The sequence below is a fragment of the Pristiophorus japonicus genome, chromosome 19, assembly GCF_044704955.1.
Source record: "Pristiophorus japonicus isolate sPriJap1 chromosome 19, sPriJap1.hap1, whole genome shotgun sequence".
Classification (NCBI taxonomy): Eukaryota; Metazoa; Chordata; class Chondrichthyes; family Pristiophoridae; genus Pristiophorus; species Pristiophorus japonicus.
In genome coordinates this window covers 9,500,034-9,637,277 of record NC_091995.1, presented here as the reverse complement: position 1 = coordinate 9,637,277, position 137,244 = coordinate 9,500,034, and the positions used below count along the sequence as shown (strand labels likewise).

Genomic DNA, 137,244 nt, shown 5'->3' with positions numbered 1-137,244 from the left:
TTGAAAGAAACATAAACATTGCATAAACATACACTATGCATGAACATAAACTTTGCATAAACATAAACATTGTATAAACATAAATATTGCATAAACTTAAACATTGCATCACCATAAACTTTGTATAAACATAAACATTGCATAAACATAAACGTTGCATAAACATAAATATTGTATCAATTTAAATTTGTATAAACATAAACATCGCATAAACATAAATATTGCATGAACATAAATATTGTATAAATATATACCTTGTATAAACATAAACATTGCATTTACATAAACTTTGCATAAACATAAATATTGTATAAACATAAACATTGCATAAACATAAACTTTGTATAAACATAAACATTGCATAAACATAAATATTTTATAAACATAAATATTGCATAAAAATAAACTTTATATAAACATAAACATTGCATAAACATAAATATTTTATAAACATAAACATTGCATAAACATAAACATTGCATAAACATAAATATTATATAAACATAAATATTGCATAAAAATAAACTTTATATAAACATAAACATTGCATAAACATTGTATAAGCATTAACATTGCATAAACATAAACTTTATACAAACATAAACATTGCATAAACATAAATATTGTATATACCTAAACATTGCATAAACATACACTTTGTATAAACATAAACATTGCATAAACATACACTTTGCATAAACATAAACTTTGCATGAACATAAACATTGTATAAACATAAATATTGCATAAACATAAACATTGCATCAACATAAACTTGAAAGAAACATAAACATTGCATTAACATAAATATTGCATAAACATAAACTTTGTATAAACATAAATATTGCATAAACATAAACATTGCATCAACATAAACTTGAAAGAAACATAAACATTGAATTAACATAAATATTGCATAAACATAAACTTTGTATAAACATAAACATTGCATAAACTTAAACTTTGTATTAACATAAACATTGCATAAACATAAATATTGTATAAACATAAACATTGCATAAAAATAAACTTTATATAAACATAAACATTGCATAAACATTCTATAAGCATAAACATTGCATAAACATAAACGTTATACAAACATAAACATTGCATTAACATAAATATTGCATAAACATAAACATTGCATCAACATAAACTTGAAAGAAACATAAACATTGCATTAACATAAATATTGCATAAACATAAACTTTTATAAACATAAACATTGCATAAACATAAACGTTGCATAAACATAAATATTGTATCAATATAAATTTGTATAAACATAAACATCGCATAAACATAAACATTGCATAAACATAAACATTGTATAAACATAAACATTGCATAAACATAAACATCGCATTACCATAAATATTGCATAAACATAAACTTTGTATAAACATAAATATTGCATAAACATAAACTTTGTGTAAACATAAACAGTGCATGAACATAAATATTGCATAAACATAAACTTTGTATGAACATAAACAGTGCATGAACACAAACATTGTATAAACATAAACATTGCATAAACATAAATATTGCATAAAAATAAACTTTATAAAAAAATAAACATTGCATAAACATTGTATAAACATAAACATTGCATAAACATAAACATTGTATAAACATAAACATCGCATAAACATAAATATTGCATGAACATAAATATTGTTTAAATATATACCTTGTATAAACATAAACATTGCATTTACATAAACTTTGCATAAACATAAATATTGTATAAACATAAACATTGCATAAACATAAACTTTGAATAAACATAAACATTGCATAAACATAAATATTTTATAAACATAAATATTGCATAAAAATAAACTTTATATAAACATAAACATTGCATAAACATAAATATTTTATAAACATAAACATTGCATAAACATAAACATTGCATAAACATAAATATTATATAAACATAAATATTGCATAAAAATAAACTTTATATAAACATAAACATTGCATAAACATTGTATAAGCATTAACATTGCATAAACATAAACTTTATACAAACATAAACATTGCATAAACATAAATATTGTATATACCTAAACATTGCATAAACATACACTTTGTATAAACATAAACATTGCATAAACATACACTTTGCATAAACATAAACTTTGCATGAACATAAACATTGTATAAACATAAATATTGCATAAACATAAACATTGCATCAACATAAACTTGAAAGAAACATAAACATTGCATAAACATAAACGTTATACAAACATAAACTTTGTATAAACATAAATATTGCATAAACATAAACATTGCATCAACATAAACTTGAAAGAAACATAAACATTGAATTAACATAAATATTGCATAAACATAAACTTTGTATAAACATAAACATTGCATAAACTTAAACTTTGTATTAACATAAACATTGCATAAACATAAATATTGTATAAACATAAACATTGCATAAAAATAAACTTTATATAAACATAAACATTGCATAAACATTCTATAAGCATAAACATTGCATAAACATAAACGTTATACAAACATAAACATTGCATTAACATAAATATTGCATAAACATAAACATTGCATCAACATAAACTTGAAAGAAACATAAACATTGCATTAACATAAATATTGCATAAACATAAACTTTTATAAACATAAACATTGCATAAACATAAACGTTGCATAAACATAAATATTGTATCAATATAAATTTGTATAAACATAAACATCGCATAAACATAAACATTGCATAAACATAAACATTGTATAAACATAAATATTGCATAAACATAAACTTTGTGTAAACATAAACAGTGCATGAACATAAATATTGCATAAACATAAACTTTGTATAAACATAAACAGTGCATGAACACAAACATTGTATAAACATAAACATTGCATAAACATAAATATTGCATAAAAATAAACTTTATAAAAAAATAAACATTGCATAAACATTGTATAAGCATTAACATTGCATAAACATAAACTTTATACAAACATAAACATTGCATAAACATAAATATTGTATAAACCTAAACATTGCATAAACATACACTTTGTATAAACATAAACATTGCATAAACATACACTTTGCATAAACATAAATATTGTATAAACATAAATATTGCATAACCATAAACATTGCATCAACATAAACTTGAAAGAAACATAAACATTGCATTAACATAAATATTGCATAAACATAAACTTTGTATAAACATAAACATTGCATAAACTTAAACTTTGTATTAACATAAACATTGCATAAACATAAATATTGTATAAACATAAACATTGCATAAAAATAAACTTTATATAAACATAAACATTGCATAAACATTCTATAAGCATAAACATTGCATAAACATAAACTTTATACAAACATAAACATTGCATTAACATAAATATTGCATAAACTAAAAGTTATACAAACATAAACATTGCATTAACATAAATATTGCATAAACATAAACATTGCATCAACATAAACTTGAAAGAAACATAAACATTGCATTAACATAAATATTGCATAAACATAAACTTTGTATAAACATAAACATTGCATAAACATAAACGTTGCATAAACATAAATATTGTATCAATATAAATTTGTATAAACATAAACATCGCATAAACATAAACATTGCATAAACATAAACTTTGTATAAACATAAATATTGCATAAACATAAACTTTGTGTAAACATAAACAGTGCATGAACATAAATATTGCATAAACATAAACTTTGTATAAACATAAACAGTGCATGAACACAAACATTGTATAAACATAAACATTGCATAAACATAAATATTGCATAAAAATAAACTTTATAAAAAAATAAACATTGCATAAACATTGTATAAGCATTAACATTGCATAAACATAAACTTTATACAAACATAAACATTGCATAAACATAAATATTGTATAAACCTAAACATTGAATCAACATACACTTTGTATAAACATAAACATTGCATAAACATACACTTTGCATAAACATAAATATTGTATAAACATAAATATTGCATAACCATAAACATTGCATCAACATAAACTTGAAAGAAATATAAACATTGCATTAACATAAATATTGCATAAACATAAACTTTGTATAAACATAAACATTGCATAAACTTAAACTTTGTATTAACATAAACATTGCATAAACATAAATATTGTATAAACATAAACATTGCATAAACATAAACTTTATACAAACATAAACATTGCATTAAAATAAATATTGCATAAACATAAACTTTGTATAAACATAAACAGTGCATGAACATAAACATTGTATAAACATAAACATTGCATAAACATAAATATTGCATAAACATAAACTTTGTATAAATATAAACATTGCATAAACATAAACTTTGTATAAACATAAACATTGCATAAACATAAATATTGTATAAACATAAATATTGCATAAAAATAAACTTTATATAAATATAAACATTGCATAAACATTGTATAAGCATTAGCATTGCATAAACATAAACTTTATACAAACATAAACATTGCATAAACATAAATATTGTATAAACCTAAACATTGCATAAACATACACTTTGTATAAACATAAACATTGCATAAACATACACTTTGCATAAACATACACTTTGCATAAACATAAACTTTGCATAAACATAAACATTGTATAAACATAAATATTGCATAAACATAAACATTGCATCAACATAAACTTGAAAGAAACATAAACATTGCATTAACATAAATATTGCATAAACATAAACTTCGTATACACATAAACATTGCATAAACTTAAACTTTGTATTAACATAAACATTGCATAAACATAAATATTGTATAAACATAAACATTGCATAAACTTAAACTTTGTATAAACATAAACATTGCATAAACATAAATATTGCATAAACATACACTTTGTATAAACATACACTTTGCATAAAAATAAATATTGCATAAACATAAAGATTGTATAAACATAAACATTGCATAAACATAAACATTGCATAAACATAAATATTGTATAAACATAAACATTGCATAAACATAAACATTGCATTAACATAAACATTGCATAAACATAAACTTTATATAAACATAAACTTTGCATAAACATAAACATTGCATTAACATAAATATTGTATTAACATAAACATTGCATAAACATAAATTCAGATAGTAGTCAGATGCTCTTTTACATACACAACATGCGTTGGCTACAGCTTAGAAATGGATCAAAGATAAAAGTTGAAAATATGGTGGTATCTTCTGGTCTCTGTAACTCCCTGGGAGGACAGACACACCAACGTTAGTGTTCTCGCTCAGGCCATCATCCCCAGCATCGAAGCACTGACCACAATTGACCAACTCCATTGGGCGGGCCACATCGTTCACATGCCCAGCACGAGACTCCCAAAGCAAGCGCTCTACTCAGAACTCCTTCATGGCAAGCGAGCCCCAGGTGGGCAGCGGAAACGTTTCAAGGACACCCTCAGAGCCTCCTTGATAAAAATACAACATTCCCACCGGCGCCTGGGAGTCCCTTGCCAAAGACCACCCTAAGTGGAGGAAGAGCATCTGGGAGGGCGCTGAGCACCTTGAGTCTCATCGCCGAGAGCATGCAGAAACCAAGTGCAGGCAGTGGAAGTAGCGTGCGGCAAACCAGTCCCACCCTCCCTTTCCTTCAACGAATGTCTGTCCCACCTGTGACAGAGACTTTAATTCCCATATTGGACTGTTCAGTCACCCAAGAACTCACTTTTAGAGTGGAATCAAGTCTTCCTCAATTTGGAGGGACTGCCTCTGGTGATGATATTGTGAAATAGAACTGTTCCCTCTTTAGAGCCTGTGTCAGCATCAATTTCCCACCTCAGCCATCCTTATGTCCCTCTGCCAAGATTACTCATGCTTTCCCAATTGGTAGCAGATGAGGACTCCCCTGCCGTCGTACTCTGGATAGGACTACACCGGGAGAGGAAAGATGCAGCTGGCCACTTTCTTCGGTAAAAGATTTGTGGAGATGAGCAGCCATGACTCCATTCTAAACTGTGTAGGGCATGTTTGCGTACGCAGTGCATTCTGGGTGTGGACAGCGGCCATTGAGGCCCAGAGTTTCCGAAGGGATCCTTTTAAGATCGGGCCAGGGAGGTCTTGTCTTTTCCCTATACAGATGCTGACATTACCGGCATTTTCTGTGTTTATACCTGGGAGGAACAATTTGCCATTGAGCCCCATCAGCAGGGAACTGATTTGTGGCACTGGCGAGCGGTTGAAATGGGCAATTAAATTTTGCACATTACGGGGACAGCTTCCTCATGAAAAAAATATGTTGGACACTACAATATTTCTCAATGCATTGAAGACTGTGAGGGAGATTTCACTCCGGCTTGTAGGGCAGCACAGCTCAGACTGGGAGATCCCCATGTGTGGAGTGCAGCATGCATCGTGGCACAGTAAGCAGAGCACCAGCACAGCCTGTACAAAGCCTGTTTATAATGTGGCTTTCTTTGTAGAAGTCCCTCACCCTCACTTTATTCGCCTCTACTCCTGAAGGCACTAACTGGAGGCTCGGGAACAGCAGAGCTGGGCTCAGTTGTGTCCTCACCTGATGGCCACGTCCTGCAGGAGGAGTCACTGGATAGTCCCCGGGCTGGGGCTCTCTTCTCTAGAAAGGAGAAGGCTGAGGGGTGACCTGATCGAGGTCTTTAAAATGAGGAAAGGTAAGGGTGGCTGTAGAGGAGATATTTCCTCTTATGTGGGAGACCAGAATTAGGGGTCATAAATATAAGATAGTCACCAATAAATCCAATAGGGAAATCAGGAGAAACATCTTTACCCAGAGAGTGCTGAAAATGTGGAACTCGCTCCTCTCTGACAACCGTAGTATCCACACCACTGTTCTGTGTGAGACCAGTTAACTCAGTACAGGCTGGGGCCCTCCCAGCTCTGCACGGCTCAGTACCACACCGGGCTGTGCATTTACCCACTGAGCCATCAGGGCCACACACAGGGAATTCTAAACCCTAAACTGTAATCACATAGTAGAGACTGATCCAATCAGCTCAGAGAGACGCCATAATCATCTCCTTCTATCTCTTGAAATAAACTCTGATGGAAACTGGATCATATGCTATGATAGAGGGGACCCCCAATAGATAGTGGAAATGGGTGGATAATCCAGACCCCCATACATAATCTGACACTGAGTTTTTTACCCTTTCATTTATTTTGATTCCATAATCAAGTCTAAGCGAATGCACACAAGATGTTTCAATTTTAAATACAAAATGCATTTTCTTGAAATAGTGTGTCAGTCTCTTGGTCTGTGGGTGTCATCAAGACCCACGGCGCGGCCCTGGACAACGTGGACCACTTCCCATTCCTCGGGAGCCTCCTATCAACCTATTTCTTAGGTGTCCTGAATTTACCTCGATACAGGAACAGTAAACTCCATCATGTACTGGCCATTCAGATAACAACTACTTATCCTATTTATTCATTTTATGCAACCGCAGACTGACTAGCCCAAGTGCATCTCAGAGATGCAGTGATCGTGACCATCTTTTAAAAAAGGGGACAAGTCCATCTGCAGCAACAACAGAGGAATCTCCCTGCTATCAGCCGCTGGGAAAGTTGTTGCTAGAGTCCTCCTCAACCGTCTTCTCCCTGTGGCCGAGGAGCTCCTCCCGGAATCACAGTGCGGATTTCGTCCCCTACGGGTCACAATGGACATGATTTTTGCAGCACGACAACTGCAGGATAAATGCAGGGAACAGCAGCAGCCCTTATACATGGCCTTCTTCGATCTTACAAAGACCGTTAACACTGTCAACCGCGAGGGTCTATGGAGCGTTCTCCTCCATTTTGGATGCCCACAAAAGTACGTCACCATCCTCCACCTGCTCCACGATGACATGCAGGCCGTGATCCTTACCAACGGATCCATCACAGACCCAATCCACGACCGGACCGGGGTGAAGCAGGGCTGCGTCATCGCCCCAACCCTCTTCTCAATCTTCCTCGCTGCCATGCTCCACCTCACAGTCAACAAACTCCCCGCTGGAATGGAACTAAACGACAGAACCAGTGGGAACCTGTTCAACCTTTGCCGCCTCCAGGCCAGGTCCAAGACCACCCCAACCTCTGTCGCCGAGCTACAGTATGCGGCAATGCCTGCGTCTGTGCAAATACAGAGGCTGAACTCCAGGACATAGGCGACGTATTTACTGAGGCGTACGAAAGCATTGGCCTTATGCTAAACATCTGTAAGACAAAGGTCCTCCACCAGCCTGTTTTTGCCACACAGCACTGTCCCAATCATCAAGACCCACAGCGCGGTCCTGGACAACGTGGACCACTTCCCATTTCTTCGGGAGCCTCCTATCAACAGGAGCAGGCATTGACAACGAGATCCAACACCGCCTCCAGTGCGCCAGTGCAGCCTTCGGCCGCCTAAGGAAAAGAGTGTTTGAAGACCAGGCCCTCAAAACTGTCACCAAGCTCATGGTCTACAGGGCTGTAGTAATACCTGCCCTCCTGTATGGCTCAGAGACATGGACCATGAACAGTAGACACCTCAAGTCGCTGGAGAAATACCACCAGCAATGTCTCCGCAAGATCCTACAAATCCCCTGGAAGGACAGATGCACCAACATTAGCATCCGCGACCAGGCCAACATCCCCAGCATTGAAGCACTGACCACACTTGATCAGCTCCGCTGGGCAGGCAACATTGTTTGCATTCCAGACACGAGACTCCCAAAGCAAGCGCTCTACTCGGAACTCCTTCACGGCAAACGAGCCAAAGGTGGGCAGAGGAAACGTTACAAGGACACCCTCAAAGCCTCCCTGATAAAGTGCAACATCCCCACTGACCCCTGGGAGTCCCTGGCCAAAGACCGCCCTAAGTGGAGGAAGTGCATCCAGGAGGGCGCTGAGCGCCTCGAGTCTCATCACCGAGAGCATGCAGAAATCAAGCACAGAGAGCGGAAAGAGCGTGCGGCAAACCAGTCCCACCCACCCCTTCCCTCAACGACTATCTATCCCACCTGTGACAGAGACTGTAGTTCTCCTTTTGGACTGTTCAGCCACCAAAGAACTCATGTTAAGAGTGCAAGCAAGTCTTCCTCGATTCCGAGGGATTGCCCATGATGATGATGATGATGACCATTAATTTTCTTGTAGATTACCAAGATCCCACTGTAATTTTAAGACAATTCACAATAACTCACCAACGTAGCATATCAGCCTTGTAAATAATTCCATGTTCCATTGCCCAACTGTCAGTTCTGAAGAAAGTTCTTGTCTGAATTGTCAGATCAGCTGAGCATTTTGTTCGTATTCCCGCAGCACCGGATTCCACCAGCAGGTGGTGATATTGCACTGTAAAACTTTGCAGCTCTTTGTCCAGCTCGCCATCACAATCTTCTGGCTGAAAGCGGCATTACAGCGACCTGCAAGGGAATGTAAAACACTGGGGTGAATTTTGACGTGTACCACCAGGAACAACTCAGGTGTCATCGGATCGGTCGCCAGTTTTACACCCTGCACGGCACTGTAGATTTCCAAACTCCCCGTCTTCTTGAGGAGAGATAGTTTGTCTCATCACCAATGGTGCGCTGTGCTGCATACCTGAGGAATGTGCTCATTGTCAGAGCACAACTTAAACTTGTTTTTTAATACAAAGGAGCGGGGCAGTGATGAGAAAGGGCTGGGATGGAGTTGCTGTCGGCGTTGACTTTTTATTTAAGTCTCCTCACATTTCTATTTGTATCGGTTGCATTTACAGTCTCATTGGGATTTTACAAAGCAGCATTTGGGTTTTCTAACACCTGACCCCTGTAGGTAGGTCCCCTGCAGTCAGAATCAGGGGAAGTCATAACGGGGAACAAAGAAATGGCAGACCAATTGAACAAGTACTTTGGTTCAGTATTCACTAAGGAGGACACAAACAACCTTCCTGATATAAAAGGGGTCAGAGGGTCTAGTAAGGAGGAGGAACTGAGGGAAATCTTTATTAGTCGGGAAATTGTGTTGGGGAAATTGATGGGACTGAAGGCCGATAAATCCCCAGGGCCTGATGGACTGCATCCCAGAGTACTTAAGGAGGTGGCCTTGGAAATAGCGGATGCATTGACAGTCATTTTCCAACATTCCATTGACTCTGGATCAGTTCCTATCGAGTGGAGGGTAGCCAATGTAACCCCACTTTTTAAAAAAGGAGGGAGAGAGAAAGCAGGGAATTATAGACCGGTCAGCCTGACCTCAGTAGTGGGTAAAATGATGGAATCAATTATTAAGGATGTCATAGCAGCGCATTTGGAAAATGGTGACATGACAGGTCCAAGTCAGCATGGATTTGTGAAAGGGAGATCATGCTTGACAAATCTTCTGGAATTTTTTGAGGATGTTTCCAGTAAAGTGGACAAAGGAGAACCAGTTGATGTGGTATATTTGGACTTTCAGAAGGCTTTCGACAAGGTCCCACACAGGAGATTAATGTGTAAAATTAAAGCACATGGGATTGGGGGTAGTGTGCTGACGTGGATTGAGAACTGGTTGTCAGACAGGAAGCAAAGAGTAGGAGTAAATGGGTACTTTTCAGAATGGCAGGCAGTGACTAGTTCTGTGTACCGCAAGGTTCTGTGCTGGGGCCCCAGCTGTTTACATTGTACATTAATGATTTAGACGAGGGGATTAAATGTAGTATCTCCAAATTTGCGGCTGACACTAAGTTGGGTGGCAATGTGAGCTGCGAGGAGGATGCTATGAGGCTGCAGAGTGACTTGGATAGGTTAGGTGAGTGGGCAAATGCATGGCAGATGAAGTATAATGTGGATAAATGTGAGGTTATCCACTTTGGTGGTAAAAACAGAGAGACAGACTATTATCTGAATGGTGACAGATTAGGAAGGGGGAAGGTGCAGCGAGACCTGGGTGTCATGGTACATCAGTCATTGAAGGTTGGCATGCGCGGTTAAGAAAGCAAATGGCATGTTGGCCTTCATAGCGAGGGGATTTGAGTACAGGGGCAGGGAGGTGTTACTACAGTTGTATAGGGCCTTGGTGAGGCCACACCTGGAGTATTGTGTACAGTTTTGGTCTCCTAACTTGAGGAAGGACGTTCTTGCTATTGAGGGAGTGCAGCGAAGATTCACCAGACTGATTCCCGGGATGGTGGGACTGACCTATCAAGAAAGACTGGATCAACTGGGTTTGTATTCACTGGAGTTCAGAAGAGTGAGAGGGGACCTCATAGAAACGTTTAAAATTCTGACGGGTTTGGACAGGTTGGATGCAGGAAGAATGTTCCCAATGTTGGGGAAGTCCAGAACCAGGGGTCACAGTCTAAGGATAAGGGGTAAGCCATTTAGGACCGAGATGAGGAGAAACTTCTTCACCCAGAGAGTGGTGAACCTGTGGAATTCTCTACCACAGGAAGTAGTTGAGGCCAATTCACTAAATATATTCAAAAAGGAGTTAGATGAAGTCCTTACTACTCGGGGGATCAAGGGGTATGGCGAGAAAGCAGGAAGGGGGTACTGAAGTTTCATGTTCAGCCATGAACTCATTGAATGGCAGTGCAGGCTAGAAGGGCCGAATGGCCTACTCCTGCACCTATTTTCTATGTTTCTATGTTTCTATGATCCCTAAGCTCCACTCCTCACCCTATCCATGAGGGGTCAAGTCATTGTGACGTCATGAATGACATGGACCAACCCGAGGCCCCGCTCCTTGACCCTTGTTCACATCCCAAGGCCAGAAGAAAGGATCAAGTTTCTCCGTGAATTTATTCCCAGTGAAGGTGTGGAGATGGGACTTGGTGTCCGCGCTGTAAAATGTAACTGTCCCGGACTCGTAAATGAGACAAACTCCCACCTTCCCGGGGATCTGACCAGCAGGGAGAGAGGATGGAGGGGAGGAGTTTACCTTAACCTGATCATTGTACCGCCCGATGGTCCACAATCTATTCTCCGGGCTCAGTCTGACCCAATCCTTCCTCCCCACAGACTCTGCGGCTACTCCCAGTCTCCAGTACCGATTCCCCGCCACCTCCACCTCCCAATAATGTCTCCCCGATGTGAATCCCTCCGATCCCAGTAAGTTGGCCCAGACTGTAAACCTCTCCACGGTGTCAGGGAGATTCCTCTGGGTCCAGGTCTGTCTCACACTCTTCAGTTCCTCAGACACCTCGAGCGATGGATTCGCTGTTTCCACATCCAGGGTCACAGAGACTGGGAGAAAAAGCAGAGAATTAGAGACATTCACCCGGGATTGGAGAGATTCACCTGGGATTGGAGAGATTCACCCGGAATTAGAGAGATTCACCAGGGATTGGAGAGATTCACCCGGGATTGGGGAGATTCACCCGGGATTGGAGAGATTCACCCGGGATTTGAGAGATTCGCCCGGGATTGGAGAGATTCACCTGGGATTAGAGAGATTCACCCGGGATTGGAGAGATTCACCTGGGATTAGAGAGATTCACCCGGGATTGGAGAGTTTCACCCGGGATTGGGGAGATTCACCCGGGATTGGAGACATTCACCCGGGATTGGAGAGTTTCACCCGGGATTGGGGAGATTCACCCGGGATTGGAGACATTCACCCAGGATTGGAGAGATTCACCCAGGATTGGAGAGATTCACCCGGGATTAGGGAGATTCACCCGGGATTGGAGCGATTCACCCGGGATTGGAGAGATGATTGGAGAGATTCACCCGGGATTGGAAAGATTCACCTGGGATTAGAGAGATGATTGGAGAGATTCACCCGGGATTGGAAAGATTCACCTGGGATTGGAGAGATTCACCCGGGATTGGAGAGATTCACCTGGGATTAGAGAGATTCACCCGGGATTGGAGAGATTCACCCGGGATTGGGGAGATTCACCCGGGATTGGAGAGATTCACCCGGGATTTGAGAGATTCGCCCGGGATTGGAGAGATTCACCTGGGATTAGAGAGATTCACCCGGGATTGGAGAGATTCACCTGGGATTAGAGAGATTCACCCGGGATTGGAGAGTTTCACCCGGGATTGGGGAGATTCACCCGGGATTGGAGACATTCACCCGGGATTGGAGAGTTTCACCCGGGATTGGGGAGATTCACCCGGGATTGGAGACATTCACCCAGGATTGGAGAGATTCACCCAGGATTGGAGAGATTCACCCGGGATTAGGGAGATTCACCCGGGATTGGAGCGATTCACCCGGGATTGGAGAGATGATTGGAGAGATTCACCCGGGATTGGAAAGATTCACCTGGGATTAGAGAGATTCACCCGGGATTGGAGAGATTCACCTGGGATTGGAGAGGTTCATCCGGGATTTGAGAGGTTCGCCCGGGATTGGAGAGATTCGCCCGGGATTGGAGAGATTCACCCGGGATCGGAGAGATTCGCCCGGGATTGGAGAGATTCACCCGGGATTGGAGAGATTCACCTGGGATCAGAGAGATTCACCCAGGATTAGGGAGATTCACCCAGGATTAGGGAGATTCACCCGGGATTTAGGGAGAGACTCGCCGGGGATCGGGGGAGAGACTCACCGAGGATCGGGGAGAGATGCTCTCACCAAGATCCCCCTTCCTGACTGATTTCCTGTTTCTCAACTCAAGAAATGAACCCCCCCATCCCCGCCCACATCCCACCGCTCTGCCCCCAGGGGAGGAAACGAGGATCTGACAACAGAAAACATCGGGACTTCCAGGGAGGGAGTTCACAGCTTCTGAAAATATTAAACCTTACCCCCACCCGCCTCATTATGAAAAAAGCTGGAACTGAGGCCTCAGTGTACAATGAAATATTGTTACCAATTTAACGCACCATAATTGCGATTCAAATATCTGGGGGTTGAACACCTTTGTACTCCTTACCACATTACTAATGGAGGGAATTCACTCTGTAGGCCTGGGTGTATAAGGATGAGTATGTGAATATCTGTGTGTGTGAGTGAGTGTATATGGTTACCTCAAGTCACCAAGGATGCATCTTCGGTTACTGGAGGAAGTAAGGATGGAAATTGCAGTGGCTCTGGGCATAAACTTAGATTTTTGGGTGGTGCTAGAGTGGGGTGGGCAGTTATTTGAGTCGGAGTGGCACTGAACCAGTTGAGGGCCACCCACCAATGTTCCACCAATCGCGCGGTCCCGCACAGGCCAATCACCAGCTCCTGCCGTGGAATAGTTTCTGGCTGCGCAGCAAAGGGATTGCATGCAAGAAAAACTTAGAGGGAACATTACATAAACATTGCGTAAACATAAATTCAGACCGTAGTCAGGTACTATTTTAAATACAGTACATTTTTGGATACTGCTTAGAAATGGATCAAAGATAAAAGTTGAAAATGTGGTGGTATCTTCTGGTCTCTGTAGCTCAGTATTGTGAAATAGAACTGCACCTCTTTAGAGCCTGTGTCAGCATCAATTTCCCACCTCAGGCATCCTCATGTCCCGCTGCAAAGATGACTAATGCCGTTCCATTGGTGCCAGATGAAAACTCCCCTGCCGTCGTACTCTGGAGACAGGGAGAGGGAAGATGCAGCGCGGTGAAAGAGTTGTGGAGATTAGGCGGGAAATTGTGTTAGGGAAATTGATGGAATTGAAGGCCGATAAATCCCCGGGGCCTGATAGTCTGCATCCCAGAGTACTTAAGGAAGTGGCCCTAGAAATAGTGGATGCATTGGTGATCATTTTCCAACCGTCTATCGACTCTGGGTCAATTCCTATGGACTGGAGGGTAGCTAATGTAACACCACTTTTTTAAAAAGGAGGAAGAGAGAAAACGGTTATAGACCGGTTAGCCTGACATCGGTCGTGGGGAAAATGTTGGAATCAATCATTAAGGATGAAATAGCAGCGCATTTGGAAAGCAGTGACAGAATCGGCCCAAGTCAGCATGGATTTATGAAAGGGAAATCATGCTTGATGAATCTTCTGGAATTTTTTGAGGCTGTAACTAGCAGAGTGGACAAGGGAGAACCAGTGGATGTGGTGTATTTGGACTTTCAAAAGGCTTTTGACAAGGTCCCGCACAAAAGATTGGTGTGCAAAATCAAAGCACATGGTATTGGGGGTAATGTACTGACGTGGATAGAGAACTGGTTGGCAGACAGGAAGCAGAGAGTCGGGATAAACGGGTCCTTTTCAGAATGGCAGGCAGTGACTAGTGGAGTGCCGCAGGGCTCAGTGCTGGGACCTCAGTTCTTTACAATATACATTAACGATTTAGATGAAGGAATTGAGTGTAATATTTCCAAGTTTGCAGATGACACTAAAGTGTGAGCTGTGAGGAGGACACTAAAAGGCTGCAGGGTGACTTGGACAGGTTAGGTGAGTGGTCAAATGAATAGCAGATGCAGTATAATGTGGATAAATGTGAGGTTCTCCATTTTGGGACAAAAACACGAAGGCAGAATATTATCTGAATGGTGGCAGATTAGGAAAAGGGGAGGTGCAATGAGACCTGGGTGTCATGGTTCATCAGTCATTGAAAGTTGGCATGCAGGTACAGCAGGCGGTGAAGAAGGCAAATGGTATGTTGGCTTCATAGCTAGGGGATTTGAGTATAGGAGCAGGGAGGTCTTACTGCAGTTGTACAGGGCCTTGGTGAGGCCTCACCTGGAATATTGTGTTCAGTTTTGGTCTCCCAATCTGAGGAAGGACATTCTTGCTATTGAGGGAGTGCAGCGAAGGTTCACCAGACTGATTCCATGGAGGGCTGGACTGACATATGAGGAGAGATTGGATGAACTGGGCCTTTATACACTGGAGTTTAGAAGGATGAGAGGGGATCTCATAGAAATATATAAAATTCTGACGGGACTGGACAGGTTAGATGCAGGAAGAATGTTCCCGACGTTGGGAAAGTCCAGAACCAGGGGACACAGTCTTAGGATAATGGGTAGACCATTTAAGACTGAGATAAGGAGAAACTTCTTCACTCAGAGAGTCGTTAACCTGTGGAATTCCCTGCCGCAGAGAGTTGTTGATGCCAGCTCATTGGATATATTCAAGAGGGAGTTAGATATGGCCCTTACGGCTAAAGAGATCAAGGGGTATGCAGAGAAAGCAGGAAAGGGGTACGGAGGGAATGATCAGCCATGATCTTATTGAATGGTGTTTCTGGCTCAAGGGGCCGAATGGCCCACTCCTGCACCTATTTTCTATGTTTCTGTTTATATGAGCAACCATGACTCCGCTCTAAAATAGATAGGTCATATTCCAGTGCGCAGTGCTTTCTGGAAACGGATGACCGCCATTGGGGCCCAGACTCACGGAACGGATCCTTTTAAGATCGGCTCAGGGAGAGTCGCCTTTGCGATTTATTAATCTGAATTAAGTATGACTATGGTTTTTCCTTGGCTGCAGTTCGGGTCTGTCTCTGACTGATCAGAAGTGAAAGTGGATAGATGAATGTACAGCTCGAACTCCGGCTCGCGTTCTACTCCCACCCAGCGGGCCGGATAGAATGACTTCACGGGCCGGATATGGGCCGCGGGCCGTATTTTGCCCAACACTGCTCCAGACCCAACTCGTTCCAACCCGTCTGGTGAAACATGGTGTGAGATAGAGATCCATAAACGGAATCGTGTTAATGATTGCAGCCGCTCACCCTAAAACACAAAGTGCCTAAAATGTCAAGCAGCTGGAAGCCAGGACCAGTGTCAGTACTTCCTGATTGAAACTGCTGGAGTCATGTTTCTGTGGGTGGATCCAGACCCAGTTCCCAGTCACAGATCACTCTTTGAGTCCCTGGAAGTGCTGCTCACATCTGGATAAAATACTGTTAAATTCACAATCTATGACATAAGAACAGAATATAAGAAATAGGAACAGGAGTAGGCCATACGGCCCTTCGAGCCTGCTCCGACGTGCAATAAGATCATGGCTGATCCGATCATGGACTCAGGTCCACTTCCCTGCCCGCTTCCCATAACCGCTTATCCCCTTATTGTTTAAGAAACCGTCTATTTCTGTCTTAAATTTATTCAATGTCCCAGCTTCCAGAGCTCTCTGAGGCAGCGAATTCCACAGATTTACAACCCTCAGAGAGAAGAAATTTCTCATCTCTGTTTTAAATGGGCGGCCCCTTATTCTAAGATCATGCCCTCTAGTTGAAGTCTCCCCCATCAGTGGAAACATCCTCTCTGCATCCACCTTGTCAAACCCCTTCATAATCTTATATGTTTCATTCTTCTGAATTCCAATGGGTAGAGGCCCAACCTACTCAACCTTTCCTTAAAAATCAACCCCCTCATCCCCGGAATCAAACTAGTGAACTTTCTCTGAATTGCCTTCAAAGCAAGTATATCCTTTCGTAAATATGGAAACCAAAACTGCACGCAGTATTCCAGGTGTGGCCTCACCTAATACCTTATAGAATTGTAGCAAGACTTCCCTACTTTTATACTCCATTCCCTTTGCAATAAAGGCCAAGATACCATTAGCCTTCCTGATCACTTGATGTACCTGCATACTATATTTTTGTGTTTTATGCACAAGTACCCCCAGGTCCCGCTGTACTGCAGCACTTTGCAATCTTTCTCCATTTAAATAATAACTTGCCCTTTGATTTTTTTCTGCCAAAGTGCATGACCTCACACTTTCCAACATTGTACTCCATCTGCCAAATGTTTCCCCACTCATTTATCCTGTCTATGTCCTTTTGCAGATTTTTTGTGTCCTCCTCACACATTGCTTTTCCTCACATCTTTGTATCGTCAGCAAACTTGGCTACATTACACTCAGTTCCTCTTCCAAGTCATTAATATAGATTGTAAATAGTTGGGGTTCCAGCACTGATCCCTGTGGCACCCCACTAGTTACTGGTTGCCAGCCAGAGAATGAACAATTTATCCTGACTCTCTGTTCTTTGCTAGTTAGCCAATCCTGTATTCATGCTAACCCTGTGAACTTTTATCTTATGCTGTAACCTTTTATATGGCACCTTGTCAAATGCCTTCTGGAAGTCCAAATACACCACATCCACTGGTTCCCCTTTATCCACTCTGTTCATTACATCCTCAAAGAACTCCAGCAAATTTGTCAAACATGAGTTCCCCTTCATAAATCCATGCTGACTCTTCCTGACCGAATTTAGATTTTCCAAATGTCCTACTACGTTGCACTTTGCACCTTGGATCAGACTGAGAGACAAATGGGCATTGTGCTGAGCGTGGGGGGAGGGCGGGGCGAAAGGAGGGGATCAGACAGGAGACCAATGCTGATTTGAAATAAATCGATTTTTTGCATTGATTTTTTATGCAATGCCATCATGCAAAATGGTCCATTTGGGTCTTCATATCCAACATTGGAATGGTTGTCGTCTTTACCATCCGATATTCCGGGTCACCTGAGCGGAGAGCATAAAGGAAAAGTTGCTCAGCGGATCACACCCCGGTAACTGAACACAAATTAATTTCAACTGAAATGAATGGGATGAAATCAGGTGGTTTCTGTTATCAGCGTACGATCGATCCTCTGTGCCACAGTTTTCATTGTGTGCTTTGACAAGTAACACATAACACCCAGGCGAGAAAGACTAAAATCTACTTCATTGTATGCTGGAACATATTTTCACCAATTATATATAATTGTGGCAAATGTTGAGGTAAATCTGGGAAACATTTAGTTCTTGAAATTCAAAGGCATCTTCGATAGAATCTTTGCATGTTGTCACACACAATCTGACCATTCAGCGAATGGAAACCCTTTCTGTTGAGGGGTAAAATGTAGGGGTTTACCCAGCAATGTGGGCACCATCTGTGTACCTGGGAAAGCCAGTAACCTCATAAAACAGGGTGGCTATCTAGCTTTCGCCTTGCTGTGAAGTTAACATGAATTCATCTGTCTTTTAAAATGTGTGTGATACTGATCTAATGGCTTCCTCGTTCCTTTTAAAATTCTTGTTGCCACAACCAACCTTCAGACAACGCCAGAGGGAGATTACCACAGGCGCTTTATTGATGTACAGGGTGATTACAATTATCGAAGTCAGTTAATAGATTTCGAGTTTACGTTAGTTGAGAAAATCGTTTTACAATATTTACATCAATTAAGATTAAAGTAATTGACATGCAAAAAGGAGACACAATGAACCGCGACATTCAGTAAATGGGTGAAAACAAAGTGTGATCCGATAGTGGCAGCTGGGTTTAAAATGCATTTACCTGTCTAAAGAGAGCAAAGCAAATAAAAAATACCAGAGAGCTGGCCTGTATAATCACACAGTTTCCTGATAATATTTTCATTACTGACTCCTAGGTGAATCAGGAAATGTAGTTTCTAAAACTGCCAGAGAACACTTTGTAAAAATGGATAGTGACCCAGCAGAAATATTGCATGCACGGTGAGATCATTGCAGACACTTGCCCACAGGAGGTGGATGGGAGAAGCATCATGTGCATTTGGGCTGCTCGACTGTATTTAGTAACAGCCCGAGGCTGAGGACTGGAGCATGTCTCCCATCCACCATCTCAATCAGCTGATGATGCAAGAGAAGATACAAGATGCTCAACTTTCACAATCTAAATTCAAGGTGCAGGTGGTGCAACATCAGGACAAACCAGCAAGATAGCTGTGGGCGTGGTGGGAGAAAGTTCACGGGCGCTGTTGTTGGCCACACATTGAGATCCAGATCTTACTCAGGCCAACAGGGGCAGGTAAAGGAGAGGGGAAAGGAGCATCACTCACACAGAGGCGTGGAGTTTCCCAGCAGAACAAGGGTGTATTCCAGCAGATGCAGAAAGCATACAGCTGAGGCAATGAGCATCCCAGCAAAAGCAGAGCGCTCACATCAAGACGCATCCCAGCACAGGCAGGGAGGTAAAGAAATAAAACAAAGATGCTCTCATCTCCTGTATCTGCTCACGGCAGGTTACATTTCTGTATTAGCACAGACCTGGTGTGAACGATAATATAAAAACAAAATCTACTGATGCAGTAAATCTGAAATAGAAAAGATTATTGGTGTTTCAGGTGTATAACGCCTCATGAGTTCTGATGAAAAGATACACATTGAAACCATCAGTAGCCTGATTTTTCCCTTTACAAACACGACTGGCCTGCTTTGCATTGCTAACACTTTGGTTTTATACCTGGGCGGATCAATTTGCCAGTGAGTCCCATCAGCTGGGAACTGATGTGTGGCACTGGAGGGGAGGCAGAAAGGGGACAACTATGTTTTCCGCTCTATGGTGACAGAATTTCCTCATGGAAAAAATGCGTTGGACACTACAACATTTCTCAATGCATTGAGGACTGTAAGGGAGATTTCACTCCAGCTTGTAGGGCAGCACAGCTCAGACTGGGAGATCCCCATGTGTGGAGTGCAGCGTGCATTGTGGCACAGTAAGCAGAGCACCAGCACAGCCAGTACAAAGCCTGTTTATAATGTGGCTTTCTTTGTAGCAGTTCCTGAACCTCACTTTGCTCACCTCGCCTCCTGAAGGCACTAACTGGAGGCTCGGGAATAGCAGAGCTGGGCTCAGTTGTGTCCTCACCTGATGGCCACGTCCTGCAGGAGGAGTCACTGGATAGTCCCCGGGCTGGGGCTCTCTTCTCTAGAAAGGAGAAGGCTGAGGAGTGACCTGATAGAGGTCTTTAAAATGAGGAAAGGTAAGGGTAGATGTATACAAGATAGTTCCACTTGCGGGGAGACCAGAATTAGGGGCCATAAATATAAGATAGTTACCAACTAATCCAATAGGGAAATCAGGAGGAACTTCTTTATCCAGTGAGTGGTGAGAATGTGGAACTCGCTCCCCTCTGACAACCGTAATATCCCCACCTGTTCTGTGTGAGACCAGTTAACTCAGTACAGACTGGGGCCCTCCCACCTCTGCACGGCTCAGTACCACACCAGCCTGTGCATTTACCCACTGAGCCATCAGGGACATACATGAGGAATTCTAAACCATAAACTGTAATCAAATAGTAGGAACTGATCCAATCAGCACAGAGAGACGCGATAATCATCTCCTCTCTATCACTCGAGAAATAAACTATAAGGGAACCTCGGCCATATACTATGATGGAGGGGACCTCCAATAGATAGTGGAAATGGGTGGATAATCCAGGCCCACATACTTACTGTGACACTGAGCTTTTTACCCTTTGGTTTATTTTGATTCCATAATCAAGTCTCTGTATATGTACATAAGATGTTTCCATTTTAAATGCAAAATACATTTTCATGAAATAAAGACATGAAACTCGTATTCCCCTGGTGTCCTGAATTCATTTCAACACAGGAATGGTAAATTCCACCAGGGACTGGCCATCCAGATAACAACTACTGATCCTGCTGGGCCAGTAACCCGGAGTCTGTGGGTAATCAGTTACAAACACCCAGTTGTATTTACTCACTTGCTGCAAACCCAGCCTGACTCCCACTCACTTTCTTGTAGATTACCGAGATCCCACAATAAATTTTAAGACCATAAACCAAAAAAACCACCAACGTACCATGCCAGCTTTGTAAATAATCGCATGTTCCATTATCGAACTCCTCTAGATCCATCAACTGATTGCAGAAGGAATGTTGGCCGGGACATGGTAAACTGCCTGTCCTTATTTGAATAGTGTCTCCTGATCCGGAATTCCCTCCCTAAACCTCTCACTCCTCCTTTAAGACGCTCCTTTAAACCTACCTCTTTGACCAAGCTCCTTATAAAGCTCAGTGTCAAATTTGGATTGATAACGTTCACCTGAAGTGCCTTGTGTCATTTTACTAAAGGTGCTATAGAAATGCATGTTGTTATTGTTTGAGTCAAATGCAGGACCAAGGTGGTGAAGTAATGGTCTGACACATATCCAGGGCACTGCCTGCGATAATCCAGTAACTAGTTTCCTCTCACTTAATGAATGTATCTCCCAGACACTCCCTGGAAATAAATTTAATGTCTTCAGGTGATTTTTAAACACCTTTAACGAATTAAACTCCTCTCTGTACTCAGAATACAAGCCCATATTTTTGAATCCAGTTCTCCTCTCACACACCAAGAGCCCATATTGGGAAATTCCACACTCCCAACCTGTGATGTTTTGAACATTGGACAGACCGGGAGTGCGGAATTCCCCGACCGGGACTCGGTGTGTGCCAGGAGCACGGAAGTGGGAAGTCCAGACCGTGTTTTTCCCCTCATTTTGTTCAGATCCAATTATCTTTCAGTTCTGAAGGAAGTTCCTGCCTGAATTGTTTGATCAGCCGAGGGTTTCAACATTTTCCGTTTTTGATATTCCCGCAGTACCGGTTTCCGCCAGCAGGCGGTGATATTGCACTGTAAAACTTTACAGAACTTTGTACAGCTCGCCATCACCATCTCCTGGCTGAATGTGGCACTACAGTGACTGCAAGGGAACGTGAAACACTCTGGGGTGAATTTTCACTTTTACCACCCGGAACAAAGCAGGCCTTAGCGGTTCGGACGCCCGTTTTACACGCCGCACGGCAGTAAAAGTGAACATTCCAAACTTTAAACGGATGATTTCCAAACCCTCCATGTTCTTGAGGAGAGACAGTTTGTGTATTTCCCATCACCAATGGTGCGCGGTGCTGAATACCTGAGGAATGTGCTCATTGTCAGAGCACAACTTATACCTGCTTTTTAATACAAAGGAGCGGGGCAGTGATGAGAAAGGGCTGGGATGGACTTGCTGTCGGCTTTTACTTTTTATTTAAGCCTTCTGACATTTTATATTTGTATCGGTTGCATTTACAGTCTCATTGGGATCTTACAATGCATCAATTGGAAATTACATTTTCTAACTCCCGACCCCTGACCTCTGCTCCTGATCCTATCTGCATGAGGTCGTCATTGTGACATCACGGATGACGCGGTCCGCCCTGAGGCCACTCCCCTTTTACAGACCCGGATCGGAACCGGAGCAGATTCTCAGCCACTTGTTCTCATCCCCAGTCCAGAAGAAAGGATAAAGTTTCTCCGTGAATTTATTCCCAGTGAAGGTGTGGAGATGGGACTTGGTGTCCGCGCTGTAAAATGAAACTGTCCCGGACTCGTAACTGAGATAAACTCCCACCTTCCCGGGGATCTGACCGGCAGGGAGAGGGGATGGAGGGGAGGAGTTTACAATAAACTGATCATTGTACCGCCTGATGGTCCACAATCCATTCTCCGGGATCAGTCTGATCCCTCCCTTCCTCCCCACAGACTCTGCGGCTACTCCCAGACTCCACTGCTCATTCCCCTCCACCTCCACCTCCCAGTAATGTCTCCCCGATGTGAATCCCTCCGATCCCAGCACACAGAGCCGGGCTATAAACCTCTTCTCGGTGTCAGGGAGATCCCTCCAGGTCCCGTACAGTCTCACACTCTTCAGATCCTCAGACACCTCGAGCTCTGGATTCGCTGTTTCCACATCCAGGGTCACAGAGACTGGGAGAAAAAACAGAGAGTTAGAGAGATTCCCCCGGGACTAGAGTGAGATTCGCAGGGGGTCGGGGATCGGGGAGGGAGACTCGCCGGGGATCGGGGGGAAGAGACTCGCCGGGGATCGGGGGGGAGAGACTCGCCGGGGATCGGGGGGGAGAGACTCGCCGGGGATCGGGGGGAGAGACTCGCCGGGGATCGGGGGAGAGATGCTTTCACCGAGATCCCACTTTCTGACTGATTTCCTGTTTCTCAACACAAAAAACGAGCCGCACCGAGAGGAGGAAACGAGGATCTGACAACAGCAGAAAACACCGGGACTTCCAGGGAGGGAGGTCACAGCTTCTGAAACTATCAAACATTACCCCCACCTGCCTCAACACTGTGCGATATAAATAATAAAATGGACAAAAGCTGGAACTGCAGCCTCAGTGTACAACTAAATACTGTTCCCAGTTTAATGCACCACAATTGGGGTTAAAACACCAGGGGGTTAAACACCTTCTATACTCCTTAACAGAATACTAACTGAGGAGATTCACTCTATCGGCCTGAGTGTCGATGGGTACATGTGTGTATGAGTGTGTATGTACATGGAGATAGATTCCTCAAAGTAGAAAGGTCACTTGGTCTGGATGGGATGCATCCTCGGTTACTGGGGGAAGGGTGGACATTGCGACGATTCCGTCCACAATCTTCCAACGCTCCTTCGATCCGGGTTTGGTGCCAGAGGAGTGGAGGATTGCAAATGTTCCAGCGCTGTTTTAAAAGGGGGAGAGGGATAAATACAGAACTGTCAGCCTGATGACGCTGCTGGGGAAACATTTAGAGACAACGATTTGGGACAAAATGAAGCGGACCTTGGAAAATATGGGCTGAAAAATGAAAGTCAGCACGGATGTGTTAAAGGCAATTCGAGTCTAACTTGATGGAGTTTTTTGATGAAGTAACGGAGAGAGATGATGAAGTGTGGTCGATGTGTATATAGATTTTTCAAACAAGGCACCACATAAGAGACTTGTCGGCAAAATTAAACCCCATGGGATTAAAGGGACAGTGGCAGCAAAATTGACGAATGGACAGAAAGCAGAGTCATGGTGAACAGTTGGTTTTCAGACTGGAGGGAAGTATACAGTGGTGTTTTCCAGGAGTCCCTATTAGGGCAACTGCTCTTTTTGATATATATTAATGACCTGGGCAAATTTGCAAAGTTTGTCGATGATACAAAACTCAGAAATGTAGTAAACAATGAGAAGGATAGTAGCAGACTTCAGGGGGACATAGACTGGCGAAATGGACAGATGCATGGCAGATGCAATTTAATGCAGAGAAGTCTGAAGTGATACATTTCAGTAGAAAGAATAAGAGGAGGAAACATGAATTAATGGTACAAAGAACAAGGAACAAAGAGACCTGGGGGTATCTACACAAACCTTTGAAGTGGCAGGATAAGTTGAGAAGGCTGTTAAAGGAAGCATATGGGATCCTGGGCATTATTAATAGAGGAATAGAGTATAAGAGCAAGGGGGTTATGTTAAACCTTTATAAAACACTGGTTAGGCCTCAGCTGGATTATTGTGTTCAATTCTGGGCACCGCACTTTAGGAAGGGTGTCAAGGCCTTGAAGAAGGTGCAGAAGAAATTTACTGGAATGGTACCAGGGATAGAAACATAGAAACATGGAAAATAAGTGCAGGAGTAGGCCATTCGGCTCTCCCAGCCTGCACCGCCATTCAATGAGTTCATGGCTGAACATGCAACTTCAGTACCCCATTCTTGCTTTCTCGCCATACCCCTTGATCCCCCTAGTAGTAAGGACTACATCTAACTCCTTTTTGAATATATTTAGTGAATTGGCCTCAACAACTTTCTGTGGTAGAGAATTCCACAGGTTCACCACTCTCTGGGTGAAGAAGTTTCTCCTCATCTCGGTCCTAAATGGCTTACCCCTTATCCTTTGACTGTGACCCCTGGTTGTGGACTTCCCCAACATTGGGAACATTCTTCCTGCATCTAACCTGTCTAAACCCGTCAGAATTTTAAACGTTTCTATGAGATCCCCTCTCAATCTTCCGAACTCCAGTGAATACAAGCCCAGTTGATCCAATCTTTCTTGACATGTCAGTCCCGCCATCCCGGGAATCAGTCTGGTGAACCTTCGCTGCACTCCCTCAATAGCAAGAATGTCCTTCCTCAAGTTAGGAGACCAAAACTGTACACAATACTCCAGGTGTGGCCTCACCTAGACCCTGTACAACTGCAGTAATACCTCCCCGCCCCTGTACTCAAATCCCCTCAATGAAGGCCAACATGCCATTTGCTTTCTTAACCGCCTGCTATACCTGCATGCCAACCTTCAATGACTGATGTACCATGACACCCAGGTCTCGTTGCATCTCCCCTTTTCCTAATCTGTCACCATTCAGATAATAGTCTGTCTCTCTGTTTTTACCATCAAAGTGGATAACCTCACATTTATCCACATTATACTTCATCTGCCATGCATTTTCCCACTCACCTAACCTATCCAAGTCACTCTGCAGCCTCATAGCATCCTCCTCACAGCTCACACTGCCACCCAACTTAGTCTCATCTGCAAATTTGGAGATACTGCATTTAATCCCCTCATCTAAATCATTAATATACAGTGTAAACAGCTGGGGCCCCAGCACAGAATCTTGCGGTACCCCACTAGTCACCACCTGCCAATCTGAAAAGTAACCATTTACTCCAACTCTTTGCTTCCTGTCTGACAACCAGTTCTCAATCCACGTCAGCATACTACCCCCAATCCCATGTGCTTTAACTTTGCACATTAATCTCTTGTGTGGGACCTTGTCAAAACCTTCTGAAAGTCCAAATACACCACATCAACTGGTTCTCCCTTGTCCGCTCTACTGGAAACATCCTCAAAAAATTTCAGAAGATTTGTCAAGCATGATTTCCCTTTCACAAATCCATGCTGACTTGGACCTATCATGTCACCTCTTTCCAAATGCCCTGCTATGACATCCTTAATAATTGATTCCATCATTTTACCCACTACCGATGTCAGGCTGACCGGTCTATGGGGCCAAGTTTCGGCTTGAGTTGCTCCTGTTTTTTTGGAGCAACTGGTTTAGAATGGAGTATCTTAGAAATTGCAATTCTCGGCATTTAGTTTGCTCCAGTTCTTGTCAGTTAGAACAGTTTCAGTTTAGAATAGATTTTTTTTCCAAAAGTGGGCGTGTCCAGCCACTTACGCCCGTTTTGAAAGTTCAGGCAGTGAAAACTTACTCCAAACTAACTTAGAATGGAGTAAGTGTAGATTTTTGTACGCTCAGAAAAACCTTGTCTACACTTAGAAAATCAGGCGTAGGTTACAAATCAGGCGTAGGGAATGGGGGGCGGAGGGTTAAAGGGAAGTTTACAAACATTAAACACTTCAGTTTTACAAATAAAGAGCCATCATCAATAATAAATGATAAATACATCAATAAATCAACCAATAAATCAATCAAAAAAAATGAATAAAAAATAAAAATGTTTAAAAAAATCAATAAATAAAAAAATTTCTACTTACCGACTGCAGCACCAGGAGCCCTCCAACAGCATGCTGGAACAGCCCCCCCCCCCCCTGCTCCAGTGTGTCTCTATCTCTCTATCTGTCAGTGTCTGTGTTTCTGACAGCGAGGGGAGGAGGAGAGGGGGATGGGAGAGGGAGGGGAGTGGAGGGGGGGTGGGAGAGGAGGGAGGGGGAGAAGGGAGGGAGGGGGAGAATGGATGGAGGGGGAGAAGGGAGGGAGGGGGAGATGGGGGGGAGGGGGAGATGGGGGGGAGGGGGAGATGGGGGGGAGGGGGAGATGGGGGGGAGAGGGAGAGAGGGAGGGGGAGAATGGAGGGAGAGGGAGAAGAGAGGGAGGGGGAGAAGGGAAGGAGAGGGAGGGGGATAAGGGAGGGAGATGGAGGGGGAGAAGAGAGGGAGGGGGAGAAGGGAGGAAGGGGGAGAAGGGAGGGAGGGGGAGAAGGGAGGGAGGGGGAGAAGGGAGGGAGGGGGAGAAGGGAGGGAGGGGGAGAAGGGAGGGAGGGGGAGAAGGGAGGGAGGGGGAGAAGGGAGGGAGGGGGAGAAGGGAGGGAGGGGGAGAAGGGAGGGAGGGGGAGGGAGGGGGAGAAGGGGGAGGGAGGGGGAGAAGAGATGGAGGAGGGGGATGGAGGAGGGAGAGGGAGGGAGGGAAGGGAGGGAGGGGGAGAAGGGAGAGAGGGGAGGAAGGGGGAAGGGAGAAGGGATGGGGGAAGGGAGAAGGGAGGGGAGGGGAGGGAGAAGGGAAGGAGGGGAGGGAGAAGGGAAGGAGGGGAGGGAGAAGGGAAGGAGGGGAGGGAGAAGGAAAGGAGGGGAGGGAGAAGGGAAGGAAGGGAGGGAGAAGGGAAGGAGGGGAGGGAGAAGGGAAGGAGGGGAGGGAGAAGGGAAGGAGGGGAGGGAGAAGGGAAGGAGGGGAGGGAGAAGGGAAGGAGGGGAGGGAGAAGGGAAGGAGGGGAGGGAGAAGGGAAGGAGGGGAGGGAGAAGGGAAGGAGGGGAGGGGAGGGGAGGGGAGGAAGGAGGGGAGGGGAGGGGAGGGGAGGGGAGAGGGAGGGGAGGGGAGGGGAGGGGAGGGGAGGAAGGAGGGGAGGGGAGGAAGGAGGGAGGGGAGGGGAGGGGAGGGGAGGAAGGAGGGGAGGGGAGGGGAGGGGAGGGGAGGGGAGAGGAGGGGAGGGGAGGGGAGGGGAGGGGAGGGGAGGGGAGGGGAGAAAGGAGAGGGAGGCTGAACGGGCCGGGCCCAAGACTAGGAGCTGCGTGCTTCGGCCCCTCCCACACAGTTTTGGGCGCCTGGAGCTACTGCACATGCGCGCCCACTGTAGCGCGCATGTGCAGAGGTCCCGGCACTGTTTTCAGCACAGGGACCTGGCTCCGCCCCCCACAGCTCGTGCTGCCCCACGCCCAGCTCCAGAGGACCTGCAGGGAGCCGGAGAATCAATAAGTTTTTTTAGGCGCACTTTGCGCCGTGAAAAACGGGCGTCGAGGTCGGGGCTGTGCCGTTCTAGGCGCAGCCTGAAACTTGGGCCCTATAATTCCCTGTTTTCTCTTTCCCTCCTTTTTTAAAATGTGGGGTTACATTGGCTACCCTCCACTCCATCGGAATTGATCCAGAGTCTATGGAATGTTGGAAAATGACTGTCAATGCATCCGCTATTTCCAAGGCCACCTCCTTAAGTACTCTGGGATGCAGACCATCAGGCCCTGGGGATTTATCGGCCTTCAATCCCAACAATTTCCCCAACACAATTTCCCGACTAATAAGGATTTCCCTCAGTTTCTCCTTCTTACTAGACCCTCTGACCCCTTTTATATCCGGAAGGTTGTTTGTGTCCTCCTTAGTGAATACCGAACCAAAATACTTGTTCAATTGGTCTGCCATTTCTTTGTTCCCAGTTATGACTTGCCCTGATTCTGTCTGCAGGGGACCTACGTTTGTCTTTACTAACCTTTTTCTCTTTACGTATCTATAGAAGCTTTTGCAGTCCATTCTAACGTTCCCCGCAAGCTTCCGCTTGTACTCTATTTTCCCTGTCCTCCTCTGCTGAGTTCTAAATTTCTCCCAGTCCCCGGGTTCGCTGCTATTTCTGGCCAATTTGTTTGCCACTTCCTTGGCTTTAATACTATCCCTGATTTCCCTTGATAGCCATGGTTGAGCCACCTTCCCTTTTTTATTTTTACGCCAGAAAGGATGCAGGACTTCAGTTATGTGGGGAGACTGGAGAAACTAGGGGTGTTCTCCTTAGAACAGAGAAGGTGAAGAGGAGATTTGATAGAGGTGTACAAAATCATGAATGGTTTTGATAGAGTAAATAAGGAGAAACTGATTTCAGTCGCAGAAGGGTCGGTAACCAGAGGACACAGATTTAAGGTGATTGGCAAAAGAACCAGAGATGACATGGGGAAACATTCTTTTACACAGCAAGTTGTTGTGATCGGGAACACACTGCCTGAAAGGGCGGTGGAAGCAGATTCAGTGGTAACATTCCAAAGATAATGTTTTACAGTGCTGGGGGAAAGAGCAGGGGACAGGGATTAATTGGAATGCTCTACCAAAGAGCTGGCACAGGTCCGATGGGCCGAATGCCCTCCTTCTGTGCTGTATCATTCTATGATCACACAAAATCAGCATTTTATTAAGAGTGTTTAGTCCTTCACCTGTGAGTAATCTGATTTCAATTCACTGAAATTTACTTTAAAAATTGTTCTGAACAATTTACTGGTTTAATGACGTACACTAATCAGTTTCTTAGTTAATTACATATTATTTTATATTTAAAAACTATTAAAACCTGTGCCCCTAAAAAAATGGGTTCAATTTGAAGAGCCTCCTCAAACTGACACAATGGGCAGAAACTGGCCATGCTGATTATCCCGATCTGGGGGTGTGGCCAGGTTTATAGACGGGTCAATAAATGGTACAACACACAAAAGCTCAGAGGGCCTGGGACTGCTAGCTTCGACCAGTGGAAGGAGATGAGAACTACACGCTTAAACTTTTCCTGATAAGTCCTCCCGTTAGTATCTGTCTGTACCAGTGTAAGGATCCTGAGAAATTCCCATTTCAGATTCCCACTAGCTAACATGGATGAAATTAAATTAGCATTATTAGTTGAAGGTTTAAGTTTTTATTCTGTAACTGTTAGTCAACGCACACTGATTCTGGAATAATCATGCTAATAAACTAATGTAATGTGCCTTGGGTCGACCCGGTTAGATATTGAAATGGAAGAAAGGAGAAATACAGACTTTAACAAGCCTCATCAGCAAAGCGACAGTCACTCTTTGAGAAAAGCTGAGAGAATTAATGGAATTCCAGAGACTGAGGTAAGAGACAGGGACTGTAAGATTGTTATGAATTACATGTTGTTGTATTTTTGAATACATGTATTGAGATCGTATAACCTTTAATAATTTATAATCATCAGTAGATCCATAATCGTATGTAAAGATTAAATGTAGAAGTTTGTAATCATTAACTGTATGAAATGAAATCCTGAATCATGTATAAAATGTAACCCATTTTTCTTATGCTTAAAAATCTGTCACTAAGCTGCAACCAAATAACCTGGGGTAAAAGAGATTGCCATGGTCGACTAGACTGCAATTAGCCTGGGAACCAAGGTTAGGTATATTGTGCTGCAATGTTATAACATCCACAGTGAATTATAAACACAAAGTCCAACAGCAAGGGCCATATCTCAACCTACGGAGACATAGCCCTTTTGTATTGCCATAACTATCCAGATATGAGTCTTGATGGTCAAAAACAGATGATGTAAGCATGCCATCAGACTAAAATGCTGCGTAAGCCAGAGTTCGACGAACGTGGCATCTTTATGATTTGATTTTGGGACTGGGTGTCAGCCAGTGATTGGTTCAGAGGACTGCACAGGTTTTGAAAGACAGTAAGGGTATGATGAGGGAGACATAACAGCCACAAATTGTAGAGGATTTCAGGAGTAGAAGATTTCCAGAGAAGAATAATTCAGGAAGGATCAAGGAGGCACCCGGGAGACGAGGAGAGATGAGAGACAAGAGACACAGGGTGCACTTTCCACATGGTTGTGGCTTCTATCCAGAGTATAAGTGGTAATATAAGTCTCAATTATACTCTGTAAACTGCTGCTCAAATACTGTAATGTATTAAGTCCTGCTTGAGTTGAATAAAGTTATATTACTGTCCCCAATACGGGCCCACCTCGAATCATTTGGAACCAGGGTCTCTCTGGGATCTTATAAATTGGTGAGCTTAGTCAGGAGGTTGATTGACAGATGATTATTTGATAAACTATTCGGTGAAGGCAGGATCCTAGGACTGGGGTGATTAGCGCGGCCTAGTCAGTCAGTCAATCTTCGGGGGAGTGTAGGACACTGCGACCTACCTGTGGTAATAGTAACAAGTTAGAAATACCTTGTTAGAAAAACATGGATGAAATTAAATTAGCATTATTAGTTGAAGGTTTAAGTTTTTATTCTGTAACTGTTAGTCAACGCACACCAATTCTGGAATAATCATGCTAATAAACTAATGTAATGTGCCTTGGGTAGACCCGGTTAGATATTGAAATGGAAGAAAGGAGAAATGCAGACTTTAACAAGCCTCATCAGCAAAGCGACAGTCACTCTTTGAGAAAAGCTGAGAGAATTAATGGAATTCCAGAGACTGAGGTAAGAGACAGGGACTGTAAGATTGTTATGAATTACATGTTGACAGAAGTTGAGCATGGCACGGATAAAGAGTTGAAAAAATGATGTGGAACTGATTTAGTACCGTTTCTGCTGAGTCCAGAAGCAGACTCATATCAGAAGGCGATAGAGAGGGTCCAGAGCCAAGTGTCTCTGGGAAAGGTTGCATTAGACAAAGGGAAGCACTGGTCAGGCTATGCAGTCCAATTCTGTGCACAGTGTAGTGAAGTAAGGGAAGGGAAACATTTAGAAGCACAGAGAATAAGAGAACATTTGGAAACGCATAAAATAATAGAGAGGGGAAAAGGCGGCCAAGGAGCTAGAAACCAGGAATCTGGGAACTCAGCAAAGGGAAAAAAACAGGGAATTGGGGAGACCGGAAAAGCTGCTGAGACGGCAATTTAAAAGGCGAAGAAGGAAACTTAAAGTTATATAATCTCCATCTACTCGGAGTCTCAGTCACTGTATGATCTGTGTATACCAGTAATCTCAGTCACTGTATGATCTATGTGTACCAGTAATCTCACAGTCATTGTATGATCTGTGTGTACCAGTAATCTCAGTCATTGTATGATCTGGCCCAGCAACAGCGTCAGAGGGGCCAGCGGGGAGTTGGAGGCGGATTGCCAGGCGAGCGGCCTACAAAAGGCCCAGCAACATTGTCGGAGAGGCTGTGGAAATGTATTTTTATCTAAGCTGATACCATACGGTATTTGTGTGCCCATTGCAATATATATATAACAAAATGGAGTCCTGGTCCTTCCAGAAATTTCTGAATAAAAACAGTCAGCTTGCATAAACAGCTAAACCTGGTTTGAGATGGCTGATGGCCATCAGACAGCTAGGAGACAAGTCATGTTGAGACAAGTACCCCCCCATGGTGCTCTCCTATTGTCTATACGACACAAGTTCTATGCCACCCCACCCTTTTCGAAGTACTCAAACCACCAGCCATTATCTCTTGTAGAGACCTCATCCATTTGATGCAAACAGATAACTGACTAGGAAACTGAACAATCCTGACACAATGCAAGACAGGTAATAGCTCATTACCACACTCTCATGGAGTAATGGCCATAACTTGGGTTTTACTGTATCAATATCTCGTGAAACTGTACCATTGCAGAGGTGTTCACTTAGCCCTTGACTGAGTGTGACCTGCCCCTTGCTAGCAAGTAAATTAAAGAAACTTCTGCCGGAGCTGTAAGTGTCGGAGTCATTCTTTTCGGAGGTCGAGATTTCGACAGTTACTTCTTGGCAGTTCCACCGAGATGCATACTCTCTGTCCTGTGAGCAAAACGGATACAGGCATAGTGCCTCTCCAGTGAAAGGCTTCAGTGGCCAAAACAAGGTGAGCCTTTTGCTCGCAAGAGGTTTCTTCACTGTTGAATCACATATGTAATCTGTTGTCCACAGGGGAGGTACTGCAATCTACAAGACTCGACATTTAAAAGCTAAAGTTATTTTTTTATAACCACTTCTTTCTCAGCTCGCAAGCAGAAGAGAACGGATTCTGAAAAAAATCTCGAAACAGCCCGGGGAAGGTTTCAGTAGGTAAGGTAGAAACAACGCTAGTCGATCGAAAAAGGTTCCTGAAGGTTGTTATGTGATAAGATTAGGGGAAAAAAAGCGCTAATCGATCGAAGGTTCTTATGTGATAAGATTTTATTGTTTTTAATTAGGAAAAGGTTCTTATGTGATAAGAGTAGGAAAAAAAAGAGAAGCGCAATCGATCAAAGGTTCTTATGTGATAAGAGTTAGGGTATGGAACCATAAGTTTTATCAGTTTTATAAGTTTTATTAGGATAAGTTAAGGACTCGGTCTGTAGTGGCGTACAACGCAGACTGAGAATTGACTATTTGTTTAGATTGATTATTTGTTTAGAGCGTAAGGTTATGATTTGTGTACTCGCGTGAATATTGTTTGTCCTAGCTGTCCTTGTTATACTGTTGTGTGCAATACCTTTGTGCGACATTGCCATTAGAGAAACGGGAAGAGTCACTAGGGAAAATTGTGATTCGGGAAAAAAAAAACAAGGATTGATTAAGAAAAGAAACAGTAACTGATTGATCAACTACGGTTGGTTCGTGCCAACATATCTCACACACCCAGACTGAGCCCGAATTAAGAGCCTTTTCAGGCCACGTAACGGCCAGAAGAAGTGGGCGTAGAGAACTCGGTTGGCCGAAAGGATTGTGAGATCAGAAACTGTGGAAAATCTTAATCATCCAGAATGGGGGCTGGAGCAAGTAAACCACCACCAAAAGGGACCCCAGCCCATTTTATGCTCCAGAATTGTGGTCAGTCTTCAATTGACCACCTAAGAGAATGGGTAAAATGGACTAAGGGTGAAAACAGGCCATTTCCACCCGATGGTTCATTTAATTTAGAGAGAACAACATGTCTAGAGGAGTGTCTTATAAACAGAGATCCAGGTAGAAGAGGAAAAAAAAAGGAAAGTAATAGAAAAGGCCTGGGTTCCGATTCTTCAAGCCATGTAAAATTAACAGAGGAAGTAAATCAAATGTAAAAAAAAAAGTGAACCTGATAGTGACTTATGGATTCAAAAAAAAATAAAGCTAGCCAAAAAAAAAAGCTTTATTGAATGGAGAGAGACTTTCGTGAATGTCTTTGAATAAGAGTGCTTCTGTGTTTTTTTTCTTGTGTCTGGAAACCTGTTTGGAAAGGTTGTGGAGCTGCCTGTTTGTTTTAGCTCCACCCACTTCTTCAAACAAAGTGAAGTTTTTTAACCCTTCATAGTGTTGTCCTGTATATGGGAAGTTTAAGACATTTTAAGTTAGAAGCGCAGGTGTGGATTTATTCGGATGAGAAGTTATGGAGCTAGGAAATGCACAAAGGATAGGTTTGTTGAGACATGGTCCCGGTGGTTAAAAGTTGTAATGCCTTGGGAAGTTGTAATGCCTTTTTTTTTAAAAAAAGCCTTTGTGGGTCTCTCGAGGTGCAGGCTGGGGGAGTACACTCTCATTGTCCTTGGTGTAAAATCTTGGTACAAAAGCTTCTAGCTCAGGAAGAGGATTTTTTTTAGATAAAGAGTGGCAGTACAATATCTGAATTGGGATTTTGAGATATTTCAGGTGATCTCCTTGATCAACATTTTGGGTGTATTGGAAAAATCTTGGGTTTGGAAGCCTTTTAATAAAATTAAAAAACAAGTACTTTACATTCTGTGATCTGTGAATCACTATAAGCATAAATGAGAAGTCCGTGTAACACACCGATTCTTCCGGTTCAGAAGCCCAATAGTGACAAATGGAAGTTTGTCCAAGACCTACGAGCTGTGAATGAATCTACTATATTCTCACAATGCTTAAAGAAGGATTTGGAATGAAGTATCACGGAATGCTTTCCAGAGTCTTAAGCAGCCCCTCACTTCAGCACCAGCCTTGGGATTACCAGATTACACTAAGCTATTCAACTTATTTGTGCATCACAAGTCGGGTTTTGCACAATCTGTTTTGACTCAGTTACATGGGGACAGGCAGCGACCGGTAGCGTATTTCAGTACCCAACTAGACCCAGTGGCACGCGGACTTCCAGGATGTCTTCCTTCGCTGGCAGCAGCTTATTATGCGATGCGACAGGCTCAGGCAATAACCCTAAATTATCAGACCATTTTGTATATCCCACATTCTGTCGAGATCTTACTTACTAAATGAGCCACCCAACACCTAACCTCCGCAAGAACCACTAAATATGAAGTTGAACTGTTATCAAATCCGAACCTTATAATTGCTCAGACCCGCCACCCACTATTAATGACGTGCTGATTTTTCAGACACAGGCCAGTACGGAGGTGGTGGTGACCTGGACGAAGGATCAATGTTATAAAAATCCAGAGGGAATATGGGTTCACCACGACGGCCGCGTGGTGGCCCCTAGATCCTTACTTCCATGGATTGCCCGATGTGTTCATACGTTCACACGTGCCGGCAAAGGGGGAATGGCAGATTATATTTTTGCAACTTGGTATGCACCAGGTATTTCAGCAATTGCAGAACAAATCTGTGAAAATTGTGTTACCTGTCAGACAATGAATCCGGGTAAGACGGAAAAAGTAGAGTCTGCCTCCCACCCAAATCCAGTCGGGCCTTTTGTACATTTACAAATGGATTTTATTGAATAACCTATGTGTATGGGATTCAAGTATGTATTAATTATTGTAGATGTGTTCTCTAGATGGATTGAAGCCTTTCCATGTAAAAAGGCCGATGCCACTACTGTTGCTAAATCTTTGTTAAAGGAAATCGTACCGCGCTTCGGAATCCCTGCTAAGCTTTCTAGTGATAACGGGTCACATTTCACAGGAACTGTTATAAGAGAAATGTGTAAAGCTTTGCAGATTAATCAACGTTTTCATTGCAGTTATCATCCACAATCAGCTGGACTTGTTGAAAGATATAATGGAATGTTTAAAAATAAGCTGGCAAAACTATGCAATGACACTGGACTGAAATGGACAGAACTGCTGCCCTTAGCTTTGATGGTAATGCGATCTGCAACCAACAGAACAACAGGCCTGTCACCGCATGAGATAGTTATGGGACGTCCCCAACGACTACCTTTTACAGCACAATTTACTGCAAAACAAATGGACATCCACAAAATGGAGGAAAATATGTTGAATTATTGTATTGCACTAACCAAATGTATTTCCAGCTTTCATTCACAGGTAAAGGAAGCTCAAGTCAAGCCAGCGGAAGGGAAGTGTCATAACCTGGAGCCAGGGGAATTCGTTTACATCAAGATTTTTAAAAGAAAAAGCAGTCTACAGCCAATATTCGAAGGACCATACCAGGTCTTGCTGGCGACCAATACTGCAATCAAGGTAAAGGAAAGACCAACATGGATCCATGCATCCCATTGCAAACGGGCACCCGACCAGGAGGAAGGGAAGAAGGAACCAGAGGAACAGAAAAGGGAAGAAGGAACCAGAGGAACAGAAAAAGGAAGACTGAATAAGGAGCTGTATGGACTATGGGGACTGATGGTGCTGGGCTTGACAGGGTTTTACTTTGCATTATTGATTACACCAAGGGTACAGACCCGCCACCGAAGGGAACTGCAAGTAAACGTATTTATGGCACTGAGTCATATGCTTAAGAAAGAAACTTGTCGAGTTGTTGGATATGTTCCCATGTACCTGTCCACTCCGAAGGGGGTATTCCCCTGAGATCGGTCCCCTTTAACGAATCAGAAATGGTAGAATAGGACAAATCTAACTAAGGGGCCAGAAACGAAGGAGCAAACAGAATGGAGGTCGGCAGGGTATAAACTTACAGCCTTCCAGGGATGGTACCAGCCCAATTATGATAATAACCGTCAGCCTCCCTTCCTAAACATTACTCCCAGAATAGGAAATCCTGAAGGTATAATATGCCTAGTGAGTAATGAGACTAAAGGACCAGAAATGGGACGCAGCAAGTGTTCCCAAATGACTAAATGGCAAGCCACAACTAATCCCACTGATGGGAGAAAGATAGCAACCGTTGGCTGGACAATGGTCCATAACAAAGCCCCAGGTGAAGAGTGGGAAGGTGAGACCACTCGAGTATGGATGGCGCGAAAGGACCAGGAGCTGACGTTCTATAATTGCACCTACTTTAATTGTGGCCATAAAGCCTACCCATGGTTACCAGCCAACTGGACAGGGTCCTGTTACTTAGGATATGTGGTACCCTTTATCAGATCAATAAAGACTCTAAGGGATGCCTATGGAAGTCATAGATTTAAACGGGATTTGACATGGCTAAATGAAATATTCAAGGTAATGGTGCCACCCTATGGAATATCTTCAACCGAATGGCAGTTACGGGAACTGGCTAACTTAGTCGAATCAGTAGCCAACGCAACTTCCCAAGCCTTTGAAGGGGTAAATGATGAAATGGTAGCTATTCGAACAGTGGCTCTCCAAAATCGTATGGCCTTAGATTATCTCCTAGCCAAGGAGGGAGGGACATGCGCATTAATAGGTGAAGAATGCTGTACATATATCCCAGATAAATCAGAAGAAATCGGCAGTCTAGCTGAATACATCAGGAAAAAGGTAATAGAGTATAAACAGACAGTTGGCCAGGACGGTATCACCTTGTGGGGTTGGGCATCGGGATGGTTGGGATCCCTAGGGAAATCTGTGGTACAGGGTTTGATCATATTCCTGATGATAGTCTTCGCCCTGTATCTATTATTTGTCGTCGTTAAGTGTTGCTGTGCCAGGGTGGGAAAAACTATGTTACCTACCGAGACCACGGCTAGAGTTATGGTAGCAACAACTGCTGAAGGCTCTTGTGTGGAAATGGAAATGGAGAGACTGTACAAGATCAGAATGGATTAAGTTGTCTTGTGAAGAACAAAATGGGGGAATGTGGAAATGTATTTTTATCTAAGCTGATACCATACGGTATTTGTGTGCCCTTTGCAATATATATATAACAAAATGGAGTCCTGGTCCTTCCAGAACTTGCTGCATAAAAACAGTCAGCTTGCATAAACAGCTAAACCTGGTTTGAGATGGCTGATGGCCATCAGACAGCTAGGAGACAAGTCATGTTGAGACAAGTACCCCCCCATGGTGCTCTCCTATTGTCTATACGACACAAGTTCTATGCCACCCCCACCCTTTTCGAAGTACTCAAACCACCAGCCATTATCTCTTGTAGAGACCTCATCCATTTGATGCAAACAGATAACTGACTAGGAAACTGAACAATCCTGACACAATGCAAGACAGGTAATAGCTCATTACCACACTCTCATGGAGTAATGGCCGGCTGGCCAACTAATAACCCTGACAAAAGGAAATATCTGGAAACCATGTCAGGACAAGGATGTAGTAATTAACTCTTTATCTGTATTCACTGACTGCGAGACAGAGCCAATAACAGCGAGAGGCCATAACTTGGGTTTTACTGTATCAATATCTCGTGAAACTGTACCATTTCGGAGGTGTTCACTTAGCCCTTGACTGAGTGTGACCTGCCCCTTGCTAGCAAGTAAATTAAAGAAACTTCTGCCGGAGCTGTAAGTGTCGGAGTCATTCTTTTCGGAGGTCGAGATTTCGACAAGGCCAGCGGGGAGTCAGAGGTGGAGCGCCAGGCGAGCAGCCTACAAAAGGCCCAGTAACTGCGTCGGAGAGGCGTGCTTGTGCAGCTGCAGCAGGGAAAGGCGGCAAAAAAGGAGAGACAAATTGAAAGGTGACGCCACAGCCAACGGGGTAAGTGATTGGCTGATGATTGGTAAGTAGTTTTTCTTTTTCATTTCTTTATCAGTAGCTAACCTTTTAACATTGTTGTTGCCCAATTTAGGTTAATCTAAGGGTAAGACATGGCAGGAGAGCTTGGGCACGTGTTATGCTCCTCCTGTACTATATGGGAAGTCAGGGACGCTTCCGATGTCCCTGACGACTATGTGTGCGTGAAGTGTACCCGCCTCCAGCTCCTGACGGACCACAGTGCGGCATTGAAGCTGCGGGTGGATTCACTTTGGAGCATCCACGATGCTGAGAATGATGTGAATAGCCCGTTTAGCGAGTTGGTCTTACCGCAGGAAAAAGGTACACAGCCAGATAGGGAATGGAAGACCAGTGCAAAGAAGGTAGTGCAGGGATCCCCTGCGGTCATCCCCCTGCAAAACTGATACACTGCTTGAGTACTATTGAGGGGGATGACTCATCAAGGGAGGGCAGCAGCAGCCAAGTTCATGGCACTGTGGGTGGTTATGCTGCACAGGAGGGAAGGAAAAAGAGTGGGAGAGCGATAGTGATACAGGATTCAATTGTAAGGGGAATAGATAGGTGTTTCTGCGGCCGCAACCAAGACTCCAGGATGGTATGTTGCCTCCCTGGTGCAAGAGTCAAGGATGTCTCGGAGCGGGTGCAGGACATTCTGAAAAGGGTGAACAGCCAGTTGTCGTGGTGCACATTGGTACCAGCGATATAGGTAAAAAACGGGATGAGATCCTACGAGACGAATTTAGGGAGCTAGGAGTTAAATTAAAAAGTAGGACCTCAAAAGTAGTAATCTCAGGATTGCTACCAGTGCCACGTGCTAGTCAGAGTAGGAATCGTAGGATAGCTTAGATGAATACTTGGCTTGAGCAGTGGTGCAGCAGGGAGGGATTCAAATTCCTGGGGCATTGGAACCGGTTCTAGGGAAGGTGGGACCAGTACAAACCGGACGGTCTGCACCTGGGCAGGACCAAAACCAATGTCCTAGGGGGAGTGTTTGCAAGTGCTGTTGGGGAGGAGTTAAACTAATATGGCAGGGGGATGGGAACCTCTGCAGGGAGACAAAGGGAAATAAAATGGAGTCAAAAGCATAAGATAGAAAGGAGAATAGTAAAAGTAGAGCGCAGAGAAACCTAAGGCAAAAAACAAAAAGGGCCACATTACAGCAACATTCTAAAGGGTCAAATTGTGTTAAAAAGACAAGCCTGAAGGCTCTGTGCCTCAATGCGAGGAGTATTCGGAATAAGGTGGATGAATTAACTGCGCAGATAGCAGTTAACGGATGTGATTGGCATCACGGAGACATGGCTCCAGGGGGACCAAGGCTGGGAACTCAACATCCTGATTATAACTCAACATCCAAGGGTATTCAGCATTTAGGAAGGATAGACAGAAAGGAAAAGGAGGCGGGGTGGCGTTGCTGGTTAAAGAGGAAATTAATGCAATTGTAAGGAAGGACATTAGCTTGGATGATGTGGAATCGGTATGGGTGGAGCTACAGAATACCAAAGGGCAGAACACGTTAGTGGGAGTTGTGTACAGGCCACCAAATAATAGTAGTGAGGTTGGGAACCGCATCAAACAAGAAATAAGGAAGGTGTGGAATAAAGGTACAGCAGTAATCATGGGCGATTTTAATCTACATATTGATTGGGCTAACCAAACTGGTAGCAATGCGGTGGAGGAAGATTTCCTGGAGTGTATTAGGGATGGTTTTCTCGACCAATATGTCGAGGAACCAACCAGAGAGCTGGCCATCCGAGACTGGGTGATGTGTAATGAGAAGGGACTAATTAGCAATCTAGTTGTGCAAGGCCCCTTGGGGAAGAGTGACCATAATATGGTAATATTCTTCATTAAGATGGAGAGTGACAAAGTTAATTCGGAAATTAGGGTCCTGAACTTAAGGAAAGGTAACTTCAACGGTATGAGGTGTGAAATGGCTAGAATAGACTGGCAAAGGATACTTAAAGGGTTGACGGTGGATAAGCAATGGCAAACATTTAAAGATACATGGATGAACTTCAGCAATTGTACATCCCTGTCTGGAGTAAAAATAAAACGGGGAAGGTGGTTCAACCATGGCTAACAAGGGAAATTAAGGATAGTGTTAAAACCAAGGAAGAGGCATATAAATTGGCTAAAAAAAGCAACAAACCTGAGGATTGGGAGAAATTTAGAATTCAACAGAGGAGGACGAAGAGTTTAATTAAGAGGGGGGAAATAGAGTACGAGAGGAAGCTAGCAGGGAACATAAAAACTGACTGCAAAAGCTTCTATAAATATGTGATGAGAAAAAGATTAGTGAAGACAAACATAGGTCCCTTGCTGTCGGATTCAGGTGAATTTATAATGGAGAACAAAGAAATGGCAGACCAAGTGAACCAATACTTCAGTCCTGTCTTCATGAACGAAGACACAAATAACCTTCCGAATGTACGAGGGGACAGTGAGTCTAGTGTGAAAGAGGAACTGAAGAATATCCTTATTAGGCGGGAAATTGTGTTAGGGAAATTGATGGGATTAAAGGCCGATAAATCCCCGGGGCCTGATAGTCTGCATCCCAGAGTATTGAAGGAAGTGGCCCTAGAAATAGTGGATGTACTGGTGATCATTTTCCAACAGTCTATCGAATCTGGATCAGTTCCTATGGACTGGAGGGTAACTAATGTAACACCACTGTTTAAAAAAGGAGGGAAAGAGAAAACGGATAATTATAGCCGGTTAGCCTGACATCAGTCGTGAGGAAAATGTTGGAATCAATCATTAAGGATGAAATAGCAGCACATTTGGAAAGCAGTGACAGGATCGGACCAAGTCAGCACGGATTTATGAAAGGGAAATCATGCTTGACGAATCTTCTCGAATTTTTTGAGGATGTAACTAGCAGAGTGGACAAGGGAGAACCAGTGGATATGGTGTATTTGGACTTTCAATAGGCTTTTGACAAGGTCCCGCACAAGAGATTGGTGTGCAAAATCAAAGCGCATAGTATTGGGGGTAATGTATTGACGTAGATAGAGAACTCGTTGCCAGACAGGAAGCAGAGAGTCGGGATAAACGGGTCCTTGTCAGAATGGCAGGCAGTGACTAGTGGAGTGCAGCAGGGCTCGGTGCTGGGACCCCAGCTCTTTACAATATACATTAACGATTTAGATGAAGGAATTGAGTGTAATATCTCCAAGTTTGTGGTTGACACTAAACTGGGTGGCAGTGTGAGCTGTGAGGAGGACACTAAGAGGCTGCAGGGTGACTTGGATAGGTTAGGTGAGTGGGCAAATCATGGCAGATGCCGTATAATGTGGATAAATGTGAGGTTATCCATTTTGGGGGGCAAAAACACAAAGGCAGAATATTATCTGAATGGCGGCAGATTAGGAAAAGGGGAGGTGCAACGAGACCTGGGTGTTATGATACATCAGTCACTGAAAGTGGGCATGCAGGTACAGCAGGCGGTGAAGAAAGCAAATGGTATGTTGGCCTTCATAGCTAGGGGATTTGAGTATAGGAGCAGGGAGATCTTACTGCAGTTGTACAGGGCCTTAGTGAGGCCTCACCTGGAATATTGTGTTCAGTTTTGGTCTCCTTATCTGAGGAAGGACATTCTTTCTATTGAGGGAGTGCAGCGAAGGTTCACCAGACTGATTCCAGGGATGGCTGGACTGTCGTATGAGGAGAGACTGAATCAACTGAGCCTTTACTCACTGGTGTTTAGAAGGATGAGAGGGGATCTCCTAGAAACATATAAGATTCTGACGGGACTGGACAGGTTAGATGCAGGAAGAATGTTCCCGATACTGGGGAAGGCCAGAACCAGGGGACATAGTCTTAGGATAAGGGGTATGCCATTTAGGACTGAGATGAGGAGAAACTTCTTTACTCAGAGAGTTGTTAACCTGTGGAATTCCTTGCCACAGAGAGTTGTTAATGTCACTTCATTGGATATATTTAAGAGGGAGTTAGATATGGCCCTTACGGCTAAGGGGATCAAGGGATATGGAGAAAAAGCAGGAAAGGGGTACTGAAGGAATGATCAGCCATGATCTTGTTGAATGGTGGTGCAGGCCCGAAGGGCCGAATGGTCTACTCCTGCACCTATTTTGTATGTTTCTTTGTGTACACAAGAACATAAGAGCATAAGAAGTAGGAGCAGGAGTAGGCCATATGCCTCCTTGAGCCTGCTCCGCCATTTAACACGATCATGGCTGATCCGATCATGGACTCAGGTCCATTTCCCTGCCCGCTCCCCATAATACCTTATTCCATTATCGTTTAAGAAACTGTCTATCTCTGTCTTAAAGTTATTCAATGACCCAGCTTCCACAGCTCTCTGAGGCAGCGAATTCCACAGATGTTCAACCCTGAGAAGAAATTCTTCCTCATCTCAGTTTTAAGCCCCTTATTCTAAGATTATGCCCCCTAGTTCTAGTCTCCCCTATCAGTGGAAACAGTCTCTCTGCATCCACCTTGTCAAGCCAACTCCCAATCTTATATGTTTCGATAAGGTCACACCTCATTCTTCTGAATTCCAATGAGTTGAGGCCCAACCTACTCAACCTTTCCTCATAATGTCCATCCCCTCATCTCTAGAATCAATCTAATGAACCTTCTCTGAACTGCCTCCAAAGCAAATATATGAACCTTCAGGTCCCGCTGTACTGGAGCACTTTGCAATTTTTCTCCATTTAAGTAATAACTTGCTCTTCGATTTTTACTGCCAAAGTGCATAACCTAACACTTTCCAACATTATACTCCATCTGCCAATTTCTTATCCTGTCTATGTCCTTGTGAAGGTTTTTTGTGTCCTCCTCACGTATTGCTTTTCCTACCATCTTTGTATCGTCAGCAAACTTGGCTACCTTACACTTGGTCCCTTCAGTGAAGTCATTAATATAGATTGTAAATAGTTGGGTTCCCAGCACTGGTCCCTGCGGCACCCCACTAATGACTGATTGCCAACCCGAGAAAGAACTATTATCCCGACTCTCTGTTTTCTGTTCGTTAGCCAATCCTCTATCCATGCAAATATATAACCCCCAAACACTTGAACTTTTATCTTGTGCAGTAACCTTTTATGTGGCATCTTGTCAAATGTACCAGTAATCTCAGTCACTGTATGATCTTTCTGTACCAGTAATTTAATTCACTGTATGCTCTTTGTGTACCAGTAATCTCACAGTCACTGTATAATCTGTGTACCAGTAATCTCAGTCATGGTATGATCTGTGTGTACCAGTAATCTCATCGTCACTGTCTGATCTGTGTGTACCAGTAATCTCACGGTCACTGTCTAATCTGTGTGTACCAGTAATCACGATCACTGTATGATCTTTCTGTACCAGTAATTTAATTCACTGTATGATCTGTGTGTACCAGTAACTTCATGCAGTGGATGGTTTCTAATGATTAATGAGGATTAAACCGTTCTATATATTTCCTAGTTTTCAAGCTTGTTTGAAGGGGTCTGGATATGGATATTCTGTAAAAAGCCAATGTTTCGAGAGCAAAACCAAACAGGAAAATACCACATCCAGCAGAGGGATGGAGGAAAGGAGCTACGACAGGGGAAAAGGGAAGAAAGGGAAGAGAATAAAGAATTCAAGGGATTTAAGTATAGAAGCAAGGGGATAAAGAATCTGGGGCCAACAACTCAATCTGTCTAACAGCTTGCACAGGAACACAAGCAAAACTGGAACCAACGGGATCCCCCAGATTTGGAGACACGCCCCTCTCCCCATCGAACAGGGAAACACACCCTGGACACAGCAAACGAACATCACCTTGACTACAGCACATCAACACAATTATATCCACAAATCTCAACAGACTGCAGAGCACGATGGCCATGCGTGGAGACCTAAACTGTGCTCTTCAGTCCCAACGGGACAAACTCCCAGTGGACACAGGACACTACGACAAGCAGATGGAGCAATTTGGGGGAAAAGTAATTACCTGGTCCCACACCAACTAATAGCTTCCCTACCAGGTTTTATAAGGCCCCACTCACGGAGCTTACTCTGCTCCTACTGAAACCCCTACACCATGTGCTGGAGAGAAAGACACAGACACAATTAACTTCATCACTATCATGTTAATACACATGAACAAAAAGGTCAGCTCCATTGCTCATCATAGGAAACTGAATCCCTCCTCAGTGCTGACTAGAAAATATTGGCCAAGATCTTACCCTCCAGATATCTCTGGCCTGGTCCATGCAAACAGACAGGCTTTATAGGGGGCCGCATGTGGAGACAAAACACCAGCGGTTATTGGATGTGATGCACCACTGTCATACCTCTACCTTGATACTCGCCCTGGATGTATAAAATACATTTATCTAGGGTGAGTGGAATGGTTCCTGAAGACCATTGAGTGAATAAGCCTTGGTGACACTTTCAGGAAGTGATTGCAATCCAGTGTATGTTCCCACGTCCACAGTGAGCACCAGCTGACTCCACACCCCTCGCCACTCCTCTCTCAACAGGCAGACAAAGCCTCATTCCCAGGCTTCCTGTCCCCACTTTGGTCATGGACAAGGTGGAGCTGCATCAGGAGGGTGAGTATTGTAGAAGAGGAAAGGTTCAGCTGGGAAGGGCTGTGGTTCCTCTCGCTGAAGTGTGCAAATTATCGCTGGGTTCTGGAGTCTGTGGTTGATCCGAGGGTCCCGGTATTGGTCATGTTCGGGGAGCTGACATTTTCAGCTGACCAGTGCAACAGTTTGCTTTTTAGAAGATGGATTTGGTGCTTGAATAACTCATGAATTACAATCAGGCCGCTTTTAACGGCGTTCCTCTGCAACTACCTAGTACTAAAAGATTCTCTCTGTGGTATTTTTATTTATAATGAATCAAATTATGAGATATAAATCAGGACAAAGGAATGTATATGAGTATTACCGGGGTTAATGGTGTCCATCATTTCTCTCCACACCGCGTACGGTAAACGACCATTGAATTTCTCCAGAGACAGGGAGGCAAGTATTAATTTCAGTTCATTTCTGTCCTCCCCAATCCTGCAAATATCAAACAATTGATTACAAATTGACCATAAACATTTCACAGAGTTATTTTACCAAACTGTGCAGAGTTTCAGTAAAGAGCATGTCATACCTCCTCTTGTGCTGCATTTCTTCCTGAAATAAATAAAACACAAAGCTGAGTTGCCAGAGACTGAGCGTCTATATCCGGACAGCAGAAATTATACCCAGATTGTTACAATCTGCTAGCAATTCCAAATTCTCACTTCTGCAGACACACGGATAGGAAAATGGTATTGCAGAAAGGATATACAAGCACAGGAGAAGATAGAAAAATGATTTACAAGAATGATAGCAGAACTGCGAAGGTACAAGTAACAGGTAAGGCTGAACCATCTTTATCTCATGGAAACATATACAATTCTGAGGGGGATTGGTAGGGTAGGTGCTGAGAGGTTGTTTCTCTTGGCTGGAGATTCTAGAACTGGGGGCTCATAGTCTCAGGGTAACGGGTCGGCCTTTTAAGTCTGAGACGAGGAGCAACTTCTTCACGCAGTGGATGGTGAGTCTTTGGAAATCTCTGCCCAAAGAGCTGTGGATGCTCGGTCATTGAGTATATTCAATGCTGAGATAGATAAATTTATGGACTGTAAAGGAATCAAGGGATATTTACAATGGGCAGGATATAATCTCACCTTCAGAAATATCAGTCCGTCTTTTTGCTCCATCTGTTTTTGCAACATTGAGAGTATCTCCTGAATAGAATTTAAATTCTCTTGAATTTTATTAAGGTTTTCCTCCATTGTTTCTAGAATCTTCTCCTCTTGTTCCCTGAGATCTCGGACTAAACGCTGCTCTTTCTCAGTGAGAATCTGGTGCATCTTAGCGAACTCGGATGTGATGTGGGTCTGCAGACTGCGCGACTGTTCCTATCAAATGAAATGTGAAACATACATTTTTTCCACAATAAAAGCCTAAAAAAACAAATCAAATTTCAAAAATCAGCTCAGGGAGATTTACCCTAATTCCGGAAATCTTCTGTTTCTGCTGTCGCTCAGTTTCTAGAACCGCTGATTTCTTCTCTGTGAGAGAATCTAAGGAAGATTTCACGTGACCCTGGGATTGGGAGAGAAAATCACAGAATGTAAGTGTTACACCATGAAAATATGATAAAATAATCAGGTGATCAAATCTGTTCCCTTTTACCTTGTAGATTTCCACAGCTTCTTTAATGGGCATGAAGCTGTGCCCTCTGTGTTCCCGCGCATCTCGACAAATCACACAGATCAGTTTCTTGTCCGTTTCACAAAACAGCTTCAGTTCTTCCTGATGTTCCTCACAGTGAAGTTTACTTTCCTTCTCTTTCGGATTCAGGGAAAATTTTCGAGCTTTCTCGGCCAGATTCGCTAAGGCCCAACTGACTCTCAGATTTATGTCCAGAAACTCCTCTCTACATTCCGGGCAGGAGTTTATCTCCTTCTTTTCCCAACACTGTGTGATGCAGTAGCGGCAGAAGTTGTGCCCACACTCCAGTGAAACCGGATCGGTGAAGAAATCCAGACAAATGGAGCAACTTAAATCGTCATTGTAACTCTGGGCCTGCTCACTGGAAGCCATGTTCACACTCAGCACTTCCTGATTCAAACCGCTCTCAGTCTCTGTGTTGACTGAGCTGCCCAACACCCTCAGTTCAGCGATTTCCCGACTAAATTCACTGCAATACTCAGGAAATTATTACTGTACACCAGTCTGTGTCCAATCGACGATTACACGGAGGGACAAAACCGAAAGCAGTATAAAGGACAAACAAAGTTAGAGGGCGGGGGGGAATAAATGATCCCAGGCGGGGAGGGTGAAGGTCCGTGGGGTGGGAGTGATTTGAGGGAGGGAGGGAGGAGGCGGAGATGGGCGGGGCTCGAGATTCCCGTGCACGTTGCTCCAGACTGAACTCACTGCCGACTACACAGCCTCTGGTGAAACTCGGTGTGAGATAAACAAACTGAACCGTGTTAATTGTCGCAGCCGCTCACCCTAAAACACAAAGTGCCAGAAATGTCAGTGAGCTGCCTGGAAGCTACGCCCAGTGTCTGTACTTCCTGATTGAAACTGCTTTTGTCCTGTTTCTGTGGGTGGATCCAGACCCGGTTCCCAGTCACAGATCACTCTTTGAGTCCCTGGAAGTGCTGCTCACATCCGGATGAAATAGAATCGCATTCACACAGAGAAACAAGTCTGTGATGTTTCGGGATGAACCCACCGTCATACTGGAAGTCAAACGGGCATTTTACTGAGGCTGGGAAGTGGGAGAGGGGAAAATGAGGAGGGCAGAAGAAAGATGAATGTTGATTTGGAAGAAATGCTTTTATTTTATAGATTGTGTATGCAATGCTATGATGCAAAATGTTCCATCACTGTCGTCATATCCAGTATTGGGGGGGTTTTAGTCTTTACCATCCGGAATTAGGCATCACATGGGCGTGGAGCAGAATGAAAATCTGATCGGCGGATCTCACGCCGGTAACAGAACCCACAATATATTTCTACTGCACTCAATGGAAGGAAAGTCAGACGGATTCTGTGACAGCGTACGCTCCTCTGTGCCCCATGTTCCTTCCTGTGATTTTTTTTTACCATCACTCTCTCCCGATCGTGAGTCGGCAGTTTTACACCAGCCGATTTTCTGGACATTTTGCATTCGTGCCCGGGACCAATTTCACTCCGGAATTCCTGCATTGAATTTTTTTGTTCTTAATGTAAATGCATGCAACCAGCGATTACATGAGTTTAGAGCGGTCTCACCATCTGTATTATTCCCATTAATCTAACAACTCATATAAAATAAATGAAAAGGAAAAAAAAACATGCCAGACAACACTCTGAAGCAGGAAGTCGAAGCGCTGGTTGCTAGTCTATCACAAATTGCATTGCTAGTCACTGCAATATCACAGTGAACATTTAGACGCACAGTCCCAAAGGATGGGTTTCCTCTGCTTAAATTGCAGAACTGACCAGCACTGGGCGGTTGGTTCTGTGTTCGACCCAGTGATCTAAGGCTGTAAAACATCCTAAGGTCGTGAAAGGTGCTATATAAATGACTATGAAAAATTATAGTCATGGCCACTAACTATTAATTTGAGATAGTTGACAGAATAAAATGGGATAATAATCATGTCGGTAAATTACTGAGTTACATAAAACTTCTGCAAAGAGCCTGCATTACCTTCAGTTCTTATTCGCTGCCGTATAACCTGATAAACAGACTGTCACTCACACTGACTGTTCTGTACTTAATAGATTGTCAGGCATGCGGTAGCAAGACCAATCATATCGAAGTGATTGCAAAACTATCAACGCCTCGATACAATGACAGAAACAAAATAGATCTGGAAAGTTACATTTCTGTGTAGTTATGGACATTGACAGGAAGTTAGTCCCACTGACACCCGGAAACATACATGGGGACCAAAACAAGATTCCAAGACCATTACAAATGAGGAAGGCCATTCTGCCCATCTTGATGCATCAGAGAGATCTTCACATCATCCCATTGTACCACTGACTTGTTTATTAAATGATTCCAGGGTTTGTGTCTCCATCAGTCAATCTGGAACGTCACTGCACCTTGTGATGACTCTGGGGTGGGTCAAAGTGGGTGGGTGGAGCGGGGGTGGGGTGAATTTTCAAGCCTACCACTGCTGGAAACAAGATGGTATTGCCATAAAAATGTTCTGACCTCTGGTGGCCACTGTGACCCTGATCCCCTACAAGGAGCCCTGCGGCCCCCCGGTCTCCTGCGGTTCTCAGCGGCGGCAAAGTGACCCAGGGGCCTCAGTAATACACAAGGAACCGCCGCCAAGAGGCTCCGACGGGGCTTGGAGACACAATCTCCACCCAGAGGCATCACCCCGGATATCCCCATATCACCATCAGCACGACTGATGAGGGAGAGGGGGAAAGATACACAAACCAGACCGAATGAAAGAAGGGAAGAAAAAGATTAAAAGTAGAAAAAAAGCAAACAAGGAGCTGCTGCAGAAGGGAAGAGGGAACCAAGAGGGAGCGGAGAGACTAAAGAAACCTCAAGAGAGGGAATGGGAACAGGAACAGATCTGCAGAGGGAGGGAGGAAGAGAGCTAGCGCGGGGCGAGAAGGTTAGGAAGGGAAGACAATAAAGAACTCAAGGGAAAAGTAAAAACCAAAGGGAATAAAGAAGCTGCGGTCCACAACTAGATCTCTCCAACAGCCTGAACAGGAACGCAAGCAAAACTGGAACAACCGGGCAGCCCACAGAGTCAGAGACCCCACCCACCCCACTTTGAATGCAATTGGAATAGAAAACCCAAAGTGATGCTTCAGTTCTGTGTCCTGAATGAGGTGTCCCCACATTTCCCACTCAGCAATCCTCACACACGTCCCACTTATGGACAGCATAGTGACCATGGGTGGAGACCTAAACTGTGCTCTTCACTCCCAGTGGGACAAGCTCCCTGCGGACACAGAACACTAGGACAAGCAGACGGAGCAATTTGGGTTTCAAGAGGCAGTGATTCATCCAAGGAACCCTGTATTTGCCATATAGGGAGAGCTGAAATTTAAGTTGACTACTTGAGGCGATGCATTTAGAAACTGGATTTGGTGCATGAGTAACTTTAATTCCATTTTTAACCGCCATACTTTGCAACTGCTTAAAGATAGTCTCTTTGATATGATTTGATTCGTCATACATTATATGAGTTATAAATCAGAGCAAAGGAACCTATGAGTTTTACCGGGGTTAATGGCGAATATCATTTCTCTCCACATTGTGTACTGTAAAGGGCCGTTGAATTTTTCCAAAGACGCGGCAGCATCTGCTGTCAGTATAGTGTAGTCATCGCTAATACTGCAAATATCAAATAATCAGTTATAAATTGACCATAAACACTTTACTGAGCTCTTTAACCAAATTGTGCAGAGTTTCAGTAAAGAGCAAGTCCTACCTCATCTTCTGACAAGCTTCCTCCTGAAATATAACAAAACACAAATCTGAGTTGCCAAAGACTGAGCATCTATATCTGGACAGCAGGAATACACCCAGGTAGTTACAAGCTGCTGATCATTCCGCATTCTCACTGCTGCCGAGACACAGATCGAAAGAGGTTATTACAAAAGCGAGGTCGAAACACAGGAGAAAGTGCGACACAGATTTACACAGATGATACCCGAACTCAGTGAGTACAGCCATCATAGAAACATAGAAACATAGAAAATAGGTGCAGGAGTAGGCCATCCGGCCCTTCGAGCCTGCACCACCATTCAATAAGATCATGGCTGATCATTCCCACAGTACCACTTTCCTGCTTTCTCTCCATACCCCTTGATCCCCTTAGCCGTAAGGGCCATATCTAACTCCCTTTCGAATATATCCAACGAACTGGCCTCAACAACTCTCTGCGGCAGGGAATTCCACAGGTTAACAACTCTCTGAGTGAAGAAGTTTCTCCTCATCTGAGTCCTAAATGGCCTACCCATTATTCTAAGACTGTGTCCCCTGATTCTGGACTTCCCCAACATCAGGAACATTCGACCCGCATCTAACCTGTTCAGTCCCGTCAGAATCTTATATGTTTCTAGGAGATCCCCTCTCATCCTTCTAAACTCCAATGTATAAAGGCCCAGTTCGATGCAGTCCCTCCTCATATGTCAGTCCTGCCATCCCAGGAATCAGTCTGGGAAGCTTCGCTGCACTCCCTCAATAGCAAGAACGTCCTTCCTCAGATTAGGAGACCAAAACTGAACACAATATTCCAGGTGAGGCCTCACTAAGGCCCTGTACAACTGCAGTAAGACCTCCCTGCTCCTATACTCAAATCCCCTAGCTATGAAGGCCAACATACCATTTGCCTTCTTCACCACCTCCTGTACCTGTATGCCAACTTTCAAAGACTGATGAACCATGACACCCAGGTCTCGTTGCTGCTCCCCTTTTCCTAATCCGCCGCCATTCAGATAATATTCTGTCCTCGCGTTTTTGCCCCCAAAGTGGATAACCTCACATTTATCCAAATTATACTGCATCTGCCAGGGAGACAGAGCGAAATAAAATGGAGTCAGAAGCAAAAGATAGAAAGAAGAATAGTAAAAGTAGAGCGCAGAGAAACCCAAGGCAAAAAACAAAAAGGGCAAAATTCTAAAGGGGCAAAGTGTGTTAAAAAGACAAGCCTGAAGGCTCTGTGCCTCAATGCAAGGAGTATTCGGAATAAGGTGGACGAATTAATTGCGCAGATAGCAGTTAACGGGTATGATGTAATTGGCATCACGGAGACATGGCTCCAGGGTGACCAAGGCTGGGAACTCAACATCCTGATTATAACTCAACATCCCAGGGTATTCAGCATTTAGGAAGAATAGACAGAAAGGAAAAGGAGGCGGGGTGGCGTTGCTGGTTAAAGAGGAAATTAATGCTAAGGAAGGACATTAGCCTGGATGATGTGGAAACGGTATGCATGGAGCTGCGGAATTCCAAAGGGAAAAAAACACTAGTGGGAGTTGTGTACAGACCACCAAACAGTAGTAGTGAGGTTGGGGACAGCATCAAACAAGAAATAAGGGATGTGTGCAATAAAGGTACAGCAGTTATCATGGGCAACTTTAATCTACATATTGGTTGGGCTAAGCAAACTGGTAGCAATGTGGTGGAGGAGGATTTCCTGGAGTGTATTAGGGATGGTTTTCGAGACCAATATGTCGAGGAACCAACCAGAGAGCTGGCCATCCTAGACTGGGTGATGTGTAATGAGAAGGGACTAATTAGCAATCTTGTTGTGCTATGCCCCTTGGGGAAGAGTGACCATAATATGGTAGAATTCTTAATTAAGATGGAGAGTGATACAGTTAATTCAGAAACTAGGGTCCTGAACTTAAGGAAAGGTAACTTCGACAGTGTGCGGTGTGAATTGGTTAGAATAGACTGGCAAAGGATAGTTAAAGGGTTGACGGTGGATAAGCAATGGCAAACAGTTAAAGATCACATGGATGAACTTCAGCAATTGTACATCCCTGTCTGGAGTAAAAATAAAACGGAGAAGGTGGCACAACCGGGGCTAAAAAGGGAAATTAAGGATAGTGTTAAATCCAAGGAAGGGGCATATAATTTGGCTAGAAAAAGCAACAAACCTGAGGACTGGGAGAAATTTAGAATTCAACAGAGGAAGATTAAGAGTTTAATTAAGAGGGGGAAAATAGAGTACGAGAGGAAGCTTGCAGGGAACATAAAAACTGACTGCAAAAGCTTCTATAAACATATGAAGAGAAAAAGATTAGTGAAAACAAACATAGCTCCCTTGCAGTCGGATTCAGGTGAATTTATAATGGGGAACAAAGAAATGGCAGACCAACTGAACCAATACTTCGGTTGTCTTCACGAAGGAAGACACAAATAACCATCCGAATGTACTAGGGGACAGTAGGTCTAGTGAGAAGGAGGAACTGAAGGATATCCTTATTAGGTGGGAAATTGTGTTCAGGAAATTGATGGGATTGAAGGCCGATAAATCCCCGGGGCCTGATAGTCTGCATCCCAGAGTACTTAAGTAAGTGGCCCTAGAAATAGTGGTGATCATTGGTGATCATTTTCCAACAGTCTATCGACTCTGGATCAGTACCTATGGACTGGAGGGTAGCTAATGTAACACCACTTTTTAAAAAAGGAGAGAGAGAAAACGGGTCATTATAGCCTGACATCAGTCGTGGGGAAAATGTTGGAATCACTCATTAAGGATGAAATAGCAGCGCATTTGGAAAGCAGTGACAGGATTGGACCAAGTCAGCATGGATTTATGAAAGGGAAATCATGCTTGACGAATCTTCTGGAATTTTTTGAGGATGTAACTAGCAGAGTGGACAAGGGGGAACCAGTGGATGTGGTGTATTTAGACATTCAAAAGACTTTTGACAAGGTCCCACACAAGAGATTGGTGTGCAAAATCAAAGCACATGGTTTTGGGGGTAATGTACTGACGTGGATAGAGAACTGGTTGACAGACAGGAAGCAGAGAGTCAGGATAAACGGGTCCTTTTCAGAATGGCAGGCAGTGACTAGTGGAGTGCCGCAGGACTCAGTGCTGGGACTTCAGCTCTTTCCAATATAGATTAACGATTTAGATGAAGGAATTGAGTGTTAAATCTCCAAGTTTGCGGATGACACTAAACTGGGTGGCGGTGTGAGCTGTGAGGAGGACGCTAAAAGGCTGCAGGGTGACTTGGACAGGTTAGGTGAGTGAGTGGGCAGCTGCAGTATAATGTGGATAAATGTGAGGTTATCCATTTTGGGGACAAAAACACGAAGGCAGAATATTATCTGAATGGCAGCAGATTAGGAAAAGGGGAGGTGCAACGAGACCTGGGTGTCATGGTTCATCAGTCAGTGAAAGTGGGCATGCAGGTACAGCAGGCGGTGAAGAAGGCAAATGGTATGTTGGCCTTCATAGCGAGGGAATTTGAGTATAGGAGCAGGGAGGTCTTACTGCAGTTATTCAGGGCCTTAGTGAGGCCTCACCTGGAATATTGTGTTCAGTTTTGGTCTCCTAATCTGAGGAAGGACGTCCTTACTATTGAGGGAGTGTAGCGAAGGTTCACCAGATTGATTCCTAGGATGGCAGGACTGACATATGAGGGGAGACTGCATCGACTGGGCCTGTATTCACTGGAGTTTAGAAGGTTGAGAGGGGATCTCATAGAAACTTATAAGATTCAACCCGGACTGGACAGTTCAGATGCAGGAAAATGTTCCCGATGTTGGGGAAGTCCAGAACCAGGGGACACAATCTTAGGATAAGGGGTAGGCCATTTAGGACTGAGATGAGGAGAAACTTCTTCACTCAGAGAGTTGTTAACCTGTGGAATTCCCTGCCGCAGAGAGTTGTTGAGGCCAGTTCATTGGATATATTCGAGAGGGAGTTAGATATGGCCCTTACGGCTAGGGGGATCAAGGTGTATGGAGAGAAAGCAGGAAAGGGGTACTGAGGGAATGATCAGCCATGATCTTATTGAATGGCGGTGCAGGCTCGAAGGGCCGGATGGCGTGCTCCTGCATCTATTTTCTATGAGCCCCACTGACAGACCCAGTGCCTCTCACACCCACAGTGCCACACACACTCACAGTATAGAACTGGAACTGGATTGCAATGGGACTTTCAGGAGAATATTAAAGTTGGGCCCCACAGAAATAATTACAAGCCGAGTGTGAAGATCAGGGCAACTCATTCCCGGGAGGTTGTGGGTATTCCCGGGATTCTGTAGATATTGTGGGAGGCCGATTCGTTCGGTGACAATCGCAGATCCGCCCCGGAATAGACAATCTGTGACCCTGCTGTGAAGCGCCTGGGGACCTTTTCCTGCGGTAAAGGCGCTATATAAACACAAGTTGTTGTTGTTGTTGTTGTCCCCCTCTCCGCCAATCACAGCACACTCCCCGCGCCCGCTCACGGGGGCAAAGGTTGACGGCCGTTGAACAGTCAATATTTAAACCCAACCGGCAAATTCAGAGCGCGAGCCTCTTTCAACCGAAATCATGGGCGCAAAACCCGCCTCCCGGCGGCGCTGATTGGCCAGTGGCCGGCGCGGTGAGGAGTCCCGGGGAAAGAGGATTGGCCGGAGTGCTTGTCACTCAAGAATGAGGGCGGCGGGTTGCTCCCGGGGTAAGCGGATCGGCCGGAGCGCCTGTCACTCAGAGTGAGGGAGGAGGGTATCTGGAACGGGGCTCTCCCGGGGGAAACGCATTGGCCGAAGCGCCTGTCACTCAGAGTGAGGGAGGCGGGTTTCTCCAGGGGGAAGCGGATTGGCTGGATCGCCTGTCAAGAGTGAGGGAGGCGGGTTTCCGGGGCGGGACCCTTTGGATTCTTGTTGTTATCCACTCGGGGGCAGCCAGGGCGTCATGGCAACGGGTTTGGTGAGCGAGCTGGACAGTCGCTGCTTCCGCGGGAACGTGCTGAGCGGTGGCTGGGGTAAGGAGGTAAGGAGGTAAGGAGGGAATGGGGGTCACCCTGCCCAGTTCACACCTTGCCCATTGTACAAACTAGAAATTCACTTTTAATCTTTCTAATTTTTGCAGAGCCACGGCTCTCTGTCAGCACCGAGAATCATAGACACACAGCACAGGAGGAGGCCATTCTGTCCATCGGCCTGTGTTGGCTCTTTGAAAGAGCTGTCCCATTAGTATCGCTCCCCTGCTCTTACCCCGGAGCCCTGTGAATGTTTCCTACTCAACTATAAATCCAATTCCCTTTTGAAAGTTACTATTGAATCTGCACCCACCTTTCAGCAGTGTAACTCGCTGCGTAAAAATGTCTCCCCTCATTTCTTCCCTGGAATTCATTTTGCCATTTGCCAATGATCTTCAGACCTTACTGATTATCAATTCCAGCAGGAAATGAACACAATCCTACATGCTCTGAGTAAAAAGAAAACCTCTTCTGACGATTTTGAGTTTAAGCAGCAAGAGAGCATCTCCGAAATGAAGGTGAATTCTCAGTGTGTCGATATGAGCTGTGCCTGTACGGGTAGCGGGTTATGCACCCCCTTGCCCAGCTAACAGAACTCTATCCCTGTGCATTTTCAGCAGCGTGGCTTGGTGTTATTGAAGCCTGGTGATCAATGTGCTGGTGGCCCAGGATAGTTTTGCTTTCTTCTTTAGCAAACTCTTTCTGTCTTCACAGAATCAATCGCAGAACCTCATTGTCTCAGAATTTTCTAAATTGTGCAGTATTTTGGATGAAAAGGAATGGAAATTGGTCGAAGAACTGAATGAGGAAAAGGATGATATTTTATTCAGAATGGAGCCAAATCTGCGAGAAATCTGAGACAATTCACGATAAGCATTTCTAGTTGTATATAAATGACCAGGACTTGGGTATAGAAAGTACGATTTTGAAGTTTTTAGATGATACAAAACTTGGCAATGTAGTAAATAGTGAGCAGGATAGTAGCCGATATAAGGAGGTGCAACGAGACCTGGGTGTCATGGTACATCAGTGATTGAAAGTTGGCATGCATGTACAGCAGGCAGTGAAGAAGGCAAATGGTATGTTGGCCTTCATAGCTAGGGGATTTGAGTATAGGAGCAGGGAGGTTGTACTGCAGTTGTACAGGGCCTTGGTGAGGCCTCACCTGGAATATTGTGTTCAGTTTTGGTCTCCGAATCTGAGGAAGGTTGTTCTTGCTTTTGAGGGAGTGCAGCGAAGGTTCACCAGACTGATTCCCGGGATAGCAGGACTGACATATGAGAAGAGACTGGATCGACTGGGCCTGTATTCATTGGAGTGTAGAAGGATGAGAGGGGATCTCATAGAAGCATATAAAATTCTGACTGGACTGGACAGGTTAGATGCAGGAAAAATGTTCCCGATGTTGGGGAAGTCCAGAACAAGGGGACATAGTCTAAGGATAAGGGGCAAGCCATTTAGGCGTGAGATGAGGAGAAACTTCTTCATTCAGAGTTGTTAACTTGTGGAATTCTCTATCGCAGAGACTTGTTGAGGCCAGTTCATTGAATATATTCAAGAAGGAGTTAGATATGACCCTTATGGCTAAAGGGATCAAGGGGTATGGAGAGAAAGCAGGAAAGGGGTACTGAGGTGAATGATCAGCCATGATCATATTGAATGATAGTACAGGCTCGAAGGGTCGAATGGCCGCCTCCTGCACCTATTTTCTACGTTTCTATGACAGACATACTGGTGAAATGGGCAGACACATGGCAGATACAATTTAATGCAGATAAATGATCCATTCGTAGCTAACTAAAGAAGTTCAGGATAGCATTAGATTGAAAGAAGTTTATAATGTTGTGAAGAATAATAGTACCTGAGGATTGCGAGATTTTCAGAAACCAGCAAAGGACCAAAAACTAGATAAAATGGGGAAAAATAGACTGAGCAAATGAGCAAGAAATATAAAAAAACGATTAAGAGCTTCTACAAGTACGTAAAAAGGAAGTAGCAAAAGTAAACATTTGTCCCTTTGAGGCTACGGCAGGAGAAATTAAAATGGCAGAAACATAAAACGAATATTTTGTATCTGTTTTCACAGTAGAAGATGCAAAAAGCACAACTAAAATGGTGTGGAACCAATGGTCTAATAAGGTGAGGAACTTAATGTAATTAATATAAATAGAGAAAAAGTACTAGAGTAGCTAATGAGACTAAATGCCGACAAATCCCCTGGATCTGACGGCCTACATCCTAGGGTTCTAAAAGAGATGGCTGCAGAGATAGTGGATACATTGGTTTTGATCTTCCAAAATTCCCTAGATTCTAGAACGCTACCAGCGGATTGGAAGCTAGCAGGTGTAACACTGCTTTTAAAGAAAGGAAGGAGAGAGAAAACAGAGAACTACAGGCCAGTTAGCCTGACAACAGTCACTGGGAAAATGCTGGAATCCATTGTTAAGGAAATGGTATCAGGGCACTTAGAAAATCATAACATGATTAGGCAGAGTCAACATGATTTTATGAAAGGCAAATTGTGTTTATCAAATTTGAGGATGTAACTAGCGGGATAGATATGGGGAACCAGTGGATGTAGTATATTTGGATTTCCAAAAAGTGCCAGATAAAAGATTATTATAGAAGATAAGGGCTCATGGGATTGGAGTTAATGTATTAGCATGGATAGAGAATTGGTTAACAGTCAGAAATCAAAGTAGGAATAAACAAGTCTTTTTCAGGTTTGCAGGGGGGGTGCCACAATGATCAGTGTTGGGGCCTCCGCTATTCACAGTCTAAATTAATCACCTAGATGAAGGGACTGAGTGTAATGTATCCAAATTGGCTGATGATACAAAGCTGTGAGGAGAACATGATGTGTCGGCAAGGGATATAGCTATAGACTAAGTGAGTGGGCAGTAAGGTGGCAGATGGAGTATAATGTAGGGAAATGTGAGGGCCTAATTCTGCTCCTATTTCTTATGTTCTTGTGTCCTTTTTATTACTTCCCTCTCCCGGTCGCCCGCCGCCCCTCCCCTCTCCCAGTCGCCGCCCTCCCCTCTCCCAGTCGCCGCCCCTCCCCTCCAAATCCCAACCCCGGACATATTCGATAAAGCACAGCAGGTTTATGCTGCTCGACAGTCACATTTCAGTAAAGAACTAGTCCCAATATTTGAAAGGTCATTGACCTGAAACATTAACTCTTTCTGTGTCTCCACAGATGCTGTCTGACCCACTGAGTGTTTCTAGCATTTTCTGATATTATTTCAGAATACCAGCATCCACAATATTTTGTTTTTGTATTTGAAACCAGAGTGATTCTGTCCATTGAATATAATTTCAATAGGCCTGCCCGTGTGTGGCAGGAAATCCAATGGACGGTGAAATAGATGGACTGGGCCCAGACCCAAATTCCCCCTCCCACTCCCCCCAGCAGCAAGATAGCTGTGGGTGTGGTGGGAGAAAGTTTACGGGCGCTGTTGTTGGCCACACATTGAGATCCAGATCTTACTCAGGCCAACAGGCGCAGGTAAAGGAGAGGGGAAAGAAGCATCACTCACAGAGGCATGGAGTTTCCCAGCAGAACCAAGGTGTATTCCAGAAGATGCAGGAAGCACTCAGCAGAGACAATGAGCTTCCCAGCAGATGCAGATAGCTTACATCAGAGTCAAGACGCATCGCAGCACAGGCAGGGAGGTAATAAAATGAAACAACGGCGCTCTCGGCTCCTGTATCTGCTCACGGCAGGTTACATTTCATCATGAGTTATGATGAAGAGGAATTCTAAACCCTAAATTGATCAAATAGTAGGAACTGATCCAATCAGCACAGAGAGACGTCACAATCATCTCCTCTATGGAGCCTCGACCATATACTGTGATCGCGGGAACCCCCAATAGTTAGTGGAAATGGGTGGATAATCCAGGCCCACATACTTACTGTGACACTGAGCTTTTTACCCTTTGGTTTATTTTAATTCCATAATCAAGTCTCTGTATATGCACACAAGATGTTTCCATTTTAAATGTAAAATGTATTTTCTTGAAACAAATTGTTGGTAACCTGACAATACTGGTCTCAGACATGAAACCCATTTTCCCCTGGTGTCCTGAATTGACCACAATACAGGAACAGTAAATTCCATCTGGTACTGACCATCCAGATAACAACTACTTAACCTACTTATTCACTTTATGCAAACTCAGCCTGACTCCCACTAACTTTCTTGTAGATAAGCGAGATCCTGCTGTAAATTTTAAACCCATTCAATGAAAAACCCACCAACATACCATGTCAGCTTTGCAAATAATTTCATGTTCCATTGTCGAACTCCTCCAGATCCATCAACTGATTGCAGAAGGAATGTTGGCCGGGACATGGTAAACTAACTGTCCTTATTTGAATAGTGTCCCGTGATCTGTGATTCCACCCCCGCCCCCCCACCCCACCTCCACCTCTCTTCCTCCTCTTTGACCAAGCTCCTTATGTGGCTCAGTGTCAAATATGGTTTGAAAACTTTCCTGTGAAGCACCCTGGGTCATTTTATTAAATGTTCTATATTACTGTTTAATTCAAATGCAGGACCAAGGGGTGAAGTAACGGTCTGACACATACCCAGGGCACTGCCTGCAATAATCCAGTAACTAGTTTCCACACACTCTGGATGAAAGTATCTCTCGGACACCCCCTGGAAATAAATTTAATGTCTTCAGCACCCACTTCAGTGATTTTTAAACACCTTTAACCAATTAAACTCCTCTCTGTGCTCGGAATACAGGCCCAGATTTTTGAATCCAGTTCTCCTGACACACACCAAGAACCTATATTGGGAAATTCCACACTCCCAACCTGTGATGTTTTGAACATTGGACAAACCGGGAGTGCGGAAGTGGGAAGTCCAGGCCCGTGTTTCCCCGCCCATTTTGTTCAGGTCCAATTATCTTTCAGTTCTGAAGGAAGGTCCTGCCTGAATTGTTTAATCAGCCGAATAAACAATCTCTTGGTAAAGGATCCCCTTGGAATGAGCAATCATAGTTAAAATTCAAATTCAGATGGAGGGTGAGAAAGTTAGATCTCAAACCAGCGTACTAAGCTTAAATAAAGGAGACTACAAAGGTATGAAGGCAGAGTTTGCAAGGACTGGGAAAGTAGATTAAAGTGTAGAACGGTTGATGAACAGTGGTGTACATTTAAGGAGATATTTCACAACTCTCAAGAAAAATATATTCCAGTGAGAAGGAAAGGGTGTAAAAGAAAAGATAGCCATCCATGGCTAACTAAAGAAATAAAGGACGGTATCCAATTAAAAACAAGGGCATACAAAGTGGCCAAAACTATTGGGAGGACAGAAGATTGGGAAGCATTTAAAACCCAGCAAAGAATGACTAAAAAAATTATGAAAGTAAACTCGCACGAAATATAAAAACAGATAGCAAGAATTTCTACAGGTATATCAAAAGGAAAAGAGTGGCTAAAGTAAATGTCGGTCCCGTAGAGGACGAGATCGGGGAAATAGTAATGGGGAACATGGAGATGGCAGAAACTCTGAAAAATATTTTGTATTAGTCTTTACGTTAGAGGACACTAGTAATATCCCAACAGTGGATAGTCAAGAGGCTATATGGGCGGAGGAACTTAACACAATCACGAAGGAGGTGGTACTCAGTAAGATAATGGGACTAAAGGTGGATAAATCCCCTGGACCTGATGGCTTGCATCCTAGGGTCTTAAGAGAAGTAGCCGCTGGGATAGTGGATGCATTGGTTGTAATTTACCAACATTCACTGGATTCTGAGGAGGTCCCAGCAGATTGGAAAACTGCAAATGTAATGCCCCTGTTTAAAAAAAGGAGGCAGACAAAAAGCAGGAATCTATAGACCAGATAGCCTAACATCTGTGGAGGGAAAATGTTGGAGTCCATTATTAAAGAAGCAGTAGCAGGACATTTGGAAAAACATAATCCAGGCAGAGTCAGCATAGATTTATGAAAGGGAAGTCATGTTTGACAAATTGTAACGAACAGGGTGGATAAAGGGGAACCAGTGGATGTGGTGCATTTGGACTTCCAGAAGGCATTTGACAAGATGTCACATAAAAGGTTGCTGCACAAGATAAAAGTTCACGGTGTTGTGGGTAATAAATTAGCATGGATAGAGGTTTGGCTAACTAACAGAAAACAGAGTCGGCATAAATGGTTCATTCTTAGGTTGGCAATCAGTAACTAGTGGGGTGCCACAGGGATCAGTGCTGGGACCCCAACTATTTACAATATATTAACGACTTGGAAGAAGACACCAAGTGTAACATAGCCAAGTTTGCTGACGCTATAAAGATGGGAGGAAAAGCAATGTGTGAGGAAGACACAAAAAATCTGCAAAAGGACATAGGCTACGTAAGTGGGCAAAAATTTGGCAGATGGAGGATAATGTTGGAAAGTGTGAGATTATGCACTTTGGCAGAAAAAAAATCAAAGAGCAAGTTATTATTTAAATGGAGAAAAATTGCAAAGTGATGCAGTACAGCAGGACCTGGGGGTACTTGTGCATGAACCAGAAAAGGTTAGTATGCAGATAGAGCAAGTGATCAGGAAAGCCAATGGAATCTTGGCCTTTATTGCAAAGGGAGTATAAAAGCAGGAACGTTTTGCTGCAGTTATACAGGGTATTGGTGAGGCCACACCTGGAATACTGCGTACAGTTTTGGTTTCCATATTTACGAAAAGACATACTTGCTTTGGAAGCAGTTCAGAGAAGGTTCACTAGGTTAATTCCAGAGATGAGGGGGGTTGATTTATGAGGAAAGGTTGTGTAGGTTGGGCCTCTACTCATTGGAATTCAGAAGAATCAGAGGTGATCTTATCGAAAGGTATAAGATTATGAGGGAGCTTGACGAGTTGGATGCAGAGAGGATGTTTCCACTGATAGGGGACACTAGAAGTAGGGGCATAATCTTAGAATAAGGGGCCGCCTGTTTAAAACTGAGTTGACGAGGAATTTCTTCTCTGAGAGTTGTAAATCTGTGGAATTCGCTGCCTCAGAGAGCTGTGGAGGGTCATTGAATATATTTAAGACAGAGATAGACAGTTTCTTAAACAATAAGCGAATAAGGGGTTATGGGGAGCAGGCAGGGAAATGCACGAGTCCATGATTGGATCAACCATGATTGTATTAAATGGTGGAGCAGACTCGAGGGGCCGTATGGACTATTCCTATTCCTTATGCTCCGATGTGTTTCAGCATTTTCTGTTTTTGGTACTGCCGCAGTACCGGTATGTACCAGCAGGTCCAGTGATATTGCACTGTAAAACTTTACAGAACTTTGTACAGCTCGCCATCATCATCTCCTGGCTGAATGTGGCACTACAATGACCAGCAAGTGAATGTTAAACACTCGGGGGTGAATTTTCACTTTTACCATTGAGCGCAAAATAGCAGTTAAGAACATAAGAACATAAGAATTAGGAGTAGACCATCTAGCCCCTCGAGCCTGCTCCGCCATTCAAAAAGATCATGGCTGATCTGGCCGTGGACTCAGCTCCACTTACCCGCCCGCTCCCCATAACCCTTAATTCCCTTATTGGTTAAAAATCTATCTATCTTTGATTTGAATACATTCAATGAGCTAGCCTCAACTGCTTCCTTGGGCAGAGAATTCCACAGATTCACAACTTTTTGGGAGAAGAAATTCCTTCTCAACTTTAAATTGTTTTAAATTGGCTCCACCGTATTTTGAGGCTGTATCCCCTAGTTCTAGTCTCCCCGACCAGTGGAAACAATCTCTCTGCCTCCATCTTGTCTATCCCTTTCATTATTTTAAATGCTTCTATAAGATCACCCCTCATCCTTCTGAACTCCAACGAGTAAAGACCCAGTCTGCTCAATCTATCATCATAAGGTAACCCTCTCATCTCCGGAATCAGCCTAGTGAATCGTCTCTGTACCCACTCCAAGGCTAGTATATCTTTCCTTTAGTAAGGTGACCAAAACTGCACGCAGTACTCCAGGTGCGGCCTCACCAATACCCTGTACAGTTGCAGCAGGACCTCCCGGCTTTTGTACTCCATCCCTCTCGCAATGAAGGCCAACATTTCATTGGCCTTCCTGATTACCTGCTGCACCTGCAAACTAACCTTTTGGGATTCATGCACAAGGACCCCCAGGTCTCTCTGCACCTCAGCATGTTGTAATTTCTCCCCATTCAAATAATATTCCCTTTTACTGTTTTTTTTCCCCAAGGTGGATGACCTCACATTTTCCGACATTGTATTCCATCTGCCAAACCTTAGCCCATTCGCTTAACCTATCTAAATCTCTTTGCAGCCTCTCTGTGTCCTCGACACAACCCGCTTTCCCACTAATCTTTGTGTCATCTGCAAATTTTGTTACACTACACTCTGTCCCCTCTTCCAGGTCATCTATGTATATTGTAAACAGTTGTGGTCCCAGCACCGAGCCCTATGGCACACCACTAACCACCGATTTCCAACCCGAAAAGGACCCATTTATCCCGACTCTCTGCTTTCTGTTAGCCAGCCAATTCTCTATCCATGCTAATACATTTCCTCTGACTCCGCGTACCTTTATTTTCTGCAGTAACCTTTTGTGTGGCACCTTATCGAATGCCTTTTGGAAATCTAAATACACCACATCCATCGGTACACCTCTATCCACCATGCTCGTTATATCCTCAAAGAATTCCAGTAAATTAGTTAAACATGATTTCCCCTTCATGAATCCATGTTGCATCTGCTTGATTGCACTATTCCTATCGAGATGTCCCGCTATTTCTTCCTTAATGATAGCTTCAAGCATTTTCCCTGCTACAGATGTTAAACTAACCGGCCTATAGTTAGCTGCCTTTTGTCTGCCCCCTTTTTTAAACAGAGGTGTTACATTAGCTGCTTTCCAATCCGCTGGTACCTCCCCAGAGTCCAAAGAATTTTGGTAGATTATAACGAATGCATCTGCTATAACTTCCACCATCTCTTTTAATACCCTGGGATGCATTTCATCAGTACCAGGGGACAGTTAGCAGACCGGCCGCCCGTTTTATAGCCCACTTTGCAGTAAAAGGGAACATTCAGCCCTTTAAACTGAAGATTACCAAACTCCCCATCTTCTTGAGAGACAGTTTGTGTATTTCCCATCACCAATGGTGCGTGGTGCTGAATACCTGAGGAATGTGCTCATTGTCAGAGCACACCTTATATCTGCTTTTTAATATGAAGGAGCGGGGCAGTGATGAGAAAGGGCTGGGATGGAGTTGCTGTCGGCTTTTACTTTTTATTTTAGTCTCCTCACATTTTACATTGGTATCAGTTGTATTTACAGTCTCATTGGGATTTTATAATGCATCATTTGGAAATTACATTTTCTAACTCCCGACCCCTGCTCCTGACCCAATCCACACAGGGTCAAGTCATTGTGAGGTCATGGATGACGTGGGCCGGCCCGAGGACTCGCCCCTTTTACAGAACCAGATCGGAACCGGAGCAGATTCTCAGATACTTGTTCACATCCCCAGTCCAGAAGAAAGGATAAAGTTTCTCCGGGAATTTATTCCCAGTGAAGGTGTGGAGATGGGACTTGGTGTCCGCGCTGTAAAATGAAACTGTCCCGGACTCATAACTGAGATAAACTCCCACCTTCCCAGGGATCTGACCGGTAGGGAGAAGGGTTGGAGGGGAGGAATTTACATCAAACTGATCACCAAACCGCCCGATGGTCCACAATCCATTCTCTGGGCTCAGTGTGACCCCTCCCTTCCTCCCCACAGACTCTGCGGCTACTCCCAGACTCCAGTACCGATTCCCCTCCACCTCCACCTCCCAGTAATGTCTCCCCGATGTGAATCCCTCCGATCCCAGCACACAGGCCCAGTCTGTAAACCTCTTCTTGCTGTCAGGGAGATTCCTCCGGGTTCCGGTCCGTCTCACGCTCTTCAGATCCCCAGACACCTTGAGCTCTGGATTCGCTGTTTCCACATCTAGGGTCACAGAGACTGGGAGAAAAAGCAGAGAATTAGAGAGATTCGTCTAGGATTGGAGAGACTCGCCAGGGATCGGGGGGAGACACTCGCTGGGGATCGGGGGGAGAGACTCGCCGGGGATCGGGGGGAGACACTCGCCGGGGATCGGGGGGGAGAGACTCGCCGGGGATCGGGGGGAGAGACTCGCCGGGGATCGGGGGGGAGACACTCACTGGGGATCGGGGGGAGAGACTCGCCGGGGATCGGGGGGAGAGACTCGCCGGGGATCGGGGGGAGAGACTCGCCGGGGATCGGGGGGAGAGACTCGCCGGGGATCGGGGGGAGACACTCCCTGGGGATCGGGGGGAGAGACTCGCCGGGGATCGGGGGGAGAGACTCGCCGGGGATCGGGGGGAGACACTCGCCGGGGATCGGGGGGAGAGACTCGCCGGGGATCGGGGGGAGAGACTCGCCGGGGATCGGGGGGAGAGACTCGATGGGGATCGGGGGGAGACACTCGCCGGGGATCGGGGGGAGAGACTCGCCGGGGATCGGGGGGAGAGACTCGCCGGGGATCGGGGGGAGAGACTCGCCGGGGATCGGGGGGAGACACTCGCCGGGGATCGGGGGGGAGAGACTCGCCGGGGATCGGGGGGAGAGACTCGCCGGGGATCGGGGGGAGAGACTCGCCGGGGATCGGGGGGAGAGACTCGCCGGGGATCGGGGGGAGAGACTCGCCGGGGATCGGGGGGAGAGACTCGCCGGGGATCGGGGGGAGAGACTCGCCGGGGATCGAGGGGAGAGACTCGCCGGGGATCGAGGGGAGAGACTCGCCGGGGATCGGGGGGAGAGACGCCGGGGATCTGGGAGAGATGCTTTTACCGAAATCCCCCTTTGTGATTGATTTCCTGTTTCTCAAGAAAAAAAACGAGCTGCCCCGAGGGGAGGAAACAAGGGTCTGACAACAGCAGAAAACACCGGGACTTCCAGGGAGGGAGGTCACAGCTTCTGAAAATATCAAACAAAACACCCAATATAAATAATAAAATGGACAAAAGCTGGAACTGCAGTCTCAGTGTACAACTAAATACTGTTCCCAGTTTAATGCACCACAATTGGGGTTAAAACACCAGGCGGTTAAACACCTTCTATACTCCTTAACTGAGGAGATTCACTCTATAGGCCTGAGTGTCGATGGGCACATGTGTGTATGTACATGGATATGGATTTCTCAAAGTAGAAAGGTCACTTGGTCTGGATGGGATGCATCCTAGGTTACTGGGGAAAGTAAGGGTGGACATTGCGACGATTCCCTCCACAATCTTCCAACGTTCCTTAGATCCGGGGTTGGTGCCAGAGGAGTGGAGGATTGCAAATGTTCCAGCGCTGTTTTAACAGGGGGAGAGGGACAACTACAGAACAGTCAGCCTGACGACGCTGCTGGGGAAACATTTAGAGACAATGATTTAGGACAAAATGAAGCGGACCTTGGAAAATATGGGCTTATAAATGAAAGTCAGCATGGATTTGTTAAAGGCAATTCGAGCCTAACTTGATGGAGTTTTTTGATGAAGTAACGGAGAGAGATGATGAAGCGAGTGTGGTCGATGTGTATATAGATTTTTCAAACAAGGCACCACATAAGAGACTTGTCGGCAAAATTAAACCCCATGGGATTAAAGGGACAGTGGCAGCATGGATGCAAAATTGACGAATGGACAGAAAGCAGAGTCATGGTGAACAGTTGGTTTTCAGACTGGAGGGAAGTATACAGTGGTGTTTTCCAGGAGTCCCTATTCGGGCAACTGCTCTTTTTGATATATATTAATGACCTGGACTTGGATATACAGGGCATATTTGCAAAGTTTGTAGATGATACAAAACTGAGAAATGTAGTAAACAATGAGAAGGATAGTAACAGACTTCAGGGGCACATAGACTGGCGAAATGGGCAGACGCCTGGCAGCTGAAATTTAATGCAGAGAAGTCTGAAGTGATACATTTCAGTAGAAAGAATAAGAGGAGGAAACATGAATTAATGGTACAATTTAAAATGGGTGCAGGAACAAAGAGACCTGGGAGTATGTACACAAACCTTTGAAGGTGACAGGACAAGTTGAGAAGGCTATTAAAGGAAACATATGGGATCCTTGGGTTTATTAATAGAGGAATAGAGTATAAAAGCAAGGGGGTTATGCTAAACCTGTATAAAACACTGCTTAGGCCTCAGCTGGATTATTGTGGGCACCGCACTTTAGGAAGGGTGTCAAGGCCTTGAAGAAGGTGCAGAAGAAATTTACTGGAATGATACCAGGGATGAGGGACTTCAGTTATGTGGGGAGACTGGAGAAACTGGGGTTGTTCTCCTTTGAGCAGAGAAGGTGAAGAGAAGATTTGATAGAGGTGTACAAAATCATGAATGGTTTTGATCGAGTAAATAAGGAGAAACTGATTTCAGTCGCAGAAGGGTCGGTAACCAGAGGACACAGATTTAAGGTGATTGGCAAAAGAACCAGAGGTGACATGAGGAAACGTTTTTTTACACAGTGAGTTGTTGTGATCGGGAACACACTGCCTGAAAGGGCGGTGGAAGCAGATTCAGTGGTAACATTCCAAAGATAATGTTTTACAGTGCTGGGGGAAAGAGCAGGGGACAGGGATTAATTGGAATGCTCTACCAAAGAGCTGGCACAGACACGATGGGCCGAATGCCCTCCTCCTATGCTGTATCATTCTATCACATAAAATCAGCATTTTACTAAGAGTGTTTAGTCCTTCACCTGTGAGTTATCTGATTTCAGTTCACTGAAATTGACTTTAAAAATTGTTCTGAACAATTTACTGGTTTAATTGGCGTGCACTAGTCAGTTTCTTAGTTAATTACATATTTTTTAAGATTTAAAAACTACTAAAACCTGTGTCCCTAAAAAAATGGGTTGAATTTGAAGAGCCTCCTCAAACGGACACAATGGGCAGAAACTGGCCATGCTGATTATCCTGATCTGGGGATGTGGCCAGGTTTATAGACGGGTCAATAAATGGTACAACACACAAAAGCTCAGAGGGACTTGGACTGCTAGTTTCAACCAGTGGAAGATGAGAACTACATGCTTAAACTTTTCCTGATTAAGTCCTCCCATTAGTATGTACCAGTGTAAGAATCCTGAGCAAACCCAATTTCAGATTCCCACTAGCTAACATGGATGAAATTAAATAAGCATTATTAATTGTAGGTTTAAGTTTTTATTCTGTAATTGTTTGTCAACGCACACCGATTCTGGAATAATCATGCTAATAAACTAATGTAATGTGCCTTGGGTAGAACTGGTTAGATATTGAAATGGAAGAAAGTCGAAATGTAGATTTTAACAAGCCTCATCAGCAAAGCAACAGTTAGTCTTTGAGAAAAACTGAGAGAATTAATGGAATTCCAGAGACTGAGATAAGAGACAGGGACTGTAAGATTGTTATGAATCACATGTTGTTTTTTTTGAATACTTGTATTGATATCGTATAACCATTAATATTTCATAATAATCAGTACCAGATCCATAGTCGTGTGTAAGGATTAAATATAGAAGTTTGTAATTATTAACTGAATGCAATGAAATCCTGAATCATATATGCAGTGGGTGGTTTAAAATGATTAATATGAATTAAATTGTCCAGTATTTTCCCTAGTTTTCAAGCTTGTTTGAAGGGGTCTGAATATGGATTATTCTATAAAAAGCCAATTGTATAGGGAGCAAGAACCAAACAGGAAAATACCACATCCTGCAGAGGGATGGAGCAAAAGAGCTACAACAGGGGAACCGGTAAGGCAGGGAACCGAATAAAGAATTCAAGGGGGTTTGATAAAGAACCTGGGGCCCACAACTCGATCGGTCTGACATCTTGAACAGGAACACAAGCAAAACTGGAACAACCAGGCAGCCCCCAGATTCAGAGACATGCCCCTTCTCCCATCGAACATGGAAATAAATCCCAGACACAGCAAACCGACATCACCCTGACTACAGCACATCAACACAATTATATCCGCGAATCTCAACAGACTGCAGCACATCACCAGGCAAAACAAAACTAATCAACATAAAAGGACAGCTGGATGTGACATGTCTACACGAGACCCTCCTCACCGCCCTCAGAACACACCGAGTTTGTGAGTGAGTGGGTGGGACCAATGCTGGCCGCCTGCTACTGCCCAAGAGCAGAGGACAGTCACAGTAATCAACAGGAACCTTCCTATTACTCTGGAGATGCACATTCCTGGAGAAGGAGGCCGTTCCATCCTCATAACATTCGAATAACAGCAGAACGCAAAGTGATGCTTCAGTTCTGTATCCTGAATAGGGGTCCCCACATCAGCAATCCTCACACTCGTCCCACGTATGGACAGCACCGTGACCATGGGTGGAGACCTAAACTGTGCTCTTCACTCCCAACGGGACAACCTCCCACAGACACAGGGCACTAGGACAAGCAGACGGAGCAATCTGGGGGAAAAGTAGTGACCTGGTCACACACCAACTAATAGTTCCCCTACCGAGTTTTACAAGGCCCTCCTCACGGAGCTTACTCTGCTCCTACTGAAACCCCTACCCCATGTGCTGTAGACAAGGAGACAGACACAAATAACTTACTCACAATCATGTTAATATACATGGACAGAAATGTCACCAACATTGCTCATTGTAGGAAACTGAATCCCTTCTCAATGCTGACTACAAAATATTGGCCAAGATCTTAACCTCCAGATATCTCCAGCCTGGTCCATGCAAACAGACATGCTTTATACTGGGACCATTGAGAGATTAAGCCTTGGTGACACTTTCAGGAAGTGATTGCAATCCAGTGCTTGTCCCCACGGCCACAGTGAGCATCAGCTGACTCCACACCCCTCGCCACTCCTCGCTCAACAGGCAGACAAAGCCTCGTTCCCAGGCTTCCTGTTCCCATCTTGCTCATGGACATGGGTCTGGTACACAAGGTGGAGCTGCATCAGGAGGGTGAGTATTGTAGAGGAGGAAAGGTTCAGCTGGGAAGGGCGGGGGTCCTCTTGCTGAAGTGTGCAAATTATCGCTGGGTTCTGGAGTCTGTTGTTGATCTGAGGGTCCCGGTGTTGGTCATGTTCGTGGAGCTGACATTTTCAGCTGACCAGATGCTTTTTAGAAGGTGGATTTGCTGAATGTAATTCATAAATTACAATCAGGCCGCATTTAACCGCATTCCTTTGAAACTACTTAGGACTAACAGATACTCTCTATAGTATTTTCAAATATAACGAATCAAATTATGATATAAATCAGGACAAAGGAACATATACGAGTTTTACCGGGGTTCATGATGTCCATCATTTCTCTCCACACTGTGAACAGTAAAGGACCGTCGAATTTTTTGATCGACAGAGCGGCATTCACTAATGTCAGTATATAACCGTCATCATTGATCCTGAAAATATCAAACAATTGGTTACAAACTAAACATAAACACGTTTGAGTTATTTTACCAAACTGTGCATTAAAGAGCATGTCCTACCTCGTCTGACGAGTTTCCTCCTGAAATAAATAAAACACAAATCTCAGTTGACTGAGACTGACCATCGATATCCGCACAGCAGCATTTACACCCAGATTGTTACAAGCTGCTGATAATTCAATTTTCGCAATACTGCGGACACACAGATAGAAACAGGATATTACCAAAAGGATATAGAAGCACAGGAGAAAGTATAAAAGAGATTTATGAGTGATACTACAACTGCGAGAATACAAATAACAGGATGGCAGGCAGTGACTAGTGGGGTGCCGCAAGGTTCTGTGCTGGGGCCCCAGCTGTTTACATTGTACATTAATGATTTAGACGAGGGGATTAAATGCAGTATCTCCAAATTTGCGGATGACACTAAGTTGGGTGGCAGTGTGAGCTGCGAGGAGGATGCTATTAGGCTGCAGAGTGACTTGGATAGGTTAGGTGAGTGGGCAAATGCATGGCAGATGAAGTATAATGTGGATAAATGTGAGGTTATCCACTTTGGTGGTAAAAACAGAGAGACAGACTATTATCTGAATGGTGACAGATTAGGAAAAGGGAAGGTGCAACGAGACCTGGGTGTCATGGTACATCAGTCATTGAAGATTGGCATGCAGGTACAGCAGGCGGTTAAGAAAGCAAATGGCATGTTGGCCTTCATAGCGAGGGGATTTGAGTACAGGGGCAGGGAGGTGTTGCTACAGTTGTACAGGGCCTTAGTGAGGCCACACCTGGAGTATTGTGTACAGTTTTGGTCTCCTAACTTGAGGAAGGACATTCTTGCTATTGAGGGAGTACAGCAAAGATTCACCAGACTGATTCCCGGGATGGTGGGACTGACCTATCAAGAAAGACTGGATCAACTGGGCTTGTATTCACTGGAGTTCAGAAGAATGAGGGGATCTCATGGAAACGTTTAAAATTCTGACGGGTTTAGACAGGTTAGATGTAGGAAGAATGTTCCCAATGTTGGGGAAGTCCAGAACCAGGGGTCACAGTCTGAGGATAAGGGGTAAGCCATTTAGGACCAAGATGAGGTGAAACTTCTTCACCCAGAGAGTGGTGAACCTGTGGAATTCTCTACCACAGAAAGTAGTTGAGGCCAATTCACTAAATATATTCAAAAGGGAGTTAGATGAAGTCCTTACTACTCGGGGGATCAAGGGTTATGGCGAGAAAGCAGGAATGGGGTACTGAAGTTTCATGTTCAGCCATGAACTCATTGAATGGCGGTGCAGGCTAGAAGGGCTGAATGGCCTGCTCCTGCACCTATTTTCTATGTTTCTATGAAAGACTGAACCATCTTTATCTCATTGAAAAATATAAGATTTTGAGGGGGGTTGACAGGTTAGATGCTGAGAGGCTGTTACCCCTGACTGCAGAGGGGGCATAGACTCAGGATAATGGGTCGGCCTTTTAAGACTGAGGTGAGGAGGAATTTCTTCACACAATGGGTTGTGAATCTTTGCCAATCTCTGCCTCAAAGAGCTGTGGATGTTGAGTCGTTGAGTATATTGAAGGCTGAGATAGAGAGAGTTTGGGACTCCAAAGGAATCATGGGATATGGGGATCAGGCCGGAAAGTGGTGTTGAGGTTGAAGATCACACATGATCTTATTGAATGGCGGTGCAGGCTCGAGGGGCCGTATGGCCTACTCCGACTTCTAATTCTTCTGTTCTGAACAGACTCTGGCACTTTACTCTAGAAAAAGAGAAGGCTGAGAGGTGAACTGATAGAGGAGTTTAAAATTATGAAAGGATTCGATAGAGTAGATGTAGTGAATATGTTTCCACTTGTGTTGTGGGGAAGTCAAAAACTAGGGGCCATCAATATACGCTCGTCACTAATATATCCAATAGGGATTTCAGCAGAAATCTCTTTAGTTAAGAGAGTAGTAAGAATTTGGAACTTGCTACGACATGGAGTAGCTGAGATGAATAGTATAGATGCATTTAATGGGGAGCTAGATAAATACATGTGTGAGAAAGGGTCAGAAGGATATATTGACAGTGAGATGGAGTAAGGTGGGAGGAGGCTCATGTGGAGCATAAACACTGACATAAACCAATTGGGCCGAATGGCCTGTCTCTGTGAAGTGAAACTTTATGTAATTCTATGTAGAATATATTTGAAAAACAGACAGGAGAAATTACACCAACATTATTAAAAGCAGCTAATAGGAAAAGGATATAGTTGATAAATCTAATTTGTGTCCGGTATTGAAAATGAACATCAACTGACAGATACAGTGCCACACACACCCACACACTCACAACATGGAACTGGAACTGGATTGCAATGGGACTTTCAGGAGAATATTAAAGTTGGGCCCCACAGAAATAATTACAAGCTGAGTGTGAAGATCAGGGCAACTCATTCCCGGGAAGATTGCGGGTATTCCCGGGATTCTGTTGATATTGTGGGAGGCCGACTCGTTCGATGACAATCGCAGATCCGCCCCGGAATAGACAAAACAATCGAGCAGTTTAAATCAGCTCTGAATTATTGGGAAATGCTGCATTATTTAAAAATGATCACCCCTAATTTTCTGACTGTGAACTCTCACTGAACTAAACTGAAATATAATCTCACCTTCAGAAATATCAGTCCGTCTTTTTGCTCCATCTGTTTTTGCAGCTTTGAGAGTTTCTCCTGAATAGAATTTAAATTCTCTTGAATCTGTCGAAGATTTTCCTCCATTGGTTCTAGAATCCACTTCTCTTGTTCCCTGAGATGTCGGATCAAACGCTGCTCTTTCTCAGTGAGAATCTGGTGCATTTTAGCGAACTCGGATGTGATGCGGGTCTGCTGACTGCTCGACTGTTCCTAACAAATAAAATGAGAAACATAATATTTTTTCCGCAATAAAAGCGAAGAAAAAACCTGAATCAAATTTCGAAAATCAGTTCAGGGAGATTTACCTTAATTTCAGAAATCTTCTGTTTCTGCTGTCGCTCAATTTCTAGAACCGCCGATTTCTTCTCTGTGAGAGAATCTAAGGAAGATATCACCTGACCCTGGGATTGGGAGAGAAAATCACAGAATGAAAGTGTTACACCATGAAAATGTGATAAAATAATCAGGTGATCAAATCTGTTCCCTTTTACCTTGTAGATTCCCACCGCTTCTTTAATGGGCATGAAGCTGTGCCCTCTGTGTTCCCGCGCATCTCGACAAATCAAACAGATCAATTTCTTGTCAGTTTCACAAAACAGCTTCAGTTCTTCCTGATGTTCCTCACAGTGAAGTTTACTTTCCTTTTTTTTCGGATTCAGGGAAAATTTTCGAGCTTTCTCGGCCAGACTCGCTAAGGCCCAACTGACTCTCAGATTTATGTCCGGAAACTTCTCTCTACATTCCGGGCAGGAGTTTATCTCCATCTTTTCCCAACACTGTGTGATACAGGAGCGGCAGAAGTTGTGCCCACACTCCAGTGAAACCGGATCGGTGAAGAAATCCAGACAAATGGAGCAATTTAAATCGTCATTGTAACTCTCGGTCTGTTGTCTGGTAGCCATGTGTTCTCGCAACACTTCCTGATTCAAACCGCTCTCAGTCTCTGTGTTTACTGAGCTGCCCAACAACCCTCAGTTCAGCGATTTCCCGACTAAATTCACTGCAATACTCAGGGAAATATTACAATACACCAGTCTGTGTTCAATCGACGATTACACGGGGAGACAAAACCGAGATCAGTATAAAGGACAAACAGGGTTAGAGGGCAGGGGAAAATATGATCCCAGGCGCGGAGGGTGAGGGTCCGTGGGGTGGGAGTGGTTTGAGAGAAGGAGGGAGGGAGGAGGCGGAGATGGGCGGGGCTCGAGATTCCCGTGCACGTTGCTCCAGACTGAACTCACTGCCGATTACACACCCTCTGGTGAAACTCGGTGTGAGATAAACAAACTGAATCGTGTGAATTGTCGCAGCCGCTCACCCTAAAACACAAAGTGCCAGAAATGTCAGTGAGCTGTGTGGAAGCCAGGACCAGTCCTGATTGAAACTGCTGGTGTCCTGTTTCTGTGGGTGGATCCAGACCTGGTTCCCAGTCACAGATCACTCTTTGAGTCCCTGGAAGTGCTGCTCACATCCGGATGAAATAGAATCGCATTCACACAGAGAAACAAGTCTGTGAGGTTTTGGGATAAGCCCACCGTCATACTGGGAGTCAAACGGGCATTTTACTGAGGCTGGGAAGCGGGAGAGGGGAAAATGAGGAGGGCAAGGGAGAGATTTGGAAGACAGCGTTTTATTTTAAAGATATTGTAATGCAATGCTATGATGCAAAATGTTCATAAGAACATAAGAAATAGGAGCAGGAGTAGGCCATTCAGCCCCTTGAGCCTGCTCCACCATTTAATAAGATCATGCCTGATCTGATCATGGACTCAGTTCCAATTCCCTGCCCGCTCCCCATAACCCTTTATTCCCTTATCGCTCAAAAATCAAAAAGCAGGTACAAGAAAATAGAGGGTTTGGAAATCATCCGTTTAAAGGGCTGAATGTTCGCTTTTACTGCCGTGCGGGGTGTAAAATGAGCGGTCAATCCGCTGTCACCTGAGTTGTTCCCGGTGGTAAAAGTGAAAATTCACCCCAGAGTTTAACTTTCCCTTGCTGGTCACTGACATGATTTTTGCAGCACGACAGCTGCAGGAAAAATGCAAGGAGCAGCGCCAGCCCTTATACATGGCCTTCTTCGACCTTACAAAGGCCTTTGACACTGTCAACCAAGAGGGTCTATGGAGCGTCCTCATCTGTTTTGGATGTCCCCAAAAGTACATCACCATCCTCCGCCTGCTCCACGACGACATGCAGACCGTGATCCTCATCAACGGATCCATCGCAGACCCAATTCACGTCCGGACCGGGGTCAAGCAGGGTTGCATCATCGCCCCAACCTTCTTCTCAATCTTTCTCGCTGCCATGCTTCACCTCACAGTTGACAAGCTCCCCGCTGGAGTGGAACTAAACTACAGAACCAGTGGGAAGCTGTTCAACCTTCACCGTTTACAAGCCAGGTCCAAGACCACTCCAACCTCTGTCGTCACGTTACAGTACGTGGATGACACCAGCGTCTGTTCACACACAGAGGCTGAACTCCAGGACATAGTCGACGTATTTACCGAGGCATATGAAAGCATGGGCTTACGCTAAAAATCAGTAAGACAAAGGTCCTCCACCAGCCTGTCCTCGTTGCACAGCACTGCCCCCCAGACATCAAGATCCATGGCATGGCCTTAGACAACATGGAGCACTTCCCTTATCTCGGGAGCCTCCTATCAACAAGAGCAGGCACTGATGACGAGATCCAACACTGCCTCCAGTGCGCCAGTGCACCCTTCGGTTGCCTGAGCAAAAGAGTGTTTGAAGACCAGGCCCTCAAAACTGTCACCATGCTCATATTCTACAGGGCTGCAGTAATACCCGCCCTCCTGTATGGCTCAGAGGCATGGACCATGTACAGTAGACACCTCAAGTCATTTGAGAAATACCATTAACGATGCCTCTGCAAGATCCCCTGGAAGGACAGATCACCAACATTAGCGTCCTCGACAAGGCCAACATCCGCAGCATTGAAGCACTGACCACACTTGATCAGCTCCACTGGGCAGGCCACATTGTTTGCATGCCAGACACGAGACTCCCAAAGCAAAAGCTCTACTCGGAACTCCTTCATGGCAAATGAGCCAAAGGCGGGCAGAGGAAACGTTACAAGGACACCCTCAAAGCCTCCCTGATAAAGTGCAACATCCCCAGTGACATCTGAGAGTCCCTGGCCAAAGACCGCCCTAAGTGGAGGAAGTGCATCCGGGAGGGCGCTGAGCTTCTCGAGTATTGTTGCTGAGAGCATGCAGAAATCAAGCGCAGGCAGCGGAAGGAGCGTGCGGCAAACCAGGCTCCCTGCCCACCCTTTCCCTCAACCACTATCTGTCCCAACTGTGACAGAGACTGTGGTTCTCATATTGGACTGCACAGCCACCTAAGAACTCATGCTAAGAGTAGAAGCAAGTCTTCCTCGATTCCAAGGGATTGCCTATGATGATGATTTTCAGCCAGGAGATAGTGATGGCGAGCTGTAAAGTTTTACAGTGCAATCTACTGGTAGAAACCGGTAGTGCAGGAATACCAAAAACATGCAGCAACATTCGGCTGATCTGACAATTAAGGCAAGACCTTTCTTCAGAACTGAAAGTTAATGGATCTGGAGCAGTTGGGCAATGGAACATGGTTTATTTACAGAGCTGACATGTTACGTTAGTGTGTTTTTCGGTGAATGGTCTTAAAATTTACAGCGGGATCTCACTAATCTACAAGAAAGTTAGTGGGAGTCAGGCTGTATTTGCATAAAACGAATAAATAGGATTAAGTGTTTGCTATCTGTAAGGCCGGTACCGGATGGAATTTACTATTCCTGTATTGCAGTCAATTCAAGACACCAGGGGAATATGAGTTTCATGTCGGAGACCAGCAGAGTCAGCTTGCCTACACTATTTCAAGAAAAAGCATTTTACATTTAAAATGGAAACATCTTGTGTGCATACGCTGGATACTTGATTATGGAATCAAAATAAACCAAAGGGTAAAAAGCTCAGTGTCACAGTAAGTACGGGGGCCTGGATTATCCACCCATTTCCACTATCTATTGGAGGTCCCCTCCATCAAAATATTTGGTCCAGGTACCATTAGTGTTTCTTTTTAGAGAGAGAGATAGAGAGGAGATGATTATATCCTCTCTCTGTGCTGATTAGATCAGTTCCTAGTATTTGATCACAGTTTGGGGTTTAGAATTCCCCGTGTGTGGCCCTGATGGCTCAGTGGGTAAATGCTCAGCCTAGTGGGTACTGAGCCGTGCAGAGCTGGGAGGGCCCCAGTTTGTACTGAGTTAACTGGTCTCACACAGAACAGTGGTGGCTGGGGATATTACGGTTGTCAGAGGGGAGCGAGTTCCACATTCTCACCACTCACTGGATAAAGAAGTTTCTCCTGATTTCCTTATTGGATTTGTTGGTGACTATCTTATATTTATGGCCCCGAATTCTGGTCTCCCCGCAAGTGGAAATATCTCCTCTACTTCTACCCTTACTGTTATGTATGTAAATATTGTAACTGTGTAAGACTTGCCACCAGAGGGCACAACTGTTGGAGGCCCAAGGGTCACCTGCACACCTCGTGTAAGGGAGTATAAAAGGTTGTCTGTCATGCTGCTTAGGCACGCTGGAGTTGTATTAAAGAGACTAAGGTCACATCAATTTTAGCTCACAGTACTCAGTCTTGTGGAGTTCTTCCATAGTTAACACTTACTTTTCCTCATTTTAAAGACCTCTATCAGGTCACCCCTCAGCCTTCTCCTTTCTAAAGAGAGCCCCAACCCGGGGACTATCCAGTGACTCCTCCTGCTGGACATGGCCATCAGGTGAGGACACAACTGAGCCTAGCTCTGCTGTTCCCGAGCCTTGAGTTAGTGCCTTCAGGAGGAGAGGTGAGGAAAGTGTGGTTGAGGGACTTCGACAAAGAAAGCCACATTATAAACAGGCGACGGGCTGTGCTGGTGCTCTGCTTACTGTGCCACGGTGCATGCTGCACTTCATACATGGGGGTCTCCCAGTCTGAGCTGTGCTGCCCTACAAGCTGGAGTGAAATCTTCCTCACAGTCTTCAATGGATTGAGAAATATTGTATTGTCCAACATATTTTTTCATGAGGAAGCTGTCCCCATAGGATGGAAAATTTAATTGCCCCCTTTTCTCCGCTGATGGGGCTCACTGGCAAATTGTTCCTCCCAGGTATAAACACAGAAAACGCTGGCAATGTAAAGCAGGCCAGTCAGTATCTGTAAAGGGAAAAGACAAGCTACTCATGTTTTAAATGTGTATATTTTTTTCACAACTCGTGAGGAGGTGTCATACACCTGAAACACCAATAATGTGCAGTTTGGGTTTCGCCAGGACCACTCGTCTCCCGACCTCATTACAGCCTTGGTCAAAAGATGAACAAAAGAGCTGAATTCCAGACGTGAAGTGAGAGTGACTGCACTCAATATCAGGGCAGCATTTGTCCGAGTGTGGCATCAAGGAGCCCTAGTAAAACTGAAGTCAATGGGAATCAGGGGGAAAACTCTCCGCTGGCTGGAATTTTAAGGGGGTGCAGGAATGAAGAGACCTGGGGTATGTACACAAATCTTTGAATGTGGTACAACAAATTAAGAAAGCTGTTAAAGAAAGCATCTGGGATCCTTGGCTTTATTAATAGAGGAATAGAATTTAAAAGCAAGGAAGTTATGCTAAACATTGTAAAACACTAGTTAGGCCTCAGCTGGATTATTATGTTCAATTCTGGGCACCGCACTTTAGGAAAGATGTCAATGTAATTCGACGAAGTCAACTCTGGACTATTGTGTTTATAACCCTGTTGGCTATACACCCTAAAAAGGACTTTTGAAATACTGTGACACAAGATGGCTGGTCTGGATTAAGAAGAAACATGTTGCTGGGAGAAACACGTGGGGGCGGATCTCTCCCACAGAAACTGGAGAGAGAAGCTGGGTCTGTTCTGGCCTGCCAGCAGCCAGTGAAGTCAGAGCTGGGTGCTCTTAGGAAGGGCAAGGGACTCTTTTTTGTGTGGAGCCAGGTTGTCTAGGGAAGAGAGCAAGGTGCGAGGACAAGACCGACACCTGCGAGGACTGATGGGCCATTTAACACTCACTCGGGAAGCCTTCAGACATCAATCAGCTGGCTTTGTGCTGGGGTCTGAACAATCAGATAGCACGAAATAAAACCTGAAGAAGCCATGGAAAGGTTTCCCGAGGAAAAAGAACCATCCAAACCCAGCCAGAATTGTGGATGACAGGCACTGGCGTAACTAGAGGATGTGGGCCCCAATGCAAACATAGATTTTTTAAAATCACAGGACAACAGGGAACAGTGCAGCCGCCCCTCGAGTGAGGGGGTCCGGGATGCCGAAGAGGGAGTTGGGGGTCTGGGGGAGCCGGTATGAGGGGGAGCCAGGACCGGTGTGAGGGAGGGTTTATGGGGAGGGTTCCAGGAGCAGAGCTCAGCCGGGTGCAGATGACCGACGATGGCGCTCCAGGCTCGGGCTCTATGATTTCCAGAACGAGAATGTGGGCGAGATCTCGGTGCGGGAGGACGAGGTGCTGACCGTGTACAGCGAGCACGACATCGAGGGCTGGCTGGAGGGGGCCAACAGCCGTGGCCAGAGTGGCCCCTTCCCGGCCTCGTACGTGCAGATCCTGCAGGCCGGGAGCAGGGGCGACGCTGCGCCCAGTGATGGGTCCGGTGCCACCGAGCCCCCTGCCTCCCGCTATGCCAACGTGCCAGCTACGCCTCAGCCTCAGCCCCCCACCTGCTTCCCCCTGCCGGCCTGCCCTGTCACCAGTACCTTCTGCCCTCCACCTCTCGCCCAAATGAGTGGCTGGTCCTGGCAGGGCTGCAGCACCAGGCGTCGGGCAGCGGCGACTGGGATGATAACTAGACGGTGGTGGACAAGCCGCTGTCCGGGGGCGGTGAGAGCGGGGGAGGCAGCGGCGGCTTCTCGGATTTCGACGAGACGGGCCGTTATCGAGTGAACACGGGGGCTGGAATGTTGGGGGTGGGCGGTGTCCTCCTCCTCCTCCAAGAGCACGGTCAGCAGGAACCTCAAACGCTTCTCCACCTTCGCGGCGAGGCATGCATTCTGGGCGAGGCGGCCGGCTTTGTCAAGGAGGGCGACAAGATCTGCGTGACGGCCGGTCCACACGGCCCCGAGTGGCTGGAGAACCCTTACCCATTCACCTACAACATCGACGAGCCAACCAAGCAGACCAAGTTCAAGGGCATCAAGAGCTACCGCCTGGTGCCCAGCCACACCCAGTTTTCCACCTGAGCCACACCACCAACGAGTTCGCGAGGAAGCAGGTGGTGGGATTTCCTTCTGGGCAGGGCCCCAATGCCACTGCATTGGCTGCATTGGCATAGTTACGCCACTGATTACAGGAGTATAACTGTCGAGCGTTATGGAAGCTCGACCTTCGTTCTCTCGCATCCTACGTGAAGGCACATTTGACCACCCCTCACTTCTCCAACACAACGGACTGCCACGTCAACCTGGATCTCACATGCTTCGGTCAAGCACGGGGCCATGGAGTCGAACCGCTGAGGAAGGATCAGCGAGCAAGGAAGGGCGGATTGGGTGAGAACTCAATAGTTGCACGCTCACCAACTGATCCATGTAAGTGCGTGAGGGGGTATCAGTGTGCCCTCACCAAACCAGAGGGGGCTTTAGAGTTAGATGGGCCTGGGATGATTTAGCCCACGGGAAGGGTTGGTCTGTTGTAAAGCTAACAAGGGAAGTGCACTGTTTTACTGGGTATTACTGCACTATCAACAGGAGCAGGCATTGATGATGAGATCCAACACCGCCTCCAATGCGCCAGTGCAGCCCTCGGCCACCTGAGGAAAAGAGTGTTTGAAGATCAGTCCCTCAAAACTGTCACCAAGCTCATGGTCTACAGGGCCGGAGTAATACCCACGCTCCTGTATGGCTCAGAGACGTGGACCATGTACAGTAGACACCTCAAGTCGCTGGAGAAATACCACCAGCAATGTCTCCGCAAGATCCTGCAAATCCCCTGGGAGGACAGACGCACAAACATTCGTGTCCTCATCCAGGCCAACATCACCAGCATTGAAGCACTGAACACACGTGATCAGTTCTGCTGGGCAGGCCACATTGTTCGCATGCCAGACACGAGACTCCCAAAGCAAGCGCTCTACTCAGAACTCGTCCACGGCAAACGAGCCAAAGGCGGGCAGAGGAAACGTTACATGGACACCCTCAAAGGCTCCCTGATAAAGTGCGACATCCCCATTGACACCTGGGAGTCCTTGGCCATAGACCGCCCTAAGTAGAGGAAGACCATTTGGGAGGGCGCTGAGCTCCTCGAGTATCGCCGCTGAGAGCATGCAGAAATCAAACGCAGGCAGCGGAAGGAGCGTGTGGCAAACCAGGCTCCCTGCCCACCCCTTCCCTCAATGACTATCTGTGCCACCTGTGACAGAGATTGTGGTTCTCGGATTGGACTGTACAGCCACCTAAGAAGTCATGCTCAGAGTGGAAGCAAGTCTTCCTCGATTCCAAGGGACTGCCTATGATGATGATGATGACAATGGTTCTATTTCACAAGCATCTGGCGAGTGGAGTGGAGGTGTTGATTTGTTGTAATAAACCTTCTGTGATTTTGAACTTGAAATCTTTGGTCCATGTCTCACTACAAGACAATCCGCTATAACTCTTTTTACCCGAGCATAAGGACAGGGTTGGTGTGCTTGTTATAAGCGGATGTTAAATCATAAACAGCAGATTGGATAACTGAGAGAGACTGATTGGCACCGGTCTCTGCGGAAAACCAACCCGTAGCGTCGCAAGCAAGGCAGGGCCAATTTGGCACCCTTACGTATTTGGACCCTGCGGTGAGGCCTCGAAAACCTCAGGAAATAACTGTAGACTGACCACTTACAGATCTGGCAACTGCGGCAGGACCGGAAAGCTTATGGATATATCTGTGAGAGTGACCAGTGTGGAAAGTAAAACATAGAAACATAAAAACATGGAAAATAGGTGCATGAGTAGGCCATTCGGCCCTTCGAGCCTGCACAGCCATTCAATGAGTTCATGGCTGAACATACAACTTCAGTACCCCATTCCTGCTTTCTCGCCATACCCCTTGATCCCTCAAGTAGTAAGGACTACATCTAACTCCTTTTTGAATATATTTAGTGAATTGGCCTCAACAACTTTCTGTGGTAGGGAATTCCACAGGTTCACCACTCTCTGGGTGAAGAAGTTTCTCCTCATCTCAGTCCTAAATGGCTTACCCCTTATCCTTAGACTGTGACCCCTGGTTCTGGACTTCCCCAACATTGGGAACATTCTTCCTGCATCTAACCTGTCTAAACCCATCAGAATTTTAAACGTTTCTATGAGATCCCCTCTCATTCTTCTGAACTCCAGTGAATACAAGCCCAGTTGATCGAGTCTTTCTTGATATGTCAGTCCCGCCATCCCGGGAATCAGTCTGGAGAACCTTCGCTGCACTCCCTCAATAGCAAGAATGTCCTTCCTCAAGTTAGGAGACCAAAATTGTACACAATACTCCACGTGTGGCCTCACCAAGGCCCTGTACAACTGTAGTAACACCTCCCTGCCCCTGTACTCAAATCCCCTCGCTATGAAGGCCAACATGCCACTTGCCTTCTTAACCGCCTGCTGTACCTGCATGCCAACCTTCAATGACTGATGTACCATGACACCCAGGTCTCGTTGCACCTCCCCTTTTCCTAATCTGTCACCATTCAGATAATAGTCTGTCTCTCTGTTTTTACCACCATAGTGGATAACCTCACATTTATCCACATTATACTTCATCTGCCATGCATTTGCCCACTCACCTAACCTATCCAAGTCGCTCTGCAGCCTCATAGCATCCTCCTCGCATCTCACACTGCCACCCAACTTAGTGTCATCCGCACATTTGGAGATACTACATTTAATCCCCTCGTCTAAAAAGATCCAGTATGGAGGATAGGATAGCCTCATACATTTTTACAAAGGTTAATGTGTCCCAGCAATGGGTGCTGGACATGATTCATTCTGACAACTCTCAGGATAGGGCTGCAGAGTGGACAGGGAGTGCAAAGCATAAGAAGTCAAAGGAAAAGGCAGTTTGGCTCTTGTGCCGATAAAGCCAAGTGCAACTGCTCCGGCATGAGGTCGAATGGCTCAAAGTGGGGCTGAAAGAGTCAAAAGAACAGTCTGACGCTAGAGAGATAGTGGGAAAAGGGTTAGTGGAGGACTTGCATGAGGAGAGGCAGGAGAGGCGAGCACTGGAATCTGCCCGTAATGCTGTGGAGTACCTCCGATGGCCAGGTCGCGGAAGCCAAGTGCAACGAGCAGGCTTTGAGAAGAAAACGCCAGGTTTGCAGTGAAAGCTGAAGGGCTACACAGCCAGTTGGGGACATTAAGGCCACATACAGGGTAGCTAGGAGTAGGAGCTATGAGGATTGTGACCACGGTCCCTGCGAGGAAAGAATTAAGAAATTGACCCAGGCTTTGTCAGGAGCCCGAGGCATGGTCTGCCTAATGGCGCCGGGCAAACCGCGTGTTGAATGGGAAGGGCAGGAACCTCCACCGGTATAGGAGGAGGAAGCTCAGGTTAGACGTCAGAGGTGCAACACAGACCGATGTGTCCTGTGTGTCAGCAGAGGTACGGTCCACCCACACCAAACTGCGACCAGGGACCATTACAGAATGATTTTGTGGCCCCATTCACCACCCCTCAGTTACAGGCCATGGTAGCTGGGCTACCAAAGTTAAAACAGGATGGGGATTCCTCGGTTCACTTCACGGAAGTCGAGCAAGTAGGGGAGATTAATGGGTGTAATGATGACGAGACCCACAGGCTGATACTGTTTTCCCCAGATGCGAAACTGTATCAGAACTTGTCTGCAGACATGAAAGCGGGGTGAGGCACCTTAGAGGGGTTAAAGGAGGAAATCCTGAGAACGATGGGACATACCCAGGGTAGTCCGTTCTCACAGGTAGAGCGGACCCAAAGTTGGCTGGCGAGGCACCAGCAGCCTTTGCGGTCAGGCTATGGCCAGTGTACACAAGGGCAACTGGTGGGACGCCAAACCGCGTGCAACTGATCGGGGCCCCCAGTAATCACTGGCTCAGGACCCTAATCGCGAACAGCTTGCCACGTGTTAAACCCAAGGCTGAAGCACGGTTCGACGCTGAGGATCCCGCAAACAGGGATGCAGGCATGTTCCGTAAGTTAGAAATGGCCTTTAAGACCAGCTGCGGGGAAGAGACCAAAAGTAAGGGCAGGATCCACGCGATCAAGGCCAGTAAAGGCAATAGGAGGGAATGGCGTCAGGAGGGGCCCCACACTGACGAGTCTAAAACTTGTTTTAGGTGTGGAGAAACGGGGCACTAGAGACGGGACTGCCCGCTCCAGAAAACGGGACCCGGCCAAGGAGGGCCTCCTGGGAGGAAACCCCAGCCCACTGAGGCGAAAAGGGCGACTGAGGAACCCTTCGAGGTACTGGTGGCAGCCCTCTGCACGGTGCTGGGGAAGGACAGAGGGAGGCTAGACGCTGTCGTGATTGGTGTTGTGCCGACTGAGCCCGTATGCCCTCCCTCATCCTGACTATAACATGCCCAGCCTCAGTATCTGTGTCTACTCCTCTGTGTGAAGATGGGGATCGAGACAGTACAGGGGAAGTATTTGGTGGACACTGGAGCTTTAAGCAGGGTGGTCCACTCAAAGGACCCAACCAACTCGCCCTGATCTAACAAGTTCCCATTTAGTTTAATGAGATTCACAGGGAGCGAGCAAGCGGGAGCGATGTCCAAACCCCTGAAGATACAGTTAAGAGTCTCTCACCACCACGTGGGAGTGTGTGTTAATGAAATGGGAGCAACCCGGGTGGGGAATCATCGGGACTGATTTTATGTTCGCACACAGGATCATTGTAGACATGAGGAATCGCTGCCTATAGGGGGGGGCAATAGGATCAGACAAGGTGGAAGAGGTGGTAGTTATTCCCAGGGACAAGGGGGGCAGAGGTCGTGTCTGAAACCCAAGGGGAGTTACGACCTGGAACAGATGGTCAGTAACACCCCAGACCAGTACCAGGCAGATGTGAGGAATAACCTCACAGCATTCGTCATCCACAAACATGATTGTGGATGGGTGACTGGAGTAGAGGTTCGGGTGGATGGGGACCCTATGTCACGGCCTCAGAAACAGGAGAGTTTTCCCCGGGAAGCAGAGGCAGACTTGGAAACGGCACTGGGATCCCTAGTACAACAGGGAGTGTTGAGAATGATTGCCACGCATGTGAATTCCCCACTCTGGCCGGTCAAGAAACCCAACCAGTCGTGGAGGGCCACTGTGGACTATCGGGTCTTCAACAGCAATATCCCAGCTTGCGTGTCCACAGTCGCGACTGTTGCTGACCTGATAGGAAATATCCCAGCCACTGCGACCACATTCACAGTGCTGGATATTTCCAACTGGTTCTGGTCAATCGCCCTCTGCCGGGAAGACCAGTATAAATTTGCCTTTACGTTTAAAGGGCAACAGTATACTTGGACGTGTCTTCCCCAGGTTTTTACAACAGCACCTCCATTTTCCACCAGAGCATGGCCAAAACTCAAACAATTTAGCCAGCCCCTGCAGCTCAATCAATATGTGGGTGACTTTTCTCTTTGGCTAGAGATGACCATGGGCCACTGCTGGATGAGCTGCTAAAACTATTAAGGGAGGCAGGTTTTAAAGTTAACCTGAAGAAAGCACAGGATGGTGAGAAGGAGCTGCAATTCCTTGGGCTGACCGTCAGAACGGGTGAGAGGGCCATTGATCAAGTCAGGCGTAAGGCAGTACAAGAGCTCCCAGCTCCCAAAAACACATTTGGGTTCAAAGTCTTTCCTGGGACTCACTGGTTACTGCAGGGACTTCATTAGAGGCTACGCAGCCACGGCAGCCCCTCTAATTCGGCTCCTACACAAGGGAGTCAAATGGGAGTGGGACTTCAATTGTCAGGAGGCATTCACTCGCCTGAAAAGGGATTTGCAGACAGCACATGCATTGGGCATGATTAATCAGCAGGAAGTTATCCCAGGTGGTAGCGGCCAGCGGGGACTTGCTCCAGGAGCGACACGGCAGGCTGAGACCCGTGGTCTACTCCTCCAGGGTTCTCACGGATGTCGAACGGGGATATTCCAACTGCCAGAGGCATTTGCTAGCCACGCATTGGGTCGTAACACGCTCCCAGCTCTTTACAGGTTCATTCCCGCTGATACTCCTAACCCATCACACTCCGACGCAGATGCTGCTGGACGGCAGGATTAAGGATGGAACAGTGAACAGTGCCCGCATTGCTCACTGGACGCTGCCGCTCTGAGACAAATCTGAGAGGGCAGGGGTTAACCGAACCCAAGTTAGCAGCTAATATGATCTACCCAGGGACAGTCCATACGTGCATGGTGGAAGGGGTATGGGATGTGGAGGAGGGACTCGGGGCCGGAATACACCCGACAGGCCGGGACATCGATGTGGATGGGTGCAGCACCATGTCCGACGGGGAGCATCTCACCAGGTGGTGGATCTATGACCCAACCGCTAAGGTTGATAAGGCCATAAAGCTCCCCAACACTATGAGCGCTCAACACGCCGAACGGGCAGCAGTGATCTATGTGGTAACCCATCCCGACGAGTAACCTACTCCATACACCATTTGCTCAGATTCGATGTTCACATGCAACTCCCGCACGGAATATTTGGCAATCTGGGCAAGGCGAGGTTTTAAGTCCACCGATGGGAGACCCCTGGCCATAGCGAGGCTGCTGCACAAGATTTTAGAGACCATTGGCACACGAGGGAATTACTATATCCACAAGGTGAAAGCTGATTCCAAAATGTAGCTGAGAGGGGAAGAGAACCAAAAGGCCGACGAGCTAGCCAAAAGGGGAGCTAGGGAGAGCATTTTATGGGATTCAGGTAAAGCAGGTGTGTCGAGGAAATTTTAGCTCAAATTAACTCAGGCGGAGGCTTTCAGAGTCGTGCTTCGAGAGAATTTTATTTTACAAGCGAGATATCTCGGAGAGCTTGCTCAGTCCTTACCGAGGCAAATACTCTGAATTTTACAAGAAAACCCGCTCTATCTTTATACAGTTGAAACAGGAATCTAAAACACACCACACAAGTACATTAATCATACATTCTTGTAAATTCAATCAAAGCAAGAACTTTATCTAAAACACCTCATATGAGCATTAATCATACATCCTGTAAATACAAAGGTCATTTCAGGAGGCAGACTTTTATCTTGTCCTTGCATAGTTTCTCCCTGTCCGTATTCTGATAAGCAGGGTATCTGGAAACTCATGCAAACACTAGACAGTCATGTATTTACAACATCCTTTGTTCCAAGATCGGAGAGGTTTGGGTGTTTTCTTTTCTAGCTCCACTACTTTAATTAACTCAGCAAGAAGTGAACTTAACCCTTTCCTTAAAAATAGGGCTTAGATCATTTTCTTCCACAATTCCCTCCTTGTTGATCTTTTACTAGATCAACACAGTTTCTTATATATTCTTTTCTTGTTCAAAAGGGAGTTCATACCCCTCAGGGTAGGGTCGCATTTTAAGACATTCCTCTTCATTGTAATCATCTACTTTTCCCTCTATGCGATTTAACCTTCCTTTTATGGACACACTTTTCCTTTCTACTTGGGATACCAGGCTCATTACTTGACTAATTAATTTTTTCAACTTTATCCATATTCCACAAATGATTATTAATAATGTAAGCATCATTACACCCATGATTATTATGGGGTGTACAGCTAGCTTCAGTACTGCGGAAGCTTTTGGGGACCATCCGAAAAACACATCCCACCAGTGGTGTACCGTCAAAAAGGTAACTTCATCTGCGATTCTTACTAGCTGCCCCTTCTTGTAACTCATTTCGACTCTAAATTGGTGGATGGCTCTGCCTCTTTTTGACAGAGCTTCCTCAATTTGCTTGTCATTACGTATCAAATTGTGCAGTCTGGTCAAATTAATTACAGGGGGTAAGGGTTCAATCTTGTGCACAGACAGATATTTTTCTACATTTTGCCATTGCCCAAAGGTATAAGTTCTTTTTCTTCAGGGTCATACAGGGTGTAGACTCCTTTCACACATTTATTAATGGGGGGCCTATACAGAATTCCATCCAGATAGACAGGTTTATTCCCTGTCATACAGATCTCATTCTGTCCAATTTCCGTAATATCAGTGTCATTTGTTGGCTTCAGTTCCCACTTACATACTCCAATGGAGTGCTGTAGTGAGCATGGTTCGTGTATGGCAGTTTGATAAGGACATACCATTCCGAATGGCCACCTAGCACATCCTCTATGGTGATGTGTCAAATTCTTTTCATCAACCCAATCTCCTTTAAACTCTGGGTACCAAAAGTTCTGTCCAAATAACTGGGGCATTACTTGGAACTGACACCAAATTTCTTGTCTTGTCTTATTTACTATTTCCATAGTTATGTTAAATCCCTTTGAATCACAACTGGTATATCTTTCTTGGGGTTTAATGGTCAAATTAAGAAGCCTATCCTTCTGATTGATTTTCAGCAACCCTTCCCACGTGTCAGCATGGAAGGATAATATTTTCCTTTCTAGCTCGGCTCTCAATAGCTGTCTGATCGTTTCTTTAAACATGCAATGGGTGTACCTGTTTACTCCCTGTTGTTCCTTCATCAGGTTCTCTATTTTCTTTTCTATCCTTTCGTTCTGCTTCCAGGTCATTACGTCTGTGACGTAACCTGATACCTGCAATTGCTGTAATCCTTCATCCCAGGCATTTCTTATTTTTATGCCTTCCCCTACCAGTCCTCCGATGACCTGGATTTTATTTTGTAGGGTTTCGATATCCATGGAGTTCAATGCTCCTGTTCCTGCTCCCACTCCACCTAACACAGTCCCTAACACATCCCGTTTCCTTTTCGGGGGCCTTTCTTTTCTAAAAGATACCTCAACACTGGTTGTGTTGCAGCCGCCTTTCTCCTTCGGGGGATATTTAATTTGTATTGTTAAATTTAATACGCCTGGGGACTTTACCACTGGGATGCAGGTGGTCAATATCCGTTTCAGGTGTCCCGGATCTCGCGGGGAATGCTTATTTTTATTATAGGTCCATTGTTTAGTATAGGTTATTCCATTTATTATTTTCGTGAGGTTCATATACTTTACCCATTCTCTGTTTCCTATTTCAAAGTAGCAATTCTCTTCCGGTCCACACAATGTTCCATTGGTCTCCCGACTCTCACCCTGGTCCGTGCTGGTCAGGCAAGTCATATCCACCTTCCAGTTCAGGGATATATTAAATCCTTCCTCACTGGTCACTTTCACTTCTCCTGATCGCTGATCTATTCCTACGCTGCAAGCTTTACACATCACTGTGAAATTCCCTATCTTACAATTTTTTCCCTCTGGGCATGTAAAGTTACCTTGCTGCGTTGCCTTATCAGTTTTCTCCCACTTTACATCTCCCTTCCATACTTTTCCTTCTTCAAGTAATTCTTCCTCCTGTCTGACTCTCCTTACTGCTAAAATGATCAGAACACCCAATGTCCATTTATAGTTTTTCCAAAAGTCCCACCTCATCTTCTCTTTTCTGTTTATTTCTATAACACTCTTGAACTAATTCGTTACAATAACAACACGCAAGCACGATGGTAACCGTAACCAAAATAATAAATGCCCAGGCTGGCGCACAAATGAGTTCTGACATTCGTCCCTGGATTTTTTAGTAACTATAGATACTTTTAAGTCCAAAATACCCAAAATAAGTGAACACAAAATAAGAGCAGGTACAGTTCTTTAGCGAGAAGATGGCTGTTTTCTTAGTCGGGCGACCGTAGCTCGTCCTGGTTCAATGCCTTTTCTTTTGGCTGTGATTCGTCGGGGAAATAATATTTACAGCGGGTTGCATGCACCCAGTTCGGGTGCTTTTCCAACTTCAAAGCGGTTCGTGTTGTGAGAATTATCTGATACGGTCCTTTCCACCTAGGAGAAAAGGATTCTTTGTTTAATGTTTTTACTAACACTTGGTCTCCAGGCCTGAAAGGGTGCATATTTCCTTCCGACGGGGGCACCTGTGTCTGCTTTATTTGTTCGTGCAGACTCCTCGCTATTTCACACATGGCTTGAGCATACTTTAGTGATTTTTCATCATTCCAAATGAATGCTATTTTTTCAGCCACCAATGGTAGTTTTACGCCGGTAGGCATTGGTCTTCCCAACAAGGTTTCATGTGGTGTCAACCCAGTATTTCGGTTTCTTTGGTTTCTCATTGTATACAGTACTAATGGTAAGGCATCTGGCCACTTTAGTCCTGTCTCCTGACATACCTTGGTAAGGGTAAATTTTATTATCCCATTTACTCTCTCTACAATTCCCGAGGACTGTGGTTGATATGGTATATGTAACTTCCACTGGAATCCTAATGCTTCTGCAAGATTTTTCACTATTTTTCCTGTGAAGTGTGTTCCCCTGTTACTGTTGATTCCCATAGGTATCCCATATCTTGGTACTATTTCTTTAAATAGAATTTTTACTACTGTTCGGGCATCGTCTCTCCTAGTGGCGTACGCTTCTACCCACCTTGTGAACATATCTACTATGACTAATAGATACTTGAGACCTGATACTGGAGGCATGTGAACAAAATCAATTTGCAAATTTTCAAAGGGCATACTTGGTTGGGGTAGATGATCATATTCAGCAGGTGTTTTACCTCTGTTATTTTGTTGACAAATTTGGCATGTTCTAGCAACTTTTTCAATTACTACTGTTATTCCTGGTGCATACCACTGTGCATTAATAGCATGTATCATCCCTCCTTTGCCCATGTGAGCCTGACCGTGTGCTAGGCGAGACAGGGGCAAAAATAGAGACCTAGGGCAAACAGTTCACCCATCAGGGTGACACCAAATGTTGTTTTCGAGAAAACAACCTTGGTGTTCCCAAGTCCTTCTTTCTTGTATAGTAACTTGTTGTTGGGCTGTTTTAAGTTGTTGGATGTCAAGCATCTGTGGAGGGGATACTGAGACTGCTTGAAGGCAGTCTGCCTGTGCCGAAGCGGCCTGTTTGGCTGCCTCGTCAGCCCTCCTATTTCCTACTGATACTTCATCCTCACCGGTTGTGTGAGCTGCACATTTGATAACGGCTACCTTACTTGGCAACTGAATGGCGCCTAATAGATTAAGCACCAGTTGAGAGTGCTTAATATGCTTTCCACCAGAGGTGATAAAGCCTCTGTTTTTCCACAGTTGTCCAAAATCATGGACCACACCGAATGCATATCTAGAATCAGTATAGATATTAGCAGTTTGATCTTTAGCTATTATACAAGCTCTAGTGAGGGCAAACAATTCAGCAGCCTGAGCCGAGGTTCCGGGAGGCAGGGCAAATGCTTCAACAGTTTCGTGAAGGTTTACAATAGCATAGCCTGCCAAAAGCAACTCATCCGACAGCCTGTACGATGATCCATCCGTATAGAGAATAAGATCAGGATTGTCCATGGGCTCTGTGAGCAAATCGGGTCTTGGTAAGGTGGCTATTTCCACTGTTAACAGACAATCATGCTGGTCTGGATCCTCTACTTCTTTAGTAGGGAGAAAGGTGGCTGGGTTTACTACCGGTGTGCGTCGAAAGGTATAGTTAGGGTGTGACAGCAGTAATACTTCATAACCTGTTCTTCTAGACGCTGTAAAGTGTTGTGTGGCGGCTGAATTCAAAAGTAATAACACAGCATGGGCTGTAATGACAGTACATGGATAGTCCAAAACAATGGATACCGACTTCTCCACCATGACCGCAGTAGCAGCTACAGCACGTAGGCATGCTGGCATTCCCCTTACTACTGGAGGCAGCAAAACCGAATAATAAGCAACTGGTCTATTTCCCCCACCATGTTCTTGGGTTAGTACTGCTGTCGCAAATCCTTCTTTCTCATTCACATACATCTGAAAAGGTTTTCCATAATTCGGAAGTCCCAACGCCGGAGCATTAGTAATGGCTTTCTTTAACTGTTTAAATGCCTCCTCTCTCTCTGGGGTCCACTCCACCTTGGGTGGGGCATCATTTAGGGCAGCTGATCTTAGGACCGCATCCCATTCTCGATAATCGGGGATCCATTGTCTACAGTACCCAACCATCCCCAAAAAATGACAAGATATCCTTCTTTGTCTTTGGTATGGTGGCACTTTGAATTGTCTGAATTCTTTCTGGTCCTAGCTGCCTCTGTCCTTGAGATATGTGAAAACCCAGGTACTGGACTTGAGTCTGACAAAATTGTAACTTTTGTAACGACACTTGGTGCCCTCTTTCACATAGGTGCTGTAGCAGTTTCAGGGAATCTTGCATGCACCTGTATCCGCGGCTGGAAGCCACAAGCAAATCGTCCGCATACTGCAGCAGTACAGACTGGTCTGATAATGAACAGTCTTCGAGGTCTCTTTTTACTGCTGCTGCATATACTGCGGGGCTTTCGGTGTATCCTTGGGGCAACCTGGTCCATGTGTACTGCTGCTTCTTGTGGGTGAAAGCAAACAGATACTGACTTTCTTGATTTAACGGGATGGAGAAAAAGGCTGAACACAGGTCTATCACAGTAAAGATAGTTGCTGTTGGTGGGATAGCAGATAGTATAATGTTGGTGTCCGGTACCACAGGGGTGATAGGGACTACTATCTTATTAATAGCTCTCAGATCTTGCACAAATCTCCACTCATTCGGCCTATTAACCTTTGGTATGGGCAGTATCGGAGTGTTACACGGGCTTTGTGTCTTTTCTAGAACTCCTTGTTCCAATAATGCAGAAATGACTGGTTCTATCCCATTTTCTGCCTCTGGAGGCAGTCTGTACTGCCTAATGCTTGGTAGCACGGCGTTCTTTATCAATTGTACCCGATGGGGTACTGCAGAATGTACTTGCCCAACATGATTCTTATGCTTTGCCCAAAGTTCAGAGGATACTTGATTCAATGCCATTGGCAGCTTAGGGCTTGGTTGTTCCGGGGGTTGCTGTTTTTCAAAAGTGGAGGCATGTTTTTTTCCTTTCCACTGGAGAATCCCCCTGTTGTGGGTGATAAATTCTATCTGAACACTCTGCAATTTTATTACTGCCCAAGGTTGATAGCCTTGTTGCTGTTTTTCTTTTTCGATTCCTACAATTATCGGACCCATATCTTTAGGTTTCGCTGGCAGTTTTACAGCCAATGTCAGATGGGATGTTGATTTTTCTTCTCTATACCGCTGCTGCTGTAAGGTGTCAAATCCATGGCTACCCCTAATCCTTCAGGTCCAAAATAAATGCGGAGCGTAGCTTCTACTATTTCTTCTTTTTTTAAAAAGGATTGTACCAGACACTGGTAAGTTTCAGCTTTTTGTCGAGTGTACCAGGCTGTACAGTGAAGCTGAACTGCCTCAAAGCTTGTCAAAATTATATACATCAATTCTTCAGTATTAGGGTCGATTTTAGCTTTTAAATTTTGTATAACTTCACGTATTAAAGGGGAGTAGAAGTTGCCATTCAATTGCCAACAATAGAGGGTAGCCTTTTCTTTGTTATCTTCCCTTTTCTCTTCTTCAATCCCCTTGAAGAATTGATGGATTTTATTTGGAGGGAGCTCCATGAACATCCCTTCCTTTGTGCAATAAATTGTGGCTCCTAGTTTGCACAAAGTCTGTCTTCCCAATAAAGGGAGAGGTGTTGTTTTAGAGACTATCAAAGTCTCATTATTAACTTGTTGTCCTTCAACTATCAATTTAGTAGGTTCAGATAAAAATTCTTTCATGGGGATACCGGCCACGCCCAAACTTAAGACGGTGGTGTTGCTTACAGGTAATCCCACAGAGGGTGGTACAGAAGACATAGTAGCACCGGTATCCACCAGGAATTTTACATAAGTGTTTCCCACTTCTACTATTGCTAAAGGGTTTTCTTCTATGTCTGCCGATAAGCGGAGGGCTGCCGCTTGTACCACTAAGACTCCGGGCATCCCTATGCTGATTGGTGCGGGTTGGGGTTAGAGAATGAAAACTGAGGGGTCAATGAAGGTGGAGGTTCGGGGAAATCCCTTTGTAACCCTCCAAGCTGTTTCGGTGGGCATCTGCAATCTCGAGCCCAATGCCCTTTCCTTCCGCAATTTCTACACTCATCTTGGGAGCGATCGCGTTGGGGCCACTGTCCTCTTCCTCTTCCCCGTCCTCGTCCCCCAATCCCTCCTCTATTATTCTGTGCTTGTCCTCTCCCCTTTTGTTGATAGTATTGACCTGTTATTTTAGCCTTGTGGTCTTTATAGGTGAATAGTCCCTCCCTATCCATATTGGCCAGTACTGTAATTGTCTCTTTCCAACTTTTTCCTTGCCAGTCCAAAACCTTTATTTTGTATGTTCTTGCGTGTTGTGGCAACATACAATTTAACAAGGTTTGCACTGCCAAAGGTTCGTTTTGCTCCATCGGTATTCCTGCATGTTCGTCCCAACTATTTTTCCATCTGCCTGCAAAATCTATTATTGATTCTTCTGCTTTCTGCAAGCAGCGGGTGACTTCCCCTATATCCCCATGCTTTTTAGCCCCTTGCAGAATTGCGTTCTTTCCTCGGTGTTTCAGCCAATGGGTTAATGACTCATTGCCGGCATCCAACAAGTCATCATTAACTCTCCAGTCTCCATTTTCCCCTGTTGGGATGGGGAACATATCTTTTACCCACTGCCAGGAAGATCCATAGGCCGCTTGCAATAATAATTTAACATCTCCTGGGAGTGGATTGTAAATTGTACATGTTTGCTCAAGCCAGTTGTGAAATGCTACCGGTTTCCTTACCGGATTTGGGGCGGCCGAGATCATATCTCTGGCTTCTCCAGGGGACCATGGTTTTAAGACTGCCGTAGTTCCTATCATTACCCTAGGCAGTTGTACAGTAGAATCGGCCTGTGCCTGTTCTCCTTCTCGTTCTCTGGCCGTTTGCAGCCTTGTTGGATAGGGATTTCTTTCTCCCTGGTCCCGACTTACTTCTCCGTGCTCTATAGGTCTAGCTTCCCCTGCCCCCGATGCTTCCGGGTTTACTCCACCGGCCCCGTCATTAGGTGACCGAGCCGGAGGGGCTGCTAGTTCCCTCGGAGCTTGATTTCTATGGGCAGCGATTATTTCTATAAGTTCCTGCCAGCTATCTTGTTTTGGGGGTTCTATACGGGGATAGAGTCCTACTGCTGGTGCTGAGGGGATAGGAAAACCCGGAGGACTATAAGAGGGAGGTTTTTCAATCTCCCCTCTTTCTTTTTCTTCTGATTTATTTTTAGGGGGTTGATGCCTTTTAGCAACCTCTGTCCATTTTTTAAAACAGTTTTCCACATAGTCCCTATCCCAAGTGGGGTCTCCCCCTCCTTCCTTGGTTGTTTTTCTCCATTCCTCAATCAAAGATAACTTAAAACTTCCTCCATATGGCCAATCCCCATCAGACCAACCGTACAAATCGCTGCTAAACGTTACCGCATATCTGTCATCTCCTGTTTCCTTAATTACAATGTCCGCCGGCGAGCCGGGCGGCACAATGGGATCTCCTACCTTCTCTCGTTGCTTTACTACCTTATGGATTCTTTTCTCGGTCTTAGGATGTACTTTCATTCTTTCAGTCGAGAGGTCGTCTTTCTTTCCTTTTCTAGGAGCTGGGCGCGAGCGCCCTGCTCAACTAGAGCCGTTTCCCATTCTTCCGGGTGCAATGTCTCGCGATCTTTTCTGAAATGAGAGTTAGGACACTCCTACAAAATATACAATAATTTACAAAGCACTCACCGGTGTTCTCTCTTCTGCTCAGCTCGGGGTCTCCTTTTGCCTTTTTGTTACTTTAGCTTCTTTGCGGTAGCTACCTTATGCCTCACCCCCCAGGGGATCTCGGCGGCTCGTCCCCCTTTTAGCTAGGACGGCCTAGGCACCTTCCTCCTTTCAGCTAGGAAGGTCCTTAAAATTCCTCTTTTCTCTTTAAAAGTTAAATTTAGTTCTTTTGGATCTCGTTTTTTAGAGATCCTGCCTGACTACGCCAGAATCTGTCGAGGAAAGTTTAGCTCAAATTAACTCAGGCGGAGGCTTTCAGAGTCGTGCTTCGAGAGAATTTTATTTTACAAGCGAGATATCTCAGAGAGCTTGCTCGGTCCTTACCGAGGCAAATACTCCGAATTTTACAAGAAAACCCGCTCTATCTTTATACAGTTGAAACAGGAATCTAAAACACACCACCTAAGTACATTAATCATACATTCTTGTAAATTCAATCAAAGCAAAACTTTATCTAAAACACCTCATATGAGCATTAATCATACATCCTGTAAATACAAAGGTCATTTCAGGAGGCAGACTTTTATCTTGTCCTTGCATAGTTTCTCCCTGTCCGTATTCTGATAAGCAGGGTATCTGGAAACTCATGCAAACACTAGACAGTCATGTATTTACAACATCCTTTGTTCCAAGATCTGAGAGGTTTGGGTGTTTTCTTTTCTAGCTCCACTAATTTAATTAACTCAGCAAGAAGTGAACTTAACCCTTTCCTTAAAAATAGGACTTAGATCATTTCCTTCCACAAGGTGCAATAGCGGTGATCCGGGAAAGGGAGGCACGCAGAGGATAGTTCTAGCTCCAGATCTCAAACAGGCACAGGCCCAGGACCCCGTTCTTGAAGCCATCCTACTAAGCAGGGAGAAAGGGGAAAATGTAGAGGGCCCCTTCGGTGCTGCAGACATTTGCATCCCGGACGGAATGCTGTTTAAGGGGGACTGGTGGGTGGTCCCACCACAGCACCGAGTGGAATTCCTCCAGCTCACCCACGGGGGCCCAGGGGCAGGACACCCGGGGCCAGAAACGACTTGGCAGAGAGTAGAGGAGGCAGGGTGGTGACCACAGCTGAGGACGTCCGGGACTTCTGTGCACACTGTCTGGTTTGCGCAGCAAACAATCCCGACCCCCAGCACAGGAAGGCTCCCCTGGGACATACCAGGAGGGTGGAGGGGCTGTGGCGATCGTTACAGATCGAATTCACCCACCATTAAAATCAGGTAATAAATACTGTTTAGTCCTGGTGGACGTCTTCTCGAAATGAGTTGAAGCCTTCCCATGCCAGGCGGCCACAGCCCTGGCCACTGCTCGGATACTGGTAAAGGAGGTATTCTCCACATGGGGGCTGCTCCAGGTGGTGGAGTCCGGCCAGGGAAGGCACTTTATGGATCAAGTGATACAAACCACCCTGAAATTCCCGGGGATAGAAGGAAAATGGCACGTGGCTCACAACTCCCAGTCATCAGGGATTGTGGAGCGAATGAACCGGACCCTGAAGGAACGGTTGAGGAAGGAGGTGGGCCAGTTCTCAAAAACCTGGGACGAGGTTCTGCCTCTGATTCTCACGAGAGTCTGGGCCAGCCCCTCCAGGAGCACAGGGTACTCCCCTTACGAGCTGATGACCGGGAGGACCATGCGCACGCCAACCCACGTGTTAGCGCCGGTCCTCAGCGAGACACAGCTCCGGGAGGTAGACCAGGATAAGTTTGTACAGTACTTTAAAACAAGTCCACATGCAGCCAGCCAGCAGCCTGGGGAGGCAACACCAACAGAATCAGCTGTTGCTAGAGCCTCAGCGCACGCATGAATGTGAGGTGGGGGACCAGGTAATGGTCCGTAATTACGTCCGAGTGGGGGTGTTTGAGCCACTGTACATGGGGCAGAACAACATCGTTGACAAGGCGAGACCCATGGTTTATGCAATGAAGTTCCCCAGACGCACAAAATGGTTCCACATCAACCAGTGCAAGCTAGTCAAGCCCAATGATGGAAGGACCAGGGCTAAAAGGCACCAGGGCACCATCATGAGCCTGGGGGAGGTGGGTCTCCCTCCCCTGATATGGGACGACGACGATCAGGTGGACGGGGTGGTAAGGAGGAGCAGTCCGATCCCACGGCCGAGGGATCGGACTGCTCCCTACTCGCCCACCGCGAGCCGCAAGAGGCCCCGAGTGTAGAGTCATGGGGTTCTCGAGCCCTGAGACCACCGGGCCCACAGTATATATAGTTTATTTTACATTTCATTTCGTTGTCTGTCTGTGTCTGTCCTGCTGCGTGTGTATAACCGGATGGGACTGTGGAGGAGAAAACCCTCTCAGAACAGATTTTTGCTTGTGTTTTATGTTATAGGAAAGTAAGGATGTCCAAAAACACCAAGAGAATGCCAGGAATGTTTGCTGTGGTCCTGTTCCTGAGCTGGTTTGGGATCGGCAGCTTGGAGAGGGGAGACACCGAGAAGTCCGTCCTCTACGGATGCACCGGCGGGAAAAGGACCCACCATGGTACGGGGCGCAGGACTGGGGACACCGTCCGTGTAGCAGCCTACTTCCATGAGGGAAGATGATGGGATGGCTGGGGTCCAATTCCACGCGGTAATCCAGCAGCAAGAATTTCACGTATGGTGAAGCTTTCATGCCCCGAGCTGCAAGTCACGGCCACACGGGTTAGGATGACCGAGTGGAGGCGCGTATGCTTGCGGTGCGAGGGACACATACCCCTGAAATGGTGGTGGCGGCTCAGGAAATTGACCCAAGGGCAATCGATCCATGGACTGGGAACTGCTGGGGAATGATTTGTACCGTCAGATTACAGAGATGAAGGGGAGCGTTGAAGTGTGCTGGCACAAATGGTGGAAAGAGGAAGGAATGTACGTACGTGTGTATGAACGGGTCTGCCCGATAGGCGTGTCAGTTGTGTTTTCACAACGGTGGCAAGACTCCAGGACCGGGATCGGTTGGGGACGGTATATGGACTCGTGTGTGATCCCAGATCCTCCAGATACCGTAAATTCCACGGAGTTGCTAGCATATGAGGTAGAGCCCCTTCATATAGCCCCACTGGTACAGGAGATGGAGATTAGATGTCCCACCACCACCCCGGGCCAAGGAATGGGATGGTGCTAGTCCCGAACGGCAAGATACTTTACCATGATGTGCACTACTCGGTCGCCTCGGTTATCTTAAACCTGACCCAGGTTCACATGCCATGGCGATGTCCTGCAGAGACCGAAAGGTTTTACGTAGGCTGCTACACGGACGGTGCCCCCAGTCCTGCCCCCCCCCCCCCCCCGTACCATGGTGGGTCCTTTTCCCGCCGGTGCATCCGTAGAGGAAATGCTTAGGTAGTTCTATGAATTAAGTTACGGTGGTAGGGATCGGGACAGTGTGTATGATCTAACCTCAGGTCAGCATGGAGGTTCAGAAAGGTACAAGCAGGGGCTGTTTAATGACACAGCCACAGCATTTAGCACTGTCACATTCATTGTTAAAGTATGGACGATGCTCAGTTGTAAATGCAGGTAAATACCTTGAGAGATCGATTGCACAAGATACTGCGAGAAGGTAACGTGATAGAGGGGTCGGAGTTGCGGGAGGATCAGGCTATGACCATCCATTTGAAGGGGATCATAGTGGAACTGGAGGCACACGCTCAAATGATTAACAGTTTGATCTGAGAAGATCGGAATGCCTCAGCTCAGGCAGCAAGGAATGACGCGTTGTGTGTGTTGTACGGTGCTTGGCTGCTGAATGAAGGACGCAGTATTTTGGAGGACCTTCAACAAGGCCGCCTCCTCACTGCGCTCAGCCTGTGCAAAGGTTTCATGAGCTCGTGCCAACTCCGACTTGCCTCAGAGGCTTACCCAGTTCTGGTAGATTGTGGCCGGTCTAACACTACGATAATGGGGGTTGTACTTCGGATGCCAGTGATGAGCGGGTCACCACAACCGGCATAGGTATACTGAGTACAGAACATCGGCGTTCTGAGGGATGGGGTCCCACCGTTTGTTGTAAAGAGGGGATCCGCCATGACCTGCACAGACCTTAACAGGTACCAGAGCAGGGGTGCACATGTAGTACTATGTCCTCAGCGTTTGTATGCTTTTGATCAACCGGTGTGTGGGTTTAAATGAGAGGGTGCAGAACCCATTAATTGCACCATGGAGGTGATGGCCCAGAGCCACGTTCCACCCCAGGTAGCTTACACGGGCGGAGGGACCAGCGTGACTCAGTATCAAGTGCGTAACGATACTTGGTGCCCGGTTACAGATCAGACCTTCTGCTTCAAACCCCATACCGAGGTCCAGATAGCCAAAGAACGCATTATCCCCATCGCGGAACCCAGCACTGTTCACATCACGGTAAACGACACCATCCGCAATTTATACCGGGATTTAACTTAGTTTAAAGCCCTTCCGTCACGATAAACCCAGGGGCTGGAATCAGTATAAAACTTCCCTCGGGCTGCACTTGTCAACTTTTTGTATAAATAGAGCACCATGATCTGAAAAAACCTATGCAGTGCCATGTATAATGTAAGTTCTGTTTAGTAATGTATGTTGCAAAGAAATGTAACTGTACTCTCACCCATTCCGTGTACCGTATAATGCCACTAGTAAAGCAATATGATGACTGTATTACAATGTATCCTGGATTGTACTGAAATGTACCTCGCAATGTAAAGCAAGCAAATCTATTAAACGGAACTGCTATTAGCATCCAAATGTATTGTATGGAATTGCTGACCGCATCCAATGTATTGTGTAAATTTTTATATAAAAAAAGTATATTTTGAAATTTTTAAAAAACTGCTCTAGGTTCCGGGCCGGGGACAAACCCGGTAACAAATGGGTGCGGCTGAACGTGGGCGGAACCTACTTCATCAGCACCAAGCAAACGCTGTGCAGGGATCCCAAATGCTTCCTGTGTCGCCTGTGCCAGGAGGACCCGAAGCTAGACTCGGATAAGGATGAAACTGGTGCCTATCTTATAGACCGAGACCCTAGTTACTTTGGCCCGATTCTCAACTACCTGCGACATGGGAAGCTGATCATTAACAAGGACTTGGCGGAGGAGGATGTGTTGGAGGAGGCGGAGTTCTATAACATTGAGTTACTTGTTCGATTGGTCAAGGAACGCATTCGGGACCTGGAGAATAGGACCTCACAAGGTCCTGTTAAAACATGTTTACCGCGTCCGGCAGTGTCAGGAGGAGGAACTCACCCAGACGGTTTCTACGATGTCGGACGGTTGGAAATTTGAGCAGCTCATTAGCATCGGATCCTCCTACAACTACGGCAACGAAGATCAGGCTGAATTCCTATGCATCGTCTCCAGGGAGCTGAATAACTCAACAAATGGAATGTCATAGAGCCAAGTGAAAAAGCCAAGATCCTGCAAGAGCGAGGTTCGAGAATGTGACCTGACTGGATCGGAATTGCTGTTTACATTCCTTACCTTGAAGAGGGATCTTCCACTTGCTGGGGACACCAAATCTTTGCCATACTCTGATACCGGTCTCGACACTTTCAGCTCACCCGGGCCTCCTCGATCAGTGGGACCCGTTTTACTGAAGAACTCAACCTCTCTGCCTTTCACTTGAAGCCGACGAGAGCTTCACGGCACGCCTCTCGAGAATTAGTTGTAAACGCTGCCAAATCTCCCCGTATCATCGTTTGTTGTTGTGCAATATGTATACAGCCGACGCGTTTAATTGCCTTTAACGGGTCTGTGATGCTGCTCGTTCCTTGGCGACTGGGAAGCAGAGCCACAGTCATTGTATTGTCTGCTTTGTGAGAATTCCTTTCTGTTCTTCCTCCGGAACATTGTGTGCATGGATTCCACTCAATGAATTCCGGGGGGGGGGGGGGGGGGGTTGCAAGGATGCAGTATTGTAATTATTGAGTAAACACTTAATTCAGTAGAATTCCAAAAAAAAGTATACTGCTCCAGGTTTTGTCTCCCCGTTTAATCGTCGATTGGACACAGACTGGTGTATAGTAATAATTCCCTGAGTACTGCAGTGAATTTAGTCGGGAAATCACTGAACTGAGGGTGTTGGGCTGCTCAGTAAACACAGAGACTGAGCGCGGTTTGTATCAGGAAGTGCTGAGTGTGAACATGGCTTCCAGTGAGCAGAACGAGAGTTGGACCGATGAGACAATTTGTTCCATTTGTCTTGATTTCTTCACCGATCCGGTAATACTGGAGTGTGGGCACAACTTCTGCCGCTCCTGTATCACACAGTGTTGGGAAAAGATGGAGATAAACTCCTGCCCGGAATGTCGAGAGGAGTTTCCGGAAATAAACCTCAGAGTTAGTCGGGCCTTAGCGAGTCTGGCCGAGAAAGCGCGAAAATTTAGCCTGAACCAGAAAGAGAAGCAAAGTAAACTTCACTGTGAGGAACATCAGGAAGAACTCAAGCTGTTTTGTGAAACTGACAAGAAATTGATCTGTTACACTTGTATAGTTGCACGGGAACACAGAGAGCACCGCTTCATGCCCATTAAAGAAGCTGTTGGAATCTATAAGGTAAAAGGGAACAGATTTGATCACCTGGTTCTGTTATCACATTTTCATGGCCTAACATTTACTCTGTGATTTTCTCTTCCAATTCCAGGTTCAGGTGAAATCGTCCTTAGATTCACTCACAGAGAAGAAATCAGCGGTTCTAGAAATTGAGCGACAGCAGAAACAGAAGATTTTTGAAGTTAGGGTAAATCTTACTGAGCTGATTTTCTGGGAGCTCGGTTAGTTTTGTTCCCTTTATCGCGGTACATTAATTAGTTTCACATTTCATTTGGTAGGAACAGTCGAGTAGTCTGCAGACACACATCACATCCGAGTTCGCTAAAATGCACCAGATTCTCACTGAGAAAGAGCAGTGTTTAATCCGAGATCTCAGGGAACAAGAGGAGCGGATTCTAGAACCAATGGAGGAAAACCTTCGACAGATTCAAGAGAATTTAAATTCTGTTCAGGAGAAACTCACAAACTTGCAAGAACAGATGGACCAAAAAGACGGACTGATATTTCTGAAGGTGAGGCTTATATTACAGTTTAGTTCAGTGAGAGTTCACAGTCACAAAATGATCGGAGATAGTACTGAAATTTCCCCATTAATTCAGAACAGATTTAACCCGATCGATTGTTTTGTCTATTCTGGGGCGGATCTGCGATTGTGACCGAACTAATTGGCCTCCCACAGAATCCAGGGAATACCCGCAACCTCCCCGGGATTGAGTTGCCCTGATCTTCACACTCGGCTTGTAACTATTTCTGTGGGGCCCAACTTTAATATTCTCCTGAAAGTCCCATTGCAATCCAGTTCCAGTTCTATGTTGTGAGTGTGTGGATGTGTGTGGCACAGTGGGTGTGAGAGGCACTGTGTCTGTGAGTGGGGCTGTGGGTGTGAGAGGCACTGTGTCTGTGAGTGGGGCTGTGGGTGTGTGTGGCACGGTGGGTGTGAGAGGCACTGTGTCTGTGAGTGGGGCTGATGGTGCTTTCCAGTATCTGACACAACTCCCATTTTCAACTGTATCCTGTTTCTGTTACCTGCTTTAAATACTTTGGGTTTAATTTCTCATACCTGTTTTTTAAATATATTCTAAATAGAATTACCCAGCGTTTTACAGCACAGACAGGCCATTGGGCCCAACAGATCTATGTCGGTGTTTATGCTCCACACGAGCCTCCTCCCACCTTACTTCAGCTCACCCTATCAATATACCCTTCTGTCCCTTTCTCCCGCATGTAATTATCGAGCTTCCCCTTAAGTGCATCTATGCTATTCGCCTCATCTACTCAGGTGGTGAGTTCCACATCCCCACCACTTTCTTAACTAAAGAAATTCATCGCAAGTCCCCTGTTGGATTTATTAGTGACTGTCTTTTATTTATGGCTCCTAGTTTTGAACTCCCCATAGCACAAATGGAAACATCTTCTCCACATCTACCCTATCGAATCCTATCATAATTTTAAACACCTATCAGGTCACCTATCGGTCTTCTCTCTTCTCGAGAAAAGTGCCCCAGCTTGTTCAGAACATAAGAATTAGGAGTGGGAGTAGGCCATACGGCCCATTGAGCCTGCTCCGCCATTCAATAAGATCTTGGCTGATCTTCACCTCAACTCCACTTTCCTGCCCGTTCCAAATATCCCTTGATTCCTTTACAGTACAAAAACTATCTACCTGTGCCTTGAATATACTCATCGATTCAGAATCTACAGCTCTTTGGGCACAGATTTCCAAAGATTCACAACCATCTGAGTGAAGAAATTCCTCATCTCAGTCTTTAATGACTGACCCCTTATCCTCAAACTATGACCCCTCGTTCTTGAATCTCCAGCCAAAGGAAACAGCCTCACAGCATCTACCCTGTCAATTTCCCTCTGAATCTTTTATGTCTCAAAGTGGTAAAAGACAGTTCAGTCTTTCCTGTTAGTTGTACCCTTGCAGTTGTGGTATCATTGTTCTACCTTTTCCTGTGCTTCTATATCCTTTCTGTAATATCCTCTTTCTATCTGTGTGTCAGTAGCAGTGATAATTTGGAATTATCAGCAGCTTGTAACAATCTGGGTGTAAATGCTGCTGTCCAGATATAGACGTTCAGTCTCTGGCAACTCAGATTTGTGTTTTATTTATTTCAGGAGGAAACTCATCAGACGAGGAGGTAGGACTTGCTCTTTACTGAAATTCTGCACAGTTTGGTAAAATAACTCAGCAAAGTGTTTATCATCAATTTTGTAATCAATTGTTTGATATTTGCAGGATTGGCGAGGACAGTAAAGAACTGAAATGTGTTGATGCCAACCTGTCTATTGAAAAATTCAACAGTCCTTTACCGTACCCAGTGTGGAGAGAAATGCTGGATGCCATTAACCCCGGTAAAACTCATATATGTTCCTTTGTCCTGATTATGTCTCATCATTTGATTCATTATACATGAAAGTATACATGAAAATACCATGTAATCTTTTAGTACTAAGTAGTTGCAAAGGAAAGCAGTTAAAAGTGGCCTGAATATAATTCATGAGTTACTCTCACAGCAAATCCACCTTCTAAAAAGTATAATCTTCAACTGGTCAGCTAAATGGAACTAAATGGCATCCTTGCCTGCTGTAAATTTCTATGTTTCTATGATTCTGTGAGTACTGGTACAGACAGATCGTACAGTGACTAGGAGATTACTGATACAGAGTGAACATACAACTTTAAGTTTATTTATTTTGCCTTTTAAACTGTGGTCTCAGCAGCTTTTCCTGTCTCCCCTTTGCTGAGTTCCGAGATTCCTCGTGTCAAGCTGCTGGTATTATTTTTCCTTCTTTATTATTTTCTGCATTTCAAATTGCTCCCCTTCTCTTATTCTCTTTGCTTATCAATGTTTCCCTTCTCTTATTTCCCTGCCTCTTATCTGTCTCTGTAATTCCATTAATTCTCTCCGCTTTCTCACCGACTGACAGTAGCTTTTCAAACAAGGCTTGTTATATTCTGCATTTTTAATATTTGGTCAAGCAGGCCCAACTCCTCTTTCTTCCATGTTAAAATCTAACCGAGTCTACCCAAGGCATATTACACGAGTTTATAAGCATAATTATTCCAGAATTGGTGTGCTTTGACTAACAGTTACAGAATCCAAACTTAAGCCGACAGCTAATAATGCTAATTTAATTTTGCCCATGTTAGCTAGTGCGAATCTGAAATTGGGATTTCTCAGAATTCTTACACTGGTACAGATACTAACGGGAGGACTTATCAGGAAAAGTTTAAGCGTGTAGTTCTTATCTCCTCACGCTGATTGAAGCTAGCAGTCCCAGTCCCTCTGAGCGTTTGTGTGTTGTACCATTTATTGACCCGCCTATAAACCTGGCCATGCCCCCAGATCGGGATAATCAGCATGGTGAGTTTCTGCCCATTGTGTCTGTTTGAGGAGGCTCTTCAAATTGAAACACTTTTTAGGAGCACAGGCACTAGTAGGCACATTTTAAAAGTTTTTAAATATTAAAAAATACGTAATTAACTAAGAAACTGAATAGTGTACGCGAATGAAATTAGTAAATGGTTCAGTACAGGTTTTAGTCATTTTCAGTGAATTGAAATCAGATTACTCCCAGGTGGAGGACTAGATACTCTTAATAAAATGCTTATTTTTTTGTGATCCTAGAATGACACAGCACATTCGGCTCATCTTGCCTGTGCCAACTCTTTGGTAGAGCTATCCAATTAATCCCTGTCCCCTGCTGTTTCCCCGCAGCTTTGCAATTTTTTTTCCTTGAATTATTTATCAATTTCTCTTTGGAATGTTATCACTGAATCTGCTTCCACCGCCCTTTCAGGCAATGTGTTCCCGATTGCTATCACTGTGTAAAAATAGATTTCCTCATGTTGCCTCTGGAACTTTTGCCAATCACCTTAAGTCTGTGTCCTCTGGTTACCAAGCCTTCTGCCTAATGAAGCAGTGTAAATAAGAGAAACTATCAAAGCCATTCATGATTTTGAACACCTCTATTAAATCTCTTCTTAACCTTCTCTGCTCCAAGAGAACGACCCCAGTTTTTCCGATCTCTCCACTCCCTGATACCATTCTAGTAAATTTCTTCCACACCATCTCCAAGGCCTTGACACCCTTCTTAAAGTGCTGTGCCTGGAATTGAACACAATAATCCAGCTGAGGCCTAACCAGAAATGTTTTAAGGTTTAGCATAACCTCCTTGCTTTTGTACTCTGTTCCTCTATTAATAAAGCCAAGGATCCCATCTGCTTTGTTAATTTGTCGTGCCACCTTCAAATATTCGTGTACACACCCCCAGGTCTCCTATGTTTCTGCACCCACTTTAAAATGTTCCCATTTAATTCATATGGCACATTCTCACTGTTCCTACCAAAATATATCACTTCACACTCCTCTGTGTTAACTTTCCTCTAACACGTGTCGAGTCACTTCACCAGTCTGTCTATGTACTCCTGACGATCCCCAGTGACTCTCTCCCCCGATCCCCAGCGAGTCTCTCTCTAATCCCGATTGAATCTCTCCAATCCCAGGTGAATGTCTCTAATTCTCTTCCTTTTTCTCCCAGTCTCTGTGACCCTGGATGTGGAAACAGCGAATCGAGTTCTCGAGGTGTCTGAGGATCTGAAGAGTGTGAGACGGATCCGGACCCGGAGGAATCTCCCTGACACCGAGGAGAGGTTTACAGCTTGGGCCTGTGTGCTGGGATTGGAGGGATTCACATCGGGGAGACATTACTGGGAGGTGGACGTGGCAGGAACTCGGATCTGGAGTCTGGGAGTAGCCGCAGAGTCTGTGGAGAGAAAGGGAAAGGTGGAATTGATCCTGGAGAATGGATTGTGGACCATCGGGCTAGATGAAGATGAGTTTAATGTAAACTCCTCCCCTCCATCCCCTCTCCCTGCCAATCAGATCCCCAGGAAGGTGGGAGTTTATCTCAGTTACGAGTCCGGGACAGTTTCATTTTACAGCGCGGACACCAAGTCTCATCTCCACACCTTCACTGGGAATAAATTCACGGAGAAACTTTATCCTTTCTTCCGAACTGGGGATGTGAACAAGTGGCTGAGAATCTGCTCCGGTTCCGTTTCGGCTCTGTAAAAGGGGCGGGGCCTCGGGCCAGCCCGCATCATCCATGACTTCTCAATGACTTGACCCTGTGCAGATGGGGTCAGGTGCAGAGGTCAGGGGTCGGGTGGTGGAAATGTAATTTCCAAAAGATGCATTGTAAAATTCCAATGAGACTGTAAATACAACCCATACAAATATAAAATGTGAGGAGACTAAACTAAAAAGTAAAAGCCAACAACAACTCCATCCCAGCCCTTTCTCATCACTGCCCCGCTCCTTTGTAGGTATAAGTTGTGCTCTGAAAATGAGCACATTCCTCAGGTATTCAGCACCACGCACCATTAGTGATGAGAAATACACAAACTATCTCTCCTCAAAAGTCAGAATTTGGAAATCTTCAGTTTAAAGGGCAGTGTAATGTATGCACCTGTGAGTATGCTCACAGGTTTGTTGAATGGTTGTCATCAGGACCAGGGTGTCCCTGGAAATGGAGCACGCGGTGTCCACCGGTACGCTCGCGGCCTTCCGCGAGAGGTGGGCACCGGAGGGACTGGAGTGCATCATCACCCCCGGCAACTAAATTTTAATTTGATTTTATATGTTTTAAAGTCTAATTTATTTTAAATGCTGGTTTTAGTGTCCCCCTCCCGTTTTATAGGAGGCACTTGGAAAAAATTATGATTTTAGTGCCCAAAACAAAAAAAAATCACCATAAAAATAAAAAAAAAGGGCATGCGAAAAGTGTTTGGAGTGTCACCCAGATCGGGGGGCACTTGATTTAATGTTGATTTTGTTTACTCCAAAAGAGTTGTTGAGTGGTTGTCATCCGGTCCAGGGTGTCCCTGGAGATGGAGCACGCAGTGTCCACCGGTACGCTCGCGGCCTTCCGCGAGAGGTGGGCGCCGGAGGGACTGGAGTGCATCATCACCCCCGGCAACCAAATTTTAATTTGATTTTAAATGTTTTAAAGTTTAATTTGTTTTAATTGCAGGGTTTTTAGTGTCCCCCTCCCCATTTATAGGGGGCACTTGTAAAATATATCATTTTAATGCCCCCCAAAAAAAAACCCAAAAATATTTTAAAAAGAGGGCAGTTAAAAGTGTCTGGCGTGTCCCCCAGATCGGGGGGTGGGGGGGCACTTGATCTAATGTTTATTTTGTTCCCCCCCAAAAGAGTTGTTGAGCAGTTGCATTGTGAGGGGCTTAACCAGTCACGTGATGTTCACAAGACTCAATAAAACCCCAGTCAGTTGGGTTCAGGTCATCGACGGTGAGGTATGCAGTTGTGAGCCTGGTGAAGGAGCTGGTAATGTGTAGTGTGATAAACCTTTGTTAATAAACCAACTAGTTCTTCATAGCAATGTGTTGCTATTACTTTTTAAGCAAAAAAACTCATGAAGCAAATACATTACAGGCTAAATGTTCACTATTGCTGCCGTACAGACTGTAAAACAGGTGGCCGAACCACTAACACCTATTTTGCGCCCGGTGCTAATGGTGAAAATTCAACCCAGCGTGTTTAGCGTTCCCTTGCAGGTCATTGTCGTGCAACTTTCAGCCAGAAGCTGGGGATGGTGAACTGTACAAAGAGCTGTAAAGTTTTACAGTGCAGTATCAACACCTGCTGGTGGGAAACATCATCATCATCATAGGCAGTCCCTCGAAACGAGGATGACTTGCTTCCACACCAAAAAAGGATGAGTTCACAGGTGTTTCAATGAAGGATCTAATATTTCCAGGTCCTGAACTTCTTCCTGAAGGGTGGAAGATGCTTGGAATTTTTAACGTGGGGTGGCCGTTGCACACCAGCCACCACACGGGCCTGACAGAGCTAGGTCTTGGTCCAGTGGCAAGGATTACCCAAGACGACTGGAGACGAGCTCTGCTGCACGGATCTAGTGTGCACACATATCACAGTGTGGCTCCGAACTCACACCTCTCCTGCTGTGTCTGCCCACGCTCCAATGACTGACTTGGACCTTGATGACGTCCCTCTTCGCTGCCGCTCCTTTTATGGCCCCGACCTGCCGCTGATGGTCTCTCGCAGGTCGGGGCCACCACGCGAGAGACCATCCCCACATTATCCAACCGCTGGTTACAGCAAACTGCGTGGCATCCGGGAAACAGGTGGGAAACAGTTGCTACAGATATACCAGAAACACAAAATGCTGAAACACTCGACTGATCAGACAATTCAGACAGTACCTTTCTTCAGAAGTGAAAGATAATTAGATCAGAAAAAAGAAGGAAAAATAAACACGGGCCTGGACTTCCCACTTCCGTGCTCCTGGCACACACTGAGTCCCGGTCGAGGATCCGAGCTCCCGGTCTGTCCAGTGTTCAAAAAAAGCACAAGTTGGGAGTGTGGAATTTCCCAATATGGGCTCTTGGTGTGCATCAGGAGAGCTGGATTCAAAAATCTGGGCCTGTATTCCGTGTACAGAGAGGAGTTTAATTGATTAAATGAGTTTAAAAATCACTGAAGTAGGTGCGGAAGACATGAAATTTGTTTGCAGGGGGTGTCTGGGAGATACTTTCATCCAGAGTGAATAGAAATTAGTTACTGGATTATCGCAGGCAGTGCCCTGGGTATGTGTCACCCCTTGATCCACAATTTGCATTTATATAGCACCTTTAACTTAGTAAAATGAGCCAAGGTAGGAAAGTTATCAAACCAAATTTGACAGCAAGCCACATAAGTAGCTTGGACAAAGAGCAAGGTTTAAAGGAGCACCTTAAAGGAGGAGTGAGAGGTAGAGAGGTTTAAGGAGGGAATTCCAGATCACGAGATACTATTTAGATACTACGGTTGTCAGAGAGTTCCACATTCTCAGCACTCTCTGGGTAAAGAGGTTTCTCCTGATGTACCTATTGGATTTATTGCTGACTATCTTATATTTATGGCCCCTAATTCTGCTCTCCCCCTCCAAGCCTACCCTAACCTTTCCTCATTTTAAAGACCTCTATCAGATCACCCCTCAGCATTCTCCTTCTGGAGAAAAGAGGTCCAGCCCAGGGACGATCCAATGACTGCTCCTGCAGGACATGGCCATCGGGTGAGGACACAACTGAGCCGAGCCCTGCTGTTCCCGAGCCGCGAGTTAGTGCCTTCAGGAGGAGAGGTGAGGAAAGTGAGGTTGAGGGACTTCTACAAAGAAAGCCTCATTATAAAGAGATGACGGGCTGTGCGGGTGCTCTGCTTACTGTGCCATGGTGCACGCTGCACTCCATACATGGGGATCTCCCAGTCTGAGCTGTGCTGCCCTACAAGCTGGAGTAAAATCTCCCTTACAGTCCTCAATGCATTTAGAAATATTGTAGTGTCCAACGTATTTTTTTCATGTGGAAGTTCTGTCACCACAGTGGGGAATTTAATTGCCCCCTTTTCCCCCACCCTTCAACTATTTGAGTAGAAACTTCAAATCAAGTGCCTGGAACAGCTCCACAACAATTTTTGTGAACCTATAAATAAAGTGTCCCCTTGTTAAAGGGGGCACTAAAACCAGAAAATTAAACAAATTAAACTTTAAACGATCAAATTAAAATTTGGTTGTCAGGGGTGATAATGCACTCCAGACCCTCCGGTGCCCACCTCTTGCGGAAGGCCGCGAGTGTACTGGTGGACACCGCGTGCTCCATCTCCAGAAACACCCTGGCTCGAATGTACCCGTGGAAGAGAGGCAGTCAGTCGCGCTGAACGACCCCCTCGACCGCCTGCTGCCTGGGCCGGCTGATGGCCACCTTGGCCATGCCCAGGAGCAGTCCTATGAGGAGGCCTTCCGACCTGCCCACTCCCCTCCGCACAGGGTGCCCAAAGATCAGGAGTGTGGGACTGAAGTGCAACCAGAATTTGAGAAGCAGTCCCTTCATATATTGGAAGAGGGACTGCAACCTCACACATCGCACATACACATGGAACACGGACTCTTCCAGACCGCAGAAATTGCAGGCGGCCTGGGAATCTGTGAACCGACTGAAAAACTTATTGCACAGGACTGCTCCATGCAACACCCTCCAGGCCAAGTCCTCAATAAATAAAGGGAGGACTCCTGCGTAGAGAGCACTCCATTGGGGACCCTCGCCTCCTCTGGATGGCAAGATGGTGCACCATAGCATGTCCAGACGAGGATGGCAAAGAATGTGCAAGAGCAGCCCGTACAGGAATCCTCTCCGCACAGAACTGAAAGGCACGGAGGGGATTTCCCGGAGGAGGCTCAAGTTGTGAGGCGCCGGCTCCCGAGGAAGGTTTTGGGGCTTGGCGCCGATGGGGAATTTCGTCCGGATGGGAGGCTTCTGTCCGGACGGGGGTCCCGCCGCCCCTCCAATGTCACAAATCAGTTCCCAGTTAATAGGGTTCACTGGCAAATTGTTCCTCCCATGCATAAGAACAGAAAATGCCAGCAATGCAAAGCAGGTCATCAGTATCTGTAAAGGGGAAAGACAAGCTATTAAATGTGTATCTTTTCATCAGAACTTGTGATGAGGTGTCATATACCTGAAACACCAATGACCTTTTATGTTTCAGATCTATTTTATTAGTAGATTTTGTTTGTGTATTATTGTGTGCACCAATTCGCAAAAGCGATTCTCCCTGGCCCGATTAAAAGGATCTATTCCATAATTCTGGGCCCCACTGGCCACCGCCCGTACCCTGAATGCACTGTGTACGCAAACATGCCCTACACAGTTTAGAGTGGAGTCATGGCTGCTCATCTCCTCAAATCTTTTACCGAAGAAAGGGAGCAGCGCTGCATCATTCCTCTCCCGGTGAAGCCCTAATAGAGTACAACAGCAGGGGAGTCCTCATCTGCTACCAATTGGGAAAGCATATGTCATGTATTTACTCATCTTGCAATGACATAGTCATGTAACTGTAACTCATGTACACTGTACCTGTACCCTAGAAATGCACACCCTGACCACAGGGGGTGAACTTGCGGGAGACACTCCTCACCTGGGTTTCCAGGTATAAAGGGGGAGCACTCCTTGGTCCTGGGAATAAAGATGATGGTCACACGTGACCGTGTCTGATATATACATGCCTCGTGTGAGTTTATAGCAAGGTGCAGGGACACTACAGCATGAGTAATCTTTGCAGAGGGACATAAGGATGACTGAGGTGGGAAATTGATGCTGACACAGGCTCTAAAGAGGTGCAGTTCTATTTCACAGCACTGAGACCAGAAAATACCACATTTTCAACTTTTATCTTTGATGCATTTGTAAGTAGTATCCAATACATGTGTATGTATTATCATCATAGGCAGTCCCTCGGAATCGAGGAAGACTTGCTTCCACTCTTAACATGAGTTCTTAAGTTCTTAGATGGCTGAACAGTCCAATACGAGAACCACAGTCTCTGTCACAGGTGGGACAGACAGTCGTGAGGGAAAGGGAGGGTGGGACAGGTTTACCACACGCTCCTTTGCCTGCGCTTGATTTCTGCATGCTCTCAGCGACGATACTCGAGGAGCTCAGCGCCCTCCCGAATGCACTTCCTCCACTTAGGGCGGTCCACGGCCAGGGACTCCCAGGTGTCAGTGGGGATGTCGCACTTTATCAGGGAGGCTTTGAGGGTGTAAGATAGCATCTGACTACTATCTGAATTTATGTTTATGCAATGTTTATGTTTATACAATGTTTATGTTAATGCAATGTTTATGTTTATACAATGTTTGCTCTAATTTTTTTCGCACTCAAACCTTTAACTTTGTGGGGCCGGCCGTTATGCATCTGCAGTATCTCTCCCAGCGGCAGGAGTCGGGGATCAGCCTGCACGGGACCGTGCGATTGCTGGAACATTGGTGGGCGGCCCCCAACAGCTCTCCCAAACCTCCAGCCCAAATACTGTCCCAGCCCTGTACCAGAGTAAGCTGTGAGCTGCAGGAACCCGGGGACCTTGCTGCCTGTAATGTTGCTCCACAGGCGGAAGGTGGCGCTACACCGCCGTGTCTCAGGTGGATTGCCGCTGTCCGGGTCACTCCAGCTGCTTTACCACCATGGCCATTGGCCACACTTCCCCAGGGGCCGCCAGCTTCACTCACTCTCGGAGGGAGGGAGTCAGATGGAGGTTCCTTGAATGAACAATTCCTGAGTCTGTTCTGGGACCCGGCTGTGTGAGATTCAGAGGCTGAAATAAAAACTCGCGTCCAGTGACAATGATCTTGTCAATGATGAGTTCTGAGCCCAACCTTATCAGATCTGTCTCATTTTAATCGGTGTTTAACTGCAGAGCAGAGGGGCGCTGCAGGGTGAGTGAAGGTGGCTGAAGAGCGGGGAGGGGGGAGCTCGGGGAGCCTCAGAGCCCCGGGAAAGACCGACTTTAGAAAGGTCCAGAGTCCAAATCCATCGGTGGGGGTCCCGGGGGACATTTGCTGAGAGTCAGTCCGCCTCTGAGGGTAAGTCCGCGGACCGGATGAACCTGTTCCAGGGTCTGATCCCACACCCCTGCTGTAAACAAATGCTCTCCCTTACGATCCAGATGTGTCACTTTTTTCCATTTGCCGCTTACAGCAGCGCACATCTGGGGCATTAACAGAAACCTCAGTGGCAGTAATTTACTGACTGAATTCAATCTAGTCTCCTCCGACAGTGCTAAACTCTCTTTAACTCACAGACCAGAGGTTTACAGATTGAAATGACTGATATATTTAGTTGAAATTAAACACTGCTGTGAGACACTCAAATGTGGGTGGGAATTTGGCTCTGGGCACAGACCATATATATTTATTTAAGAAATAGGAGCAGGAGTGGGTCATTTGTTCCCTCGAGGCTACTCTGCCATTCAATAAGATAATGGTTACTTCACCACCCATTGCATTTCCTGACACACACTGGCAGGCCAATGAAATGATATTCAATGGACAGAATTACTCCAATTTCAAATACAGAAACAACATACTGCTTGTAAAGTCCTGACCCTGCAGTACAGACTTACAGGAGGCACATGCTGAAGTCAAGGTCACTCTGAACCTGCACCTTTATTTCACAGCTCTCGAATGCCACACTTGCCTGAGACCTGCCTTTATATACCTGTCTGGGATAGGTATGCAGTGTCTCCTGCAAGTGCACCCCTGGTGGTAAAGTATGCTTGTGGTTACAGGTCATAACTAGTTACAGTCATGTATAGCATGGTAAGATGCAGTTATATACAGTACTGTGAAATACATGACATCATCCTCTCCCAAGGTCTTATTGTCTTTATAGATTCAGTCTCTCAGGTGGTCTACGCTCTCGCGTGGAGCATCTTTGTTGTGGTTCAGTTGTTTGCCTTGGTGCCTGTTTTTCTTTCGGTGTGATTGCTGGTATCTCGCCTGGGCTGTCTGTTTCGTTCAGTATGATTGCTGGTATCTCGCCTGGGCTGTCTGTTGAGACTGCCCTTTCCACAGGTTGTTCCCTCTGTCTGTCCACCAGATGTGATGTGAATTCCACATTGTAGTCTGCCTCTGGTTCTGCAGTGTTGTTGGTGAATCTATTTTTTACTTGGTCTACATACCTCCGGCAGGTTTGGCCATTGTCCATTTGTACAACCAGTAGCCTGTTTGCTTCCTTGCCTGTTACTGTCCCTGCAAGTCATTTGGGACCCCTGCCATAGTTTAGCACAAACACTTTGTCCCCTATCTCATTCCACCTCCCCCTCAAATTTCGGTCATGGTACTCAGTTAGCTTCCGGCGCTTTGCCTCAACAATTTCATGCATGTCTGGGAGGATTAACGAGAGCCTAGTCTTTAAGGTCCGTTTCATCAATAGTTGTGTGGGGGGAGCCCCAGTCAACGAATGTGGACGAGATCTGTATGCCAGCAGCAGTCGCGACAGGCAGCTCTGCAGCGTGGGACCTTGGATTTTTAGCATGCCTTGTTTAATGATTTGCACTGCTCGCTCCACCTGGCCATTGGAGGCCGGCTTGAACGGTGCCGTCTTAGCATGATTTATGCCGTGGTCAACTATAAAATCTTGAAATTCTGCGCTGGTGAAGCACGGACCATTATCACTGACTAATATGTCAGGAATTCCATGCGTTGGTTCTAAGGCTCTCCACAGTAGTGGAGGTGGTGCTCGAGTTTAAAATGGTGCACTCGATCCACTTTGAAAATGCATCGACGACTACGAGGAACATTTTGCTCATGAATGGACCTGCATAGTCTACATGCACCCGCGACCACGGTTTGGTGGGCCAGGGCCAGGAGCTTAGGGGGGCCTCCCTGGGGGCATTACTGAGTTAGCACAAATGGTGCACCGCCGGACGCAGAGCTCCAAGTCTGCATCAATGCCAGGCCACCAGATGTGGGATCTGGCTATGGCCTTCATAAGGATGATCTCCGGGTTCTCGCGGTGGAGTTCCCGGACAAACACCTTTCTGCCTTGCAAGGGCATAACTACTCGGCTGCCCCACATCAGGCAGTCTGCCTGTAGTGATAGTTCATGCATGCGCCTATGGAAAGGTTTGATCTCCTCGGGGCAGGCATCACAAGCCTCTGCTCAGTCACCAGTTAAAACACATCTTTTGACTAAGGATAACGTGGGGTCGCTGGTCGTCCAGGTTCTGATTTGACGAGCCGTCATGGGCGAACCTGTGGATTCAAAGGCATTGATTGCCATGACTATCTCACAGTCCTGTTCGTCGGACCCTTCCGTGGTCACCAGGGGTAGCCTGCTAAGCACGTCAGCACAGTTGTCTGTGCCTGGTCTGTGCCTTATTGTGTAGTCGTAAGACACCGGCATGAGTGCCCACCGCTGAATGTGCACCGAGGCGTTGGCATTTATTGCCTTGCACTCGGATAGTAGAGAGGTGAGGGATTTGTGGTCGGTTTCTAATGCGAACTTGGCCGCGAAAAGGTATTGGTGCATCTTTTTAACACCGTACACGCACGCGAGCGCCTCCTTCTCAACCATACCGTATCCACGCTCCGCCTGCGAAAGTGACCTGGAGGCATCAGCAATGGATTGTTATTTACCCCATCATTAACATGTTGTAAAATGCACCCGACCCCCTACGCTGACGCATCACATGTAAGAACTAACTTTTTACCTGGGTTAAAAAAGGCTAAAACATTGTTGGAACATAGAAGGCGCATTCTTGGGTGTCCCCCCAAAACCAATCGCACCCCTTTCTGTGTAGCACATGGAGAGGCTCCAGCAGCGTGCTCAAGTTCTGCATAAAGTTCCCACAGTAACTGAGTAGCCCAAGAAAGGCACACAGTTCCGAGACATTCCGGGGCCTGGGTGCCAGACGAATTGCTTCGGTTTTGGATTCTGTTGGGCGGATTCCATCAGCGGCAATCCTTCTGCCCAAAAATTCAACCTCGGGCGCGAGAAACAGACACTTGGATTTCTTAACTGTTAGGCCTACCCGATCCAATCGACTTAGTACTTCCTCCAAATTGCGGAGATGGGAGTTGGTGTCGTTGCCCGTGATGGGTATGTCATCTTGAAACACAACCATCCCCGGGATGGACTTGAGCAGACTCTCCAACTTTTTGAGAAAAGTTTTCCTCCAGCCAATGTGGCAAGTAGGTGATCCGCTCTGGGCAACGGGTATTGGTCCTGTAGGGAGACTCTGTTTATGGTAGACTTGTAATCCCCACAGATTCGTACGGATCCATCAGGCTTCATGACGGGGATGATGGGACTTGCCCAGTTGCTAAATTCCATGGGTGAGATAATGCCTTCCCGCAGAAGCCAGTCCAGTTCGTGTTCAATCTTTTCCCTCATCACATAAGGCACAGCTCTAGCCTTGTGATGGACCGGTCTGGCATCCTGTGTGATGTAGATTTTAACTTTAGCCGCTTTGAAGGTGCCCACACCTAGCTGAAAGAGATGTTCAAAACGACTTAGAACTGTTGAGCAGGAGGTCCGTTCCTCTGACGACATGGTGTGAACATCATCCCATTTCCAATTTAGTTTTGCCAGCCAGCTTCTCCCCAACAGTGCTGGGAGATCTCCGGAGACAATCCACAGAGGAAGTCGGTTCACCGTCCCTTTGTGTGTGACTGAGAGCATGGCGCTGCCAAGGACTGGGATGATTTCTTTGGTATAGGTCCTTAGTTTGGTGTCGATCCTTGTGAGTTTTGGTCTGTTGCTTTTGTGCGGCCACAACTGTTCAAATTGTTGGATGCTCATGAGAGATTGACTAGCTCCCATGTCCAGTTCTATGTTGACGGGTATCCCATTGAGTAGGACCCTCATCATTATTGGAGGCATCTTATTGTAAGAACAGTGGACATTGATCGTGTTGACCCGCTGTACCCCGGCGTCCCAGGCACTGTCCCCACCGTCTCCTGGTCCGCTTTCCGACCCTTCCGATTCATATACCAGCCGAGCTGCTGTTTTGCTGCACATGCGAGCCAGATGCCCTATATAGTTGCAGTTTCTGCAAACAGCATGCTGAAATCGACACCCCCTTGTTGATAGCTTTCCCACACATCTCCAGCACAGACCGTTTCCATTGTTTCCGAAGGATGAGTTGCGTTTGACTGATCTCTCTTGAGCTTCTCTCAGTCTGTCGTTGATTGCTCGCATTGTGGGTTGATGAGGTGTGAACGGCCGTTCATGTGGCCCTTGATGGCTTCTGGCGCCACTGCCTGCTGTTGAAGGCCTGCTCTCCTGCCTTTGTCTGTGTGTGGGGGTAGTGGCTCATTTCCCGCTGTGAACCCCTTGTTCCGATGTTTCGTTAGTTGTCGTACCCGCAGTATAGATCAACCTCGTTTCTTCTTCTCCTGCCAAGAATGTCTGTGCGACCAGTGCTGCTGCCTCTAGGGTCAAGTTCTTGGTCGCTATAAGCTTTCAGAATATGCCTGCGTGGCCTATTCCTTCAATAAAAAAGTCTCTCAGTACTTCTCTCCTTAGTTCACCGGAGAACACACATAAACTAGCCAGCCTCTGAAGTTCCGCCACAAAGTCGGATATGCTCTGGCCCACACAGCATCTGTAGTTGTAGAACCTGTGTCTGGCCATGTGTAGGCTGCTCGCTGGCTTCAGGTGGTCTCTCACCAGTGTGCTCAACTCCTGAAATGACTTGCTTGCTGGTTTCTCGGGTGCCAGCAGGTCCTTCATTAAGGCATATGTTTTCGAGCCACAGCTGGTCAAGAGATGGGCTCTTTTCTTGTCTGCCTTATCGTCGCCCAACCAGTCTTTGGTTACAAAGCTTTGCTGGAGCCTTTCTACAAAGTCCTTCCAATTGTCTCCAGCATTGAATTTCTCATCTGAGCCATTGGTAGCCATTCTGTGGATTCTGTGATCCCGTAACTCATCGCCACTGTAAAGTCCTGACCCTGCAGTACAGACTTACAGGAGGCACATGCTGAAGTCAAGGTCACTCTGGACCTGCACCTTTATTTCACAGCTCTTGAATGCCACACTTGCCTGAGATCTGCCTTTATATACCTGTGTGGAAGAGGTATGCAGTGTCTCCTGCAAGTGCACCCCTGGTGGTAAAGTATGCTTGTGGTTACAGGTCATATCTAGTTACAGTCATGTACAGCATGGTAAGATACAGTTATATACAGTAGTGTGAGATACATGACATCACTGATGCTGGAAATCTGAAGTATCAGAAACTGCTGGAAACACTCAGTAGGTCAGGCGACAGCTGTGGAGACACAAAGAGAGTTACTTTTTCAATTTGATGACCTTTCAAATATTGGGATTCGGTCTTTACTGAAATGTGACTGCCGAGCAGCATAAACCTGCTGTGCTTTCCCGGGTATGTCCTGGGGTCGGGGGATGGGATTTGGAGGGTGGGGCAGTGTTTGGGAGAGGGAAGGGATAGCGATGGGGAAAGGGAGGGGCAGCAATGGGGAGGGGGAGGGGGCAGCGATGGGGAGGGGGAGGGGGCAGCGATGGGGAGAGGGAGGGGGCAGTGATGGGGAGAGGGAGGGGGCAGTGATGGGGAGAGGGAGGTGCGATCAGGAGGATCTGGGTTGGTCCAATCATTACCCGGAGGCAGGTTTAGTTTGTTTTGGTCTCTGTATTTAAGTTGCAGTTATACAGGGTATTGGTGAGGCCACACCTGGAATACTGCATACAGTTTTGGTTTCCACATTTAAGAAAGGATATACTTGCTTTGGAGGCCGTTCAGAGAAGGTTCTCTAGGTTGATTCCAGAGATAAGGGGGTTGACTTATGAGGAAAGGTTGAGTAGGTTGGGCCTCTACTCATTGGAATTCAGATGAATGAGAGGTGACCTTATCGAAATGTATAAGATTATGAGGGGGCTTGACAAGGTGGATGCAGAGAGGATGTTTCCATTGATAGGGGAGACTAGAACTAGGGGCCATAGTCTCAAAATAAAGGGCTGCCCATTTAAAACTGAGTTGAGGAGGAATTTCTTCTCCCAGAGGGTTGTAAATCTGTGGAATTCTCTGCCCCAGAGAGCTGTGGAGGCTGGGCCATTGAATATATTTAAGGCGGAGGTGGACAGATTTTTGAGCGATAAGGGAATAAAGGGTTATGAAGAGCGGGCAGGGAAGTGGAGATGAGTCCATGATCAGATCAGTCATAATCTTATTAAATGGCGGAGCAGGCTCGAGGGGCCAGGTGGCCTACTCCTGTTCCTATTTCTTGTGTTCTTGTTGTTTTCAAGCGCTATCTGATGACTCCTTCCTGAACTGAGCTGGCCCAGCGCCGGCTGTGTTCAGTTTGGCCCAATTTTACAAATGGATTGATAATCAGACATTAGGCCCTCTGTTTACAGATGCAAAGGGCTGAACACTTGTTTCAGGTGTGGAACCTGGACACCTCTTTTGCTGCCTTTCCCAATACGGCTCCCTCTGCACCCGCTCTGTGGGCATGGTGCCAATGAATTTCAAGACCCACATGTTTCCCAGATTTACTCCCAACAGTCGCCAGAATTGTATACAATTGGTGAAAGTATGTTCCAACATAGATTGAAGTAGATTTTAGTCTTTCTCGCCTGGGTGTTATGTGTTGCTTGTCAGAGTGCATGAAGGACAAAGTGGCACCGAGGATCGTACGCTGATAACAGAAACCGCTTGATTTCCTTCCATTCATTTCAGTAGAAATTAATGTGGATTCTGTTACCAGGGTGCGATCCGCTGACCAGATTTTCCTGTCCACTCCTCGCTCAGGTGACCCGGACTGTCGGATGGAAAAGAGGAAAATCCACCCAACGTTGGATATGGAAAAGAGGAAAATCCACCCAACATGGACAGCATCAAACAAGAAATAAGGGATGTGTGCAATAAAGGTACAGCAGTTATCATGGGTGACTTTAATCTACATATTGATTGGGCTAACCAAACTGGTAGCAATGCAGTGGAGGAGGATTTCCTGGAGTGTATTAGGGATGGTTTTCTCGACCAATATGTCGAGGAACCAACTAGGGAGCAGGCCATCCTAGACTGGGTGATGTGTAATGAGAAGGGACTAATTAGCAATCTTGTTGTTTGAGGCCCCTTGGGGAAGAGTGACCATGGCAGAATTCTTTGTTAAGGCGGAGAGTGACACAGTTAATTCGGAAACTAGGGTCCTGAACTTAAGGAAAGGTAACTTCGATGGTATGAGACATAAAGTGGCTAGAATAGACTGGCAAATGATACTTAAAGGGTTGACGGTGGATAAGCAATGGCAAACATTGAAAGATCACATGGATGAACTTCAGCAATTGTACATCCCTGTCTGAAGGTGGCTCAACCATGGCTAACAAGGGAAATTAAGGCTAGTAGTGTTAAAACCAAGGAAGAGGCATATAAATTGGCTATAAAAGGCAACAAACCTGAGGACTGTGAGAAATTTAGAATTCAACAGAGGAGTACTAAGAGTTTAATTAAGAGGGAGAAAATAGAGAACGAGACGAAGCTTGCAGGGAACATAAAAACTGACTGAAAAAGCTTCTATAGATATGTGAAGAAAAAGATTAGTGAAGACAAACGTAGGTGCCTTGCAGTTGGATGCAGGTGAATTTATAATGGGGAACAAAGAAATGGCAGACCATTTGAACAAGTACTTTGGTTCTGTCTTCACGAAGGAAGACACAAATAACTTTCCGAATGTACTAGGCAACAGTGGGTCTAGTGAGAAGGAGGAACTGAAGGATATCCTTATTAGGCGGGAAATTGTGTTAGGGAAATTGATGGGATTGAAGGCCAATAAATCCCCGGGGCCTGATGGTCTGCATCCCAGAGTACTTAAAGAAGTGGCTCCTAGAAATAGTGGATGCATTGGTGATTATTGTCCAACAGTCTATCGAATCTGGATCAGTTCCTATGGACTGGAGGGTAGCTAATGTAACACCACTTTTTAAAAAAGGAGGGAGAGAGAAAACCGGTAATTATAGACCGGTTAACCTGACATCAGTAGTGGGGAAAATGTTGGAATCAATTATTAAGGATGAAATAGCAGCACATTTGGAAAGCAGTGACAGGATTGGACCAAGTCAGCATGGATTTATGAAAGGGAAATCAAGCTTGATGAATCTTCTGGAATTTTTTGAGGATGTGACGAGCAGAGTGGACAAGGGAGAACCAGTGGATGTGGAGTATTTGGACTTTCAAAAGGCTTTTGACAAGGTCCCGCACAAGAGATTGGTGTGCAAAATCAAAGCGCATGGTATTGGGGGTAATGTACTGACATGGAAAGAGAACTGGTTAGCAGACAGGAAGCAGAGAGTTGGGATAAACGGGTCGTTTTCAGAATGGCAGGCAGTGATGACTAGTGGAGTGCCGCAGGGCTCAGTGCTGGGGCCCCAGCTCTTTACAATATACATTAACAAATTAGATGAAGGAATTGAGTAATATCTCCAAGTTTGCAGATGACACTAAACTGGGTTGCGGTGTGAGCTGTGAGGAGGACGCTAAGAGGCTGCAGGGTGACTTGGACAGGTTAAGTGAGTCGGTAAATGCATGGCAGATGCAGTATAATGTGGATAAATGTGAGGTTATCCATTTTGGGGGCAAAAACATGAAGGCAGAATATTATCTGAATGGCGGCAGATTAGGCAAAGGGGAGGTGCAATGAGACCTGGGTGTCATGGTACATCAGTCATTGAAAGTTGGAATACAGGTACAACAGGCGGTGAAGAAGGCAAATGGTATGTTGGCCTTCATAGCTAGGGGATTTGAGTATAGAAGCAGGGAGGTCTTACTGCAGTTGTACAGGGCCTTAGTGAGGCTTCACCTGGAATATTGTGTTCAGTTTTGGTCTCCTAATCTGAGGAAGGACGTTCTTGCTATTGAGGGAGTGCAGTGAAGGTTCACCAAACTGATTCCAGGAATGGCTAGAATGTCATATGAGGAGAGACTGGATCGACTGGGCCTTTATTCACTGGAGTTTAGAAGGATGAGAGGGGATCTCATAGAAACTTATAAGATTCTGACGGGACTGGACAGGTTAGTTGCGGGAAGAATGTTCCCGATGTTGGGGAAGTCCAGGACCAGGGGACACAGTCTTAGGATAAGGGGTAGGCCATTTAGGACTGAGATGAGGAGAAACTTCTTCACTCAGAGAGTTGTTAACCTGTGGAATTCCCTACCGCAGAGAGTTGTTGATGCCAGTTCATTGGATATATTGAAGAGAGTGTTAAATGTGGCCCTTACGGCTAAAGGGATCAAGAGGCATGGAGAGAACGCAAGAAAGGGCTACTGAGGGAATGATCAGCCATGATCTTATTGAATGGCGGTGCAGGCTCGAAGGGCCAAATGGCCTACTCCTGCACCTATTTTCTATGTTGCTATGTTTCTATGATGTCCCAAATGAAACATTTTGCATGATGGCATTGCATAAAAAAATCTATGCAACAGATCAATGCATTTGAAATCAGCATTGGTCTCGCCTCTGCCCCCCTCCTTTCACCTCGCCCTTCCCCCACCCCCAGCACAATGCCCATTTGTCTCAGTCTGATCCAAGGTGCAAAGTCAAATGTCACAGATAGTGTTTTCTATTTGTGAATTTAACAGTATTTCATCCAGATATGTTTTAGGGTGAGCGGCTGCGATCATTAACACGATTCAGTTTGATTATCTCACACCGAGTTTCACCAGAGGATGTGTAGTCGGCAGTGAGTTCAGTCTGGAGCAAAGTGCAAGAGAATCTCGAGCCTTCCCATCTCCGCCTCCTCCCTCCCTCCCTCCCTCCTTCTCTCAAACCACTCCCACCCCACGGACCCTCACCCTTCCCGCCTGGGATCATTTATTCCCCTCCGACCGCTAACCCTGTTTGTCTTTTTATACTGCTCTAGGTTTTGTCTCCCCGTATAATCGTCGATTGGACACAGACTGGTGTATAGTAATAATTCCCTGAGTATTGCAGTGAATTTAGTCGGGAAATCGCTGAACTGAGGGTGTTGGGCAGCTCAGTAAACACAGAGACTGAGCGCGGTTTGAATCAGGAAGTGCTGAGTGTGAACATGGCTTCCAGTGAGCAGAACGAGAGTTGGACCGATGAGACAATTTGTCCCATTTGTCTCGATTTCTTCACCGATCCGGTAATACTGGAGTGTGGGCACAACTTCTGCCGCTCCTGTATCACACAGTGTTGGGAAAAGATGGAGCTAAACTCCTGCCCGGAATGTAGAGAGGAGTTTCCGGAAATAAACCTCAGAGTTAATCGGGCCTTAGCGAGTCTGGCCGAGAAAGCTCGAAAATTTACCCTGAACCAGAAAGAGAAGGAAAGTAAACTTCACTGTGAGGAACATCAGGAAGAACTGAAGCTGTTTTGTGAAACTGACAAGAAATTGATCTGTGTGATTTGTCGAGATGCGCGGGAACACAGAGGGCACCGCTTCATGCCCATTAAAGAAGCTGCGGGAATCTACAAGGTAAAAGGGAACAGATTTGATCACCTGATTATTTTATCACATTTTCATAGTCTAACACTTTTATTCTGTGATTTTCCTCTCCCAATCCCAGGCACAGTTGCAATCTTCCTTAGATTCTCTCACAGAGAAGAAATCGGCGGTTCTAGAAATTGAGCGACAGCAGAAACAGAAGATTTCTGAAATTAGGGTAAATCTCCCTGAGCTGATTTTTGAGATTTGATTCAGGTTTTTTCTTCGCTTTTATTGCGGATCAATATAATTTTTAACATTTTATTTCGTAGCATCAATCAAGCAGTCTGCAGACCCATATCACATCCGAGTTCGCTAAAATGCACCAGATTCTCACTGAGAAAGAGCAGCGTTTAATCCGAGATCTCCGGAAACAAGAGGAGAGGATTCTTGAACCAATGGAGGAAAACCTTCGACATATTCAAGAGAATTTAAATTCTATTCAGGAGGAACTCTCAAAGTTGCAAAAACAGATGGAACAAAAAGACGGACTGATATTTCTGAAGGTGAGATTATATTTCAGTTTAGTGCAGTGAGAGTTCACAGTCAGAAAATTAGGGGTGATCATTTTTAAATAATGCAGCATTTCCCAATAATTCAGAGTTGATTTAAATCGATCGATTGTTTGTCTATTCCGGGACGGATCTGCGATTGTCACCGAACTAATCGGCCTCCCACAATATCTACAGAATCCCGGGAATACCCGCAACCTCCCCAGGAATGAGTTGCCCTGATCGTCACACTCTGCTTGTAATTATTTCTGTGGGGCCCAACTTTAATATTCTCCTGAAAGTCCCATTGCAATCCAGTTCCATGTTGTGAGGGTGTGGGTGTGTGTGGCACGGTGGGTGTGAGAGGCACTGTGTCTGTGAGTGGGGCTGATGGTGGTTTCCAATACCGGACACAAATTAGGTTGATCAACTTTATCCTGTTCCAATGAGCTGCTTTTAATAATTTTGGTGCAATTTCTCCTGCCTGTTTTTCAAACATATGCTACATAGAATTACATAACGTTTTTCTATGTAATTGTACATAGGAAATTGTGTAATTTTCTATGTGTAATTTTCACATACAGGCCATTGGGCCCAACAGGTCTATGTCGGTGTTTATGCTCCACCCGATCCTCCTCCCACCTTACTCCATCTCACTCTACCAATATATCCTTCTGACCCTTTCTCCCACATGTAATTATCTAGCTTCCCATTAAATGCATCTATACTATTCATCTCTGCTACTCCCATGTGGTAGCGAGTTCCAAATTCTTACTGCTCTCTGAACTAAAGAGATTTCTCCTGAATTCCCTATTGGATATATTAGTGACGAGCGTATATTGATGGCCCCCTAGTTTTTGAATTCCCCACAACACAAGTGGAAACATATTCACTACATCTACTCTATCGAGCCCTTTCATAATTTTAAACTCCTCTATCAGTTCACCTCTCAGGCTTCTCTTTTTCTAGAGAAAAGTACCACAGCCTGTTCAGAACAGAAGAATTAGAAGTCGGAGTAGGCCATACGGCCCCTTGAGCCTGCACCGCCATTCAATAAAATCATGTGTGATCTTCAACCTCAACACCACTTTCCTGCCTGATCCCCATATCCCATGATTCCTTTGGAGTTGAAAACTCTATCTATCTCTGCCTTTAATATATTCAACGACTCAACATCCACGGATCTCTGGGGCAGAGATTTGCAAAGATTCACAACCCATTGCGTGAAGAAATTACTCCTCATCTCACTCTTAAAAGGCCGACCCGTTATCCTGAGTCTATGCCCCCTAGTTCTAGACTCTCCAGTCAGGGGTAACAGCCTCTCAGCATCTATCCTGTCAATCCCCCTCAAAATCTTATATTTTTCAATGAGATAAAGATGGTTTAGTCTTTCCTGTTATTTGAGTCCTCGCAGTTGTAGTATCACTCATAAATCTCTTTTATACTTTCTCCTGTGCTTCTATATCCTTTTGGTAATATCCTGTTTCTATCTGTGTGCACGCAGTATTGAGAAAATTGAATTATCAGCAGCTTGTAACAATTTGGGTGTAAATGCTGCTGTGCAGATATAGATGGTCAGACTCGGTCAACTGAGATTTGTGTTTTATTTATTTCAGGAGCAAACTCGTCAGAAGAGGAGGTAGGACATGCTCTTTAATGCACAGTTTGATAAAATAACTCAAACGTGTTTATGTTTAGTTTGGAACCAATTGTCTAATATTTGCAGGATCAGTGATGATGGTAATAAAGTGACATTAGCAGATGCCGCCCTGTCGATGGAAAAGTTCGACGGTCCTTTACTGTTCACAGTGTGGAGAGAAATGATGGACACCATTAACCGCGGTAAAGCTCATACAGGTTCTTTTGTCCTGATTTATATCTCAAAATTTGATTGGTTATACTTGAAAATACTATAGAGAGCATCTGTTAGTACTAAGTAGTTTCAAAGGGACATGGTTAAAAGCGGCCTGATTGAATAACTCATGAATTACTCATTCAGCAAATCCACCTTCTAAAAAGCATTGCCTTCAACTGGTCAACTGAAAATGTGAGCTCCCTGAACATGACCAACACAGGGACTCTCAGATCAACCACAGACTCCAGAACCCAGCGATAATTTGCACACTTCAGCAAGAGGACCAGCGCCCTTCCCAGCTGAACCTTTCCTCCTCTACAATACTCACCCTCCTGATGCAGCTCCACCTTGTGTGCCAGACCCATGTCTATGACCAAGGTGGGGACAGGAAGCCTGGGAACGAGGCTTTGTCTGCCTGTTGAGCGAAGAGTGGCGAGGGGTGTGGAGTCAGCTGGTGCTCACTGTGGACATGGGGACAAGCACTGGATTGCAATCACTTCCTGAAAGTGTCACCAAGGCTTATTCACTCAATGGTCTTCAGGAACCATTCCACTCGCCCTAGACATATGTATTTTATACATCCAGGGCGAGTATCAAGGTAGAGGTATGACAGTGGTGCATCACATTGAATAACCGCTGGTGTTTTGTCTCCACATGCGGCCCCCTATAAAGCTTGTCTGTTTGCATGGACCAGGCCGGAGATATCTGGAGGGTAAGATCTTGGCCAATATTTTATAGTCAGCATGGAGGAGGGATTCAGTTCCCTATGATGAGCAAAGGCGGTGATATTTCTGTTCATGTGTATTAACATGATTGTGATGAAGTTAATTTGTCTGTCTCCTTGTCTCCAGCACATGGTGTAGGGGTTTCAGTAGGAGCAGAGTAAGCTCCGTGAGGAGGGCCTTGTAAAACTCGGTAGGGGAGCTATTAGTTGGTGTGGGACCAGGTCACTACTTTTCCCCCAGATTGCTCCGTCTGCTTGTCCTAGTGCCCTGTGTCTGCTGGGAGTTTGTCCCGTTGGAAGTGAAGATCTCAGTTTAGGTCTCCACCCATGGTCACTGTGCTGTCCATACGTGGGGCAAGTGTGAGGATTGCTGATGTGGGGAATGTGGGGACACCTCAATCAGGATACAGAACTGAAGCATCACTTTGTGTTCTGCTGTTATTCGAATGTCATTAGGATGGACCGGCCTCCGTCTCCAGGTATGTGTATCTCCAGAGTAATGGGAAGGTTCCTGTTGATTAATGTGACTGTCCTCTGCTTTTGGGTCAGTAGCAGGCGACCAGCATTGGTCCCACCCACTCACTCACAAACACGGTGTGTTCTGAGGGCGGTGAGGAGGGTCTCCTGTAGAACTGCCACTTCCACCTGTCCTTTTATGTTGATCAGTTTTGTTTTGCCTGATGTGCTGCAGTCTGTTGAGATTCGTGGGTATAATTGTGTTGATGTGCTGTAGTCAGTGTGATGTCGGTTTGCTGTGTCTGGGATGTATTTCCCTGTTCGATGGGAGGAGGGGTGTGTCTCTGAATCTGGGAGCTGCCTGGTGGTTCCAGTTTTGCTTGTGTTCCTGTTCAAACTGTCAGACCGATCGAGTTGTGGGCTCCAGACTCCTTATCCCCTTGCTTCTATATTTAACCCCCTTGAATCCTTTATTCTCTTCCCTGCCTTACCTTTTCTCCTGTCGCAGCTCTTTTCTTCCATCCCTCTGCAGGATGTTATTTTCCTGTTTGGTTTTTGCTCCCAATACATTGGCTTTTTACAGAATAATCCATATCCAGACCCCATCAAACAAGCTTGAAAACTAGAAAAATACAGCACGATTTAATTCATATTAATCATTTTAAACCACCCACTGCATGAGATTACTGATACACACAGATCATACAGTGACCATGAGATTACTGATACACACAGATCATACACTGACCATGAGATTATGGTACACACAGATCATACACTGACCATGAGATTACTGGTACACACAGATCAAACAGTGACCATGAGATTACTGATACACACAGTTCATACACTGACCATGAGATTACTGATACACACAGATCAGACACTGACCATGAGATTACTGATACACACACATCAGACACTGACCATGAGATTACTAGTACACACAGATCAGACAGTGACCATGAGATTACTGGTACACACAGATCATACACTGACCATGAGAACTGATACACACAGATCATACAGTGACCATGAGAACTGATACACACAGATCAGACAGTGACCATGAAATTACTGGTACGCGCAGGTCATACGGTGACTGTGAGATTACTGGTACACACAGATCATACAGTGACTGAGATTACTGGTACACACAGTTCATTCAGTGACTGAGATTATTGGTACATTTGACAAGGTTCCACATAAAAGGTTACTGCATAAGATAAAAGTTCAAGGGTTTAGGGGTAATATATTAGCATGGATAGAGGATTGGCTAACTAACAGAAAACAGAGAGTCAGGATAAATGGTTCATTGTCGGGTTGGCAATCAGTAGCTAGTGGGGTACTGCAGGGATCAGTGCTGGGACCCCAACTATTTACAATCTATATTAATGACTTGGATGAAGGCACCGATTGTAACGTAGCCAAGTTTACTGATACAAAGATGGGAGGAAAAGCAATGTGTGAGGAGGACACAAAAAACCTGCAAAAGCATTTGGACAGGCTAAGTCAGTGGGCAAAAATTTGGCAATGGTGTATAATGTTGGAAAGTGTGAGGTTATGCACTTTGGCAGAAAAAAATCGAAGAGCAAGTTATTATTTCAATGGAGAAAAATTGCTAAGTGCTGCAGTACGGTGGGTCCTGGGGTTCCTGGTGCATGAAATTCAAAAGGTTAGTATGCAGGTCCAGCAAGTGATCAGGAAGGCCAATGGAATCTTGGGCTTTATTGCAAAGGGGATGGAGTATAAAAGCAGTGAAGTCTTGCTACTGTTATATAAGGTATTGGTGAGGCCACACCTGGAATACTGCGTACAGTTTTGGTTTCCATATTTAAGAAAGGATATACTTGCTTTGGAGGAAGTTCAGAGAAGGTTCACTAGATTGATTCTGGGGATGAGGGGGTTGACTTCTGAGGAAAGGTTGAGTACGGTATGCTCATAATAAAGAGGGAGGCTGAGTACTGTGTGCAATGACCTTGGCTCCTTTAACAAGACTCCAGACTGCAGGTACCTCGTGGGTGGGCTACTTATATACCATGCTGGGATCCCTTGGTACTCCAACAGGTAGGCCCTCTGGTGGTCAGGTGTTACACAGGTTACAAGGGGTTAAATACATAGCATCACTCCCTCATGAAGTCAACAGTACACTTATTTAGAAGGTGAAACAATCTGGGGCTTTTCGCTCCCTTGTCGATCGTCTCGGTACAAATGTGGGTGTGGGTGAGTTGGTCAGTTCTTCATTGGCTGTTGGGCACCTGGGGATGGTGAGTTCGGCTTCGTGGTCAACCATGATGTCAGTTGCCACTTTTGTGTGTGTGTGTGTGTGTGTGTGTGTGTGTGTGTTGGAGGGTCAAATTTGGTGGTGTCTTCTTCAGGTTGTTCGTAGCTGTTGGTGAACTGCAATTTGATTTGGTCCAAATGTTTTCTGTATGTTAATCCATTGGTCAATTTGACCTGAAACACCCTACTCCCCTCTGGCTGTGACCATGCCAGCAAGCCATTTGGGGCCATGTCCATAATTGAGCACAAACACAGGATCATTGTGACAAATTTGCGTGGTCATGGTACACACTTTTGTTGATGTCACTTGCCCTTCACGTGATCGTGGCGATCAGGGTGGACAATAGAGAGCCTTGTTTTTAGCGCTCTTTTCATGGGCAGCTTGGCTGGGGGAACCCCGGTGAATGAGTGGGGTCTGGTGCGGTAGCTGAGCAGCACTTGGGACAGCCGGGTCTGCAGGGAGCCTTCCGACACACGTTTCAAGCTTTGCTTGATGGTCTGAACTGCCTGTTCTGCCTGGCCATTGGATGCGGGCTTGAATGGGGCAGATGTGACTTGTTTGTTCCCGTTGCGGGTCATGAATTTCTTGAAATCAGCACTGGTGATGCACGGCCCATTGTCACTGACTCACACATCAGGCAAGCCGTGCATGGCAAACATGGCTCATAGGCTTTCAATTGTGGCCGTGGACGTGCTTACAGACATGATTGCACATTTTGAGTTGGCGCCCACGACAACCAAAAGCATTTTGCCTTGAAATGGACCCGCATAGTCCACATGGATCCTCGACCACGGTTTGGAGGGCCACGACCAGAAACTTAGCAGTGCTTCTCTAGGTGCATTGCTCAGCTGAGAGCAAGTGTTGCACTGGCGCACGCATGACTCTGAATCTGAGTCACTGCCAGGCCACCACACATAGGATCTACCAAGGCTTTCATCATTGCAATGCTCAGGTGGGTGCTGTGCAGTTGACATATGAACGTATCTCTGCCTTTCTTGGGCAAGACCATACAATTGCCCCCAACAGACAGTCCGCCTGCAGGGGCAACTCATCTTTGCGTCTGTGGAACAGCTTAATTGCTTCCTGCATCTTCGCTGGGACACCGGACCAGCTCCTATGGAGGACACAGTTTTTTTACCAAGGACAGTAAAGGATCATAGCAGGTCCAGGTCCTGATCTGGCGGGCTGTAACGGGGGACTTTTCATTCTCAAATGCGTCCATGACCATGAGCAGGTCCGCAAGCTGTGCCATTTCCACCCCGGTGGTGGGTAATGGCAGCTGACTGAGAGCATCTGCACAGTTCTCTGTGGCAGATTACTTAGTTGTATGCCGACAGCGTGAGTGCCCATCTTTGGATGCGGGCAGAGGCATTGGTGTTAATCCATTTGCTCTCAGAGAACAGCGATATGAGTGGCTCGTGGTCAGTTTCAAGCTCAAACTTGAGACCAAATAAGTACTGTTGCATTTTCTTTACCCCGTAACCGCACGCCAGAGCCTCTTTTTCAATCATGCTGTAGGCCCTTTTGGCCTTGAACAAACTCCTGGATGCATAAGCGACCGGTTGCAAAATCCCTGATTCGTTAGCCTGTTGTAACACACACCCGACCCCATATGACGAAGCATCGCAAGCTAACATTAGTCGTTTACAAGGGTTATACAGGAAAGCAGTTTGTTAGAACACAACAGGTTTATGGCTTTCCTAAAGGCAGCCTCTTGTGAATTCATCCATACTCAGTCGTCTCCCTTGCGCAGTAGCGCGTGTAGGGGTTCTAGCGGGGTGCTTAACCCAGGTAGGAAATGACCGAAATAGTTAAGGAGTCCCAGGAACGACCACAGCTCCGTCACGTTCTGTGGTCTCGGCGCGTTCTTGATGGCCTCCGTCTTGGCGTCGGTGGCTCTGATGCCGTCTGCTGTGATTCTTCTTCCCAAGAACTCGACCTCCTGTGCCAGGAAAACATACTTCGAGCATTTCAACCTGAGCCCCACGCAATCCAACCGACAAAGAACCTCTTCCAGATTTTTCAAGTGCTCCATGGTGCCCCGACCTGTAACCAGTATGTTGTCCTGGAAAACCACGGTGCAGGCTCTCCATGTTCCGCTGGAAGATCGCCGCGGCCGACCAAATCCAGAACGGGCACCGGTTTTAGATGAACAGACCTTTGTGCGAGTTGATGCAGGTGAAGTCTTTCAAAGACTCCTCCAGCTCCTGCGTCGTGTAGGCCGAGGTCAGGTCCAGCTTGGTGAAAAATCTTCCTTCTAGCCAGGGTCGCAAATAGGTCGTCTGCCTTGGTAGCGGGTTCTGGTCCTGCAGTGAAAAACGGTTAATCGTTACTTTATAGTCCCCACAAATTCTAACCATGCTGTCCTCTTTAAGTACCGAGACAATCGGACTAACCCAGTCGTTGAATTCCACCGGTGCAATGATGCCTTCTCGCTGCAACCTGCCCAGTTCAATTTCCACTTTTTCATGCATCATGTACGGTACCGCCCATGCCTTGTGGTGGATGGGTCGCGTACCGGGAACCAAATAGATTTGCACTTTCGTCCCCGAGAAGCTTCCAATGCCTGGCTCGAACAACGATGGGAACTTGCTCAGAACCTGGGCACATGAGGCGTCGTCGACAGACGAAAGTGCTCGGATGTCGTCCCAGTTCCAGCGGAATTTTCCCAGCCAGCTTCTGCCAAACAACATGGAGCCATCCCCGGCACAATCCACAGCGGCAGTTTGTGTACTGCTCCATCATAGGAGACTTTGACTTCTGCATTGACAATTACAGGGATCAGTTTCTTGGTGTAAGTCCTTAGTTTGGTGGGGGCTGAGCTTGGGTCTGTGTGCCTTTTTGCCCCACAGCCTGTCGAAGACCTTTTTACTCATTTTGGACTGACTTGCATCTGTGTCCAGTTCCATAGATACTGAAACACCGTTCAGTTCAACTCTCAACATTACTGGTGGACATTTCGTAGTGAATGTGTGTACCCCGTACACTTCTACCTCCTCGGTACGAGTCTCCAATTCAGCCTGATCCACTGTGGACCGATCTTCCTCTGCAACATGGTGGTTTGCAGTGTTTGCAGCTCGCCTTCACATTCGTTGGAGGTGTCCCATTGTTCTTCAGTCATTGCGTGTATAGTGCTTGAAGCGGCAATGATGGGGCCGATGATCACCTCCGAAACACCAACAAGGTGTTAACTGCCTCGCATTAATGGTTGATGGCGGATTCTGGGTTGTCTGAGATCGGGCAGCAGCAGCCGGCGTGTACGTTCTGCCATGTACATTTCTGCTCGAAAGCGACATTACTTTATGCACAGTACTGGCCGAAATGCCTTTACTCTGCGAAATCTGTTTGGTGTTGTCATTGGTGGACATAAATGCCTGGGTTATCGTTATGGCTTTACTTAGATTCAGAGTTTCTACAGTCAACAGTTTGCGAAGGATTGTCTCATGGCCAATGCCCAGTACAAAAAATCTCTGAGCATTTGTTCTAGGAATCTCTCAAGCTCACAATGCCCTGCGAGGCGCCTTAGTTTGGCGACGTAGCTCGCCACTTCCTGGCCCTCCGATCGTTGACACGTGTAGAACCGATATCGCGCCATCAAAATGCTTTCCTTAGGATTTAGGTGCTTCCGGACCAGCATGCACAATTCTTCTTAAGATTTCTCTGTTGGTTTTGCTGGAGCTTGGAGCTTCTTCATGAGGCCATAGGTTGTTGCCCCACAGACAGTTAGGAGGATCGCCCTTTGTTTGGTAGCGTTCTCATCCCCTTCCAGCTCATTGACCACGAAGTATTGGTCGAATCCCTCCAGGAAGGCCTCCCAATCATTCCCTTTTGAGAATTTCTCCAGGGTACTGACTGTTCGTTGCATTTTCGTGCATTTGTTTATTACCTCGTCGCCAATTGGTACGCTCATAATAAAGGATGAGACTGAGGACTGTGTGCAATGAGCAAGTTTGACCTTAGCTCCTTTAATAAGACTCCAGAGTGCAGGTACCTCATGGGTGAGCTGCTTATATACCGTGCTCCCAAGGGATGCTAGGATCCCTTGAGACTCCAACAGGTGGGTCTTCTGGTGGTCAGGTGTTACACAGGTTACAATGGGTTAAATACATAACAGAGTAGTTGGGCCTCTACTCATTGGAATTCAGAAGAATGAGAGGTGACCTTATCGAAACGTATAAGATTATGAGGGCGCTTGACAAGGTGGATGCAGAGAGAATGTTTCCACTGATAAGGGAGGCAAGAATTAGGGGGCATAATCTTAGAATAAGGGGGTGCATATTTAAAACTGAGATGAGGAGGAATTTTTTCTCTGAGTGTTGAGAATCTGTTCGATTCGCTGCCTCAGAGCGCTGTGGAAGCCGCGATATTGAATCAATTTGAGATGGAGATAGACAGTTTCTCAACCGATAAGTGAATAAGGAGTTATGGGGAGTGGGCAGGGAAGTGGACCTGAGGTCATGATCGGATCAGCCATGATCGGGTTAAATGGCGGAGCAAGCTCGAGGGGCTGTATGGCCTACTTTTGTTCCTATTTCTTATGTTCTTATGCACACACAGATCATACAGTTACTGAGAGATTACTGGTACACACAGATCATACGTGACCTTGAGATTACTGGTGCACACAATCACACAGTGACTGAGATTACTGGTGCACACAGATCATACAGTGACTGAGATTACTGGTGCACACAGATCAGACAGTGACCATGAGATTACTGGTGCACACAGATCATACAGTGACCATGAGATTACTGGTGTGCACAGATCATGCAGTGACCATGAGATTACTGGTGTGCACAGATCATGCAGTGACCATGAGATTACTGGTGTGCACAGATCATGCAGTGACCATGAGATTACTGGTGTGCACAGATCATGCAGTGACCATGAGATTACAGTTGTGCACAGATCATAGTGACTGATATTACTGGTACACACAGATCATACAGTGACTGATATTACTGGTACACACAGATCATACAGTGACTGAGATTACTGGTACACACAGATCATACAGTGACTGAGACTCCTAGTACATTGAGATTATATAACTTTAAGTTACCTTCTTCAACTTTTAAATTGCCTTCTCAGCAAATTTTCCCGGATCCTCAATTCCCTGTTTTTTCCTTTGCTGAGTTCCCAGATTCCTGTTTTCCAGCTCCTTAGCCTTCGTTTCTATGCATTTCAAATGTTCCCCTTTTCTCTTTCTCTGTGCTTCTAAATGTTTCCTTGCTCTTACTTCACTATGCTGTGCACAGAAATGAGCTGCAAAGCCTGACCAGTGCTTCCCTTTGTCTAATGCGACCTTTCCCAGAGACACTTGGTTTTGGACCCTCTCTATCGCCTTCTGATATGAGTCTATTTCTGGACTCAGCAGAAACGGTACTAAATCAGTTCCACATCATTTTCTCAACCCTTTATCCGTGCCATGCTCAACTTCTGTCAAGCCCGGTATTTCTAACTTGTTACTATTACCACAGCTAGGTCGCAGTGTCCTACACCCCCCCGAAGGTTTTCCTTCCTTCACTGACGAGGCCACGCTAACCACCCCAGTCCTAGGATCCTGCCTGCACCGAATAGTTCATCAAATAATCAGCTGTCAATCAACCTCCTGACTGAGCTCGCCAATTTATAAGATCCCAGAGGGATCCTGGTTCCAAATGAGGTTGAGCCGTAATGGAGACAGTGATGTTACTTTATTCAGCACAAGCAGGACTTAATACATTACAGTATTTGAGCAGCAGTTTACTGAGTATAATTGAGACTTCTATTATCACTTATTCTCTGGGTGGAAACCACAACCATGTGTAAAGTGCACCCTGTGTCTCTTGTCTCTCATCTCTCCTCGTCTCCCGGGTGTCTCCTTGGTTCTTCCTGAATTCTTCATCTCTGGAAATCGTCCACTCCTGAAATCCTCTACAACTTGTGGCTGTTATGTCTCCCTTATCATACCCTTACTGTCATTCAAAACCTTTGCAGTCCTCTGAATCTGCCCTCTGAATCAATCACTGGCTGACACCCAAAATTAAAATCCAATCATAAAGATGCCACGTTCATAGCACCCTGGCTTACACAGCGTTTTAGTCTGATGGTATGCTTACATCATCTGTTTTTGACCATCAAGACTGATATCTGGGGTAGTTAATGCAATACAAAAGGGCTATGTCTCCATAGGTTGAGATATGGCCCTTGCTGTTTATAATTCACTGTGGATGTTATAACATTGCAGCACTATGCTAACTGTACCTAACCTTGGTTTCCAGGCTAACTGCAATCTAATTGACCATGGCAGTCTCTTTCTCA

General features: G+C 45.5%; 4 protein-coding genes, 1 long non-coding RNA gene and 1 pseudogene across 6 annotated transcripts in view; 4 read left to right on the top strand and 2 right to left on the bottom strand.

Annotated features, from left to right (window-relative positions):
* Window positions 1–22,267: 22,267 nt before the first annotated feature.
* On the bottom strand, window positions 22,268–47,983 carry LOC139229702 (zinc-binding protein A33-like). The gene is made up of 6 exons (XM_070861233.1): window positions 47,079–47,983; window positions 46,893–46,988; window positions 46,568–46,801; window positions 46,006–46,028; window positions 45,793–45,908; window positions 22,268–23,418 (listed from the first exon to the last, which is right to left on the bottom strand). The coding sequence occupies exons 1-6, from the start codon at window positions 47,487–47,489 to the stop codon at window positions 22,886–22,888; spliced, it is 1,413 nt and encodes a 470-aa protein (XP_070717334.1). The 5' UTR covers window positions 47,490–47,983; the 3' UTR covers window positions 22,268–22,885.
* A 7,818-nt stretch (window positions 47,984–55,801) lies between these two features.
* On the top strand, window positions 55,802–65,364 carry LOC139230348 (uncharacterized). The gene is made up of 3 exons (XR_011587905.1): window positions 55,802–55,863; window positions 57,939–57,991; window positions 65,245–65,364. It is a non-coding gene; the product is annotated as an uncharacterized lncRNA (long non-coding RNA).
* Window positions 65,110–74,931, bottom strand: LOC139230347 (zinc-binding protein A33-like). The gene is made up of 6 exons (XM_070862174.1): window positions 74,440–74,931; window positions 74,254–74,349; window positions 73,925–74,158; window positions 71,339–71,358; window positions 71,136–71,251; window positions 65,110–65,833 (listed from the first exon to the last, which is right to left on the bottom strand). Exons 1-6 carry the CDS (start codon window positions 74,848–74,850, stop codon window positions 65,301–65,303), a joined length of 1,410 nt encoding a protein of 469 aa, XP_070718275.1. The 5' UTR covers window positions 74,851–74,931; the 3' UTR covers window positions 65,110–65,300.
* Window positions 74,932–98,604: 23,673 nt separating this feature from the next.
* On the top strand, window positions 98,605–102,608 carry LOC139230653 (BTB/POZ domain-containing protein KCTD5 pseudogene; annotated as a pseudogene).
* Window positions 102,609–102,685: 77 nt separating this feature from the next.
* On the top strand, window positions 102,686–109,688 carry LOC139230345 (zinc-binding protein A33-like). 2 transcript variants are annotated; one of them, XM_070862173.1, is made up of 6 exons: window positions 102,686–103,302; window positions 103,391–103,480; window positions 103,578–103,811; window positions 105,421–105,443; window positions 105,542–105,657; window positions 107,848–109,688. In XM_070862173.1, the coding sequence occupies exons 1-6, from the start codon at window positions 102,892–102,894 to the stop codon at window positions 108,378–108,380; spliced, it is 1,407 nt and encodes a 468-aa protein (XP_070718274.1). In that variant the 5' UTR covers window positions 102,686–102,891; the 3' UTR covers window positions 108,381–109,688. The 2 variants fall into 2 exon arrangements, with proteins under 2 accessions (XP_070718274.1, XP_070718273.1); XM_070862172.1 differs by having other exon boundaries at window positions 102,687–103,302; window positions 103,391–103,486.
* Window positions 109,689–124,472: 14,784 nt separating this feature from the next.
* LOC139229701 (zinc-binding protein A33-like) overlaps window positions 124,473–137,244 on the top strand; it is a 16,521-nt gene continuing 3,749 nt past the window's right edge. The window contains exons 1-5 of the mRNA XM_070861232.1: window positions 124,473–125,119; window positions 125,211–125,306; window positions 125,401–125,634; window positions 127,236–127,258; window positions 127,346–127,461. Coding sequence (XP_070717333.1) covers window positions 124,709–125,119; window positions 125,211–125,306; window positions 125,401–125,634; window positions 127,236–127,258; window positions 127,346–127,461 — 880 coding nt within the window. The 5' untranslated portion in view covers window positions 124,473–124,708. The remainder of the gene's footprint in view (window positions 125,120–125,210; window positions 125,307–125,400; window positions 125,635–127,235; window positions 127,259–127,345; window positions 127,462–137,244) is intronic.

Bases quoted from the DNA above. Each gene is read 5' to 3' on its own strand.
- LOC139229702 (XM_070861233.1), bottom strand. From the start codon at position 47,489: ATGGCTTCCAGTGAGCAGGCCCAGAGTTACAATGACGATTTAAGTTGC. The intron at 46,989-47,078 runs GTAAAAGGGAAC...TCCCAATCCCAG, and splicing joins AAGCTGTGGAAATCTACAAG to GGTCACGTGAAATCTTCCTT. The intron at 45,909-46,005 runs GTATGACATGCT...TGATATTTGCAG, and splicing joins GAAATGCAGCACAAGAGGAG to GATTGGGGAGGACAGAAATG.
- LOC139230347 (XM_070862174.1), bottom strand. From the start codon at position 74,850: ATGGCTACCAGACAACAGACCGAGAGTTACAATGACGATTTAAATTGC. The intron at 74,159-74,253 runs GTAAATCTCCCT...TTTATTTGTTAG, and splicing joins AGAAGATTTCTGAAATTAAG to GAACAGTCGAGCAGTCAGCA. The intron at 65,834-71,135 runs GTAAAACTCGTA...TTTTTCTCCCAG, and splicing joins GATGGACATCATGAACCCCG to TCTCTGTGACCCTAGATGTG.
- LOC139230345 (XM_070862172.1), top strand. From the start codon at position 102,892: ATGGCTTCCAGTGAGCAGAACGAGAGTTGGACCGATGAGACAATTTGT. The intron at 103,303-103,390 runs GTAAAAGGGAAC...TTCCAATTCCAG, and splicing joins AAGCTGTTGGAATCTATAAG to GTTCAGGTGAAATCGTCCTT. The intron at 103,812-105,420 runs GTGAGGCTTATA...TATTTATTTCAG, and splicing joins ACGGACTGATATTTCTGAAG to GAGGAAACTCATCAGACGAG.